We start from the raw sequence: 142,967 nt of genomic DNA on the forward strand, positions 1-142,967 counted from the left end.
CGGTAGACGGTCATTGAATTTGTTCTTAACTGACTTGCCTAGTTAAATAAATAAAAACCTGGCATGACCTGTTGGATAGTTATGAGGTTCTCTCTTCTACAGCCTTTGACAAAATGTGTATATTGGACTTATTTTTTTTTTGCTTCCAAGTAAATACACTCATACTTCGGTGCTGGTTATGGCTGAAATAACAGGCCAAAGCACATTCCTGTAAATTAATAACAAATGTAACCTTGTTGTATACTTGTTTTCTGTTATAAAGGTGTCAGATCAAGTCACTTTTGACATTTGCTATGATTGATTAGTTTTGTTATGTCTATAGTTTTGTGTAGTATGTTGTCCTACTAATCATATAGCATACGTATTGAAACTCAAGGGGGGGATATTGTCCATTGATGATATTGAAGCACTACTTCCCTCTACTGGTGGTTGTGTGAACAGCATACTTGGATTAACTTGGAAGAAAATGGAAGTGAACAGGCTGAAAAGGGGAAGTACCATAAAGTCAGATAAAGGTCTTGATGAATAAAATCCGTTTGGCACGGACATTGCATTAAGGGCTTCACCATTTTAAAGTAGTCAACTGGGTGGGATTTCCCAGAGATGAAGATGTGAAGCGAGAGGATTTACTCAAAATCTGGTTGTGTGAGATATGTACTTTTTTGTATAGAGGTACAGTATATTACTTTTTAATAAACATTTTTTATACACAAAACACACACATTCGATGTTAAAGGTCCCTTTGTAGTTTAAAATGTGCAATTCAACCTTAGAGTTTGCTGACAATTCTTAAAAATGTCCCCACAATATTTTCCTTTAAAAAAGTTAAGAATTCATACAAGGTGATATCTACATCAGCCCCAATTTTAGAACACAGGTGGATATTATAAAAGTGAAAAATCTCTTTGATCATGATTTAGTAAGCAAAAACAGGTATCCAGAGTATAGCTAGTTTGTTTAAACGGCCGATGTGTACAAACTATTAAGAACAACCATTAGACCTAAATAGTCCACACAAAATAGTCCACACAAAGAATTAGCAATATAGATATTCCAATAATAGCAAAATAGATATTCCAATATAGATATTCAATTAAAGTGATATAAAAGAAGTGAGATCGGCAAAAGCAGTAGAATATAATACAGTGCATTTACAAATCATTTCACATTTCCTTGTGAAAAATAAACACAAAAAAAATGGTTTGAAATATGTGGAGTTGGAAAAGCAATTAAAAGCAAGACAAGTTGTGGCACTGATGTGAGACAAAGTGGACATTGCAGGTCGCACCGGGCATTTCTGAAGTTTGCTAAATCATATACAGAGCCTTCAGAAAGTATTCACACCCCTTGACTTTTTCCACATTTTGTTGTGTTACAGCCTGAATTGAAAATGGATTACATTTCGATTTTGTGTCCCTGGCCTACACACACATACAACGCCTCAATGTCAAAGTGGACTGATATTTCTAGACATCACAAATAATTCAAGCTGAAATGTGAAGCTGAAATGTGTTGAGTCAATAAGTATTCAACCCCTTTGTTATGGAAAGCCTGAATAAGTTCAGGAATAAAAATGTGCTTAACAAGTCACATAAGTTGTATGGACTCACTCTGTGTGCAATAAGGGTTAAACATGATTTTTGAATGACAACCTCATCTCTGCACCCCACGCATACATTTATCCGTAAGGTCCCTCAGTGGAGCAGTGAATTTCGAACTCAGATTGAACAACAAAGACCAGGGAGGTTTTTCCAACGCAACGAATGGAACCTATTGGTAGATGGTTAGAAATGTAAATAAATGTAGGCATTGAACATCCCTTTGAGCAAGTTATTGAAGACAATTTGGATGTTGTACACCCAGTCACTACAAAGACACAGGCGTCCTTCCTAATTCAGTTGTCGGAGAGGAAGGAAACTGATCAGGGATTTCACCATGAGGCCAATGGTGACTTTAAAACCGTTACAGAGTTGAATGGCTGTAATAGGAGAAAACTGAGGATGGATCAACAACATTATAGTAACTCCACAATACTAACCTAAATGACAGAGTGAAAATAAGAAAGCCTGTACAGAATACAAATATTCCACAAACACACATCCTGTTTGCAATGAGGCACTAAAGTAAAACTGCAAGAAATGTGGCAAAGAAATTAACTTTGTACTGAATACAAAGCGTTGTTTGGGGCAAATCCAACAAAACATCACTAAGTACCACTTCATATTTTCAAGCATGGTGGTGGCTGCATCATGTTATGGATAAACTTGTCACTAGGGAGTTGATTTTTTATTTTTAGGATTACAAGAAACAGAATAGAGCTGAGCGCAGGCAACATCCTAGAGAGAGAGAGGCTGGACAATAACCTGTTGCTGACCAAGACGACATTGAATGTTCCTGAGTGGCCTAGTTACTGTTTTGACTTAAAAATCGGCTTGAAAATCTATGGCAAGACCTGAAAATGGCTGTCTAGTAAATGAGCAACAACCAACTTGACAGAGCTTGAAGAATTTTTAAAAGAATGTGCAAATATTGTACAATCCAGGTGTGTAAAGGCTCTAAGAGATCTACCCAGAAAGACTCGGCTGTAATCACTGCCAAAGGTAATTTTAACTTGTATTGACTCAGAACTGAAAATACTTATGTAAGTGAGATATTTCTGTATTTCATTTTCAACACATTTGAAAACATGTTTTCACTTAGTTATTATGGGGTATTGTGTGTAGACGGGTGAGAAAAATAAATGTAATCCATTTTGAATTCAGGTTGTAACATAACAAAATATGGAATAAGTCAAGGGGTATGAATACTTTCTGAAGGCTCTGTAAATGTGGTTCTTTAGACTCAACACCTCCCTGGGTGTTGTAAGATCTGATCGTCTGTGCAGCACATCTGTAATGATGACCTGGAACACCTCCATCCTCAATCTCATTGTTTCAGGTACAAAGATTATTTGTACTCATTTGTTTTTCCGGGAGTGGGATATGTCTTTCATTCCCTCTCAAGCCCCCCCTCCCTCCTCCCCTCTCTCACTGCCAGTCCTCGTCCTTTTCATCTTCTGTCTCTGAAGGCACATCCTCATCACTGACCTCATCCTGTTCTCCTGCTCCATTCCCACCCCCGTTCCCATTCTGCATAACCTCTGCTGCCTCCCTGGCCCGTGCCTCCGCCTCAACCGCCCGCTGCTGCTCCTCCTCCTCGAGTTTGAGTTTGAGTGCGGCTTCCTTCTTCTCCCGCTCAGCGTGGCTCTTCATGTGGGCGCTGCGGCTTTTCACCTTGTAGAACACCCTGGAGGTCAAAGGTCAGATAGATACATGGACAATTGAACCCAGAGAGCTATATAGAGAGAGACCTATGGCTCTGATTGAACCTACAGCCACACAGGTGACGTTCCAGGTCACCTATTTTTGCAGTTGTTCATCTCAGAAGATTGCTAAAGTATATCAATGTGGTTACTGAGACGTAAACTCTTCTCCAGGTGTTGTAAGATCTAATTACCTGTGCAGCAAGACTGCAACTAAGACAACCTGAAACGCTACCAATGGCTATTGTCTCCATTGTTGCCACACTGGTCTGAGATATGTCCAGCGAACACTGGTCTCTAAGAGAGATGCCTGGTTTATAACTCTTGGTCAATCCCCGTCTTTCACCATTTTCTTTCACTCAATAAAAAATTGGCGGGGAAAAGTATTAATGGTGCAAAATGTGTATCTTTTCGCAGATCATGTAAACATAATCTTAAAGGGACACACACACACACTGACCTGCTACACTTCTTGCAGGGGAACACGCCCTCTGGGTCGCCGGGGGGCTTTGGGGGCGCTCGGCTCTTCTTCCCCGCCTCGGGACGAGGTTTTCTGGCTGCAGAGGGAGGGGTTGGATGGGGAGGACCAACCTTGTGTACAGCATCCTGGTCCCTGCGCCCTAGCACTGCTCCTGTCTGGTGGACCCAACATTAAATCATTGTGTTTGTCTAGTATACCAAATCAAATCAAATTTTATTGGTCATATACGCGTGTTAAGCAGATGTTATTGTGGGTTTAGCGAAATACTTGTAATAAAAAATAAAAAAAGACATTAAAAAAGAGAGCTAGAAGCACGGCAGCCCTCTGTTGGCGCCATTTTTTCCAGAAAGTACCAATGTTGTACTGTCCTGTTGGTGAATCAGTCTGTTAAACCAGTGTTGTACTGTCCTGTTGGTGAATCAGTCTGTTAAACCAGTGTTGTACTGTCCTGTTGGTGAATCAGTCTGTTAAACCAGTGTTGTACTGTTCTGTTGGTGAATCAGTCTGTTAAACCAGTATTGTACTGTCCTGTTGGTGAATCAGTCTGTTAAACCAGTGTTGTACTGTCCTGTTGGTGAATCAGTCTGTTAATCCAGTATTGTACTGTCCTGTTGGTGAATCAGTCTGTTAAACCAGTGTTGTACTGTCCTGTTGGTGAATCAGTCTGTTAATCCAGTATTGTACTGTCCTGTTGGTGAATCAGTCTGTTAAACCAGTGTTGTACTGTCCTGTTGGTGAATCAGTCTGTTAAACCAGTGTTGTACTGTCCTTTTTCAAGACCCTGTCTTTCAAAGATAATTCTTAAAAATCCAAATAACTTTACAGATCTACATTGTAAAGGGTTTAAACACAGTTTCCCATGCTTGTTCAATAAACCATAAACATTAATGAACATCGGTCAAAGGACATATGATAGCAAGTACAAATAGATAAGGGATAGATTTAAACATGGTACAATGAGGTTTAAAAATCATTTAAAAAAATATAACTTCAAGTTAAAATGAGCACTTACATTGTCATGAGCCTGTAGTGTCTGAGTAACCCTGGACTGGTTGCAATCTTGACCCCTGTCACATGACACTTCCCACTTCCTGTCAACTTCTTCCTGTCTTGGTTTTGATCCCTGAGAGCTCTGTGAAAAAGAGACAAATAACACAATAAATGGTCATCTTAATAAAATGTTATTTTGTAATGTAAATATAGTTTTTTACGAACTCATGAACGACTTGTTTTATAATAAACTCAGCAAAAAAATAAACATCCTTTTTCAAGACCCTGTCTTTCAAAGATCATTCGTAAAAATCCAATTAACTTCACAGATCTTCATTGTAAAGGGTTTAAACACAGTTTCCCATGCTTGTTCAATGAACCATAAACAATTAATGAACATGCACCTGTGGAACGTTCGATAAGACACTAACAGCTTACAGACGGTAGGCAATTAAGGTCACAGTTATGAAAAATTAGCACACTAAAGAGGCCTTTCTACTGACTCTGAAGAACACTAAAAGAAAGATGCCCAGGGTCCCTGCTCATCTGTGTGAACGTGCCTTAGGCATGCTGCAAGGAGGCATGAGGACTACAGATGTGACCAGGGCAATACATGGCAATGTTCATACTGTGAGACGACTAAGACAGCGCTACAGGGAGACAGGACGGACAGCTGATCGTCCTCGCAGTGACAGACCACGTGTAACAACACCTGCACAGGATCGGTACATCGGACCATCACACCTGCAGGACAGGTACAGGATGGCAACAACAACTATCTGAGTTACAACAGGAATGCACAATCCCTCTATCAGTGCTCAGACTGTCCGCAATAGGCTGAGAGAGGCTGGACTGAGGGCTTGTAGGTCTGTTGTAAGGCAGGTCCTCACCAGACATCAACCGCAACAACGTCATCTAAGGGGACAACACACCGCTGCTGGACCAGACAGGACTGGCAAAAAGTGCTCTTCACTGACGACTCATGGTTTTGTCTCACCAGGGGTGATGGTCGGATTCAGGTTTATCGTCGAAGGAATGAGTTACACCGAGGCCTGTATTCTGTAGCGGGATCAATTTGGAGGTGGAGGGTCCGTCATGATCTGGGGCGGTGTGTCACAGCATCATCGGACTGAGCTTGTTGCCATTGCAGGGAATCTCAAAGCTGTGCGTTACAGGGAAGACATCCTCCTCCCTCCTCCTTCCTGCAGGCTCATCCTGACATGACCCTCCAGCATGACAATGCCGCCAGCCATACTGCTCATTCTGTTATTGATTTCCTGCAAGACAGGAATGTCAGTGTTCTGCCATGGCCAGCAAAGAGCCCAGATCTCAATCCCATTGAGCACATCTTGGACCGGAGGGTGAGAGCTAGGGCCATTCCCCCCAGAAATGTCTGGAAACTTGCAGGTGCCTTGGTGAAAGAGTGGGGTAACATGTTACAGCAAGAACTGGCAAATCTGGAGCAGTCCATTAGGAGGAGATGCACTGCAGTACTTAATGCAGCTGGTGGCCACACCAGATACTGTCTGTTGATTTTGATTGACCCCCCCTTTGTTCAGGGATATTATTCCATTTGTTAGTCACAGGTCTGTGGAACTTGTTCAGTTTGTCTCAGTTGTTGAATCTTGTTATGTTCATACAAATATTTACACATGTTAAGTTTGCTGAAAATAAACACAGTTGACAGTGAGAGGACGTTTCTTTTTTGGCTGAGTTTATTTGTTTTCATTAACTAAAGCCTTACCTTAACATCCACTACTGCCTCGGTGTGTCTATCTGCTGGGGACTCTGCAGGTCCGTAGGTAACGCTTCCACTGTGACTGATCTGCACCTGTTTCTTATGCATGTAGTAAAACTCCACACATTGGGCCACTGTCTTTGTCTGCACCTGTATACGGATAGACAAAACACACAGACACAAATAGACAGTTATTAAAAGGTTATTCATTTCTTATAGTATTCCCACTGTTTGCCCAGGTGGTACTGATTCATGCCATGTGGTGAAAACGTCATGGCTGACATGGCCTGGATAGAAGTGAGCGTACCAGTTTTTGCACCATGAAGAAGTCCTTCCTGTAGGTAGAGATGCCTTTATTGAAGAAGCGCTTCTCTGAGGGAGTCCAACTGTCTGATCCTGGGGGGGGGGGGGGGGGGGGGGGGGGGGGGGAATTATTCACCATTCTGTCAATAAGGCCTCACAGTGTGTGTGTGTGTGGTGTGTGTGTGAGAAATTTGGAAGTGAATGAATGGCACCCCCCTCCATTTCCCCTTTAACAAGCACACTTTTGAGAAAGAAGCAATTGAGGAAACAAAATGTCTTCCCACCTGAGTAGTGATAGTCTGCCAGGTGGTGGCCATCAGAGAAAACGGGCTCCTTGAGCAGCAGGAACGCCAGGGTCTCCTGGGGAGAGCAACACAATTCATCACCGGTACTATCTAGTGCACTATTTTGACCAGGGGCCATAAAGGCTCTAGTAAAAAAATAAAAAAATAAATAAAAAACACACTATAAAAAGTTAATAGGGAGCTATTTATGAAACCTGGGAGAAACTAATTTGCCACAGAGGGGATTATCGTGGAATCACTGGGTTAAATCACTGTGTGAGTCACTCTACTCACAAGGACATTGCCCCCGCACTCATGCAGACAGTGGAGGGCCAGCTCCTGATTGGTGCCACCGCCGTACAGAGCGCTGGAGCAGGCCAAGCTCATCAGGTCGTCCACTAGGGGGAAAGAGTGAGGCAATTTTGAGGTAGGAAGACAGGGAGTGAGAGGAGGTGCAGGGAGAGAAAGAGAGGGCGGGGGAGAGAAAGAGGGGGCGGGGGAGAGAAAGAGAGGGCGGGGGAGAGAAAAGAGAGGGCGGGGGAGAGAAAGAGAGAGAGCGGGGGAGAGAAAGAGAGGAGAGCGGGGGAGAGAAAGAGGGGGCGAGAAAGAGAGGGCGGGGGAGAGAAAGAGAGAGAGAGAGCGGGGGGAGAGAAAGAGAGAGAGAGAGCGGGGGGGAGAGAGAGAGAGAGCGGGGGGAGAGAGAGAGAGAGCGGGGAGAGAGAGAGAGAGCGGGGGAGAGAGAGAGAGAGCGGGGGAGAGAGAGAGAGAGAGCGGGGGAGAGAGAGAGAGAGAGCGGGGGGGAGAGAGAGAGAGGGGAGGGAAGAGAGAGAGAGAGCGGGGGACGAAAGGAGAGAAGGAGCGGGGGAGAGAGGAGGAGAGAGACGCGGGGAGAGCTCGAGAGCGGGGAGACGAGAAGCGGGGGAGAGAGAGAGCGAGAGCGGGGGAGAGAGAGAGCGAGGAGCGGGGAGAGAGAGAGCGAGAGCGGATGAGGAGATCGAGAGCGGCGGGAGAGAAGAGCGAGAGCGGGGGAGAGGAGAGAGAGGAGCGGGGGCGAGAGATGAGAGGAGAGCGGGGAGAGAGAGACTGAGAGCGGGGGAGAGAGAGGAGGAGAGCGGGGGGAGAGAGGAGAAGAGAGCGGCGGAGAGGAGAGAGAGAGCGGGGGGAGAGAGAGAGAGCGTGGCGGAGGAGAGAGAAGAGAGCGGGGGAGAGATGAGAGAGAGCGGGGGAGAGAGAGATGACGAGCGGAGGGAGAGAGGAGAGAGCTGGGGAGAGAGATCGAGCGAGCCAGGGGAGAGAGAAGGAGCGGGAGAGAGAAGAGAGCGGGAGAGAGAGAGAGAGAGAGACGGGGGAGGAGAGGAGAATGCCGGGGGAGAGAGAGAGAGAGAGAGAGGAGAGCGAGAGAGCGGGGGAGAGCAGAAGAGAGCGGGGGAGGGAAAGAGAGAGCACGGGGCGAGAGGAGAGAGAGAGACGGGGAGGGAGAGAGAGAGAGAGCGGGGAGAGAGAGAGAGGCGGGGGGAGAGAGAGAGAGATAGAGAGCGGGGGAGAGAGGAGAGGAGAGAGCGGGGGAGAGAGAGACAGAAGCGTGGGAGAGAGAGAGAGCGGAGCGGGAGAGAAGAGAGGAGGAGCGGGGGAAGAAGAGAGCGGGGAGAGAGAGAGAGAGCGCAGGGAGGGGGAGAAGAGAGAGAGAGAGAGAGGGGTGAGAGAGAGAGGAGAGAGAGAGAGAGAGGAGACGGGGGAGAGAGAGAGAGAGAGCGGGGAGAGAGAGAGAGGAGAGCGGAGGGAGAGAAAAGAGAGAGAGCCGGGGGTAGAGCAAGAGAGAAGAGTGGGATGGGGAGAGAAAGAGAGAGAGCGGGGGGGAGAGAGAGAGAGAGCGGGGGGAGAGATGAGAGAGAGAGAGAGAGCGGGGGAGAGAAAGAGAGAGAGCAAGTAGAGAAAGACAAAAAAAGACACCGAAAGCAAAACGGTCAACATTTTGCACTACTTCAGGACGTTACAGCCCAAGTTGTTCAAATGTGCGTACTTCGACTTCCATACAAAACCTTTTTAAAGTCAGCTCTGTATGCCTCACACCACAGAGCCATGCCGAGCTGAGCCGAGCCAAGATGTACTGAGCTGGCCTGACTATGCATTCAACAGAGTTTCTGGAACCACGCCAGAACAGTATGGTTCGGGTTGGCCCTATTCTGTGAAAACGGTATTAGATTACTATAGTTTTGAGTAAGAGGCAGTGTAGTTACCGGTCTCCTGCTCTGCGTGGCGTAGCAGGGACGCCTTCATGGGGAGCCAGACCAGGTCAGCCTTGTGCTGGTCCCACTGGGTCAGTGAGCGGTCACACTGCAGCTCTGGTACCTCCGCCTGGTACTGCAGGCCAATGTTAATACGCCTGGGGGTGCGGAGAGGGAGAGAGGGTCGGAGGGAGGTAGATGGTGGGGAGAACGAGGGAGACAGCGAGCGGGTGGAGCGAGAGAGATTGTGGGTTTGATTCCTGGGGCCACCCATATGTAAAATGTATGCATACATGACTGTAAATGGCATATACATTATAACTGCATCATAATGCATTATACCTGAGTTCAGTGTTACAGAGGTTTGTACTCACGGTTCAAAGCTGACAGGTGTGGCGTCGGTGATCAAAGGGAGGATTGGGGGCGTGATGTCTGTAGAGCTGGCTGGAGAACACAAATTAACACAGCACCTTTAGGACACTACCATCTGGACAGAGGTATATAGAACAGAGAGGACAGAGAAACCATCTGGACAGAGAGGACAGAGAAACCATCTGGACAGAGGTATATAGAACAGAGAGGGAAGAGAGACCATCTGGACAGAGGTATATAGAACAGAGAGGCCATCTGGACAGAGGTATATAGAACAGAGAGGACAGAGAAACCATCTGGACAGAGGTATATAGAACAGAGAGGACAGAGAGGACAGAGAGACCATCTGGACAGAGGTATATAGAACAGAGAGGACAGAGAGACCATCTGGACAGAGGTATATAGAACAGAGAGGACAGAGAGACCATCTGGACAGAGGTATATAGAACAGAGAGGACAGAGAAACCATCTACAGAGGTATATAGAACAGAGAGGACAGAGAAACCATCTGGACAGAGGTATATAGAACAGAGAGGACAGAGAGACCATCTGGACAGAGGTATATAGAACAGAGAGGACAGAGAAACCATCTGGACAGAGGTATATAGAACAGAGAGGACAGAGAAACCATCTGGACAGAGAGGACAGAGAAAAAATCTGGACAGAGGTATATAGAACAGAGAGGACAGAGAGACCATCTGGACAGAGGTATATAGAACAGAGAGGACAGAGAAACCATCTGGACAGAGGTATATAGAACAGAGAGGACAGAGAGACCATCTGGACAGAGGTATATAGAACAGAGAGGACAGAGAAACCATCTGGACAGAGGTATATAGAACAATAGAACAGAGAGGACAGAGTGACCATCTGGACAAAGGTATATAGAACATAGAGGACAGAGATACCATCTGGACAGAGAGACCATCTGGACAAAGGTATATAGAACAGAGAGAACAGAGAAATCATCTGGACAGAGAGGACAGAGAGACCATCTGGACAAAGGTATATAGAACATAGAGGACAGAGAAACCATCTGGACAGAGGTATATAGAACGGAGAGGACAGAGAAACCATCTGGACAGAGGTATATAGAAAAGAGAGGACAGAGAAACCATCTGGACAGAGAGGACAGAGAGGACAGAGAGGACAGAGAAACCATCTGGACAGAGGAATATAGAAAAGAGAGGACAGAGAAACCATCTGGACAGAGAGGACAGAGAGGACAGAGAGGACAGAGAAACCATCTGGACAGAGGAATATAGAAAAGAGAGGACAGAGAAACCATCTGGACAGAGAGGACAGAGAGGACAGAGAAACCATCTGGACAGAGGAATATAGAAAAGAGAGGACAGAGAAACCATCTGGACAGAGAGGACAGAGAAACCATCTGGACAGAGGTATATCGAACAGAGAGGACAGAGAGACCATCTGGACAGAGGTATATAGAACAGAGAGGACAGAGAAACCATCTGGACAGAGGTATATAGAACAGAGAGGACAGAGAAACCATCTGGACAGAGGTATATAGAACGGAGAGGACAGAGAAACCATCTGGACAGAGGTATATAGAAAAGAGAGGACAGAGAAACCATCTGGACAGAGAGGACAGAGAAACCATCTGGACAGAGGAATATAGAAAAGAGAGGACAGAGAAACCATCTGGACAGAGAGGACAGAGAAACCATCTGGACAGAGGTATATCGAACAGAGAGGACAGAGAGACCATCTGGACAGAGGTATATAGAACAGAGAGGACAGAGAAACCATCTGGACAGAGGTATATAGAACAGAGAGGACAGAGAAACCATCTGGACAGAGGTATATAGAACATAGAGGACAGAGAAACCATCTGGACAGAGGTATATAGAACAGAGAGGACAGAGAAACCATCTGGACAGAGAGGACAGAGAAACCATCTGGACAGAGGAATATAGAAAAGAGAGGACAGAGAAACCATCTGGACAGAGAGGACAGAGAAACCATCTGGACAGAGGTATATAGAACAGAGAGGACAGAGAGACCATCTGGACAGAGGTATATAGAACAGAGAGGACAGAGAGACCATCTGGACAGAGGTATATAGAACAGAGAGGACAGAGAAACCATCTGGACAGAGGTATATAGAACAGAGAGGACAGAGAGGACAGAGAAACCATCTGGACAGAGGTATATAGAACAGAGAGGACAGAGAGACCATCTGGACAGAGGTATATAGAACAGACAGGACAGAGAGGTCATCTGGACAGAGAGGACAGAGAAGCCATCTGGACAAAGGTATATAGAACATAGAGGACAGAGAGACCATCTGGACAGAGGTATATAGAACAGAGAGGACAGAGAGGCCATCTGGACAGAGGTATATAGAACAGAGAGGACAGAGAGGACAGAGAAACCATCTGGACAGAGGTATATAGAACAGAGAGGACAGAGAAACCATCTGGACAGAGGTATATAGAACAGAGAGGACAGAGAAACCATCTGGACAGAGGTATATAGAACAGAGAGGACAGAGAAACCATCTGGACAGAGGTATATAGAACAGAGAGGACAGAGAAACCATCTGGACAGAGGTATATAGAACAGAGAGGACAGAGAAACCATCTTGACAGAGGTATATAGAACAGAGAGGACAGAGAAACCATCTGGACAGAGGTATATAGAACAGAGAGGACAGAGAAACCATCTTGACAGAGGTATATAGAACAGAGAGGACAGAGAAACCATCTGGACAGAGGTATATAGAACAGAGAGGACAGAGAAACCATCTGGACAGAGGTATATAGAACAATAGAACAGAGAGGACAGAGAGATCATCTGGACAGAGAGGACAGAGAGACCATCTGGACAAAGGTATATAGAACAGAGAGGACAGAGAGACCATCTGGACAGAGAGGACAGAGAGACCATCTGGACAAAGGTATATAGAACATAGAGGACAGAGAAACCATCTGGACAGAGAGGACAGAGAGACCATCTGGACAAAGGTATATAGAACAGAGGACAGAGAGACCATCTGGACAGAGAGGACAGAGAGACCATATGGACAAAGGTATATAGAACATAGAGGACAGAGAGACCATCTGGACAGAGAGGACAGAGAGACCATATGGACAAAGGTATATAGAACATAGAGGACAGAGAAACCATCTGGACAGAGGTATATAGAACAGAGAGGACAGAGAAACCATCTGGACAGAGGTATATAGAAAAGAGAGGACAGATAAACCATCTGGACAGAGAGGACAGAGAAACCATCTGGGCAGAGGTATATAGAACAGAGAGGACAGAGAGACCATCTCGACAGAGGTATATAGAACAGAGAGGACAGAGAGACCATCTGGACAGAGGTATATAGAACAGAGAGGACAGAGAGACCATCTGGACAGAGAGGACAGAGAGACCATCTGGACAGAGAGACCATCTGGACAGAGGTATATAGAACAGAGAGGACAGAGAGACCATCTGGACAGAGAGGACAGAGAGACCATCTGGACAGAGAGACCATCTGGACAAAGGTATATAGAACACAGAGGACAGAGAAACCATCTGGACAGAGGTATATAGAACAGAGAGGACAGAGAGACCATCTGGACAGAGGTATATAGAACAGAGAGGACAGAGAGACCATCTGGACAGAGGTATATAGAACAGAGAGGACAGAGAAACCATCTACAGAGGTATATAGAACAGAGAGGACAGAGAAACCATCTGGACAGAGGTATATAGAACAGAGAGGACAGAGAGACCATCTGGACAGAGGTATATAGAACAGAGAGGACAGAGAAACCATCTGGACAGAGGTATATAGAACAGAGAGGACAGAGAAACCATCTGGACAGAGAGGACAGAGAAAAAATCTGGATAGAGGTATATAGAACAGAGAGGACAGAGAGACCATCTGGACAGAGGTATATAGAACAGAGAGGACAGAGAAACCATCTGGACAGAGGTATATAGAACAGAGAGGACAGAGAGACCATCTGGACAGAGGTATATAGAACAGAGAGGACAGAGAAACCATCTGGACAGAGGTATATAGAACAGAGAGGACAGAGAAACCATCTGGACAGAGGTATATAGAACAATAGAACAGAGAGGACAGAGTGACCATCTGGACAAAGGTATATAGAACATAGAGGACAGAGAAACCATCTGGACAGAGAGACCATCTGGACAAAGGTATATAGAACAGAGAGGACAGAGAAATCATCTGGACAGAGAGGACAGAGAGACCATCTGGACAAAGGTATATAGAACAGAGAGGACAGAGAAATCATCTGGACAGAGAGGACAGAGAGACCATCTGGACAAAGGTATATAGAACATAGAGGACAGAGAAACCATCTGGACAGAGAGACCATCTGGACAAAGGTATATAGAACATAGAGGACAGAGAAACCATCTGGACAGAGGTATATAGAACAGAGAGGACAGAGAAACCATCTGGACAGAGGTATATAGAAAAGAGAGGACAGAGAAACCATCTGGACAGAGGAATATAGAAAAGAGAGGACAGAGAAACCATCTGGACAGAGAGGACAGAGAAACCATCTGGACAGAGGTATATAGAACAGAGAGGACAGAGAAACCATCTGGACAGAGGTATATAGAACAGAGAGGACAGAGAGGACAGAGAAACCATCTGGACAGAGGTATATAGAACAGAGGACAGAGAGACCATCTGGACAGAGGTATATAGAACAGACAGGACAGAGAGGCCATCTGGACAGAGAGGACAGAGAAGCCATCTGGACAAAGGTATATAGAACATAGAGGACAGAGAGACCATCTGGACAGAGGTATATAGAACAGTGAGGACAGAGAGGCCATCTGGACAGAGGTATATAGAACAGAGAGGACAGAGAGACCATCTGGACAGAGGTATATAGAACAGAGAGGAAAAGAAACCATCTGGACAGAGGTATATAGAACAGAGAGGACAGAGAGACCATCTGGACAGAGGTATATAGAACAGAGAGGACAGAGAGACCATCTGGACAGAGGTATATAGAACAGAGAGGACAGAGAAACCATCTGGACAGAGGTATATAGAACAGAGAGGACAGAGAAACCATCTGGACAGAGGTATATAGAACAGAGAGGACAGAGAAACCATCTGGACAGAGGTATATAGAACAGAGAGGACAGAGCAACCATCTGGACAGAGGTATATAGAACAGAGAGGACAGAGCAACCATCTGGACAAAGGTATATAGAACAGAGAGGACAGAGAGACCATCTGGACAGAGGTATATAGAACAGAGAGGACAGAGAAACCATCTGGACAGAGGTATATAGAACAGAGAGGACAGAGAAACCATCTGGACAGAGAGGACAGAGAGACCATCTGGACAGAGGTATATAGAACAGAGAGGACAGAGAAACCATCTTGACAGAGGTATATAGAACAGAGAGGACAGAGAAACCATCTGGACAGAGGTATATAGAACAGAGAGGACAGAGAAACCATCTGGACAGAGGTATATAGAACAATAGAACAGAGAGGACAGAGAGATCATCTGGACAGAGAGGACAGAGAGACCATCTGGACAAAGGTATATAGAACAGCGAGGACAGAGAGACCATCTGGACAGAGAGGACAGAGAGACCATCTGGACAAAGGTATATAGAACATAGAGGACAGAGAAACCATCTGGACAGAGAGGACAGAGAGACCATCTGGACAAAGGTATATAGAACAGAGGACAGAGAGACCATCTGGACAGAGAGGACAGAGAGACCATCTGGACAAAGGTATATAGAACATAGAGGACAGAGAGACCATCTGGACAGAGAGGACAGAGAGAACATCTGGACAAAGGTATATAGAACATAGAGGACAGAGAAACCATCTGGACAGAGGTATATAGAACAGAGAGGACAGAGAGACCATCTGGACAGAGGTATATAGAACAGAGAGGACAGAGAAACCATCTGGACAGAGGTATATAGAACAGAGAGGACAGAGAAACCATCTGGACAGAGGTATATAGAAAATAGAGGACAGAGAAACCATCTGGACAGAGAGGACAGAGAAACCATCTGGGCAGAGGTATATAGAACAGAGAGGACAGAGAGACCATCTGGACAGAGGTATATAGAACAGAGAGGACAGAGAAACCATCTGGACAGAGGCATATAGAACAGAGAGGACAGAGAGACCATCTGGACAGAGGTATATAGAACAGAGAGGACAGAGAGACCATCTGGACAGAGGTATATAGAACAGAGAGGACAGAGAAACCATCTGGACAGAGAGGACAGAGAGACCATCTGGACAGAGAGACCATCTGGACAAAGGTATATAGAACAGAGAGGACAGAGAAACCATCTGGACAGAGGTATATAGAACAGAGAGGACAGAGAAACCATCTGGACAGAGGTATATAGAACAATAGAACAGAGAGGACAGAGAGATCATCTGGACAGAGAGGACAGAGAGACCATCTGGACAAAGGTATATAGAACAGCGAGGACAGAGAGACCATCTGGACAGAGAGGACAGAGAGACCATCTGGACAAAGGTATATAGAACATAGAGGACAGAGAAACCATCTGGACAGAGAGGACAGAGAGACCATCTGGACAAAGGTATATAGAACAGAGGACAGAGAGACCATCTGGACAGAGAGGACAGAGAGACCATCTGGACAAAGGTATATAGAACATAGAGGACAGAGAGACCATCTGGACAGAGAGGACAGAGAGAACATCTGGACAAAGGTATATAGAACATAGAGGACAGAGAAACCATCTGGACAGAGGTATATAGAACAGAGAGGACAGAGAGACCATCTGGACAGAGGTATATAGAACAGAGAGGACAGAGAAACCATCTGGACAGAGGTATATAGAACAGAGAGGACAGAGAAACCATCTGGACAGAGGTATATAGAAAAGAGAGGACAGAGAAACCATCTGGACAGAGAGGACAGAGAAACCATCTGGGCAGAGGTATATAGAACAGAGAGGACAGAGAGACCATCTGGACAGAGGTATATAGAACAGAGAGGACAGAGAAACCATCTGGACAGAGGCATATAGAACAGAGAGGACAGAGAGACCATCTGGACAGAGGTATATAGAACAGAGAGGACAGAGAGACCATCTGGACAGAGGTATATAGAACAGAGAGGACAGAGAAACCATCTGGACAGAGAGGACAGAGAGACCATCTGGACAGAGAGACCATCTGGACAAAGGTATATAGAACATAGAGGACAGAGAAACCATCTGGACAGAGAGGACAGAGAAACCATCTGGACAAAGGTATATAGAACAGAGAGGACAGAGAAACCATCTGGACAGAGAGGATAGAGAAACCATCTGGACAGAGGTATATAGAACATAGAGGACAGAGAGACCGTCTGGACAGAGAGGACAGAGAAACCATCTGGACAGAGGTATATAGAACATAGAGACCATCTGGACAGAGAGGACAGAGAGACCATCTGGACAGAGGTATATAGAACATAGAGGACAGAGAAACCATCTGGACAGAGAGGACAGAGAGACCATCTGGACAGAGGTATATAGAACAGAGGACAGAGAAACCATCTGGACAGAGGGGACAGAGAAACCATCTGGACAGAGAGGACAGAGAGACCATCTGGACAAAGGTATATAGAACAGAGGACAGAGAGACCATCTGGACAGAGAGGACAGAGAGACCATCTGGACAAAGGTATATAGAACATAGAGGACAGAGAGACCATCTGGACAGAGAGGACAGAGAGAACATCTGGACAGAGGTATATAGAACAGAGAGGACAGAGAGACCATCTGGACAGAGGTATATAGAACAGAGAGGACAGAGAAACCATCTGGACAGAGGTATATAGAACAGAGAGGACAGAGAAACCATCTGGACAGAGGTATATAGAAAAGAGAGGACAGAGAAACCATCTGGACAGAGAGGACAGAGAAACCATCTGGGCAGAGGTATATAGAACAGAGAGGACAGAGAGACCATCTGGACAGAGGTATATAGAACAGAGAGGACAGAGAAACCATCTGGACAGAGGCATATAGAACAGAGAGGACAGAGAGACCATCTGGACAGAGGTATATAGAACAGAGAGGACAGAGAGACCATCTAGACAGAGGTATATAGAACAGAGAGGACAGAGAAACCATCTGGACAGAGAGGACAGAGAGACCATCTGGACAGAGAGACCATCTGGACAAAGGTATATAGAACATAGAGGACAGAGAAACCATCTGGACAGAGAGGACAGAGAAACCATCTGGACAAAGGTATATAGAACAGAGAGGACAGAGAAACCATCTGGACAGAGAGGATAGAGAAACCATCTGGACAGAGGTATATAGAACATAGAGGACAGAGAGACCGTCTGGACAGAGAGGACAGAGAAACCATCTGGACAGAGGTATATAGAACATAGAGACCATCTGGACAGAGAGGACAGAGAGACCATCTGGACAGAGGTATATAGAACATAGAGGACAGAGAAACCATCTGGACAGAGAGGACAGAGAGACCATCTGGACAGAGGTATATAGAACAGAGGACAGAGAGACCATCTGGACAGAGAGGACAGAGAGACCATCTGGACAAAGGTATATAGAACATAGAGGACAGAGAGACCATCTGGACAGAGAGGACAGAGAGAACATCTGGACAAAGGTATATAGAACATAGAGGACAGAGAAACCATCTGGACAGAGGTATATAGAACAGAGAGGACAGAGAGACCATCTGGACAGAGGTATATAGAACAGAGAGGACAGAGAAACCATCTGGACAGAGGTATATAGAACAGAGAGGACAGAGAAACCATCTGGACAGAGAGGACAGAGAAACCATCTGGGCAGAGGTATATAGAACAGAGAGGACAGAGAGACCATCTGGACAGAGGTATATAGAACAGAGAGGACAGAGAAACCATCTGGACAGAGGCATATAGAACAGAGAGGACAGAGAGACCATCTGGACAGAGGTATATAGAACAGAGAGGACAGAGAGACCATCTGGACAGAGGTATATAGAACAGAGAGGACAGAGAAACCATCTGGACAGAGAGGACAGAGAGACCATCTGGACAGAGAGACCATCTGGACAAAGGTATATAGAACATAGAGGACAGAGAAACCATCTGGACAGAGAGGACAGAGAAACCATCTGGACAAAGGTATATAGAACAGAGAGGACAGAGAAACAATCTGGACAGAGAGGATAGAGAAACCATCTGGACAGAGGTATATAGAACATAGAGGACAGAGAGACCGTCTGGACAGAGAGGACAGAGAAACCATCTGGACAGAGGTATATAGAACATAGAGACCATCTGGACAGAGAGGACAGAGAGACCATCTGGACAGAGGTATATAGAACATAGAGGACAGAGAAACCATCTGGACAGAGAGGACAGAGAGACCATCTGGACAGAGGTATATAGAACAGAGGACAGAGAAACCATCTGGACAGAGGGGACAGAGAAACCATCTGGACAGAGGTAGAGAGACTATAGAACTTGATCTGATCTCAGAACACAGGAAGTCATGGGGCCATTTAACTCTGGAGGACTGTGGGCAAGTGTTCCTAATGGCACCCTATTCCCTACGTAGTGCACCGCTTTTGGCCAGGGTCCATAGGACTGGTCAAAATTTGTGCACTACATAGGGAATAGGGTGCCATTTGTGAAGCATCCTACACTTTAAGCACTGGTTTCAATGTTCAATAGCGATTTCTCCATTGAAAATGTTTTTTTAGTCCAGGACTAGACTTAACTAGTGTCTGGGAAACCAGCCCTAACCAGCCCTGGACTACTGACAGGAGAAATACATTGTGACAAGGATGCATTCAGTGCATAGGAAAAGAAAGGAACAGATTTGTATTTTACGTTATAACAATAGAGGGACAACTAGGACACAGAGAAGAGAGAGACGGAGGGAAAGAGAGAGAACGATACAGCGAGACTCCTCGAGCTTCCGTGACAAGACTTACTGGATCGCAGAAGGCTGCGCGAGGCCGACTTGGGCGTGTTGGGTGGCGGCTGCAGGGTCTGGTTGCTGGCGGCGATGGAAGACAGGAAGGTGGAGAAGTAGAGACCAGAGCCCTCGCGCACCGGAGACAGGATGGGCGGTGGGGTGTAGGGCGGCAGAGTGAAGTGGTGGTCGGGCAGGCGGATGGGCGACCGCAGGTGGCTCTGGTAGGGAGTGATGGCGGAGTAGACTGAGGGGGCGATGAACGTAGCCGGTTTGGGTGGTGGGATGAAGAGGGGCTCGGGACGAGGCCGCCATTTGTGCTTGGCCAATTTCCCATCGTCGTCCTGACCAGCATCGCCCTCCCCGTCCTGGTTGGGTGAGATGATTGTGAGGAGTTCAGTGATATTTCAGAGAATGACAAGGACAAATAGACAAACAACCAACTGCATTGGTTCAGTGGAAGGTGGGAGGGAGATTATGACTTGTGTGGGGAAGTCACCGGCGGGATTAATGAAGTCGCTAAATAATAACGTTGAATGTTTTGGGCCTCTACATCAAAGTGGCTCCATCGAGTCCTATTTTTTATTTGATTTATTTCACCTTTATTTAACAAGGTAGGCCAGTTGAGAACACCTTTATTTAACCAGGTAGGCCAGTTGAGAACACCTTTATTTAACCAGGTAGGCCAGTTGAGAACACCTTTATTTAACCAGGTAGGCCAGTTGAGAACACCTTTATTTAACCAGGTAGGCCAGTTGAGAACACCTTTATTTAACAAGGTAGGCCAGTTGAGAACACCTTTATTTAACCAGGTAGGCCAGTTGAGAACACCTTTATTTAACCAGGTAGGCCAGGTGAGAACACCTTTATTTAACCAGGTAGGCCAGGTGTGAACAAGTTCTCATTTACAACTGAGACTTGGCCAAGATAAAGCAAAGCAGTACGACAAAAATAACAACACAGAGTTACACATGAGATAAACAAACAGTCAATAGCACTATTGAACGATAGCACATGACAACCCAACCCATTGTGGAGTTAAGGCCTAATTTCTACATACTAAAACATGTCCCCCCAGCAGGTCATCATATCTGGGTTCAAATAGTTTTTTTTTTTGTTCATATACTTTAACTGTGCTTGATCGAGCTTGCCTGGCTGGCACAACAGAACAAACAGAAAAGTGCAAACCGCACCCACCTGGAACTCCAGGCAGGCTGAAACAAACACTCAAAGTATGTGAAAGAAAGCAAATACTATTTGAACCCTAGATTGTGTTCATTAGGCACCAAAACAGAAGAAAACAGTGAGGAACTATGTGGACTTGTCCAACAAAGAACACTAAAATGCTGCAAAACATTTTTACTACGCCTAGCCTAATGAATACAACCAAGGTCTGCATGCCACAGGACCTACCTGGCTGAAGCTCTCCGAGAGGGACTTCCTCAGTGAGCGGCGGCTCGCTACAATGACCGAGGGCTTGTGTTGGGGCTGGGGTGGGAGCAGGGCGTGCTGGCCCGGAGGGCCTGTCTGACCCTGGCGCACTGGCACAGACACGGGGATAACCAGGGGCACCATACCAGCTTGTCTGCCCATAAGACCCTCCCCCTGCTGCTGGGGGGGGGGGGCAGAAGAGGGGAATAACAGAGATAGAAATAAGTAGAGAAAGGAGATAATATAGATAATATATATAATATAGACAATATGTAAGGGAGTAGAATAGAAAGTGGAAGTAAATATGGCAAATAGTGAACTTTCCATTCTACATGCTTGACAAATTAAATGAATCCCCTGCAGCAATTGTTAATCTCAGACTGTAGGTATGCATGTCACAGACAATTTATGGACATTGCTTAAAGGCAGTCTTCAGTGTTGCAAGATCCCGTTTCACAAATAGAATCAGGAAAGCACTGCACACGTTGTATGAACAACCAGTTACTTATAAGCAGCAAATGGTTACTGTCAGCTTACAAAACGTATTGAAAATCCGGTACTAGTGAAAATACACAACATTAGCAACTACATTCAAGCCAAGCCAGAGAAATACATTTGAAATCTAATTCATTTGACTACAGTAAATGTCTCAAATCTGCACCATTGAACTCCACCCCACACAGCCAACTCAACAAAAAATACAAAATAATAGAAGCTGAACCTTGGGTTTGTGAATAACAGAGGTATGACTGTTTTATTAAGGCACCTGGTTGGGGAGAGAATGTGGAGGAGTGGGAGTCTGCAGGCCACAGCCCCTCCCTGGCTCAGCTGAATGGCTGGGGAGGGAGAGTCCTGAGCGGCTCCAGGCCACAGCCCCTCCCTGGCTCAGCTGAATGGCTGGGGAGGGAGAGTCCTGAGCGGCTCCAGGCCACAGCCCCTCCCTGGCTCAGCTGAATGGCTGGGGAGGGAGAGTCCTGAGCGGCTCCAGGCCACAGCCCCTCCCTGGCTCAGCTGAATGGCTGGGGAGGGAGAGTCCTGAGCGGCTCCAGGCCACAGCCCCTCCCTGGCTCAGCTGAATGACTGGGGAGGGAGAGTCCGGAGCGGCTCCAGGCCACAGACCCTCCCTGGCTCAGCTGAATGACTGGGGAGGGAGAGTCCGGAGCGGCTCCAGGCCACAGCCCCTCCCTGGCTCAGCTGAATGGCTGGGGAGGGAGAGTCCTGAGCGGCTCCAGGCCACAGCCCCTCCCTGGCTCAGCTGAATGGCTGGGGAGGAAGAGCCCTGAGGAATGTAGAGGTGTGCAGACATGTAGCTGCTTCAACAGTCTGCACCCAGCACACACTTCCTCTCTCTGCAGTCTGCACCCAGTCTCTCTCTGCAGTCTACACCCAGCACACCCAGTCTCTCTCTGCAGTCTGCACCCAGTCTCTCTCTGCAGTCTGCACCCAGTCTCTCTCTGCAGTCTACACCCAGCACACCCAGTCTCTCTCTCTGCAGTCTGCACCCAGTCTCTCTCTGCAGTCTGCATCCAGTCTCTCTCTGCAGTCAGCACCCAGCACAGTCTCTCTCTCTCTGCAGTCTGCACCCAGCGGTCTCTCTCTCTCTGCAGTCTGCACCCAGCACAGTCTCTCTCTCTCTGCAGTCTGCACCCAGCATAGTCTCTCTCTCTCTGCAGTCTGCACCCAGCACAGTCTCTCTGTCTCTCTCTGCAGTCTGCACCCAGCACAGTCTCTCTGTCTCTCTCTGCAGTCTGCACCCAGCACACACTTTCCCTCTCTGCAGTCTGCACCCAGTCTCCCCCTCTCTGCCGATTTATTCAATAACCAACATGTTTTGCCTTTGAAAAACAAGTCCTGAAAAAAATGCAGCTGCTTTAGTGGGTGTGCCTAAAGGGAAACGTCAACATCATAAATTCCTGACAGCAAGGCTAGGAATCACTATTTTCTCACAGAAGTACAGCATAAGGGGAAGTCCTGCACAGAAACCATGATCTTCCTCTTGGAAGAGGAACAGAGTGTTGCAGTGGTCACAGTGGCAGCAAAGTAGGGGAAAGACAATCAGTTTTCCTGTCATCCGAGGAACTCATCTAAATTCAATAGTCAGGCCGCTGTGTGTGAAAATTCAGCACTTGCAGAAAGATGAAATTAGGAATATATGTATAATTATTTAACTGCATGTACTGTACAAGTGTGCGAAAAAAGCAGTAGAAGTATTGTTGTCTGTTAATTTACTCCAATCAGGGGAGGGTTGATAGGATTCAGGAGTCACATTATTACTACCTTCAGGAAATACATGAGGTATTTAATCAACATCCTTGTTTCCCTGGCCCATTGTGTCGGCCTTCGCGTACAGCGACAATTTTGAACACTTGCTGTTCAGAGGTCTATGTGAATGATTGTTTTGTGTGTGTTTCTTTAAAGGAGTCTGGCAGAGCCACACCTTTTGTATTTTGTGTTTATTGGACCGATGATAGAGAGAAAAGTTGATAGGAGGACAATGCTAGAGCAGTGGGTCAGATTCAAACCAATGCTTGCAGCGATACACAGTACATGTGATCCAGACGCAGGGGCTTAGACCGCTGGACTACCCTAGGCCACAATGTGAGATGAACTTGGAACAGGTTGTAGGCCTGGTTGAACTAAACAAAAGAGTGCAAACAAACCTTGGCCATCTTGGAGGAGGGCAGTGATTCCCTCTCGGAAGCCTTCTGGGCCAGAGTCTCCAAGTTGATCTCTTTCGACGCCCTCCTCCTCCGGCGCGTACTCTGGATAACCCCCCCAGTCGGCCCCTGTCTCTCCCCCCCTTCTCGTCTGGCTACCACACCGTTCTGGGGTACCTCTCTGAAGGTCTGGTTCCAGGGGGATAGTGAGGGAGGGTCCACGAGTGGTGATAGCCCGTCTCTGGAGAGGCGGCGGGAGCGACGGGGGGCAGCCGGAGATGCGTCTGAGGGTGACATGGGGTCTGATGTGAGTTTTGGGGGGCAGGGGTCGGAGGATGTGCTTGATGGGTCAGCGGACGGGGTCTCTACATCCGGTGTATGTCCCTGCCCCTGAGTCTCCACAGACAGAGGCATGTCCTTCTGAGGGGTTGAGGGGCTAGCTCTAGACGGACAGTTGTCAGAGGGCTGGTTATAACTCAGGAAGTGTTGGTTTGGCTGCTGCTTTTGCTGAGACTGCGGCTGCAGTATTTCCTGCGGTGGTAAACTGTGTGGCGGTTGAAGCTGCTGCTGGTGCATTTGTTGCCGTTGCTCCTGTTGTATTTGCTGCTTGTGATACTGCTGATTCAGCTGCAGTTGGATCTGATGCTGTTGCATTTGGTGCTGGAGCTGTTGCTGCAACTGGTGCTGCTGTTGTTGTTGTTGATGATGCTGCTGATGTAACTGTTGTTGCTGCTTCTGCTGTTGTTGTTGCTGCTGTTGCATCTGAAGCTGCATCAGTTGGTGTTGTTGTTGGGTTTTTGGCTGCTCGTTGTAGCTCAGGTTGGGCATGGCCTTGGTGCCCCCCTGGAACACTGGGTAGTACCCAGATGGAAGGTGCTGTTTGGTGGGTCCGAACGCCAGCTGGATGGGCTGCATCAAGGACCCTGGTTGCATGATGGGGTGAGAGGAGGGGGCATGGGGGGGCTGAGCCTGGAGATCTACACCCTTATGGCCCTGCTGGAAGGCCTGGAGCTGGGCTTGACGCATGGCGGCTGCCGCAGCTTGCTGCCCCCACTCTAAGCCCCTAGCCTGGGCTTGAGCTTGGGTTGCCTCCCTGTAAACCTCCATGGAACCTGGAGCCTGTTTCTCTGCTGGCCCCATCTGCAGAGCAGCTCCTTCATCGTGGCTCCCTTTGGGGAAGGCCATCTGGACCCTAACGTTGTTCAAGCCGTCCATATACGGGCTAAAGTTCTGCCCCCATGAATTGGTTGGCAGGGGCCCGGAAGCATCCTGAGACCAGCCAGCAGCTTGGATGTGGTCCTGGTGCATCCATTTGACAGAGGCAGTCTGCTGATAGTGTGCACGACTTTGGGGCCCCTTCTCTGGGTTGAAGACCCCAGAGCCGTGGCCTCCAGGCTCCCCTACCCTGTGAGCAGACTCCAGAGCCGGGGGGCCCATACCGCCATAGAAGACATCCCCCGCGTGCTGCACTGTGGGCTCCTTCATGGCAGCTGCAGCCCGATGTTTGCCCCCACTCTTATCAGGGATCACTTTCTGCTGGGGAGGATGACTCATACTATAATCATCAAGCTAAAACAATAAGTAAAACAGCGGGTAAAAAAGTCGAGGTCCTTTATATATATATCCTTTATATATATCCCCAGTCACTTGAGTAAAAAACAAGGACAAGGCCAAGTGTTTCTGCCTACACTGCCTCGGTCTGGGACCGTTGTGTCCTGCTTTGTTTAACGGCGAGAACAGAGGGACTCGGGAGGAAACATAAGTCCTACAGGAAAGAGTAGAGGGCGGAGAACACACACCTCCTCCCTCAAGTCAGATCTGAAGAAGTTTGCTGCTGTTAAGGGTCACGGCGGCCCTGGATCCCCAGATGTCCCTCATTCATGTGTGGGGCCCTGAAAGATAGAGGGTGAGGGAAATGACTGGTAAAATATGTGTGAAGTAAGTTTTCAACGAGCATGTGTGCAGGACAGGCCTGTTTGCTTGGCTCAGAGGAAAGAACTAGGCTAATTATATTTAAAGTCAAATACGTTCAGAGAGCATGCACTGTACAAGTATTGTAGAAGCAAAGTATTAATAATGCTGAAATACTTCCAAATCCAATTAATATAGTGACATCACAGACACAAAAGTAGTCGTGTCGGCCCATTATTTACACACTGTAGATGTTGGTTTCGACTGTGATAATAGCAGGCAGAGACAGTTTGAGGCGTGGACTGTACAGAACTGCCATTTGACAACGAGAAATACAGGAAGCGAGAGAAAACAAGTAGAGTCGCTTTCCACCCCCACCCCCCTCGGAGCCCCCAGTCCCAGCCAATTGGATGCAAATTTCAGGCAACCTTTTGTGTTGTAGTAAAGTATTGTTGCCACACTGTTGCCTTCGAAAATTACATACAGTAACAATCTGCGCACGAGTTTATGTGCAATTAATATGGCCAGGCCACTAAAATCACATCGTGGCTTCATTAAAGTCAAACTAAACCTACAAAACACGAAGTGCATACTCCCATGGGATTCTGTTTACAATTGCAACTCCATATTTTGCGATCATGTTGATCGACAACACACGTGATATACCATTAATGAAATTAATTGACACTTACTGTTTCAATATCATTTTATGTATATGACAGCGAGTTCTACGGAGCCAATTTCCTTTGGGCCAAAGTCGAATGCATGCAGCTCCACTACGGGATCGTGCGCAACAGATAACATATACTTCGAGTTCGACAACTTTTCTTCAGGCCATAGAGTAAACAACTTGCATCGAAACCATTCAAACACGGGATTTGGGATATTTGTTGTTCAACCACAAATCCATGTAAGCACAGTGGCTACAATGTTGCACACGGTGAAATAATAACACACTTTCAGGAAAACATGTCCAGCAACTTTCTCCCCGCATCGAGTGTGTACGTACATAAACCACTGATTCCGTTGGGTATGATCAAAATGTCAAGTACATTTGGTTATTTGCGTATTTTTCATAGATCTGTCTGTCAAATGCATTGGCTCTATTGCATTCACTGATACATCAGACTACACATAGCATTTATAAATCTGTGAAGCTGCGCCAACGCGTTAAAGTTCTGAGCTCGTGAATGCTCCGCCTCACCCTTCAACCGCTCAACTGACGTCTGCTGTCCAATCCGATTGTCTGACCACGCCTATATCCATGTCCTTATAAGGTTGTCCCACTGCTTGTGGCATCATCCAGTAAATTGCAGCACACACTGGCAATGAGGGGATTCGATTAATCTGACCTGGGCGCCATGGTAGGCGTGTTTTGCACAGGTCGAAAGTTGATTTTGCATTCGTTATGAAACCGTCTGACTCCCGGGCGTGAGCCAGGTGCCCCGTTCAAAGCCGGCTCCAAACAAAAGTTACGTAACTAAGCATTAAGTAATAAGTAGGATTCTGTATTTTCACATGTAAAAGTGATTGAGTTTGATATATGCCATTCCAATGAAAACTAGTTCAACAATTCTAACATATATTTTATGGAAAATAGATGTATGTTTCTGGAAGATGCTGCCTTGTTTCTGGAAGATGCTGGAAGACGCTGCCTTGTTGACAACATGACCGAGCGGCGCAGAATATTTGAGATCCTCCCTCACCGCGTTTGCCGATCCCGTCATGGGCCATGGACCGGTACCCCGCAGTTCAGCATAATCGAGTCTACCCAGTGCTTCTGAGGGGGATTTCCTTCAGGGGGGCTCCCAAAGGGGTCACATGTTGAAGTGTGCATGCACGGCCAAATACATGTGTCTCATTTGGGTAGTACACTAGGTCATATTTATTTAACTAGGCAAGTCAAACACATAAGCCCCCGGAGTGCATTTAACTTCTCTCTTTTTGAAAGCGTCACTGCTCAGTCAAGAACATATTCTTATTTACAATGACAGGAACAGTGGGCTAACTGGCATGTTCAGGAGCAGAACGACAGATTTGTACCTTGTCAGCTCGGGGATTCGATATAGCAACCTTTCTGTTACTGACCCAACTCTCTGACCACTAGGCTACCTGCCGCGCCGTCATACTTTGGATATGTGGATATATCATAAAGCATAATTTGAATTTCCAAAGATATCTATTGTAGAATTTTATAGCACAACTAGCATTGATTTAATTAGCTGTCTGAACTGCAATTTGTTCAATGCCAGTACCCTGTCATTGTCAATAATATTCAGGTGTCAATGCAGTACTGCACCGACTCTGCATTGACTCTGCGTTGCTGTCCTGAGGGTGCCACTTTTTTTTGCGCATAATACTGTACTCTCACAATCTCATCACATTCTCCGCATGTGCCAGGAAACACTGTTGGTTCTGATAATGCTGTGACAGTGACATCTATATTCCGTCTTCCTAGCCCGGCAGCGGAGATAAACAGAGAGAACTCTGCAAAGATGCAGAGGGATGATCAATGTAAGGGGGAGCGCTTGCCCGTGACGTAACCGATGCTGTTGTGTGAATGAGCGGAGGAGAAACCTTCTAGCCATTCCGTTATGTGCACAATTACATGTTTTAAGAGTTGAAAGCAGGACTCACAGCAATGGATATGTGGATATGTCAGTTATCTGCCTGCATTTTAAATAGTAGCTACATGTTTGGAAATGGTGCAATCAAACAAGGTAGGTTTGGATGTAATAAGTTAGGATGAAACTGCCGCATGTGCATCTGCCTTGCTAGCTAGGCTAGCTAACGTTAAATAGCATGCTAGCTATTTTGCTAGGTAGCTAAATGACTTATTCCAGAGATAAGAAAAAAACATTTGCTTGTACCAACTAACTAGCTGGTACATGTCGGATAGTTCGGTAGGTACTGTAACTAGCTAACGTTAGTTATCTAGAAAGATAGCTTCGCTAGCATTGGTTTGTTGATAACTAGCTAACGCTGCCAGGCAGTGGATGCCGAGCCAGAGGGTGGCGCTTTATTGTTAAGCGAAGCAAGGTAAGGTCGTCCTGGTGCAGGCTAGCAAATTGTATCAATGCCAGTTAACTGTACAATTTCTCCCTCTACTGCAAGACATTAGACCTAACGTTAGCTAGCGAGCCAACCAGCTTGGCCGATAATATCAAATCAAATTCTTATTGACAGAGTTTGTCTAAATGTGCTGAGTATGCTGGAATAGGATTGATATGTTGGTTTGGTAAATTGCTAGCTAGCTATGTCTGTTGGCGTACTGAAGCATCAAAGAGGGTTAAGGGAAGTTGTGAACAAGCAGCTCTAATGTCATTCTGTCAGTGTGGTAATGCATGAGTATTACATTCTTAAAACCACCTAGTGCAGTAAAGGACTTGGCAAAAAAAAAGTAGCTAGCGTGCAATAGAGGTTGTAGATTCTGCGGATTGGGCTATTAATATTTTCAGTGATTATCCAGTTTGATATAAACAATAGTTGTTATAGCTGTGGGTATAAACAAATAGATTAAAATGTTTGAATACATCCTTTACATTAGTTTATTGGTAAATGACAGTGACAGCACGCAAATTAAGACATCTCACTGAGGACACATGTAGATGGAGGTAGCCAAGGTCTCCAATACTTTTGCATGATTTGTCAGATTAAACATCTTAATTGTCTCTGTCCTTTCTCCCTTTACTGCAGTAAGAAGCCAGTGACACTAATGCCAGGTTCAGACCTTCATTGGGAGCACTCGAGATGAGTTGCGTTGTAGAGCAGGCAGCAGACATCCTGTCAGTGACAGACCTGGTCCGGGAGAGATGGAGAGTGGTGAGTGACTATAAATACTTCCGGCTGCAGAAAGGGCACAGCTAGCTTGCGTCAAATCTGTTTTGTTGCTGCGCCCTTTCTCATAGCTAGACTGCAGCAGAGATATTGTCAAGGTGGCTTTCTATAATGTGTTACGTAAGTGTTCATTAATTCAACATTTCTTCAGAATATCATGTTCAACGTAGGATATGGACTGCTGGTGTGTGTACCGTTTTTTCCCCCCTAGGTACAGTACGTAACTTTTCACACAGGACACTTAGATTTTCATTGTCGCTTTCTCCTCTCCCACCACCTCTCTTCTTTCTTTACTACCTGAATTCTACCTTCTCCTCAATTCCATTTGCAGGTGAAGAAGATTGGCGGAGGAGGCTTTGGGGAGATCTACGAGGTACTGGATCAACTGAGCCAGGTCAACGTGGCCCTGAAGGTGGAGTCTGCACAGCAGCCCAAACAGGTGCTGAAGATGGAAGTGGCTGTGCTAAAGAAGCTCCAGGGTGAGAGAGAGGAATACATCTAAAATGGACATCTTTAGTAAAACACTGAAATGTCCATAACTAGGAAATTCAAACATTTAAAAACCTGCATCAAACCTTTATGGAAAATATTGATTGCATATTTACATGAATCATTTAGCCAGATACGGTACATACCTGCTGTGCCTTAGGACATCTAAGCTACATTTATGTTTCTCTGTTTCAGGGAAAGATCACGTGTGTCGCTTTGTGGGCTGTGGTCGTAATGACCGCTTCAACTATGTGGTGATGGAGCTTCAGGTAGGCTGTGCAGCGTGTCCGCTCATTGGAATATTTGAAACCTTTTGATTGTAATGTGATTTGTGGATTCAAATAACGTATTTAAAAATGTGTGTAATGTGTGTAAATGCATGATTGAGTAGCTCAGCCTTGGGTGACCATGACAATGTCCCATACTCCATCCCACAAACATTGCTTTTCTGTGTCCTATAGGGGAGGAATCTGGCAGACCTGCGCAGAACTATGTCTCGTGGAACCTTCACCATCTCCACCACTCTGAGGCTGGGCAGGCAGATGCTGGAGGCCATCGAGAGCATCCACTCTGTGGGCTTCCTGCACCGGGACATCAAACCGGTAAGAGGTCATGGGGTCACAACGAAGGAACAATGGGGGGTGATGCATCAGGAGTGAGGGAACCAAATGAGAGCATAAAGGATTTCCTATTAACACCTTAACTTAAATCATTAATGCAGGTATATCGCATTATTATGCAGTAATAATGTATTGCACAACTTGTCATAAGCATGTATGACCCCCTTATAATGTCTCCTGATCATCTCGTAATGATCCTGACTAAATCCCAGACATTTTGATTAAGAAGGAACATTCAATAAGGCAATAATAGTACATGGTGTTACCGGGTTTACCTTGAGATAATTGCCTGTTCAATCAGATTAATGTTAAGGACGAGACTGAGTAGCACTGACTGATGTTACCTGTGTGTTTTACCGCTCCAGTCAAACTTTGCCATGGGGCGCCTGGCCAGCACGTGCCGATGCTGCTACATGCTTGACTTTGGTCTGGCCCGGCAATTCACCAACTCTTGTCAGGAAGTGCGCCCTGTAAGTATTCCTCCCTGTGTGTGTGCGTGCCTGCCTGCTGCGTGCGTGCGTGTGTGTTTATGTATTAGGTCCCAGTTTCATTTGTGCAATTCTCTGGCTACAGTCCAATGTCCACTTATAATGAAGCAATGTATTGGGCATGCATTCTAAGTAGTATGCTAGTGTAAATACTCCAGCTTGAATCTAATTTCTTATCTCTCTCTCTCTCTTTCTCTCTCGCTCTTCTCTTTCTCTCAGCCCCGTCCCGTGGCAGGGTTCAGAGGAACTGTGCGCTATGCCTCAGTCAATGCACACAAGAATAAGGTGAGTCTCTCCCCCTCTCCTTTACTTGGGGTCAACCATATATAATATTATTTATATATATATACACACACACACACACACAGTACCAGTAAAAAGTTTGGACACACCTACTCATTCCAGGTGTTTCTTCATTTTTACTATTTTCTACATTGTAGAATAATAGTGAAGACATCACAACTATTAAATAACACATATGGAATCATGTAGTAACCAAGAAAGTGTTAAACAATCAAAATATATTTTATATTTGAGATTCTTCAAAGTAGCCACCCTTTGCCTTGATGACAGCTTTTCACACTCTTAGCATTCTCTCATTCTCCAGGTAGTCACCTGGAATGCATTTCAATTAACAGGTGTGCCTTGTTAAAAGTTAATTTGGGGAATTTCTTTCCTTAATGTGTTTGAGCCAATCAGTTGTGTTGTGACAACGTAGGGGTGGTATACAGAAGATAACCCTATTTGGTAAAAGACCAAGTCCATATTATGGCAGGAACAGCTTAAATAAGTAAAGAGAAATGACAGTCCATCATTACTTTAAGACATGAACATTTCAAAAAGTTTCTTCAAGTGCAGTTGCAAAAACCATCAAGCGCTATGATGAAACTGGCTCTCGTGAGGACAGCCAGAGTTACCTCTGCTGCAGAGGATAAGTTCATTAGAGTTACCAGCCCCGGAAATTGCAGCCCAAATAAGTGCTTCACAGAGTTCAAGAAACAGACACATCAACTGTTCAGAGGAGATTGCGTGAATCAGGCCTTCATGGTCGAATTTCTGCAAAGAAACAACTACTAAAGGACAACAATAAGAAGAAGAGACTTGCTTGGGCCAAGAAACACGAGCAATGAACATTAGACCAGTGGAAATCTGTCCTTTAATCTGATGAGTCCACATTTGAGATTTTTGGTTCCAACTGGTGTGTCTTTGTGAGACGCAGAGTAGGTGAACAGATGATCTCTGCATGTGTAGTTCCCACCTTGAAGCTTGGAGGAGGTGGTGTGGGGGTGCTTTGCTGGTGACACTGTCAGTGATTTATTTAGAATTCAAGGCACACTTAACCAGCATGGCTACCACAACATTCTGCAGCGATGCGCCATCCCATCCGGTTTGCGCTTAGTGGGACTATAATTTGTATTTCAACAGGACAATGACCCAAAACCCACCTCCAGGCTGTGTAAGGGCTATTTGACCAAGAAGGAGAGTGATGGAATGCTGCATCAGATGACCTGGCCTTCACAATCTCTTAACCTCAACCCAATTGAGATGGTTTGGGATGAGTTGGACCGCAGAGTGAACGAAAAGCAGCCAACAAGTGCTCAGCATACGTGGGAACTCCTTCAAGACTGTTGGAAAAACATTCCTCATGAAGTTGGTTGAGAGAATGCTACAAGTGTGCAAAGCTGTCATCAAGGCAACTTTGAAGAATCTGAAATATAAAATATATTTAGATTTGTTTAACACATTTTTGGTTACCACATGACTCCATATGTGTAATTTCATAGTTTTGATGTCTTCACTATTATTCTACAATGTAGAAAATAGTAAAAAATAAAGAAAAACCCAGGATTTTTAATTATTATTCTTTAATTAACCAGGTAGGAATCAGTAGGTGTGTCCTAACTTTTGACTGGTACTGTGTGTATATATATACAGCTGTATGACTGTTCTCACCTTGCTCACACATGATGTGTGTGTCTGGGGTCTGCAGGAGATGGGTCGCCATGACGACCTCTGGTCTCTCTTCTACATGCTGGTGGAGTTCATGGTGGGCCAGCTACCATGGAGGAAGGTCAAAGACAAAGTAAGCGTGTGTGTGTGCATGTGTATGTGTACGTGCATGTGTGTTCATGTTCTTTTCTCTCTACTCACAGGAACAGGTGGGGAACCTGAAGGAGGCCTATGACCATCACCTAATGCTCAAACATCTCCCTTCAGAGTTCAGCGTCTTCCTGGATCATATCCTGACCTTGGACTACTACACTAAGCCTGACTATCAGGTCTATAGCTTTCCATACATGCTCGTTACCTCATAAATATCCAGTAAATAAACTGAAATTCCAATCTTCACTTCCTAATTTGACTGAATTTGGATGGAAATGAACCCAACCCCTGTGCCTCTGTCTGCCGACAATAGATAATCTTCCTGTTGTCTCGTAATGCTAAATATCAATGGTTTGGGTTGTTCTGTTCCAGCTACTAATATCAGTGTTTGAGAATGCCATGAAGAGTCAAAGTGTGTTGGAGAACGACCCGTATGACTGGGAGAGGTGCGACTCGGAGGATATGCTAACCATCACCGCTTCGGCCACCACCGCTCAGCAATTCACCCGCCTCACACCAGCGTACATGGGGTAAGAACTGAAATAATGTTGGACTAATTGTTTAAAAAAGTAAGGGAAAGGTAGAACTGTGTGGTATCAGAAGTAGGGTTGCAAAAGTTGGGTAACTTAACCAAAAATCCTGCTTTTTCCATCCCCATTCCAGGAATCTTTCAACCTGGATTTCTGGAAAACCTGGTCATTTTGGGAAAGTTCCCGAAATTTTGCAACTCAGATCCAAAGTAGTAACTGTTCTATTCTAAGATTCAGAAATGTACTTTGTCTGGCTTCTTGTTGATTGGTGGGATCCAACTTCTGTCCGACTCATGCCAGTCAACCCATAGGTTGTTTTTACACTCCAAGCTTTTCAGGGGGAAGGGGAAACCTTCATAGTCGGTCAGAGATCCCCATGGAAACCACAGTCCTAATTTGTGCTCTGAGAAGTAGCAGCTGAATGACCTTCCACCTCTTTTTCCTCTATCTCATCTCTCTCCTTTTCTCATTCCCTCCCCCCTGCCTCTCTCTCTCTGCTGTCTCTTACTGTCTCTTATCTTTCTCGTTCTCCCTTTGTCCTTCTCTCTCTCTTCCCCCAGCATGGCCAACGCCTCGGTGCTCCCCGGCGAGCTGCAGAGGGAGAACACTGAGGACGTACTGCAGGGCGAGCGCCTCAGCGACGCCGACAACTGTCCCCCCATCCCGGTCCAGCACCAACGTGCTGCCCAGGGTGCCGACGTGTGGGAGGAGATGGACCGCAATCGCAACCGAAAACACACCGCAGCCCAGAAACAACAAAAAGCACTCATCAGGAAGGTCCGGATTGGAACACACACACTTTTTACATTTATTGACCATAAAAATAAATACTGGGTTTGAGACAGAGGAACACATGCTATGAAATAAACACCCCTGTTAGTTTCCTTTAACTGTTGCAGTTCAGCTAACCTTGTCTACTTCACCAGCAGCATTTTTCAAGCTACTCTACTGTTCTTAGTCCAGCTACATTAACAATGTGCAGAACACCACTGAGACGCAATTATGTGACGATATGACCTGAACATAGACAGCAACAGCAATCAAATATATTACTACGGGAGAAGCAAGGGGCTGAATGAGATTAGCCTCTTACCTCATCCCCTCTTTGTGTGTGTGTAGGAAGTCAACTGTTAACTTCATATCGTGGAATCTACCTTTAAAATAGTATTTCCTACTCCCAACACCTTTTTTGTGACACATTCCTACCCCTTCTCCAGGTGGTGAGTGAGGACGAGCACAGCCAGAACCAGGGGGGTAACCAGAGCCCCAACACAGGTTCCGTCCAGAGCTCTCCCAGACGGGTGCGCTCAGAGACCATGTTCCTAGACCGGGCAGCCCCCCTGCTCCGGAGAATGAGACACAGCCAGAGCCTGGCCTTTGAGAAGAGACTGGCCCCCGAACCCAAGCCCACCATTGAACGCTTCCTCGAGGCCTAGTCAGTTCCTTTTACCATTGTGCTACAGTAGTTGAATCGTTTATATTGTGCTACAGTAGTTGAATTGTTTATATTGTGCTACAGTAGTTGAATTGTTTATATTGTGCTACAGTAGTTGAATCGTTTATATTGTGCTACAGTAGTTGGATCATTTATATTGTGCTACAGTAGTTGAATCGTTTATATTGTGCTACAGTAGTTGAATCGTTTATATTGTGCTACAGTAGTCGAATCGTTTATATTGTGCTACAGTAGTCGAATCGTTTATATTGTGCTACAGTAGTCGAATCGTTTATATTGTGCTACAGTAGTTGGATCATTTATATTGTGCTACAGTAGTTGAATCGTTTATATTGTGCTACAGTAGTTGAATCGTTTATATTGTGCTACAATATGCACTAGGACAGTGCTTCTCAAACCACCTCTTGGGGACCGCTAGACATTTCACAGTATGGTTTTAACCCTGAACTACCACACCTGATTCACCAGTCAAGGGCTTGATGATTAGTTGAAAAGTAAAATCAGTGTTCTAGCTCTGGAAGAGATCAAATACATGGAGCTGTTGAGGGTCCCCGACGACCGGTTTGAGAACCCCGACGACCGGTTTGAGAACCCCGACGACCAGGTTTGAGAACCCCGACGACCGGTTTGAGAACCCCGACGACCAGGTTTGAGAACCCCGACGACCAGGTTTGAGAACCCCGACGACCGGTTTGAGAACCCCGACGACCGGTTTGAGAACCCCGACGACCGGTTTGAGAACCACTGCACTAGGACGAGGCAGGCACAAGGCAGAGGGATTTGTTTTAACAAATGAACAGTCCTTAAGACTCCCTTCTGTATTCAGGTTTTTGTTTCAGCCAAGCTCTATTTTGTTGGACTGTTCATTGTCAAGTTAGGCAGATCTCATTTCCATTAGTCAACTTTAAAGATGAATTGAACGATTACGCAAATGTCAATTCCCAAATGTTTTCTATATTTCCAGTCTGGGGAAGCAGCGTCCTCAGGAGCGAGAGAAGACCATCCCAGAGAATGGCGGTGGGCAAGGGGAGCAGGTTGGCACCCCCTGTGATGATGACCAGGCGACAGGGAACCCCGACCAGGAGGAGGGGGCTGGGGCCAGCAGTGGAGGGTTTGTGGCCCTCAACCTTAGCACTGTACCCCAGGAGGGAGACTCCCAGGAGTGGGTGATGCTGGAGCTGGAACAGGGGGGAGGCAGCGGGGCCTCGGGGGCAGCCAAGCCTCCAGGAGACGACGCTCTGGATGGGGATAAACCAGGGACCCAAGCAGAGGCCCAGGACCAACAGCCTCCCTCAGGCCCAATCAGTCCCGTCCAGTCCCACATGGCCCTGCCCTGTACCTGGTTACTGGGCGGCAAGAGGCTGCCTGGGATGCTAGGCCACTTGGGCCGAGCTCAGATGGAGCAGGTGAGTGAAGGTTTGGCAGAAGAAATGCTCACACAGATACTCCATGCATACGTACAGATCTATTCTGGGAATTCAAATGATACTTTTTCTAAATGTTTTGGTGCAGCATTTCTTAGAAATGGCCCTGATGGTGCATTTACATCCACTTTGAAGGAAATGTTTTTTACTTTACTGCAGGTTATTTTTTGAATTCTAAGAACTGTACACACACACCAGATACACAGAGAAATCTGTACTTCGCTCTACTTGTGCCTCCTCACACCGTCTCCCAATCATCTCTGCCTTCTGTCTCTATTTACAGTCTCCCAACCCCGTACCGCAGTCCCCCGTGACAGAGAAGAGTGAAGCCATACCGCTAGAGGCCCCGTTCACCAGACCCACCGACCCCCAAGAGGGCAAGGTTGGTGAGACGGTCCAGTCAGCCCCCAGCCCTGTGCCAAGCCTCATCCCAGCCCACCTCGCCAACGATAAAGACCCAGAGAGCGACTCTGGCCTCCCCGACCGTTCCTCTGAACCCAACCAGCGCCCCCAGGTTGAGAAAGCTAGAGGCACCGCAGAGAATGCCGTCACTGTCTCCTCCTCACCCCCTCCGGTCCTCCTGCAAAGGGACTCCCCCTCCTTGTCCAGACTGAGCCGCATCCCTGTACGAGACCCAACTACTGCCCCGGATTCCCCCACCCCCCTCACCACGGATCGCCGTCACCGCTGGAGCAGCCCTGTGCCCGGCTCGCCCTCCCACTCGCCCTCGCCATCCCTCTCCTGCGACAACCTGCTACCCTGTGGTGTCCGAGAGCGTCTCCTGTCCTGCTCGGACCGCGGCTCACGCTCCGACTGGCTTGGGGAGGACCGTGACCCCCTCTCCCTCTCGCTCTCCTCCTCAGGCAGCAGGAGTAAGATCCCGCGTCCCGTTAACTCCCCTCTTCTGGGGCCCGAGCAGCATCAGCAGCTCTCTTCCTCTGGCAGGTTCCTGCCTCGCCCGCCTCCCGGGAAACCGCCCACCCGCCCGGCTGTAGACAACAGGTATGAAAAACATGGCATGATGTCACAGTACTGGGCAACATTCAGTAGGGCAAGCGTTATGACACGTTGCATATAGAAATGTGATGAATTCCGCTGGCATAATTTCTCATTGGACAGCCTCATATTTTTCAGTCTGTCTGCTCTACATTACATAGCCGTGTCTGAAAGTTCCACAACATTGTGCCCTGCCGAACGCAACCTTGGTAGGCTGTAATAGTAAGGGTTGCAGTTTTTATTTTTTTATTCTGTTCTCTGCTCCAGTAGGCACCGGCGGTTCCGGGTGCGCGCCAGCAGCACCAGCGATGCTGACTTCCTGGCCAGCCTGACCCAGCTGATGAAGGACCGCAGCGGTGCACTCTTCAGTCCACCGCCGCGCCCCCGTAGCTCCTCCTCCTTGCTGCAGCGCTCACTCAGCTCCTCCCCCTCCCGTCACGAGCTCCGCGAGGGGGGTGGGGTCTTCGTGGAGCGCAGCTGCTCTCCGTCCAGCTTCTCGGGGTCCCCTCCCCCTCCACGGTACCCCCAGGACAGGCTCAGCGGGCAGCAGGGAATACCGTGGGGTGCAGGGCCCGGTGCCCGAGGAAGGGTCTCCAGCCACGAGGGCAAAGGCAGTGGCAAAGTGAGCCGATAAGTGGACAGAATTGGCAACAAGTTGTTGTGCAGAAGGAGGATGAATGTTGTCCTGGAGGCAGAGCTCAGCGATTTCCACTAGATAGGCCGGCTGCAAAGTCAAAATTTACTATATATCGTAACAATTAGGTCTTCATGGGGTTAGGTTTAAAATTATATTTTTGTACTTTGTGGCTGTGTCAGCTAGTGACCAACCTGCAGAGCTGCCTCCAGTACATGAGTAATCCCAATAAATGCCAACCTGCTGTTCAGAAGGGCACACTGTAGTAAAACGTTTTGCTCCGGTTAACAGACGCGTTCAGGATGTACCTCTCCGTTTCACTGAGATTTAAAACGTTTCCTCCCCACTGCACGCGACCCAGGCGGCAATGGTGACTAAGACTTTAATAATGTATGTACAGAGAATATACTGTATCTGGTCTTTGATAGCATGTGTAAATATCTATTATCTACTACTGTACTCCAGGGAATGTACTGTATGTAATGTAAAATGTATGATAGAATGTGTCTATTTATTTGTTGGATGCGTCTCGAACTGAAAGTACTTGACAAATGTAGCTGGGTTCTGCAGTCGAAACGAAGAAAAGGTTTCCTAAAAAACCTTGAATGCCAACTATTCTCTCCCCGACCCTAGTCCTGTGCTCTTAACACTATGTATGTGTGTATGCAATGAGACCAAAAAGATCTGTATTGTATCATATTTGAGGAATGGAAAGGAGGTCTCCTAGTGTGTATATATGGACCATTTTACCCTAGTATAGAGAGCACTTTAATGCTGTTCAATCAAACTATGTTTTCCTCTTATTGCACCAACACATCAGCCTTCATTTGTGAGGACCAGGGTATGTAAACTTCATTCCTCCTTCCCTTTAGAAACCACTACAGTAGATGAAACAAATTGTAATTCAAGCTATTTAAAGTGTCACTCACTCTGGCATATTTACAATGTATTTGTATGCTTTTGTTGTGAGAAAATCTCTTCGGTCATGCAGAGGTGTCACAATGTTGGAATGTAACGAAAAATTACAACTCATACTGAATTAATGTAAAAAGTGCATGGATATCATTGCAAATATATTATTTTTTTTAATCATTTGTACAGTGTCCGCTTAAAAAAAAATCTGTATTTTTTAATAAACTGGTCCCGATCAAATATATTTATGATGCAGACCAGCAAAATAAGAGTATTTTTATTTCCCCATTGCAGAATAATTTATAATAATTTCAGGATTGCAGAAAATCAAATCGGGTGTACATATGGCATTTAGTGAAACAAAAATATAAAGGTAACATGCCACAATTTCAAAGCTTTTACTGAGTTACAGTTCATATAAGGAAATCAGTCAATTGAAATAAATCCGTTAGGCCCTAATCTATGGATTTCACATGATTGGGAATACAGATATATATTGGTTGGTCACAGACAGGAGCGTGGATCAGAAAATCATAGTATCTGGTGTGAGCACCATTTGTCTCATGCCGTGTGACATCTCATTCTCACAGAGTTGATCAGGTGTTGATTGTGGCCTGTGGAATGTTGTCTCACTCTTCAGTGGCTGTGCGAAGTTGATGGATATTGGTGGGAAATGGAACACGCTCAATGTGTGACTTGTCTGGTGAGTATGTAGGCCATTGGAAGAACTGTGACATTTTCAGCTTCCAGGAATTGTGTGCAGCACCTTGAGACATTGAGCCGTGCATTATAATGCCAAAACATGAGGTGATGGTGGTGGATGAATGGCACGACAATGGGCCTCATGACCTCATCAAAGTTTCTCTGCATTCAAACTGCTATCAATAAAATGCAATTGTGTTCAATTTCCGTAGCTTATGCCTGCCCATACCTTAACCCCACTGCTACCATGGGGAACTCTGTTCACAACGTTGACATCAGCAAACCGCTCGCCCACACGACGCTATACGTGGTCTGCGGTTGTGAGGCTGTTTGGACATACTGGCAAATTCTCTAAAATGACATTGGAGGCAGCTTATGGTAGAGAAATTAACATTAAATTATCTGGCAACAGCTCTGGTGGACATTCATGCAGTCAGAATGCCAATTGCACGCTCCCTCAGCTTGAGACATCTGTGGTATTGTGTTGTGTGACAAAACTGAACATTTTAGAGTGGCCTTTAATTGTCACCAGCACAAGGTGCACCTATGTAATGGTCATGCTGTTTAATCAACTTCTTGATATGCCACAACTGTCAGGTGGATGGATTATTTTGGCAAATGAGAAATGCTCACTAATAGGGATGTAAACAAATGTGCAATAAAATTTGAGAGAATAGCTTTTTGTGCATATGGAAAATTTCTGGTATCTTTTATTTCATCCCATGAAATATGTGACTAACACTTTACATGTTGTGTTTATATTTCTGTAAAGTATATATGAAATAATAGATTTTCAAAGTAGTAGACTACCTACACGTTGTCTTTATTACGCTACGATGCAACCAACAAATGCGTACAGTGTCAAGTTCCATTGCCCCCCCCAACATACAAACATTTGTTTTACTTAATATTTATATTTAAAAAACAACTGTCAAATCTATTTAAATAGACATGTGATCTGTAACAGTTATTTATCCTTAACAGCAGTCTAACTAGGGTTCCAAGCCCTAAAAATGAACCCTAACCTAAGCCCTGTCAAGAAACAACCCTTAGCCCCAACCTAGACCCTATCAAGAAACAACCCTTAGCCCCAACCTAGGCCCTGTCCAGAAACAACCCTTAGCCCCAACCTAGACCCTATCCAGAAACAACCCGTAGCCCCAACCTAGACCCTATCCAGAAACAACCCGTAGCCCCAACCTAGACCCTATCCAGAAACAACCCGTAGCCCCAACCTAGACCCTATCCGGAAACAACCCGTAGCCCCAACCTAGACCCTATCCAGAAACAACCCGTAGCCCCAACCTAGACCCTATCCAGAAACAACCCGTAGCCCCAACCTAGACCCTATCCAGAAACAACCCTTAGCCCCAACCTAGACCCTATCCAGAAACAACCCTTAGCCCCAACCTAGACCCTATCCAGAAACAACCCATAGCCCCAACCTAGGCCCTGTCCAGAAACAACCCCTAGCCCCCAACATAGGCTCTATACAGAAACAACCCTTAGCCCCCAACCTAGACCCTATACAGAAACAACCCGTAGCCCCCAAACCTTCAACAAACTTAATGTAGATCCTTAGGTAAATGTGATATGGTAGTAGCTTCTTCTTGCGCTCTGATAAGCCAAGATGAATCTCTAATAGTGCTTATGGGGTGGGGGTTGGGGTTGTTACTGAGTGAACTAGGCCCTAAATCTAATTCTAGCAAAATTGGACAGTATATACATCTGTGGTCACTGAAGAGTAGCATGTACTATACTATATAGTCTTTGCTTACCCTTAATGCTGATGAAAAGTCTATGTTAAAGAAGACTATTAGAAGAAGAAGAAGACTTAAGGTATTATTCCTTCAATTTGATGAATATAGGACTTGCCATCTTAGACAAGCTCTGTGTTCCATAAGTGAAATGTTATGTCTGGGCAGAGCCATATAGAGATGCATGGCTATATGGCTTTGGGTTTGAGAAGTGATATGTGTTCTAGAATACCTGGTCTATTTTCTAGAATGCTAATAGTCCATCTCTTTCATGGGACTTCTGGTCCATGTTGAGCTTGCAGTTCTTGATTGTTTACATCTGGTCATCTCAGTCTGTCATTGTACTCTTCTAGAAGAGAGGGGCGGTTTGCCTGGGATCATCTGGCAGCACACTGATGGAGTCCTCCGCCTTCCCACACAGCATGCACAACATTGTGTACTCCTGGGGTGGATAGAGGCCCATGACGTTACCATCAGGAGAGAAATCACAGAGAATAGTCAATGCAGTTATGAGGTATTTACCATTGTGACACCCACCTTGGACCAACATCATTTTTTAAATAGTTTCTTTCACATAATGGTATGGAAGTCTTCAACCCTTTTCACACCATTGTGCCGACCTGAACCTTACTGTGCTAGCTCGGATATATTCTCTATTATTACTCTGGTGGATGTGTAACCAGGCCAGCACAGTACAACTTGCCTTGGTTCGGCTTGGCTCAGTAGCGTGAACAGGGTACTATTGCACTGTTATTCAGTGAGTATTTAACCTTCAAAGGAGAAGTCTTTACCTGATAATCGTCCACCACAGAGAAGGTATACTCATGCCTGGCTACGACGTGGTCACAGTTTTTACACACATCTGCCAGGTAGTAAAGAAAGGCCACTCGTAAGATGAAAATCATCTCCAGCACAGCCATACACACACACACACACCTTTCTCAGGACCATGTTCATTAGACACAAAACAGAAGAAACTGGGAGATACTATCCGAAATTGTCCAATTAGAAATGCTTGTTTTTGTTTGCTGTTGCAAAAACTTTTGACCCGAAACATCACTGGAACAACATTGACTCACGATCATAGGTGACTATCTCCTCTCCATCCTCATCCTCTGTGGCCTTGTTGCTGATCAACACAAAGTCCCTCTGGTGACAGTTGGCACAGCCCAGGTAGTTCATCAGGTAGGAGCCATTCTCCAAACATGTGTTCCCCTGACAACCAGAGATGAAGGTATTTTACAGTTGACAAACAATTATCTAAGCTAGATTCCATATTCAGTTTGACAGAAAGATCCTCTTCAACGTAAAATTGATACAAGCAGTCATCATAAAATACAGAGTTATATACGGTTACTAGGTGACTACTACTGCAAATATGTTTACACTAGATTATCAGTTTTGGTCCGATTTTTTAACCAGACTCACCCTGTCGGGGTACTCTTTCTGCACACAACCATTACACATTTTACTCCTTTTCAAAAAGCCAGCAATAGACACAGTAAAACGGGTAGTAATCTCTAACTATATGACGTGACTCGTTTTCTCACGACAGTAAATTATTATCCTTCAATTCTCAATAAAAAAGGTTTTCTTCACTGAAGCTACTTCCGCAATGACAGGCTATTCTTAACTTCCGGGAATATAACTAGAGGATGCATCTGATTGGCTCTTGGTCCAACTATGACGAGGTGGATCAGCAGCGGTCGGGTGTTCTGTGGACCACAAGCATGGCGATCAAATTGGCCATGTGAGATTTGCCGAGTACAATAATATACCAAAAAACTCTAGGAGGTAAGTATGGTTTGTACACTGCAATGTATGTTTCTACACAATTCATAAACTAACATGTCTGTGGTCCTGGTATCTTGAGAATGTTTTGAAAACGTGTTTGTCATATTTTGCAAACGAAGCTAGCTAGCTAGCCAACCAACCTCTAACGTTTGCTATCTAAACCTTGACAAACGGACAGTAGTAATACAATGCTAAAAAGAGCTAGCTAGCTAACAATATAATGCATTGTTTGCATCTACCTGTTTGTAAATTAAATTGTAAGTGAGTGTGTATTGGATAGGTTGATTGTCATGACACACCATCTCACAGACACTAAAATATTATATTGTTGGCTCCAGGTGGTAAGTAATTGCACGGTAGGCAGTGATTCATAACTCCAAAGACGAGGACATCTTTACGTTGTAAAAAACATGTCTATGGAGTTGTAAATGAGGTAGTTAGGTTTGAAACTATCATTAGCTCCTTAGCTGTATTCAAAATGTGCTGCATATCATTTTCCCTTTCCAGAGATGACACCGACTAAGAAGACCCCAAGCGTGAAGGTGGAGGTGTCTTGCTATTGTATATTATGTCGCAAGGTCTACCTGAAAAATGTAAGATATATCTTATTATTGGTATAACCATATTTCCCAGAACAGAGCACATTTCAACTGGATTACTTGTACAGTGTTGGACAGTATTTTATAGGCGATAACAAATTGTAATTGTCCATACAATATTGGCTACTGTGTCATAGATACTGTGATTTGGTTTAGCGATTCCAGGCTGAAGCCAATTGCATGCTGTTTGGCATTTTTCACTATTGCCATGACTTGAGAGATGTTATTCAAGTTCAGATTTTAAAAACAAATATTCTCCTAACTATCCTACAGGACGCGCACAAGCACATGCAGAGCATGCTACACCACCGAGAGCTTGAGAATGTGAAGGGCAGGTGAGATTCAATTCCCAACCATACAGGTCTTTTGTGAACTGAATAACCTAAATTAATGCAGACATGTCCGTAATAATTAGTACCACGTCCCTACAAAAAATGATGCTTTCAAGTGTAAAGACTGACTCTATTACTTGGTAGTGGTTAGTTCCACACACCGTCTAATTCCATTTCTAGACCTGATATTACGTTGATATGCATTATGTTTTAATTGTAATATCAATTGTTCTTCCTGTTGTGAGAACATTTTTCCACTCAGGGCACCATTGGGAATGAAACCCTGGTCTCAATTGGGCTGCCCCGAGTAACTAAAAGTTCATAAATAAATAATCACTATTAGAGAAATAAATATGACCAGGACTAGAGAAATAAATATGACCAGGACTAGAGAAATAAATATGACCAGGACTAGAGAAATAAATATGACCAGGACTAGAGAAATAAATATGACCAGGACTAGAGAAATAAATATGACCAGGACTAGAGAAATAAATATGACCAGGACTAGAGAAATAAATATGGCCATTTAACAAACATTTGAAAGCATTGGCAGGACTAGAGAAATAAGCATGGCCAGGACTAGAGAAATATGCCACCCCTCCTCTTCCCCAGAGATTGTAGGCACTGGTGCAAAGTGTGCAAAGTGTCCTCTCAGGGTTTAACTGAGTACGCCGAGCACATCTCCACCCAGTCGCACGGAGACAAGATCAAGAACCCGACACGGAAGACTAAGCCTATGTATGTGGAACAAGACCTCGACGCAGAGCTGCTCTCCAAAGTCAGGGAAAGGAACAAAGAACTGCATAAGACGGAGTGAGTTCAATGTTTATTACATTGTCTCTAAATTTTAAACAACAGGAGACCTGAGAGTACTTGGTAAAATGTAAATTGTTGTGCCAGTTGAACAAATTATTACAGATTCCTTGACATAAAGCAGCTACATACACTACATTGTCTTTGTCGTACAAGACATGAGCTACTAGAGTTTGCTTGGCGAAGAAGCCATTCTTTTAGGGATGTGCATCTTTCCTTTCAAGACAATTCCAAAATTATCTTGATACATGGGATATGATACATTTAAGTTTTAAAGGATTCTGTGCGATTCATTTGATTAAAGGAATGAATCGATGCCATTCGATAGGATTACGATTCGATGAACTAACATTTGTTGCACTAACACAAATTCGTAATGTTTGAATCGATGTTCTGACCGATGCATGCTACATTTGGATCGCCTTGGGTCCATGCTACATTTGGATCGGTTTGGGCCCTGCGGGCCAACGCACTAATTTCTTAAAAATTTGAACCAGGAACCGATGTCTTTTATTAAATCCCTACTGGCTTCATTTTGAACGTCATTCCGTTTGTCTTCCAACATAGGAAAAAGAGGAAGAGGAAGAAAAAGAAACTAAATCTAAAAATGGAAGCGCAGCAAGACCCGGAAAAGCAGAAAGCTCCCGTGCGAAAATGTCCCAAGCAGCCAAAGGGAAAAGCACTGAAATGGATACCGCAAGTAGCTAAACTAAAAGTAGCTAAATTGAAAACACCCCAAAAACTTTCCAAAGAGAAGAAACCCCAGCAGAAGACATCACAGCCACTCAGTGGTAAGATGGTACAAAACAAGGAGAACCGGCTTGCCTGTAAACTCAAGTCTCTGCCCCCCAGTCAGCCAGCCACGCCGCAGGGGCAGAGTGGAGCTCAGCCTCCCTGGCCAGAGTTTAGGGGACCCCCAGGTGGAACATGCCACCCCTATAGTGAACAACACACCCAGTCCACATTGTCCCAGCCCCATCAAGTTGGCAGTGATGACAATCCTCCAATTTCTGGCAGTCCTGACATCCAGAGCCTGGGCACTAGTGTCAGAGGAAGGGGCTTCAAAGCTAGCAGGTCCAACACATTTCATAAGAACCTTAGAGGAGCCGGAGTAAATCCTGTGACGCTACCACCAGGCCAGCTGAGGTGGCCTAAAACCAGCCAGTTGGGTTACGAATTCTATGGGCAGGCATCCAGAAAGACCCAGGATATGGACTTCACTAGTGATCACTTACCTCCAAAAGGAGCAATCATCTTCAGCCCAGGGGAGATAGACTCTGGTAGTACCACTGCCCCCGTCTCTACCTCCAGCTCAGGTCCCTCTGATCAGGGTGACGGCGACAAGGGCCGGATACGGAGCGTGGCCGTCACTGTGATGCTACGTCAGGTCCGGAGAGCCCTGGGGGTGAGGGAGCCCCCAAGAGCCTCTCCCGTCACCCCGACTCTCACCACAACTCGAGGCCATTGCAGGGGGGCAGAGGCCGAGGAGGGCCTACCCAGAAGGACACAGAGGACCAAGCGCGGAGAGGCAGCCACACTTCCCAGCTCCAGCTCCCCAGTCAGCCAGTTCAAAAGCCTCCCCTCCACCACCACCTCCCTGCAGTCCTCACAGGTTAGCACTACCAGATCTGTGGCTTCAAGTGAAACTCGGCCTCTCCCTGGCAACCAAACTAAACGAAGATCAACCAGATACCCCAAGGTAGAGGAAACCAGTAACTCACAACCGACCAAGGAAGGTGAGGGATTGGCTTCAGACACATACGGTCCGGTTAGCAGCCAAACCAATCCTCAGGAAGGTTCAACTGTGCCCCGATTGCGCAACCTTCCACGACCTACGTCTCTGAAGAGGAACTTGACCCAACATATCAGCAAACGCGGAGCCCACGAGCCTAACCTGAATGCAGCTCGCCGGATACGGAAGGGCGAGGGAGAGAAGGAGACGGGGACAGGGGCAGGGCTCAAACCCACACTGAAGAAGCTGCTCAGTTCCGCGGGGTCACAGAGGAAGGTCAACTGGAGGAAGATGTACCAGGAGGCCAACTGGAAGAAGCAGGAGAAAGTCAAAGGCATGCCCAGGTGAGGGAGGGCAGCACTTAACCTGGGTTTAGTAAACCAATCCTATGTCTTGTCTTGGACAAAAACATACTTTCAATGGATATTCTTCATTTAGAATGGATGGTTTTTAGTCCATGACCAGGAAAGCAATTAGATTATTCTGGACAACTGTGTATATTTTTTTTAACAATGCCGTTTAAGACCAAGATAAGATCAAACTGTCTCTTTTGACTGTTGCTCTGGGAGCATGCATCTGTGTTACTCACTACAATATTATCTGTAATTGGAAGGTAATGGTTTCATGTTGCAGGTTTGGCATTGAACTGGTGAACCCCCTCTCTGACCCAGAGGGCCTGGCCCTGGACGAAGACGAGGACCTCCCCCTAACAGAGGGCTTCCAATGGGAGTCTGGTTACCCTGATGGAGCCCCGCCCCCTGCAGCCCTACCCACTCCCCCTCTCCCACAGGCAATGCCTGCTAGTGATGTCATCAGAGAACAACCGTCAGAGGCTTGGACGCTGGGATCGGAGCAGCCTAGCACTGTGCTGCGGGATAGCAGGTCATCCCGAGCCCCTCAGTCTTTATGTGTGAAGACTGAACCAGAGCAGTACAGGGAGGCAGGAGTGGACAGTGAGCAGAGACAGTTGAATACAAGGAGGAAAAAGAAGCGGAAAGTGGTAAGGGGAGGAGTTATTAGACATTCAGGCTGCTACTTTTCCTGCTTCTTTCAAGTCTATTGATGTTAACAAATGTGCCAGCTAGTGTTCACCCTTCTCTTTTCCTCGGTCTTTGTCTCAGGATAGTGACTTGTTAGACACCTCTGGTGTGGATCGGAGTGGGAAAAAGCAAAAGATTAAGTCAAACAGCGGTAAGTTGTCACTTAAAATTTGTGGTACCCTCCTTCCTGAAATATGCACATATTGTTACTTCTGTGTCTACATTATAATCGGTTCTACCCCGGGTTACCATAAAGAATGAGCCCGGTATTGTCACTGGACCTATTGTAAAGAGCATGGGTAGTAATTGCATAGCTTTAGATTCTATCCCTGTAACCCCACTGAAATTAATGATTTTTCGTCATAAATTCAGCCAATTTGATGACCGCACATAATGCAAATGGGTATTTGGTCTATCTCCAACTCCGGCTGCTTTCAGGAGTGCTTGCTGTTGCTCACTAGTCAGTGAAAAAAAAAATCTGAACAGCTGCACTTACCCCGGAATGAGGGTGCAGAGGGCTCAGGCACCACCCATGGCCAAATGAGCCACATTGGGAACAAGGTTCGGGGGTTTTCACCGCCAAATTCATTTGTCAGGTTTACCTCTCGGCTTGCTTGTATTGTTGTTACTCGGGTCCATTACCGGTGCCTGGGGTATGGGTAGCCATGACTACAAGCACTGCAAAGTGAGCGGAATTAGATTAATTGAACTATCTCCGCCCATGTGGAGGGTTGGTCCACCGTCCCTGCAATAGCAGTTTTGGCTCAGCTCAAACCAAGTTTATTCAATCCACTGAGTGCTTCGGCTGCAAACACAACATACAAGTCACACAAGCACACATTTATACCTTTAGAGTAGGCGGAGTCATCTCCTTGCATGTCTAAGACTGTCCTTCTCTGTTGTTAGTCAGAAACACAGTAGGCTCCTCTTACTGGTATTGTCAGGACCCTCATGGAAGTGTGTGAGAGAGAGGACTGTAGTCAGATTGTCTTTAGGCTGGTTCTGCAGCAACTGGCCTGCCTTATTAAGAACCGAAACTAGACTGTTGCCCTTTGCCTCCCTCCTTAGAAACATTTATATTCAATAATAGCATGTTTGAGCAGAATATTAACTTTCTGCTCTTCCCCTTTTTCTCACTAACTTTCCTTACACAAAGTTCCTCTTTGCCCTTCCTTGACCCCCAACATATACGTTTCTTATCTAAAGTAATCGCCAAGTTCTGGTATGTTTAACATGACTAAGTATATTTCAAGCTAGAATCCAACGGTTTATAACTTTGCAATAGAGATATGTCAATGTCTGCTATTTTTTTCTTTGCTCCATGTTCCATATCACTGTAACTCATTTCCATAGTCAGTCGGTGTGATCACAATTCTGTGTGAGTGCATTTCAATAGTCCGAAGTGTCTTTCTTTCCTTGTCTCCCCTCCTTTACCTGCACTGTGAAAAGAACCGGGAAGGGGAAAGACACTCCCCAGTATATTGCTTTGACATGTCCTGTGTTTTCCAGTCTTTGCTGATGAAGGAGATGAGACTGGTAAAGACCCCCACATTAGACTATTGAGGTTCACACTTTGTCTGTGTGGTCGTTACATCCAGACCTACTCTATTCCCTGTTCTGTAGAGAATGTCCAGGTGGACCAGCTGCTAGCTGTGTCTCTGATGGAGGAGGAGCTGAGCGGTTCCCTACAGAGCCTAGACACCTCCCTGATCCAGGCCCGCAACACCCTGCAGGTCGCCTACACAGAGGTGCAGCGCCTCCTACTGGTCAAACAGCAGGTACTACGCCCAGGATGCTCACAACATCTACCTGGGTTGTGATCGGTAGGGATGAAAGGGAAGGAAACGGAGGTTGTACCTGGATTTTTATTAAGATACACATAGGAACGACCCTGAACCCGACCCTGGTATAGAGGATGAATAGATGAAGTGTGGCATCGGTTTCACTTTTGTTGTCTGTGTTGCAGGTTACCACAGAGATTAACGGTCTCCGAGCCAAGCGTATTGAGATCCTGCAGGTGATGCAAGGGGCAGTGGCAGCAGCTACGGTGCCTACCCAACACCCCTCACTCCTTCCTCTGGCTTACCACTCCACCCCCTCTGCCATACCCATCCTAAACCCCACCCCCTCCACCTCAGTGAGCCTGCCTGTCAAAAAAGAGCCTGCCTCTCTCAACAGCCTGTCTCGCGCCACCCCCTCGCGCAGTCCTGTCATTTCCTATCCCCTCGTGAACCCTCGCTCCACCACCCCTGTCCTCGTTCCCTCACCTCTGCCCATCCCCATACCTGCCAAACCCCCTTCCACCACAGTGACCCTTCCTGCAACTACACCACCTGCTGTTGCGACACTCGGCCAGCAGAGGGTGGTGGGTAGCTCCACCTCACTGTCTACCAGCACCAAGCAGCTGATTGGAAGGCAAAAGAAGCAGAGCAAGGAGAAGGCCACCAGGAGGACCAAGTCAAAGCAGGAAGACGTTCAAGACCAGAGTTCAACGGCCAGTTCCACCACCAGTGACTCGGAGGACTGGGAGGACCAAGAGGGGCTCACCCTCACCTCTGTCCACCTCGCACAGGGGGGGAAAGACCCTCTATTGGGGCAGGAGAAGGACGGGGGTAAAGGGGGTGACGAAGGAGACAGCGACTGCTACGTCGAGACAGTCACTGTAGAGCACCAGCCGAGATCCAACATGGACATCGTCGCCATCGATGACTCGGACGTCGAGGAGGAGCCGGAGGCCATTGTTCCACACACCCCTGCTCCCGCACAGCTCCCCTCCACCTCTCCTGCCCCACCTAGGTCTGTGTGTGTGGAGGTGAACTCTAGCGGTACCCAGACAGTCAGGGTTAAGGAGGACCATAAGGACATCAAACTAAAGGACACCAGCTACGGGTTAGTCTCTTTACTGTACATTTACCATAAAGGAATAAACAATAATAAACAAGGACCTAGGTATCAATAACAGTAATGGAAGCTAAATTGTTTGGTAATTATGTTATCAGAGTATCAACCCACATTGTTGCATTAGAATCCTCTTTTGAATGCAATTCCCCCCCTAATGTGAAATACCTGTGGTTTCTGTTTCCCCAGCAAAATTAAGTTACCCCCTGTAACTGTGAAAGAGAAACATAGTCTCCCAAGTGAGTTACCTGCTTCATATGTCCACTTCCACCATTTTTTGGGGCTGAAATGAAAATTTGTCAATTAGTCATAAACGTTGAATGTTAATGCCGCGCAGCGTGAGTGTATTGTATGTCTGTCTGTTTGTAGGCCAGTCTACACGGTGTACGAGTTTCTGTCTGTTCCATAACTAGTGTTTATGATATGGCTCCGTTTCCTGGTTTTGACCCTCTCTCTCCCCCCTCAGAGTGTGCCGACGTGGCTGAGGAGCAGGAGCCGTCTCTGGGGAGCTTCGAGGGCCACACTGGCACCGTCCATGACCTCCAGATCCATGGGGGCTTCCTGTATACATGTTCAGGGGATAACACAGCACGAGCATATTGCCTAGTGGTGCGTATATAACAGGTGTATAGGACAGGGGTCTTACACATTTTCTTGCCCAGGGACCCCCTTGCAGGCAATTAAGACCCCCCCCCCCCCCTGACAACCGGTGACCCAGAGACCCCCGTTATACGTTAGCAAAATTTCACATCTTGTCTTATTATCTCAGGTGATTGATCATGGCAAGGTGAAGTAATCAACATTTTAAAATGAATAGATTTGGTAGATTGTTTTTCAATGTTTTGACCTACCCACATTGTAATTGCAGGAAGTCTGAACTCTAACATGGCTTATTAGCTAGAAAGTTAACTCAAAACACATGTTTGCTAAAAACAAAGGTTTGCCATATGTTGGTACAAAGTTTGGACACCTAACTCAAGGGTTTTTCTTCATTTGTACTGTTTTCTACGTTGTAGAATAATGGTGCGACTTCAACTATGAAATAACATGGAATCATGCAGTAACCAAAAAAGTGTTAAACAAATAAAAAATAAAAAAAATGTATTTGAGATTCTTCAAAGTAGCCACCCTTTGCCTTGATGACAGCTTTGAACACTCTTGGCATTCTCTCAACCAGCTTCACCTGGAATGCTTTTCTAACAGTCTTGAAGGAGTTCCCACACATGCTGGCTGCTTTTCCTTCACTCTGCGGTCCCAAACCAACTCAATTGGGATGAGGTCGGGTGATTGGGGAGGCTAGGTCATCTGATGCAGCATTCCATCATTCTCCTTCTTGATCAAATAGACCTTACACATCCTGGAGTTGTGTTGGGTCATGTCCTGTTGAAAAACAAATGATAGACCAACTAAGCGCAAACCAGATGGGATGGCGTATCACTACAGACTGCTGTGGTAGCCATGCTGGTAAAGTGTGCCTTAAATTCTAAATAAATCACTGACAGCGTCACCAGCAAAGCATCCTCACACCACCTCATCCATGCTTTACGGTGAGAACCACACATATGCTGAGATTATCCGTTCACCTACTCTGAGTCTCAAAGTAATGGCAGTTGGAAACAAAAATCTCAAATTTGGACTCATCAGACTTAAGGACAGATTTCCAATGGACATTCCATTGTTCGTGTTTCTTGGCCCAAGCAGGTCTCTTCTTATTGATGTCCTTTAGTGGTGGTTACTTTCCTGCAATTTGACCATGAAGGCCTGATTCCCACAGTCTCCTCTGAACAGTTGATGTTGAGATGTCTGTTACTTGAACTCTGTGAAACATTTATTTGGGCTGCAATTTCTGAGGCTGGTAACTCTAATGAACGTATCCTCTGCAGCAGAGGTAACTCTGGGTCTTCTTTTCCTGTGGCGGTCCTCATGAGAGCCAGTTTCATCATAGCGCTTGATGGTTTTTGCGACTGCACTTGAAGAAACTTTAAAAGTTCTTGAAATGTTCTGGATTGATTGACCATGTCTTAACCACTCTGGGGTAGGGGGCAGTATTTTGACATCCGGATGAAAAGCGTGCCCAAAGTAAACTGCCTGTTACTCAGGCCCAGAAGCTAGGATATGCATATAATGGGTAGATTTGGATATAAAACACTCCTCAGATAATCGCATGGTGTGCTTTCGCCATAAAGCCTTTTTGATATCTCACACTGCAGCTGGATTAGTTAAGCTTTATTTTGATCTATTACACTTGGGATTTTATGAAGGTTAAATAGTTATAATTCTGTAGTTTGAATTTCGCGCTCTGCAATTTCAACAGATGTTGGCCAGGTGGGACGCTACCGTCCCACCTGCCCATAAGAAGTTAAAGTAATGATGGGGCGACAGCGTAGCCTAGTGGTTAGAGTGTTGGACTAGTAACCGGAAGGTTGCGAGTTCAAACCCCCGAGCTGACAAGGTACAAATCTGTCGTTCTGCCCCTGAACAGGCAGTTAACCCACTGTTCCTAGGCCGTCATTGAAAATAAGAATGTGTTCTTAACTGACTTGTCTGGTTAAATAAAGGTTTAAAAAAATGGACTGTCATTTCTCTTTGCTTATTTGAGCTATTCTTGCCATAATATGGACTTGGTCTTTTACCAAATAGGGCTATCTTCTGTATACCACCCTTACCTTGTCACAGCACAACTGATTGGCTCAAACTCATTAAGATGGAAAGAAATTCCACAAATGAACTTTTAACAAGGCACACCTTTTAATTGAAATGCATTCCAGGTGACTTCCTCATGAAACTGGTTGAGAGAATGCTAAGAGTGTAAAAAGCTGTCATCAAGGCAAAGGGTGGCTACTTTGAAGAATCTCAAATATAAAATATATTTTGATTTAACACTTTTTGTTTACTACATGATTCCATATGTGTTATTTCATAGTTTTGATGTATTCTATTATTCTACAATATAAATTTGATTTGACTAACAGGCAGGCTTACAATGCTGAGATACTGTATTTTTGTCCCTGGGGTGTTCAGAGCAAAGCGTGCCAAGCTGTCTTTGAGGGCCACACCAACAAGATCAACTGCCTGCTGGTGTCATCTCTGCCCGGCCTGCCAGCACGTCTCTACACCGGCTCCAGTGACCTCACCATCCGCTGCTTCAGCATCAAGGTACCAAATCAAAGTTTTATTTGTCACATACACATGGTTAGCAGATGTTAATGCGAGTGTAGCGAAATGCTTGTGCACCAAACCCCTTTCATCACACAGTGCCTTCAGAAAGTATTCACACCCCTTGACCTTTTCCACATTTTGTTGTGTTACAGCCTGAATTTGAAATTGATTAGGTTTAGATATTTTCGGTCGCTGGTCTATCCACAATACCCCATAATGACATCACAATACCCCATATTGTCAAAGTGGAATAATATTTGTAGTTTTTTTTAACCATTTAATAAAAAATGAAAGCTGAAATGTACTGTGTGCAATAATAGTGTTTTAACATGTTTTTTTTTTTATGACAACCTCATCTCTGCACCCACACGCATACAATTATCAGTCGAACAGTGAATTTCAAACAAAGATTCAACCACAAAGACTAGGGAGGTATTCCAATGACTCGCAAAGAAGGGCACCTATTGGTAGATGGGTAGAACATTTTAAAAGCAGACATTGAATATCCCTTTGAGCATGGGGAAGTTTTTAATTACACTTTGGATGGTGTATCAATAAACATACAGTCATCCTTCCTAACTCAGTTGCCGGAGAGGAAGGAAACTGCTCATGATTTCACCAAGAGGCCAATGGTGACTTTAAAACTTTTAGAGCGTTTAATGGCTGCAATAGGTAGACTGGTCGATTGTTTGTTCGATAGGCTGTTGGTTGACCGAGATTTCTTTAGTCGAGCAGTCGCAATGTTTATTTTTTATGTTGTATAAGACACCTGTCTGATTCGCGCCTGTCTCAGTGGACTAGTCCATTGTGGAGGCCACGGGGATGGCATAGTCCATCACTAAGACATGTTGTACTGAAATTGTATGCGAGTTATATTATGTAAAAAATAATGGTGCCAACAAATAAATCAAATGTGCTTTCTCCCGTGTTGGATATGTTCGCTGTCCGCGGTTCTGAAACATGATCTTCAGTGCCCTGTAGAATTGGCACCTTTCCCTATGTTGCTATGTGCATAATAGCAAATGGTTTATTTTACATGTATTTAACTAGGCAAGTCAGTTAACCCCTCTGGGATATGTGGAACGCTAGCGTATCCAAAAAAGGCTTTTTAAAAATTGTTACGGCAGACTGATATTACTTATTTATTGAGTGTTTACTCTTTTCCAAACAGACAGAAAAGGTATATGGTAATTTAACAGCACCAGTTTGTCACACTTAATATGCACACAACTCTTATAGCCTTTTTCTTGTTACTATTATTATTATGATGATGATGATGATGATGATGATGATCTTTGTAATAAGTAATGCCGTTATCGTTAGTAGGCTTAGTATAGCAGCCTTGTATAACCACCATCGAGCTGTAGGCCTCAGAGAGCATCCTGTTTAGTCTTTAATACCGTAACTTACTTAGGCCTATATTTCAAATCAAATCAAATTTTATTTGTCACATACACATGGTTAGCAGATGTTAATGCGAGTGTAGCGAAATGCTTGTGCTTCTAGTTCCGACAATGCAGTAATAACCAACAAGTAATCTAACTAACAATTCCAAAACTACTGTCTTATACACAGTGTAAGGGGATAAAGAATATGTACATAAGGATATATGAATGAGTGATGGTACAGAGCAGCATAGGCAAGATACAGTAGATGATATCGAGTACAGTATATACATATGAGATGAGTATGTAAACAAAGTGGCATAGTTAGTGGCTAGTGATACATGTATTACATAAGGATGCAGTCGATGATATAGAGTACAGTATATACGTATGCATATGAGATGAATAATGTAGGGTAAGTAACATTATATAAGGTAGCATTGTTTAAAGTGGCTAGTGATATATTTACATCATTTCCTATCAATTCCCATTATTAAAGTGGCTGGAGTTGAGTCAGTGTGTTGGCAGCAGCCACTCAATGTTAGTGGTGGCTGTTTAACAGTCTGATGGCCTTGAGATAGAAGCTGTTTTTCAGTCTCTCGGTCCCAGCTTTGATGCACCTGTACTGACCTCGCCTTCTGGATGATAGCGGGGTGAACAGGCAGTGGCTCGGGTGGTTGATGTCCTTGATGATCTTTATGGCCTTCCTGTAACATCGGGTGGTGTAGGTGTCCTGGAGGGCAGGTAGTTTGCCCCCGGTGATGAGTTGTGCAGACCTCACTACCCTCTGGAGAGCCTTACGGTTGAGGGCGGAGCAGTTGCCGTACCAGGCGGTGATACAGCCCGCCAGGATGCTTTCGATTGTGCATCTGTAGAACTTTGAGTGCTTTTGGTGACAAGCCAAATTTCTTCAGCCTCCTGAGGTTGAAGAGGCGCTGCTGCGCCTTCTTCACGATGCTGTCTGTGTGAGTGGACCAATTCAGTTTGTCTGTGATGTGTATGCCGAGGAACTTAACTTGCTACCCTCTCCACTACTGTTCCATCGATGTGGATAGGGGGGTGTTCCCTCTGCTGTTTTGTTGACGTTGAGTGTGAGGTTATTTTCCTGACACCACACTCCGAGGGCTCTCACCTCCTCCCTGTAGGCCGTCTCGTCGTTGTTGGTAATCAAGCCTACCACTGTTGTGTCGTCTGCAAACTTGATGATTGAGTTGGAGGCGTGCGTGGCCACGCAGTCGTGGGTGAACAGGGAGTACAGGAGAGGGCTCAGAACGCACCCTTGTGGGGCCCCAGTGTTGAGGATCAGCGGGGAGGAGATGTTGTTGCCTACCCTCACCACCTGGGGGCGGCCCGTCAGGAAGTCCAGTACCCAGTTGCACAGGGCGGGGTCGAGACCCAGGGTCTCGAGCTTGATGACGAGCTTGGAGGGTACTATGGTGTTGAATGCCGAGCTGTAGTCGATGAGCATCATTCTCACATAGTTATTCCTCTTGTCCAGATGGGTTAGGGCAGTGTGCAGTGTGGTTGAGATTGCATCGTCTGTGGACCTATTTGGGCGGTAAGCAAATTGGAGTGGGTCTAGGGTGTCAGGTAGGGTGGAGGTGATATGGTCCTTGACTAGTCTCTCAAAGCACTTCATGATGACGGATGTGAGTGCTACGGGGCGGTAGTCGTTTAGCTCAGTTACCTTAGCTTTCTTGGGAACAGGAACAATGGTGGCCCTCTTGAAGCATGTGGGAACAGCAGACTGGTATAGGGATTGATTGAATATGTCCGTAAACACACCGGCCAGCTGGTCTGCGCATGCTCTGAGGGCGCGGCTGGGGATGCCGTATGGGCCTGCAGCCTTGCGAGGGTTAACACGTTTAAATGTCTTACTCACCTCGGCTGCAGTGAAGGAGAGACCGCATGTTTTCGTTGCAGGCTGTGTCAGTGGCACTGTATTGTCCTCAAAGCGGGCAAAAAAGTTATTTAGTCTGCCTGGGAGCAAGAAATCCTCGTCCGTGACTGGGCTGGATTTCTTCCTGTAGTCAGTGATTGACTGTAGACCCTGCCACATGCCTCTTGTGTCTGAGCCGTTGAATTGAGATTCTACTTTGTCTCTGTACTGATGCTTAGCTTGTTTGATAGCCTTGCGGAGGGAATAGCTGCACTGTTTGTATTCGGTCATGTTACCAGACACCTTGCCCTGATTAAAAGCAGTGGTTCGCGCTTTCAGTTTCACACGAATGCTGCCATCAATCCACGGTTTCTGGTTAGGGAATGTTTTAATCGTTGCTATGGGAACGACATCTTCAACGCACGTTCTAATGAACTCGCACACCGAATCAGCGTATTCGTCAATATTGTTATCTGACGCAATACGAAACATGTCCCAGTCCACGTGATGGAAGCAGTCTTGGGAGTGTGGAGTCAGCTTGGTCGGACCAGCGTTGGACAGACCTCAGCGTGGGAGCCTCTTGTTTTAGTTTCTGTCTGTAGGCAGGGATCAACAAAATGGAGTCGTGGTCAGCTTTTCCGAAAGGGGGGCGGGGCAGGGCCTTATATGCGTCGCGGAAGTTAGAGTAACAATGATCCAAGGTCTTTCCACCCCTGGTTGCGCAATCGATATGCTGATAAAATTTAGGGAGTCTTGTTTTCAGATTAGCCTTGTTAAAATCCCCAGCTACAATGAATGCAGCCTCCGGATAAATCGTTTCCAGTTTGCAGAGAGTTAAATAAAGTTTGTTCAGAGCCATCGATGCGTCTCCTTGGGGGGGGGGGGATATATACGGCTGTGATTATAATCGAAGAGAATTCTCTTGGTAGATAATGCGGTCTACATTTGATTGTGAGGAATTCTAAATCTGGTGAACAGAAGGATTTGAGTTCCTGTATGTTTCTTTCATCACACCATGTCACGTTAGCCATAAGGCATACGCCCCCGCCCCTCTTCTTACCAGAAAGATGTTTGTTTCTGTCGGCGCGATGCGTGGAGAAACCCGTTGGCTGCACCGCCTCGGATAGCGTCTCTCCAGTGAGCCATGTTTCCGTGAAGCAAAGAACGTTAGTCTCTGATGTCCCTCTGGAATGCTACCCTTGCTCGGATTTCATCAACCTTGTTGTCAAGAGACTGGACATTGGCAAGAAGAATGCTAGGGAGTGGTGCACGATGTGCCCGTCTCCGGAGTCTGACCAGAAGACCGCCTCGTTTCCCTCTTTTTCGGAGTCGTTTTTTTGGGTCGCTGCATGGGATCCACTCCGTTGTCCTGTTTGTAAGGCAGAACACAGGATCCGCGTCGCGAAAAACATATTCTTGGTCGTACTGATGGTGAGTTGACGCTGATCTTATATTCAGTAGTTCTTCTCGACTGTATGTAATGAAACCTAAGATGACCTGGGGTACTAATGTAAGAAATAACACGTAAAAAAAAAAAAAAACTGCATAGTTTCCTAGGAACGCGAAGCGAGGCGGCCATCTCTGTCGGCGCCGGAACTATAGGCTACTGGATCATTTGTTAATTCCATCACACAGCATACGAGACATTCACGTTGTGAAATACAGTCAAGCATTTTTAGTTAAAAAATTAAATAACCAAAGGGAGCGTTGAATAATTAGCCTAAACAAAAGTAAAACGCAATTCACAAATCCATGCAGCTGTTTTTAGTCTGCTGTAATAAAGGCTTTATATATTATAAACATGTTTTTATGACTCTTGTACACTTAGTGTTTACACTGTTCAAAATTGTCAGAAGAAATAATATTGTAATCTAACAGCAACAGCTTGGGGCACTACTCACAACGCCTGTTTCCTATTCCCTCCTTATTCTTCATCTCCAGTCATTTCCACAACCAAGTCAAATATCTCCCACAGATCTGACTTCCCTTTTTTTTCCTGAGCAACCAGTAAACATTCTCCCGTTCAAGTGTTTTTTTCACGTCCTCCGCATCCATTTTGCTGTCACACGTGTTTGTTTTTTGGTGTTTGTTTATCGATGTGATAATGATATGCTATAGGTCAGGCCCTATTGGTCACATGCATGCCATGCGTATTTGTTTCACGTAAAGAGAGCAAGGTTTGAGGGAATAGGGATTGTTTTTCCTGAACAAATGAGGGATTATGGTAACAACTTTTCATTCAAAAACAAGTAAGAAACTAAATGGCTGAAATTGTTGCAGCTTCAGCACAGAGAGAGCAATTAACACTTGCTGTGGTGCCTTCACTGCAGTAGGGAGGAGAGCGAGACAACGTGTGCCAATCACACAGGCACTCGCTATAAAAAATGTTTGTGTGACCATCTGGCTCTTTCTTTAGTCATTTGTGTCTTCATTATTTAATCAAACAATGTGCTTAAAGCATCAGACAAGCTCAGTGCATATGTAGTTGGTTTTATTCAAACACATAAGGTGTCTGTCTATACGCCTGAAGGTACCACGTTCATCTGTACAAAAAAATATATTACGCAGAATAAAAACATACCCAGAAAGACGGACGGGGGTGCTTCTTCGAAGTTTTGACTCAGGGGGAAGGGGGGCGTTATTTAAATTTGATATTTCTGGTCACTTTGTAATTATGATGTATTGTGTGTAGATGGGTCATCTTTTGATTTGAGAATTATCTTCCTATACATCTACCCTCTCCCTACTGTATATCTCTGGTCCTCATCTTCCTATACATCACCTCCCCTCTCCCTACTGTATATCTCTGGTCCTCATCTTCCTATACATCACCTCCCCTCTCCCTACTGTATATCTCTGGTCCTCATCTTCCTATACATCACCTCCCCTCTCCCTACTGTATATCTCTGGTCCTCATCTTCCTACACATTACCTACCCTCTCCCTACTGTATATCAGTGGTCCTCATCTTCCTACACATCACCTACCCTCTCCTTACTGTATATATTGTCCTCATCTTCCTATACATCACCTACCCTCTCCTTACTGTATATATATATATATATTGTCCTCATCTTCCTATACATCACCTACTCTCTCCCTACTGTATATCAGTGGTCCTCATCTTCCTATACATCACCTGCCCTCTCCCTACTGTATATCTCTGGTCCTCATCTTCCTACACTCTCCTTACTGTATATATATTGTCCTCATCTTCCTCCTTTCCCTCTTCAGTCAAAGAAGTGCCTTGAGCAGATCTCTCTGTCCGACCGGGTGCTGTGTCTGCACATTCACTGGAACATCCTGTACGTAGGCCTAGCAAATGGATCTGTGGTCAGCTTTGAAGTCAAGGTGAGTGCGTCTAAGCCTGGAGTCCAGGTCCTGAAATCATAAAGCATCTCAGAGTAGGTGTGCTGATCTGGGATCAGGTCCCCCTTATCCATATGATTTTATTCTCTCTCCATTACGATCAAAAAGGCACAACCGATCCTAGATTGGCACTCCTTCTCTGAGACGCTTTGATTGGTCCTCTATTCAACATGGTGTAGTTCCTAGTTATAGCTTGGATCAGAATATGATACAAACAGTTGTTCTCTTCCTCTTCTCCTTCCTCTCCCCTGCAGACCCAGAGGCAGCTGGATGTGTTTGAGTGCCACGGCCCACGGGGGGTGAGCTGCCTGGGCACGTCCCAGGAGGGAGCTCGGCGGGTGCTGCTAGTGGGCTCTTATGACAGCACCATCAGCGTACGTGACGCCAAGAGCGGTCTGCTGCTGCGCTCACTGCAGGGCCACACTAAGACCGTCCTCTGTATGAAGGTGAGGAGTCGGGTAGTTGATATGATCTAAAATAGAAATCTTATCGTGTGTCCTTGGGTCCAGGGTCAGGGGTCAATTCCATTTGAATTCAGTCAATTGGGGAGTCAACCCCGACCTTTTACCGAGAACACATTTCCCTCTTAGACCCTATGGACAGGCAGGACCTGATCCCGGGTCAGCATTCCTACCCTGATCCCGGGTCAGCATTCCTACACTGACACAGCATATTTCAGGGTTTGTTCTCCTGTAGTGGTCTGAATGTGATGCAATCAGTGTTTTATTCTCATTTTGGACACGAGTTAACACTTGGCATGTTAATATAACGTTAATTTGTTGGTGGTCTTGAACGGAGAACTCTGACTCTGCCTGTCAGGTATGATCATTCTTTCCCCATTTGTCTGATGTCAGGTGGTGAATGACCTGGTCTTCAGCGGCTCCAGTGATACGTCTGTCCACGCCCACAACATCCACGTGAGTGTCTAACCCCTCCCATCACTTTCCTTGTTCACATAATCATCGTAACACATTCATTCCCGTATGACGGAACAGTCACATAATCTGTGGATTTAGTAGATTTTTTTGATGTCAGTCTTTTTGGTTGACATCTTCCTCGCTCCCTCTGTGTCTGTCCATGCGTAGACGGGTGAGCTGGTCCGTATCTATAAGGGTCACAGCCACGCAGTCACAGCGTTAGCCATCTTGGGGAAGGTCATGGTGACAGCCTGCCTGGACAAGTTGGTGCGTGTCTACGAGTTACAGGTGGGTCTGCCTCATCCTACTCCTTCAATGGCTTTATCCACTCACTCAGATTACTAGCTTATCTGTCGCTCTCTCTGTCTCGCTCTCTTTCTCAATTCCATTCAATTTGCTTTATTGGTATACCGTAACAATGTACATATTGCCAAAGCTTACTTTGGATATTTACAATATGAAAATAATAAGAATCAAAATTGTCAACGGGACAACAGTAACCAAGGGTCAAAATAACCATACATTGAACAATAACAATAAGCATACAGTAGAGGACATGTGCAGGTTGATTGGTCTGTCAGACACTGTCCCTCATCTTATGGCAGGTAGCAATGTAGTGCGCTGCCAACCCACAGCTCTCTGCGTCCTCCCCCAACAGGACAGGTTGCCTACTCTCATCAGAGAGGTCTTTGAAACCTTGAATAAGGGTTTCAAATTTGGGGAAATGACACTATCTAATTGTTTTATATTTTTGATGTTTTGTCAGGAAATGCAGCTCTGTTCTGCTGTGATGCGGTGGTTGCAAAGCCTTTCCTTTACAGGGAGCTAAGTATTCCTGTGTCTACCCTTCTCAATGGCAAGGCTGTGCTCCCTGAGCCTGTATTTTGTCAAGGTTTTTCTAAGGTTTTGTTCAGTAACCAAGGTCAAATAGTTAGCAACGGTGTACTGTCAATTTAGGGCCAGATAGGACTGCATTTTGCTTTGTGCTTGTGTTTCCCAATAAGCAATGTAGTTTTGATTGTGTTGTAATTTGTTTTATTAGAACAGGTTTGTGAACACAACCCCAGGACCAGCTGGATTTTTTAATAAAAATAAAAAATGTTTTTAACCTTTTATTTAACAAGGTAGGCTAGTTGAGAACAAGTTCTCATTTAAAACTGCGACCTGGCCAAGATAAAGGAAAGCAATGCAACACAAACAACAGAGTTACACATGGAATCAACAAACATACAGTCAATAATACAATACGAAGTCTATATACAGTGTGTGTAAATGAGGTAGAATAACGGAGGTAAGGCAATAGGCCATAGTGGTGAAATAATTGCATTATAGCAATTAAACACTGGAGTGATAGATGTGCACAAGATGAGTGTGCAAGTAGAGATACTGGGGTGCAAAGGAGCAAAATAACAGTATGGGGATGAGGTAGTTGGATGGGCTAATTACAGGTGGGCTATGTACAGGTGCAGTGACTTATGAGCTGCTCTGACAGCTGGTGCTTAAAGCTAGTGAGGGAGATGTGATTTTTGCAGTTCGTTCCAGTCATTGGCAACATAGAACTGGAAGGAAATGCGGCCAAAGGAGGAATTGGCTTTGGGGGTGAACAGTGAAATATACCTGCTGGAGTGCGTGCTATGGATGGGTGCTGCTATGGTGACCAGTGAGCTGAGATAAGGCGGGACTTTACCTAGCAAAGACTTATAGATGACCTGGAGCCAGTGGGTTTGGCGACGAATATGAAAAAAGGGCCAGCCAACAAGAGCATACAGGTCGCAGTGGTGGGTAGTACATGGGGCTTTGGTGACAAAACGGATGGCACTGATAGACTGCATCCAATTTGCTAAGTAGAGTGTTGGGGGCTATTTTGTAAATGACATTGCCGAAGACAAGGGTCATAGGATAGTCCGTTTTACGAGGGTTTGTTTGGCAGCATGAGTGAAGGATGCTTTGTTGCGAAATAGGGAGCTGATTCTAGATTTAATTTTAGATTGGAGATGCTTAATGTGAGTCTGGAAGGAGAGTTTACAGTCTAACCAGACACCTAGGTATTTATAGTTGTCCACATATTCAGTCAGAACTGTCCAGAGTAGTGATGCTAGGCGGGCGGGAAGTTGTGGGCAGCGATCGGTTGAAGACCATGCATTTAGTTTTTCTTGCATTTAAGAGCAATTGGAGGCCACGGAAGGAGAGTTGTAATGGCATTGAAGTTCGTCTGGAGGTTAGTTAACAGTGTCCAAAGCAGGGCCAGAAGTATACAGAATGGTGTCGTCTGCATAGAGGTGGATCAAAGAGTCACCAGCAGCAAGAGTGACATCATTGATGTATACAGAGAAAAGAGTCGGCCCTAGAATTGAACCCTGTGGCACCCCCATAGACTTCCAGAGGTCCGGACAACAGGCCCTCCGATTTGACACACTGAACTCTATCTGAGAAGTAGTTGGTGAACCAGGCGAGGCAGTCATTTGAGAGTCAAGCCTTGGCCAGGTCGATGAATACCATTGCACAGTATTGTCTCTTATCGATGGTGGTTATGATATCGTTTAGGACCTTGAGCGTGGCTGAGGTGCACCCATGACCAGCTCTGAAGCCAGATTGCATAACGGAGAAGGTACGGTGGGATTCGAAATGGTCTGTGATCTGTTTGTTAACTTGGCATTCAAAGACCTTAGAAAGGCAGGGTAGGATAGATATGTCTGTAGCAGTTAGGGTCTAGAGTGTCTCCCCATTTGAAGAGGGGGATGACCGCGGCAGCTTTCCAATCTTACAAATGAGGTTGAACAGGTTAGTAATAGGGGTTGCAACCATTTTGGCAGATCATTTTAGAAAGAGAAGGTAAAGATTGTCTAACCCGGCTGATTTGTAGGGGTCCAGATTTTGCAGCTCTTTCAGAACATCAGTTATCTGAATTTGGGTGAAGGAGAAATGGGGTAGGCATGAGCAAGTTGCTGTGGGGGGTGCAGGGCTGTTGACCGGGGTAGGGGTAGCCAGGTGGAAAGCTTGGCCAGCTGTAGAAAAATGCTTATTGAAATTCTCTATTGCGTATTTATCGGTGGTGACACTGTTTCCTAGCCTCAGTGCAGTGGGCAGCTGGGAGGAGGTGCTCTTATTCTCCATGGACTTTAGTGTCCCAGAACCTTTTGGAGTTTGTGCTACAGGATGCAAATTTCTGTTTGAAAAAGCTAGCCTTTCCTAACTGCCTGTGTATATTGGTTCCTAACTTCCCTGAAAAGTTGCATATCTCAGGGGCTATTCGATACTAATGCAGAACGCCACAGGATGTTTTTTGTGCTGGTCAAGGGCAGACAGGTCTGGAGTGAACCAAGGGCTATATCTGTTCCTGGTTCTACATTTTTTGCATGCTTATTTAAGATGGTGAGGAAAGCACTTTTAAAGACTAACCAGTCATCTTCTACTGACGGAATGAGGTATATGTCTATGCCAGGTCAATTAGAAAGGCCTGCTCGCAGAAGTGTTTTAGGGAGTGTTTGACAGTAATGAGGGGTGGTCGTTTGACCGCAGACCCATTACGGACGCAGGCAGTGATTGCTGAGATCCAGGTTGAAGACTGCAGAGGTGTATTTGAGGGCAGGTTGGTTAGGATGATATCTATGAGGGTGCCTGTGTTTACAGATTTGGGGTTGTACCTGGTAGGTTCATTGATAATGTGTGAGATTGATTGCTTCAAGTTTAGATTGTAGGATGGCCGGGGTGTTAAGCATGTCCCAGTTTAGGTCACCTAACAGCACGAGCTCTGAAGAAAGATGGGGGGGGGAAATCAATTCACATACGGTGTCCAGGGCACAGCTGGGGCAGAAGGTTTTGGATGAGGGGACTCTTTTCTATGCTCAACTCTTGACATTGCAGGGCTTGGTAATGATATGAGAGGCGGTCACTGTATTTTAGATGTTTATAAAACTTAATTGCTTTTTTTTTAGTTATTATTATTATTATTAGTGGATTTTGGCCTAATTCTGCCCTGCATGCATTGATTGTCGGACATGTAGGAAAATCGTACAGAACTCTGCATACAGGGTTTCAATTGGGTGTTGGTCCATTTGGTGAAATCTTGTTTTGCAAGAGTACCCCGCACCTCACTGCCATAAAGTGCAATTGGTTCAATGACACATTTGATTAGTTTTAGCCAAATTGTAATAGGTGTTTTCAATTTGAATTTGTTTTTTAATAGCGTAGAATGTCCTGTGTACTTTCTCTTAGTTCATTCACTGCCTCATTAAGGTGCCCAGTTGAGCTTATTTTTAAACCTATGTAATTGTAGTGTGTGCAGTACTCTATATATTTTGTACCAATTGAGAACTTTGGTCTAGTTCCCTGAGATCTGGATCTTCTCTGGAAAATCATATTTTGAGTCTTTTTGACGTTTACTGCCAGGGCCCAGGTCTGGCAGTACTGCTCTAGCAGGTCCAGGCTCTGCTGTAGGCCATGTGCTGTAGGGGACAGCAGGCACGGGTCATCTGCGAAGAGTAGGCATTTAACCTCTGAATTGTGGAGACTAACACCAGGGGCTGAGGATTTTTCTAGAATAGTGGCCAATTCTCTCCGTCTGTCTCTCTCGGCTCTGTCTCTCGGCCTCCGTCTGTCTCTCTCGGCCTCCGTCCGCCTCGCTTTCGCTCTCTCGGCCTCCGTCTGTCTCTCTGAAACAAATCATGCTTGATTTTAAAGTGCAACACACTTAATAAAAGAACACACACAATATAAGATGGTGAACCATCTCTGTCCTGCGATCCTCTCTTTCTGTCTCTCTCTCCTCCCTCACTCAACCCCTCTCTCCGTCTCTCTCTCCTCCCTCAACCCTTCTTTCTCTCCACAGTCCCACGACCGGCTGCAGGTGTACGGTGGCCACCATGACATGGTGATGTGTATGGCCATCCATAAGAGTGTGGTAAGTGAGCTTGTTTCGTCAGCCCAGAAGCCAACCCTCCTGCCTGTGGGCCTAGAGGCAATATGAACATCTACATTCAGTACATTGGAAAGGGGACTACTGTGAATGCATTGTACAGTTGATAGAATTTACAAAATTGAAAAGAGCAGTTGTGGACAATAAACTACTCTTCTCTCCTGATGCAATGTAGATCTACACAGGCTGCTACGACGGCACTGTCCAGGCCGTGAAACTCAACTTGATGCAAAACTACCGCTGCTGGGTAAGAGAAACAAGCTGGGGTTTACCTTCAGAATATTTCCTATCGTTTTGTCTGACGGGTCATTTTCTGACCTGACCTTTGTGTGCAGTGGCACGGTTGCTCGCTGATCTTTGGCATGGGGGAGCACCTCCTGCAGCACCTGCTCACCGACCACAGCAACCGGCACCTGCAGACCTTCAGGTGTCGCTGGAGGAATTGCGACGCCGCCTTCGCCACGCAAGACTCCTCCCACCTGGTAAGAGATAGACAGACAGGTTTGTAGACAGACAGGTTGACTAATGGACAAACACCAACAGTCAACCTGTCTGTCTACAAGACTGTCTGCCTGAATTGCAGATCTTGTTATTACAGATGATTATTCTGTCAGAAATGCAGAATTTGAGAGCTCTTTGTATATAAGGAACAGAGGGGGGGTTATTGTCAATGTTTGAGTACCTTGTCTCCCCCTTGTCTCTACAGGACCTGCCTAGCCACATGCAGACACACGTAGAGATGGACAGCAAGCTGAAAACATGACAGTAGAGAAGACATGCTGTTTCCCCAGTTCTTCCTTCTGCAGATGTGTGGTGCTGAGTTGACACGGATCTCTCGCCATTAGAATCAATGGCTCCATACATGGAGCTAGGCTGGAATTCTGGCATTCATTCTTCTTGGATAGTAGGAGTTGGGACCCCATTCAGTAGGCAAATGTTGAGGAGGGAAGGAGATCGAACTGAACTGTTTTCTTGTTCAGAGTAATTTCTCACTTTGTTCATCCTTTAACCCCCTGCTCTTCCCTGGTAAGAGGACACCAGTACGAAGGTTGTGACATGTTTTTAATGGACCTTGGTTTACAACAGGGATCATCAACTAGATTAAGCCATGGCATGATTTTTCATGAGCGGATTAACATAATTACAAATAATTTGTTGACTTCAAATTGACCGCAAGAAGCCCAAACAAATATATTTGACTTAAACATAATCATTTCAAACCTGGCATATGTTTGTATATGATCACATATATCTCTGTATTATGCCTGGGAATATTGTGGGACAGATTTCCAAAATTAAAACTTGGAGCTCATTGGCTGGTGTTTTAACAGTCTTATGGTCAACAGTCTTATGGTCAACAATCTTATGGTCAACAATTTAAAATAGTAATTTTCAGAACTTGGGGGGGCTAAATAAAATCACAGTGGGCTGCTAGTTGGGGAACCCTGGATTATACCGTTCTACAAGGCTGTGGCTCAACGTCAGCAATTGTATTGGAACACTTGCTAAATAGCCCATACTGGACACACACACACTAACACACAGCGTATAGATTATCACTGCATAACCACACTGTAACTGATCTGTTGACATGGGCTGGTCATACATAACTACTATACACAGTCTTGTGTGGGGACTTCTATTTCATACACACATTCACACATCTATGGCGCATGTACAGGTTACTGCCAAAGTAAAGGAAACACTTGAGTCAATGAGGGATTCAAAGTAGAGTTAAAGCAGGTGCTTCCACACAGGTGTAGTTCCTGAGTCAATTAAGCAATTAACATCCCATGGTGGTTATTTGGGCTGCCTAGGCTAGAAGAGTTCTGGGACTGAAATAGACGTCTCAAAAGACCATAGGGGGTTTGAAGTGTCTCAGTCACCAGATCTCAGTGCAATTGAACACTTATGGGAGATTCTGGAGTGGCGAGTGAGACAGCGTTTTCCACCACCAACAGCAAAACACCAAATGGTGGAATTTCTTGTGGAAGAATGGAGCATTCCTCCAATTGAGTTCCAGACACTTATAGAATCTATGCATTGAAGATGTTCTGGCTCATAGTGGCCCAACACCCTATTAAGATCATTTATGTTGGTGTTTCCTTTATGTTGGTAGTTGCCTGTATGTATTGATATGCTGAGCGTGCACACATGTACAGCAACAATAGGAACATGTTTTATTAATTCAGAAAAATGTATAGGATTTTATTCTGTTACGAAGGATCATTTTTCCCATTTCAGTGGTGTAAGACCGAGACCAATGCTTACTGTAAAAGCACGGACATAAGGATTATTGACAGTTTTTTTTTTTATGGTTTTGGATTTGCTGTGATGTGAGAGACCAACTCCTAACACACACACACACACACACACGTCTGTTTAGACATGATTTGTCATGTTATTTTCCAGTCTGTATGGAAGGGGCTCACTGTTAAAGCTGCAGTATGTCACTTTTTAGGTCACCTGACCAAATTCACATAGAAATGTGAGCTAGATCTGTCATTCTCATTGAAAGCAAGTTTTTAGAAGCAGATCTGTTCTATGTGCGTAATTTCTTTGATTCCGATTAAATTCAGTTTTTGCGTCTTTTATTTTAGGTTTTGTACACGAGCTTCAAACATCTGAATGTACAATATTTTTGTTTATTGAAAAGATATTTCACTGTTTTAAATCGTGCAATGATTCTCTACACCATACATGGCTTGTTTTGTCATACTTTAATTAGGCCAACTATTAAAACATTTTACAACCAGGAAATGGCGGTGCGATTTCTGCATTACTTTTTAAATGTCTAAAAAGGACCACCCGTTTCTCAGGCTTGTGAAATAAATACTATATATATATATATATACACACACACCGTATGGCGGCTTTAAATGCCTGCAGTGGAGTTCTGAATATTTGATGGAAACACTATACTATGTATTGAACTCTTACCCTATGAGGTCCAGAGCTGGTTTTCTGTTCTACCTGAGTTAACTGCATCCACCAGGTCTAAATCGGTCCCTGATTCGAGGGGAACACAGTGGAACTGGCTTTGAAGTCCAGAGCTTGAGGGCTATATGAGCTTACTTAGGACCAACTAGACTGATATGGAGTTTTGGTCATCCACAACTGTGATACACAGTGGGGAAATGGACACTAATGTGACGTAGGATGGCTTTTTCACTAGTTTAATGTATAATTTTAAGAGGTGGCCGTAAGAGATGGGCATTGTGAATAGTCCATAACTGTTCAAACCCATGTAGGCTCACCATATTTCAGCAATAAGGCCCGAGGAGGTGTGGTATATGGCCAATATACCACGTCTAAGGGCCGTTATTATGCACAGCGCAACACAGGTGTGGTATATAGCTGTGGTATATTGGCCATATATCACAAACCCCAGAAGTGCCTTATTGCGATTATAAACTGGTTACTAATGTAATTATAGCAGTAAAAATAAATGTTTTGTCACCCGTGATATACGGTCTGATATACCACGGCTATCAGCATTCAGGGCTCGAACCATCCAGTTTATGATTAGAGTTGGCGATCTAGCTAATGTGTTTTGCGTTTCCACTTCCTCATGTGGTGAATTAGCACTAATTAACTTTAGGCCTATATATAATATTAGCGCACATAAAGATTAAGGCAAATTCATCTCTCTTGAACAAAAACATCTGAAAATTCAGGAGCCCTATTTTGACCATAAAATATAAAAACATCCTAATTGTCAACCCAACAACTCATTTTTCTAATAACATCCTTAATAAAGCATTGTGAATGACTTTATAATGACTTTAAAAGATTACTCAAATGTATTCTATTGTGTGACACTGCACGAAAAATAGTTTTTGGTACCACCAACTAAAAAAAGTGTGAGAACAATGTTAGACTAGAGCCCTGTTCATTGTAGACCATCTAACCGTTGTTCACATCAATGTTCAGTTCTGTTGGAGAAAACCAATCCGCCTTATTGGGTAGATGAGTTATCGGGTAATTGTGGCAATGCTTAATTTACATCGTATTTATTTGAAATCCTAAACATTCATTATACAATTCAACCTGGGATCAACATTAAGAGATTTGGTTTAGCGTTCAAGACTCGATAACTCTCATCCCATACTGTACATACTGGGACACATTCGTAAAGTTTGAATTTAATGGAAGAAGAAAAAAAATGCTTCTGAAACAATCCAGTCCAACAACGTCATCACTGTCTCTCGAGATCTGAGTATCCACATGATATTATCACAGAGACTTACAGGAACACAACATTGACCTTGTAATGTAGTTACCACCAATGACTTAAAGGGGAATGGGAACACTTCAGGAAGTAAAGCTAAGCAATGATATGTATTCAATCCACTAATGCTAAACATGTTATTTACAGTGAGCTGGTGTTCTAAAACCTTCCCCTTTAAGGACAGGCAATAACACTTGAATGTACTGGAGCAAGGGTTCCCCATTCAAGTCCCTCGGTGCTGCCAGGGTGATACCTCTCACCAGTCAAAGTTGACATTCCAGGTGGTCTTTCTCTCCAGCCAACCTGTGTGTCTTAGAAGATCGCTACATCGTGTTAATGTACTTTCTTGAGACATTACACACTTCTCTCGGCGTCGTGAGATATATCATTTGTGCAGCGTGACTGCAGAACATATCACCATTGCATTTAATTTGTTTTCTATGCTAGAATGAGAGTAATGGCAATGTCTTGTCAGAGTGAGAACATGGGGAATTGGCTGAGGTAGAGGAAGGCGATGTTGGTAGAAGCATGGCTGAGGGTAGACCAGAGAGCAGGACTCCTCTGATGGCTGGGTGATCTAAGCGATGTTGGTAGAAGCATAGCTGAGGTTAGACCAGAGAGCATGGCTGGGTGATCTAAGCATACATGGTCAACTGGAGCCACTGTAACAAGAGGAGATGAAAAACAAAAACAGGTTAAGACTGGAGATGAAAGAAAGCAGAAGAGGACAGGAGTTAATGGACTGAATTCCTCTTTGTATGGACGTGACGTGACCTTTTTACCTCGAGGACGTTGAGCTTGATTGTGCCGTCTCCGTTTTTGTCAAAGGCATGGAACGTCCCTGCAAAGAGACCTCGTACAGATCAAACAGTAGCTCTATCAGTGGAGGCTACTGAGGGGAGGACGGCTCACAATAATGGCCGGAATGGAGCAAATGGAAACCATGTATTTGATACCGTTCCACCAATAGCTCTCTGGTCAATACCACAAGTCCTTCCTCTGCAATTAAGTTGCCACCAACCTCCTGTGACCACCACCTATCTTTCTCTGTTATCTCTGACTCTTATTCAATGAGATGAATGCCTGTTGATGTTTCTGGTGGAATTTACATTTATCAAACCAGTGTGTACTTACTGAACATGCCTTCTAGCCTGACGAAGCAGCAGATGAAGCTGTCAAAGTCGATGTTGAGGTGCTCGTCAGCGTAGCGCATCGTGATGATGTCATACAGCTGGTTGTTTAAGCGGAACCCTAAATGGAATGGGGGGGGGGGGGCAGTGGAACGGATACAAGATGAAGGATTTGCTGTAACCACAGTGGAAGATATTTTGTCATGTGCTCTTTCCGAACAATACAATAAATCAATATACTGTATGTAGTACTCAAAAAAATACAAAAGTCAAGAAGAACTGTGATGGAAAATTGTGTGAAGAGACAGCCTTAAATGTTAATTTTGTCTTCCGTGTCATAATTAATCTTTGGTCCTGCCTGTGCTTAGTAAAGATATGTGGCAGAATGCCCTGAATATGTTCTATAAGTTAAAATAGGAGACGGTCCCAAACACATGCAGGAACCAACCGTATGAACCATGCACATATAACTTGTCTGTGTAAGCAGTATATAAGACAACTAACGGGACTGCCCCAGCAGAGCTCCTGACAGACGTGTACTGTGGTGCATCAAGTTTGCTGGAACCTCTCCAGTTAAATCAATCATCCTTTATTGTCAGTTAAGTTTGACTTTGAATGTCCCTGTGTAGAAGTTCCATGACAGAACAAAAATTCACAAGAATAGAAAGATCAAGAGAAAGTAAGCTATATACAGGGTCAAAGTTCCTAGGGTCAGTGCCAGTACCATATTTACAATGCAGGGATACTTTTGGTCATGTAGTGTATGGGCATAAAAATGTAAAAAATCATGGACAGACAATTTCTACGCGCCAGGCTCCGTTCTGTGAGCTTGTGTGGCCTACCATGTTGCGGCATTGTTGCTCCTAGATGTTTCCGCTTCACAATAACAGCACTTACAGTTGACCGGGGCAGCTTTAGCAGGGCAGAAATTTCACAAACGGACTTGTTGGAAAGAGATCTTCAGTAAGGTTTGAATGTAAATAAGAGCCCTTACAGTTTGCATTTAGTGGGGGTTGAGATTCTACTACCAACGTTTGTCTATGAAGATTGCATGGTTGTGTGCTCAATTTTATGAACCTGTCAGCAATGAGTGTGGCTAAAAAGCAGAATCCACTAACTTGAAGGGGTGTCCACATACTGCTATATATATATATATATATATATATATATATATATAGTGTATGTATACGGGTAAGGTGACATCAGGATATCAACTTAGCAAAAAAAGAAACGTCCTCTCACCGTCAACTGCTTTTATTTCAGCAAACTTAACATGTGTAAATATGTCTATGAGCATAACAAGATTCAACAACTGAGACATAAACTGAACAAGTTCCACAGACATGTGACTAACTGGTGAGGACCTGTCTTACAACAGGCCTACAAGCCCTCAGTCCAGCCTCTCTCAGCCTATTGCGGACAGTCTGAGCACTGATGGAGGGACAGTGCGTTCCTGGTGTAACTCGGGCAGTTGTTGTTACCATCCTGTACCTGTCCCGCAGGTGTGATGTTCGGATGTACCGATCCTGTGCAGGTGTTGTTACACGTGGTCTGCCACTGTGAGGACGATCAGCTGTCCGTCCTGTCTCCCTGTAGCGCTGTCTTAGGCGTCTCACAGTACGGCCATTGCAATTTATTGCCCTGGTCACATCTGCAGTCCTCATGCCTCCTTGCAGCATGCCTAAGTCATGTTCACGCAGATGAGCAGGGACCCTGGGCAACTTTATTTTGGTGTTTTTCAGAGTCAGTAGAAAGGCCTCTTTAGTGTCCTAATTTTTCATAACTGTGACCTTAATTGCCTACCGTCTGTAAGCTGTTAGTGCCTTAACGACCGTTCCACAGGTGCATGTTCATTAATTGTTCATTGACCAAGCATAGGAAACAGTGTTTAAACCCTTGACAATGAAGATCTGTGAAGTTATTTGGATTTTTACGAATTATCTTTGAAAGATAGGGTCCTGAAAAAGGGACGTTTCTTTTTTTGCTGAGTTTATGATCCACAGAGTAGCAGCAGCGTATATGAAGATTGTGTGTGTGTGTACGTGTAGCGTCTGTATGAATGTGTGTGTGCTGGAGTGCCCGTGTGAGTGAGTGTGTAGCGTGTGCATAGAGACAGTGCAAACGTAAATAGAAGGGTCATTGCAGATAGTCCATGTAGGCATTTTATTAGCTATTTAGCAGTCTTATTGCTTGGGGATAGAAGCTGTTCAGGAGCCTGTTGGTGTCAGACTTGAATCACCAGTAGCGCTTGCTGTTCTGAAGCAGAGAGAACAGTCTATGGTTTGGGTGGCTGGAGTCCGAGCCTTCCTTTTACACCGGCTGATATAGAGGTCCTGGATGGCAGAGAGCTCGGCCCCAATGATGTACTGGGCTGTCTGCACAAGCCTCTGTAGCACCATGTAATCGAGGGCGGTACAGTTTCCGTACTAAGCCGTGATGCAGCCAGTCAAGATGCTTTCAATGGTGCAGCTGTAGAACTTTTAGAGGATTTGAGGGCCCATGCCCATGTCCTTTCAACCTGACTGTGGTTTGTGTGTGTGGTTCATAATACCCTTTTTACACTAGTACTGAGCCAAGCCGAGCTTCACTGGCCTGGTTAAACATCCACTATAGCTGTTGGATTGGAACCATGCTGGAAAGGAAAATGTGAAAAGAAAATATCTAAGCCAACACTGTGTGCCATGGTTCGGGTCAGCACTCTAAAGGAGTAATCAACTCATGGCTCTCTGGGAAGACTTCTAAGTCCATTCACCTGGAGGCACATTCAGCAAGACGAAACATTTTGGAACGTTCAGATACAAATTTGTAGAACAAACATGCGTCTGACATGTAGAATAATAAGTCGGCTCGGTTCATGGTATTGCTATCTGTAACATTAGAAAACGTTTGGCAACTGAACGTGGCCCTGCTGGAACTAAACGGCTGAATAAGTTTGTCCATGGAACTCACCTGCGTCATTGACTGCGTTCCTCATCTCAAAGCTGCTGATGGTGCTGGATTTGTCCTTGTCATACTTCTTGAAGATCAGCTGCACACAGTGAACACATAACAGTCAATCTCAATGAATTTCAATATTGGGCCGAAAATTATCTGTTGATGATCGCTGTGAATCCATCTCTCTCAAACTCTAGGTGGCATTCTGCCTTCTCCCTACAGCTATTACCTTCGCCCACAACATGTGAACTACAATCCCCACGCTGTGTTTTAATGTTTAATAATCATTGCTTACGATATGGTTTTCAAAACATATGGTCCTTATCTTTCATCAGCAAGAAAGAATCCTTCAAATAAAAAAGATGCAATTCCCGTAGCAGTTAAAGATCCATACAAATAAATTCATTAAAAATCCTACAATGTGATTTTCTGGATTTTTTTTCCTAATTTTGTCTGTCATAGTTGAAGTGTACCTATGATGAAAATTTCAGGCCTCTCTCATCTTTTTAAGTGGGAGAACTTGCACAATTGGTGGCTGACTAAATACTTTTTTGCCCCACTGTATAGAGCCTCCATCCTACTAAACTACACTGTAGCAGTTACAGATCCATACAGCTATAGAGCCTTCATCATACTAAACTGCACTGTAGCAGTGACAGATAGGTTAAGATAAGGTAGTTAAGCAAAGATCCATACAGTTACACAGTAGGCGCCTCTATCTGACGAAATTACACTTCCGCTACTCTTCCTGAGTTACACTTACGCACAGGTGTTCGGAGCATGCTAGATAGCTAATTCGCACAGGTGTTCGGAGCATGCTAGATAGCTAATTCGCACAGGTGTTCGGAGTATGCTAGATAGCTAATTCGCACAGGTGTTCGGAGCATGCTAGATAGCTAATTCGCACAGGTGTTCGGAGCATGCTAGATAGCTAATTCGCACAGGTGTTCGGAGCATGCTAGATAGCTAATTCGCACAGGTGTTCGGAGCATGCTAGATAGCTAATTCGCACAGGTGTTCGGAGCATGCTAGATAGCTAATTTGCACAGGTGTTCGGAGCATGCTAGATAGCTAATTCGCACAGGTGTTCGGAGCATGCTAGATAGCTAATTCGCACAGGTGTTCGGAGCATGCTAGATAGCTAATTCGCACAGGTGTTCGGAGCATGCTAGAATAGCTCATTCGCACAGGTGTTCGGAGCATGCTAGAATAGCTAATTCGCACAGGTGTTCGGAATATGCTAGATAGCTAATTCGCACAGGTGTTCGGAGCATGCTAGATAGCTAATTCGCACAGGTGTTCGGAGCATGCTAGATAGCTCATTCGCACAGGTGTCCGGAGCATGCTAGATAGCTAATTCGCACAGGTGTTCGGAGCATGCTAGATAGCTCATTCGCACAGGTGGTCACCTCTTGTCTTCCGTCTGTTTTCTGTAAACAAGCGCTGTAACATGGAGATATGGCCATGTGGGAACACTAATCCTATCAAGGTGGGTTTCAATTTAACATTTTTTACAATTTTTTATATTTTTTATCGCTGATATGAAAGATAAGGTCCTTATGCTTCCAAAACCGTACTGCATGTTAATGTTCCGTTTGAGCGTCGGGGGCTCTTAACAAAAAAAATGCAGAAGACTCCTCCTTCATCCTAACATTTCACTTAGTAGTGATGGCAACGGGAGACTAAGGGTAAATTAGATTTAAGGGGAAGTTTTCCCCTCAACCATCAGGCTCTGGAGAGTTATGGACAGGAGGATCCTACCTGCCAGGCTTTGATCTTACTCCACAGGTGTTTGAACTCCTGCAGGTTCAGTTTTCCTGTGCCGTCCGTCTGAGAAGTAGTTAAGGAAGAAACACCAGGCAATATTTTACCGTGTGAAGTAGTGGAGGCTGGTGGGAGGAGCTATAGGAAGATGGGCTCATTGTATTGACGGGAATGGAATTAATGGAGCAGAGTCCATTTATGTAGTTTCCATGTTTGATGTGTATGATACCTTCCATTAATTCCATTCCAGCTTTTACAATGAGCCTGTCCTCCTATAGCTCCTCCCACCAGCCTCCTCTGGTGTGAAGAACTGCATTTCATAGAATTATGTATGTTTTTTGAAGTACTGCTTTTACTACTGTATCCGTCCGTACCTTTTTAATATTGTTGTTTGCTCTGTGTTTACATAGACAGGCAACCAGAGTCGTAGACCCGAGATGGTATTAGAAACATTCAAATAGAGTTCCAGTATTAATCATATGGGAGGATACATCCATCAAAGCGATCATGCTCCGGCAACTCTCTAAGCTGAAGCCGTCCGTCTTCATGTCATTATCTGTGGAGAAAAATATCATTTGGAAGACAAGTGCATACTACAGAGTGGACACTACGTAACAAGTGTACAAAAAGGACATGACAGGTGGACATCACAGGAGGTTGGTGGCACCTTAATTGAGGGAGGACAGACTCGTGGTAATGGCTGGAGCGGAATAGGTGGAATCGTATCAAATATGTCAAACACATGGTTTCCATGGTTTCCATTCGCTCCATTCCAGCCATTATTATGAGCCGTCCTCCTCTCAGCAGCCTCCACTGACGGACATAGTGGGCACAAGGGAAGAGGAAGGTTCTGGCATTAAAAATGAGGGATCATGACAGCACTCACGTTTTTCCAGTACCCTTTTCATGACCACCTTGAGCTCGTTGGCACAGATCTGCATGTCCTATAGAGGGGACATATCTCCTTTGAGCTGTGTGCATGTAGACCCCCTCAGTATAACCTATCCTTATCGCCCCCTCGGGTGTCACACCATCACTCACCTCCCCAGCAATCTGCTGGTAAATGGCCCTAAACATTTTGTGTTCTCCGCTCTCCTCATCCGGTTGCTGTGGTTTTGGCTGATTGGGAAAGTGAGAGAAAGAAACGTTTAGAGAAGATCGATGGAAGTGAAGGCATGATGTTATCAGGTTTCAGGCTGGTTTAAAAAGTGGTATATCCCAACATGCACTACACAAAGCCATGCTAATTTTGATTGCATTGTGGACATCCATAGACAAATGGCGAAAGTAAAATCTGCCCTAAATGTCTATCATTTGTTTATTCATTACCCCTTTCCACCAGAGGAGGAACCATGGTAACCAATCAATGGCAGATATGAGTATGTAAATACACAGTTCCTCAGAACAGGTGCATTGTTACTGGAGATAGGTTGACCTTTTAAATCTGATTGTGGATCAGTGGGGGTGTCCGGAAGTCTCCCCCTGGTCAGGACAGGAGATGCTATGTGGCCTGGGGTAGATTTGGTTTCAGCCCTGTCACTGACCCCGTAATTTAGTAGGTCAGAGGTTACACTGTGCTAATGGCTACATTGGAGAATGCAAAATGGTGTAAAATACCTACAGGTAGAATTGTGTCAAGTGCAACTTCACTGGCATGGTTTGGGTGCGTGCACACGCATAAACACACACCTAAACACATATACATTCATGCTACACACACATCACAACTGATGCTACTAGACTCTTATTTTTATGCAAATTCCCGCCCAATTTAAACACTTGCCCCCCAATCCCCTCCCTGTCTTGGCCACCTTGACAAACACATGCCTTCACAATAGGTTTCACCACAAACAACCCTCCCCTCTGCCCCCCTCCTCTCTCAAAGGAGAACAACCCTCCTCTCTGCCCCCCTCCTCTCTCAAAGGAGAACAACCCTCCCCTCTGCCCCTCTCCTCTCTCAAAGGAGAACAACCCTCCCTTCTGCCCCTCTCCTCTCTCAAAGGAGAACAACCCTCCCCTCTGCCCCCCTCCTCTCTCAAAGGAGAACAACCCTCCCCTCTGCCCCCCTCCTCTCTCAAAGGAGAACAACCCTCCCCTCTGCCCCCCTCCTCTCTCAAAGGAGAACAACCTTTACTTTCTCTTTCTTCTCCTTCTGAACCTCGATGTCATCTTGCTCAATCTCCTTGTTGGCCTTCGCTCTGTCTGATACAAACACGATGGGCTGGGGGTGGGCGTTGGGTGGATGGTGGGGGTGGGGGTGGGGTGGATGGTGGCGGGATGGTAGTGGTGGGGTGGGGGTGGTAATGGTGGGGTGGATGGTGGCGGGATGGTAGTGGTGGGGTGGGGGTGGTAGTGGTAGTGGTGGGGTGGGGGTGGTAGTTGTGGGGTGGACGGTGGTGGTTTGGGGGGTGGTAATGGGGGGGAAGTGGTAGACGGTCGTGGGGTGGATGGTGGGAGGGGGTAGTTGAAGTGACACAGGGGTTAGAGATGATTGGTGGTATAGGTGGACATGTGACACAGGGGTTAGAGATGATTGGTGGTATAGGTGGACATGTGACACAGGGGTTAGAGATGATTGGTGGTATAGGTGGACATGTTATACAAGGGTTAGAGATGATTGGTGGTATAGGTGGACATGTGACACAGGGGTTAGAGATGATTGGTGGTAGAGGTGGACATGTGACACAGGGGTTAGAGATGATTGGTGGTAGAGGTGAAAGACACAGAATAGAAGAAGAAAATGACAGTAAACTCACTGGACGTAGAACAACATTTCCATTAGCCTGGATCCCTTTCTGTTTGTGCTGTATAGCCAACTCCTGTGTTTGGTATAGTAATGGCCGTAGGAGTTGGGCTTCACAGCTCGAAGAGATCAGGGGCCCCCGGGCTAATGTTCAATTGGCTTTAAGTCTACATGTGAAATGACACTGGTCGCAATGGTAATTTATTTAATCTTGCGAGAAATGAAAGAGGATGTCATGAAAAACATCCAATATTCAATGTCTCGTCATAATTTGGGTAAATCAAAAGAAACTATGATGATGCACACACTGTACCTTTCCTTTCTTTGTCCTGTTTTTGCCTTGCTGTCGGCGTGAGGAAGAAATGGACAATAAACATAAAAATGAAATGGAGAAGTTAACATTGAAATGAACAATGAACCATCAAACCCTGGTCAGTAATAGTAATGAGAGAGAGAGAGAGATAGAGAGAAGGGGAGAGAGAGAGAGAGAAGGGGAGAGAGAGAGAGAGAGAGAAGGGGAGAGAGAGAGAGAGAAGGGGAGAGAGAGAGAGAGAGAGAGAGAGAAGGGGAGAGAGGGAGAGAGAGAGAAAGAGAGAAGGGAAGATGGAGAGAGAGAGATTGTCAGTGGTGGGACTATATTTTTCATTCAAGTTTGAGTGATGTATTAATTGTAGGCGGAGGACAAAGACGCAGACATACAGACATGAACAGGTGCATATGGACAACAGGTTGATTTGATTCGATTTATTAGGATCCCCATCAGCCGACGCCAATGGCAACAGCTAGTCTTACTGGGGTCCGACACACGAAAAAGACAAAACAGACAAAACACTTTACAATTTAAAAACATGAACATGTAGTGTGTGTGTGCATCTATCAGTTCCACATACATGTCAGTACATACACACAACTAGTAGGTCACATGAGAAAGAGGCGTTGTGCCGTGAAGTGTTGCTTTATTTGTTTTTTGAAACCAGGGTTGCTGTTCACTTGCTCTATATAAGATGGAAAGGAGTTCCATGCACTCATGGCACTGTATAATACTGAACGTTTCCTTGAATTTGTTCTGGACCTGGACACTGTGAAAAGACCCCTGGTGGCAGGTCTGGTAGGGTAAGTGTGTGTATCAGTGCTGTGTGTAAGTTGACTATGCAAACAATTTGGAATTTCCAACTCATTAATGTTTCTTATAAAAACAAGAAGTGACACAGTCATTCTCTCCTCATCTCTTAGCGAAGATAGACTGGCATGCTTAGTATTTATATTAGCCCTCTGATTACAATGAAGAGCAGGACGTGTCGCTCTGTTCTGGGCCAGCTGCAGCTTAACTAGGTCTTTCTTTGCAGCACTGGACCATATGACTGGACAATAATCAAGATTAGACTAAACTAGAGCCTGCAGGACTTGCTTTGTGGTGTCAAAGCAGAGCATCTCTTTATTACGGACAGACCTCTCCCCTTCTTTACAACCATTGAATCTATATGTTTTGACCAAGACAGTTTACAATCTATGGTAACACCAAGTAATTTAGTCTCCTTAACTTGATCAACAGCCACACCATTCATTGCCAGATTCAGCTCAGGTCTAGAACTTAGGGAATGATTTGTACCAAATACAATACTATTACTTTTATAGATGTTCAGGACCAATTAATTACTGGCCACCCATTCCAAAACAGACTGCAACTCTTTAAGGGTTTCAGTGACTTCATTAGCTGTGGTTGCTGACGCGTACATGGTTGAATCATCAGCATACATGGACACACATGCTTTGTTTAATGCCTGTGGCAAGTCAGAGAGAGAGGAGAGAGAGACGCAAGTCCATTTACTAACCTCTATATGGTCTGACCTAATTGTATTTTCGGTTTCCCTGAAAGAGAACAGAGAGACATTACTCATCACCATCGAAGGCGCAAGATCAAAGGCATGGAAGCTTCATTTTTTCTGTCACCCTTGACTGGCATGCCACCCACACATGCACCCACACATGCACCCACACATGCACCCACATGCACCCACATGCACCCACATGCAGACACACACACACACACACAAATGGCCATCCACAGAAACAAATGAATCCACACACTCATTCATAGAAACACCAACACACTGAAATACCCCGCCACCATAGCAGCCCCTCTCTCTCTTTCTCTCTCCCCTAACCCCTCTACCATAGCAACCCCTCTCTCTCTCTCCCCTAACCCCTCTATCATAGCAACCCCTCTCTCTCCCCTAACCCCTCTACCATAGCAGCCGCTCTCTCTCTCCCCTAACCCCTCTACCATAGCAACCCCTCTCTCTCCCCTAACCCCTCTACCATAGCAGCCGCTCTCTCTCATCCCTAACCCCTCTACCATAGCAACCCCTCTCTCTCTCCCCTAACCCCTCTACCATAGCAACCCAGCCCCCTTTTCTCTCCCTCCCCTAACCCCTCTACCATAGCAGCCCCTCTCTCTCCCCTAACCCCTCTACCATAGCAGCCGCTCTCTCTCTCCCCTAACCCCTCTACCATAGCAGCCGCTCTCTCTCTCCCCTAACCCCTCTACCATAGCAACCCCTCTCTCTCTCCCCTAACCCCTCTACCATAGCAACCCCTCTCTCTCTCCCCTAACCCCTCTACCATAGCAACCCAGCCCCCTTTTCTCTCCCTCCCCTAACCCCTCTACCATAGCAGCCCCTCTCTCTCTCCCCTAACCCCTCTACCATAGCAGCCCCTCTCTCTCTCCCCTAACCCCTCTACCATAGCAGAACCTCTCTCTCTTTCCCCTAACCCCTCTACCATAGCAACCCAGCCCCCTTTTCTCTCCCTCCCCTAACCCCTCTACCATAGCAGCCCCTCTCTCTCTCCCCTAACCCCTCTACCATAGCAGCCCCTCTCTCTCTCCCCTAACCCCTCTACCATAGCAGAACCTCTCTCTCTCCCCTAACCCCTCTACCATAGCAGTCCCTCTCTCTCTCCCCTAACCCCTCTACCATAGCAACCCTCTCTCTCTCCCCTAACCCTTCTACCATAGCTGCCGATCTCGCTCTCTTTCTCCCCTAACCCCTCTACCATAGCTGCCCCTCTCTCTCTCCCCTAACCCTTCTACCATAGCAGCCCCTCTCTCCCTCCACTCCCAGTCACTCACTCTGAGGTGCTGTTCTTCTCGGAGAAGACTCTGAGGATAAACTCTCCCTCCTCGTGGGGGTCAAAGGTCGAAGGGATGATCACGTACTCCCCGGGGGGCAGGCAGAATCGCTCGCTCACCTCACGCAGGTTGATGTAGGACTTGCATTTGGCCTTGGAGGCATTGTAAAGGAAGAAGTCTTTCTGCAGGTGCTGCTGGCTCCCAATCATCTGTAGAGAGAGAGGGGGATAGAGGATGGAGGGATAGAGAGAGAGGAGGGATAGAGGATGGAGGGATAGAAAGAGAGGAGGGATAGAGGATGGAGGGATATAGAGAGAGGAGGGATAGAGGATGGAGGGATAGAAAGAGAGGAGGGATAGAGGGAGAGAGGGGGATAGAGGATGGAGGGATAAAGAGAGAGGAGGGATAGAGGATGGAGGGATAGAAAGAGAGGGGGGGATAGAGGATGGAGGGATATAGAGAGAGGAGGGATAGAGGATGGAGGGATAGAAAGAGAGGAGGGATAGAGGATGGAGGGATAGAGAGAGAGGAGGGACAGAGGATAGAGGGATATAGAGAGAGGAGGGACAGAGGATGGAGGGATAGAAAGAGAGAGGGGGATAGAGGATGGAGGGATAGAGAGAGAGGAGGGACAGAGGATGGAGGGATAGAAAGAGAGGAGGGACAGAGGATGGAGGAACAGAGGATGGAGGGACAGAGGATGGAGGGATAGAGAGAGAGGAGGGACAGAGGATGGAGGGATAGAGAGAGAGGAGGGACAGAGGAGGGAGGGATAGAGAGAGAGGAGGGACAGAGGAGGGAGGGATATAGAGAGAGGGGGATAGGGGATGGAGGGATAGAGAGAGAGGAGTGATAGAGGATGGAGGGATAGAGAGAGAGGAGGGATAGAGGATGGAGGGATAGAGTGAGAGAGGGGGATAGAGGATGGAGGGATAGAGAGAGAGGAGGGATAGAAAGAGAGGAGGGATAGAGGATGGAGGGATAGACAGAGAGAGGAGGATAGAGGATGGAGGGATAGAGGGAGAGAGGGGGATAGAGGATGGAGGGATAGAGAGAGAGGAGGGTTAGAGGGAGAGAGGGGGATAGAGGATGGAGGGATAGAGAGAGAGGAGGGATAGAAAGAGAGGAGGGATAGAGGATGGAGGGATAGACAGAGAGAGGAGGATAGAGGATGGAGGTATAGACAGAGAGAGGGGGATAGAGGATGGAGGGATAGAGAGAGAGGAGGGATAGAGGGAGAGAGGGGGATAGAGGATGGAGGGACAGAGAGAGAGGAGGGTTAGAGGATGGAGGGATAGAGAGAGAGGAGGGATAGAAAGAGAGGAGGGATAGACAGAGAGAGGAGGGATAGAGGATGGAGGGATAGAGAGAGGGGAGGGATAGAGGATGGAGGGATAGAGAGAGAGGAGGGACAGAGGATGGAGGGACAGAGAGAGAGGAGGGATAGAGGATGGAGGGATAGAGAGAGGGGAGGGACAGAGGATGGAGGGACAGAGAGAGAGGAGGGACAGAGGATGGAGGGATAGAGGATGGAGGGATAGAGAGAGAGGAGGGACAGAGGATGGAGGGACAGAGAGAGAGGAGGGACAGAGGATGGAGGGATAGAGGATGGAGGGATAGAGGATGGAGGGATAGAGAGAGAGGAGGGACAGAGGATGGAGGGATAGAAAGAGAGGGGGATAGAGGATTGAGGGATAGAGAGAGAGGAGGGACAGAGGATGGAGGGATAGAGAGAGAGGAGGGACAGAGGATGGAGGGATAGAGAGAGAGGAGGGACAGAAGATGGAGGGATAGAGAGAGAGGAGGGACAGAGGAGGGAGGGATAGAGAGAGAGGGGGATAGAGGATGGAGGGATATAGAGAGACGGGGATAGGGGATGGAGGGATAGAGAGAGAGGAGGGACAGAGGATGGAGGGATAGAAAGAGAGAGGGGGATAGAGGATGGAGGGACAGAGAACGGAGGGATAGAGAGAGAGGAGGGACAGAGGAGGGATGCACAGGCAATGACTTATCATACTAGATAAAGGAATTTTTAAAATGACTGAATCAGTATAATAGAATAAAACAAATGTCTAAGGTAGACCTGGGTAGATTATTTTCAAATATTTCACATATGTATTTGATGCAGTTCTGATAAAATAATATGTGTTTTTATCTGAAAGTCTCTTGTGTGTTTTTGGTGTGTTGTGTCGGCAATTTTATAACTAAGGTTTCATGTTGAACACACCAAGACAGAGCTACAAGTTAAGACAGAGGTACACCAAGTTTTACGTTCTGAAGCGGAGGTAGACTGACACACATAAGTAGCACTTTGACCACAGTCAGGTGACTACTGGGATAGCTCTGACATCAGCTCTGACATCATCACAACAAGGTCCTCCATTCCCTGGCCATCATACCTCTTTGGGCACCTGAGGACAAGAACATAAGTCACTATCACCATGACTACATTGCCAATATGGTAAACAAACACACTCCAGACCAGCTTGAACAAAACGGGAATTAGGTGCTCGACTGAGGGACTTGAAAATCCCCAAAACATTCCTTGCCCCAGGACACGCCAATGGGTGACTATCCAGGAAAATAAAGAAAAGGGAGCACTCAGTTTATGTATAGATCTGATCATTTATTGAACAAACATACAAACAGGCTTACGTTTTGAGCGATTAGCTCTTTGGCTTAGGGTTTCCTTTCACGAGGAAGGAGACTTCGCAAACCAGAAATCTCCATTTCTAACACTCTTCCCTCCAGAACCGAATTGAGCATCTGACCAAATTACGCACTATTTTAATTCTGGGTTAACCAAGATTAATATATGACTGATTTGATTTGAAATGCTAGAGCTAGGAGTTTTCCTAACCATACCACCTGACCTGGGCCATGTTCAGTAGGGCGCACCGTAGCAACATGTTTTGAAATGGTAAATAAATGTGAATATTTCTTCAGTAGTTTCGCCCCCTTCCACTCAATTTCGAAAATATGTAACTTGTTTTGTACCAACTGGTCACAACCCAGAAGAATGTCCCAGCATTTATCCTGGTTAGGTGATCAAGAATACCTCCAGTTGTGTCCTGTGGTTTATCAGGAGGTATAACCTACCTCGTAGATGGAGAATCCGATGGTGTAAAGCTTGGCACCCTTGCTGCGGTCTTTCCTCCGGCCCTTCTGCATCAGGGCCACCATGACGGTGCACGCCACATGCTCGGGGTCGTCGGGGTCATCGTCCTCCTCATACAGACGCATGCGGTACTGCGGGTTGGTCCAGAACGTGTCTGTGGGACATCAGAGACGTGGTCAGTGGGGGTCAATGTCTTCATTCTTACTAGGTACTAGTTTTGGCTAACAAGCAGCTGAGAAAGTGTGTAGTTGAAGCAGAATGAAGAGGGCATTATAACCATGATGTGCACCATTACAAATCAGCATAGTTCAAACACTATTTTTTCCAGCCCAAAGTCAACCTGGTACCTGGGAAGTTCCTGCAGCCTCCGGCGGAGCTGCCTCGTACCCAGCGGCCCTCGTTGACCGCCACCGTCCAGCTATGGGACCTGTCGTCCAGAAGTGTGTCAGGGGTCAGGTTACAGATCTCCAGCTTGGTGAAGTTCTTTTTGAAGTCCTCAAAGGATATCCTATATGGAGAATAAAGTAGAATAGATTGTAGTTTATCCATTTGCACAGGAATCCTTTGTTACAGTGCCCAGCCCTGATGTCTGAAACATTGACAATTATCAGAGGGCTTCGTTCAGCTCACCAAGTCTCGCTCGTCTCAACCGTCTTCTTCTTCAGCCTGGCCTTGTCTGAGCTGGAGATGGTGGACCATTCTTTGGACCTGCGGAGAGAAAATAAAAGTCGCCATGTTACATGTAGGCCACGTTGTTATGTTATGACTATGTTATGTATTTTATGTTTCTCTTGCTGCACAGCCAGTTTCTGGAAGAATAAAAATGATGGATTGTTTATTGATTTGAAGGGTTGATTGGTTGGCTGATTGATTCTGCACTCACTTGGCATTCCACGGCCCTTTCCATAGCACCATTCCCCAGGGGTTCCGCATTTGAACTAGGCGAATCTTGGTATCCTTGGTAACCTTAAGCTTGTCACACTAAGAAAGACACCCTTGGTCAGCAGTGAAAGACAGTTTGGCCCGCACCTCATATTAGTAGATACTGTGTTGTAACATATTCATAGAGTTGTTGTTCTTTATTTATTTCTTTGTTTTATGCCAGGTCTTATTTTATGCTATTTTTGAGAGTGCAATGTCCAGATTCAATCAACAACAATACAATAACATTAATTCAGGTTGTTCATCTGTCTAATAATGTTAAGTGCTACGTTACAGTTTGGTAGAGGTTTGACCAGAGGCTTTGGCTTTGACCGTGGCTCCATGACCATAACCGTACCTCCTCTAGTGTCTCCATGACCATAACCGTACCTCCTCTAGTGTCTCCATGACCATAACCGTACCTCCTCTAGTGTCTCCATGACCATAACCGTACCTCCTCTAGTGTCTCCATGACCATAACCGTACCTCCTCTAGTGTCTCCATGACCATAACCGTACCTCCTCTAGTGACTCCATGACCATAACCGTACCTCCTCTAGTGTCTCCATGACCATAACCGTACCTCCTCTAGTGACTCCATGACCATAACCGTACCTCCTCTAGTGGCTCCATGACCATTACCGTACCTCCTCTAGTGTCTCCATGACCATAACCATACCTCCTCTAGTGACTCCATGACCATAACCGTACCTCCTCTAGTGTCTCCATGACCATAACCGTACCTCCTCTAGTGTCTCCATGACCATAACCATACCTCCTCTAGTGACTCCATGACCATAACCGTACCTCCTCTAGTGGCTCCATGACCATTACCGTACCTCCTCTAGTGTCTCCATGACCATTACCGTACCTCCTCTAGTGTCTCCATGACCATAACCGTACCTCCTCTAGTGACTCCATGACCATAACCGTACCTCCTCTAGTGGCTCCATGACCATAACCGTACCTCCTCTAGTGGCTCCATGACCATTACCGTACCTCCTCTAGTGCAGTGATAGAGTAGGCGTGGCCTCTGACCAGTCCATTCGCAGTTTCAGTCTCACAGTGACTCGGCAGCAAGGCCTGCGAGAGTGATAGAATGGACAGACCATCAGAACAGAGATACAGGGTCGTGGGGTGCCTGGGTTCAGTCACAGTAGAAAGCACAGAGCAGACTGACTCACGTCTATGGAACAGCCCATCAGAGAGCCTCTCTCCAGGGCTTTCTTCATGATCTTGTAGAGTTCTTTTGGAGCCTCGGACATCTCAAAGAACTCTGTCACACCCCCAGTGAAGTCCTCCATGGCCTCCAGGGTGTTGCCACCTTTCAGGGCCTCGTAGGAACCGTGCAACCTGACCAGGAGACATCCATACAGTTTATGATTTTGTAGTAAACTTTACAAATTGTACATCATCTTGTATGATTTAAGTGGAGAATACAAAGGTGTGAATTCACTTTGGTCAATCTGAACCAGGTTATGCAAGTCGACAGTGACGCAGAGGCTGGGTTGTCGTTGCTGCTGTTGTTGTTGTTGAGCACCCTTATTTTCCCCAAGGTGTATTATTAATAGACTTGTGTTGTGGCATCATCATTCACACTTACTTGGCGTAAGCCTTCTCCAGCAGAGCGCTCCAGAACTCGTTCTTCCTGAAGGACTTGGTGAACACCAGCTGGTTATTGGAGGTGGGGATACGGTCGTCCACCACGACGTCCACCCATTCGCCATAACGCCAGAACTGCGGGATAATGGAAGCAAGGGAGGTGATGAGAGGTAGTGAGAGCTGGGTTGTGTTCAGTAGGGAGAAAATTATAAGAAAATATTGACACAGGGAGGTTCTATTTGTACTTTTCCTATTAGATCACAGAGTTTCATATTCCCATTGCAACATTTTTTTAAAGTGTGCCCTACTGAAGGTTCAGTGATTTATATTCAGTACAGGGAATATTTTTTGGCAAACATGAATAAGATATAAACTCAGCAAAAAAATAAATGTCCCTTTTTCAGGACCCTGTCTTTCAAAGATCATTCGTAAAAATCCAAATAACTTCACGGATCTTCATTGTAAAGGGTTCAAACACTGTTTCCCATGCTTGGTCAATTAAGTTAAGACATTTCAAACAGCTTACAGACAGTAGACAATTAAGGTCACAGTTATGAAAACTTAACACACTAAAGAGGCATTTCTACTGACTCTGAAAAACAAAACAAAAATGATGCCCAGGGTCCCTGCTCATCTGCGTGAAGGTGCCATAGGCATGCTGCAAGGAGGCATGAGGACTGCAGATGTGGCCAGGGCAATAACTTGCCATCTCCGTACTGTGAGACGCTTAAGACAGCGCTACAGGGAGACAGGACGGACAGCTGATCATCCTCGCAGTGGCAGACCACGTGTAACAACACCTGCACAGGATCGGTACATCCGAACATCACACCTGCGGGACAGGTACAGGATGGCAACAACAGCTGCCCGAGTTACGCCAGGAATGCACAATCCCGCCATCAGTGATCAGACTGTCCGCAATAGGCTGAGAGAGGCTGGACTGAGGGCTTGTAAGCCTGTTGTAAGGCAGGTCCTCACCAGACATCACCGGCAACAACATCGCCTATGGGCACAAACTCACCTTTGCTGGACCAGACAGGACTGGCAAAAGTGCTCTTTACTGACGAGTTTTGTCTCACCAGGGGTGATGGTCAGATTTGCATTTATCGTCAAAGGAATGAGCATTACACCGTTACACCATTACACCATTACGCCTGTACTCTGGAGCGGGATCGATTTGGAGGTGGAGGGTCCGTCATGGTCTGAGGCGGTGTGTCACAGCATCATCGGACTGAGCTTGTTGTCAATGCAGGGAATCTCAACGCTGTGCGTTACATGTGGTACCCTTCCTGCAGGCTCATCCTGACATGACCCTCCAGCATGATAACGCTACCAGCCATACTGCTTGTTCTGTGCGTGATTTCCTGCAAGGCAGGAATGTCAGTGTTCTGCCATGGCCAGCGAAGAGCCCGGATCTCAATCCCATTGAGCACGTCTGGGCCCTGTTGGATCGGAGGGTGAGGGCTAGGGCCATTCCCCCCAGAAATGTCCGGGAACTTGCAGGTGCCTTGGTGGAAGAGTGGGGTAACATCTCACAGCAAGAACTGGCAAATCTGGTGCAGTCCATGAGGAGGAGATCCAATCCAGTACTTAATGCAGCTGGTGGCCACACCAGATACTGACTGTTACTTTTGATTTTGACCCCCCCCCCCCCTTTGTTCAGGGACACATTATTACATTTCTGTTAGTCACATGTCTGTGGAACTTGTTCAGTTTATGTCTCAGTTGTTGAATCTTGTTATGTTCATACAAATATTTACACATGTTAAGTTTGCTGAAAATAAACACAGTTGACAGTGAGAGGACATTTATTTTTAGTAGGTTTTAGTAGAGTTTAGTAGGTCCTGAGTCTACATATATCGATTGAATAGTTCCCAGGTGATTTTGACTATGACCATACAGTACCTGGAAATGGAAGATACCAGCGTAGTTCTCTGTGAAACTCTGGTCTGATGGGATAACTCTGTACAGCAGCTTGTCATTCAGTGTCAGACAGGCAATAGCAGCAAGCAGCCAGCAGTCACCTGCAGGGAACAACAAAACGTTTTGCCTCGAAAAAGAAAAAATGAGCGTTTTATTATTGTACAAGTTCAGATACACCCAGCCCATTTCAGTCAGCTTTCTTCCCTTTGGTGCCGAATGAATATGACCCTGATCATAGCACTGAATTCAACTGTAAGTGGATATAGGACTATGTAGCGCTATGGAATGTGTATGTTCATTCTTTATTGACACTGCTCCTTGAGGTGTGATCTAGAGGGAATGAACCCCCAGACAGAAACAGTAGCCTACACTGCTACATCTACCTACAGCAAAGAGGCTGAGACCATATGGTAAGTACATAGTACCATGGCTGAGTCAGGATCCCTATATACTACTGACTCCTTACGCCCAGCTTAAGGGTATCTACTTGCATGGCTATTTTCTGAACTATGTCATAAACATGGTCTGGTGTAGTTTGACTGCGGCAGCCCCAGTGCGTTCTCAAGCAGGCATTTAGCAGATGCTATGGGAGAGGGGTTTCTGTTACACAGCACTCAAACACAAGTGCATGCCACGCGTGCAACACACACCCCACGCACGCTGTGCACACACACACACCCTGCTGCAGGTGTCAGTCTTTTACAGTGAACCGTGTGGTTACTAGGGGGGTAACTTTTTGTCTCTCGTGCCTTAATTTCTCACACCATCTTTCCATCCTCACTCTCAACACGAGAGCTCCTTAATTGCATCCCCAGCTGTCTGTGCGTCGCAAACTTTGTCTGCCCTCTCCTTTTTCACTGTGCTGAGACACTATGGCTTCAGTTTGAACAGGGGCCGCTAATTAGTGAATGCTATTTGTGCTGTTAGATAACACCTGTCTAACTTTTGATTTTCTCACATCCAAGTCTGGCATGACTCAATGCTGAATCCTCACTGTCTACTTGTACTTGTCTACAGTACTCTGCAGATGTTATTAGTCAGATGTTGCTGCTTCATACCATCGACCATGAGCATACTTTTAGCAACAAGAGTCTTACCCAGTGATGTCATACCGTGCATGATTTCTGTGGTCTTTCCCAGTGATGTCATACAGTGCATGATTTTTGTGGTCTTACCCAATGATGTCATACAGTGCATTATTTCTGTGGTCTTACCCAGTGATATCATACAGTGCATGATTTCTGTGGTCTTACCCAGTGATGTCATACAGTGCATGATTTCTGTGGTCTTACCCAGTGATGTCATACAGTGCATGATTTCTGTGGTCTTACCCAGTGATGTCACACAGTGCATGATTTCTGTGGTCTTACCCAGTGATGTCATACAGTGCATGATTTCTGTGGTCTTACCCAGTGATGTCATACAGTGCATGATTTCTGTGGTCTTACCCAGTGATGTCATACAGTGCATGATTTCTGTGGTCTTACCCAGCTCTCCTTGACAGATGTCTGTCCTACTAGCTCCGTCTATGATGAACTGGGGGTTGTCACAGATTTCCTGCCAAACAAAGAAACAGAAGAACAGCTGTAGCCATGGTAATGTTGTTGGGATGTGCTACGGGGTGTGGAACGTCTTGTGAGAGGGTCAGTCTATAATCAGATAGTACTATGTCTTCTGGGGAATATCTTGACTGTACCATGATAATAACATGACTTACAAAGATATCACGCTACATTACTAGATGGATAAATTATTGTCTTATGCACAGATTGAAGGCCTAAAATAGTCCGGTGTACTTTGGCAGAAACTAGGGTTGCACATTTTGGGGAATATTCAGAGGTGGAAACTTTCCGTGGGAATTAATTGAAATATATGCAAATTAATATTAATCCCATTTAAATGTAGATGTTTTTTGCATTGGAAATATGTACCATATATGGAGACAGAAACATAAACCTTTTACCTTATCATAAGTATACATAATTGCAAAAGATTAAATCCTTCCAATATATATATTTTTTTGTTTTTGTTACGAATTGAACTTTCATTAAATGAGTTGACTCTTCCCATGGGATGATTTCACTGAAAAACAAAAGAAGGGGAATATTGAATGATTCCCAATGATCTCCCAAAAACGTTTTCAACATACATCTGTAAAATTATAGTCTAGAAACTAAAGCTGTGGTTGTCTTCCTGTCAGATTTCCATGTCTTCTCCCTGGACCTCCTCAATGTCCACTTCTTGAACATCAGACTCTGAGGCCTCATCTTCACTGTCACTTTCCAACCTTGTTGAGGATGGCTTGTTGTCAGGCTCAAAAAGCCTCAAATTTGCCCAGATGGCCACCAGTTTTAAAATCCTTGTATTGGTCAGCCTGTTCCGTGCTTTGGTGCGTGTTTTCCCGAACAAGAACCAGTTGCCCTCTGAGGCGGCAGATGTTGGTGGGATTTGAAGGATGATGGAGGCAACAGGGGAAAGAGCCTCACACCCACAAAGTCCCTTCCACCAGGTGGCTGATGAGATACGTTGGCACGACTGCCATATTGGATCTGCATCCCAAAGCCCTTGCTTGGAAGTGTACTTCGCCAGACTGCCAAGAACCTTGCCCTCATCCAGGCCAAGGTGGCGAGACACGGTAGTGATGACACCATAGGCCTTGTTGATCTCTGCACCAGACAGGATGCTCTTGCCAGCATACTTGGGGTCCAACATGTACGCTGCGGCGTGTTTGGGCTTCAGGCAGAAGTCTTCACGCTTTTTGATGTATTTCAGAACGGCAGTTTCCTCTGCTTGGAGCAACAGTGAAGTGGGCAGGGCAGTACAGATTTCTTCTCTTACATCTGCAAGCAGTTTGAACATCAGACAGGATGGCATCGTCTACCTAAATCCGTGCAATGGCTACTGCTATAGGTTTCAGGAGTTTCAGGCTGCTTACCACTCTCTCCCAAAATACATCATCCAGGAGGATCCTCTTGATGGGGCTGTCCATATTGGCAGACTGGGATATGGCCATTCCTTGGAGAGACTCCTTCCCCTCCAGGAGACTGTCAAACATGATGACAACACCACCCCAACGGGTGTTGCTGGGCAACTTCAATGTGGTGCTCTTATTCTTCTCACTTTGCTTGGTGAGATAGATTGTTGCTATAACTTGATGAACCTTCACATACATAATGATTTTCTTGGCTCTCTTGTAGAGTGTATCCATTGTTTACAGTGCCATGTTGTCCTTCAGGAGCAGTTTCAACGCATGAGCAGCACAGCCAATGGGTGTGATGTGAGGGTAGGACTCCTCCACTTTAGACCAAGCAGCCTTCATGTTCGCAGCATTGTCTGTCACCAGTGCAAATACCTTTTGTGGTCCAAGGTCATTGATAACTGCCTTCAGCTCATCTGCAATGTAGAGACCAGTGTGTCTGTTGTCCCTTGTGTCTGTGCCCTTGTAGAATACTGGTTGACGAGTGGAGATTATGTAGTTAATTATTCCTTGCCCACGAACAGTCGACCACCCATCAGAGATGATTCCAATACAGTCTGCTTTCTCTATGATTTGTTTGACCTTCACTTGAACTCTGTTGAACTCTGAATCCAGCAAATGAGTATATAAATGAGTATATAAAGCATGTCTGGTTGTCTCTTCCAATACACATTGCCTGTGAGCATCAGAAGTGAACCAGTTGCATTCCTGCGTTCCTCCATTGAGTCAAAAAAACGTAGGATTTGAGGAGGACCATGAGCTGTTTCTATTGATAAGGTGTCTGATCTTGAGAATCAGCTGTACATGTGATGGAAGAATGCACTGTGCGTGCAGAGGGTTGCAATTCCATTGAATTGGGGACTGTTTAACCAAAATATGCCACAACACCTAGAATTGCCTTATATGTATCCCACAATAAAAGTTCACTGTTATGAGCAATCTTTTTTGATGAATTTAAGCTTAATTTACCATGAAAAATTTCAGAAAAATTACGGAAATTTCTGGGAAAGTTTCCGATCCTTTGCAACCCTAGCAGCAACTAAGAGACGTTTATTTTATACAATCTCCTATAGTGATTAACAGGTGTTGCCCAGGCATAAAACATTGGTCAAAACACATGCATTCAAAACTGGAGTCAACCTCACTTTACAATCATGTCTTCATGAGTGGAATATGAAGGAGGGATGCAAGGCCCAGCCAAAAAACTCTTTGCACAACGTGATAAGTGATAGATCCATAGGGAAAACATAGTAACAGTAGACCAAGTCATCTGCTCACAGCTATTTTAAGTGGTACAGCAAAATGCAGTAGCGGCCTTAAAGTGGGGTCCTCATACCAAACATAGAAATAGTTATTCTACTGTATTTCTAGGATGCCAACAGAGCTGGGAAGGGCTGGCACAAAGAGGTATTGTGTTAAACTTTACATCCAGTTTTACAGTACAACGTAGCTGGTGACCGGATGTAAACTCTGTCATGTAAAGGCCTAACAGTATAAACATACTGTAGGTTTGCTTGCACAGTCATTTCAGGCAGGACAGGATTAAAAGTAGGAAGATCATGCACATAAACAAATGATACCACCTGGCAAACGCAGTGTGCAGGTTTTTCTTCAAAACGAAATGACAAAATAGGAAGAATTTGCACCGAAGCAGTCTGGCGACAGGAAATTATATAGAAGAGAAAAGGACTTGACCCCTGGGGAGAGGACTTGACCTCTGGGGAGAGGACTGGACCCCTGGGGTTGTTTCAGAGTCTGGTTGGTTGCTCTTATTCTTTGGTTGGGTTGAAGAATACTAGTTACAACCATGAATGAGACAACTTAGTGAATTATGACCTCTTCCATTAAAAGCAGCTGTCACAGGTCACAACCTCTAGAGTTTTCCTACCAAGGGTTAATGTATTTGGTAATACCTCTGGACTTCTCACTTAACCTGGACAAAGATTGAATGCCAAAGGATCTACGTTGAGGGGAATGAGTTGAACTACAACCATGTTCAAATAGTTTGGCCTGCCTGTAGTGCAAGAAGGGTGGGCTTTGTGCTTTAGGGACTATTCCATTGGCTCCATTACACAAGAAAAGCTCAATCAAGCACAGCTGAAATATTGTTCTAATATTATTTGAACCCAGGTCTTGATCTCATTATTGACGATAGAGAAAGTGAAAGTCCATTTGCAGTCCATAATAATGCCTGAATGAAATGTAAGGTTCTGTCATTGGTGTGGATATATTTCGGTGTTTGTAGGAGTGTGTAGTGGTCACATCTTGTTTTATGGAAGCATATGTTAAAGCAGTATTGGAGGAGGTCATTATTAAAAGGGCTTGAGTTTCACGACTCAGTCACGACTCAGTCACGACTCAGTCACGACTCAGTCACGACTCAGTCACGACTCAAGGGGACGAGTCAGCAAATGGACAAATACTTGGATCGGATCCATATGCACCAACATGATTTCTCCACACCTTTAAGTCTGCGAAGAACGATTGCTTCACCACCAACTTAGACCAGTCTTACTGCTGACCTTGTGAGAGAGTTGAACTCACATGGGCTTAAAATGGTTCAACTTCATCAGTGCTGGTGGATTTATAAATGTACAATTTTGACCCAATGGCAAATTTATCACATTTTTTCTGCAACCTGATCAGGGCCAAATTCCGGAGCTCCCTGGGGTGGTTATATATAACATACAGTAACAGTAGTTCTAATTATATCCACCATCTGGAAAAATAGGTTGGATATACTGTTGGTACATACCAAGCCATCATCTTTGTCTTAAGATGTCTCGAGACATCTTGAGACATAAAATTAAGATGTATTGAGACAGTTTGAGACATTGCAAATTTTCAAGACATCTAAATACATTTAAAGGTGCAATCCATATTAGAAAACAATACAAAAGTGGGCCACCCTGCCTCTGTTTTGGTAAAAAGCTGAGGGATGGGCCTGGAGAAATGTAACCAATCAACATAGACAGAGCTAAGACTGACCAGCCAAGAGATCAAAATGATAGCTTTAACCGTATTCTGAGGTTATACATTGTTTACACAAGCTTATATTTTAGGTTCTTATGGGGTACGAACGTTTAACTAAGCTCTTGAGGCATTAATAGTTATATTCTTCAATAATCAGTGGGTACATATCATTAATTTATAAGTTTAAAAAATGGATGTAGCAACTGCAGATTGCCCCTTTTTAAGAAACATTTTGAAGGCATGTCTTTTAACTTCTCAAGGCATGGTAATGGATGGGTATGTATGGTTGACGAAAGCGTAACACAATTCAAACCAGCTTGAACAACAAAGGGAATCAAGTGTTCAAATGACGACCTTGATAATCCAAAAAAAGCATTTCTTACCTCAGGACACTTCCTGAGGTGACTATCCCAGAATGAGTTTTAGCATTGTTTTAGGTGTTAAATCCCTGAATGAGGCAGGTGCAACGTTTGCATCTGATGCAAAGGCTTAGTAAATCTGGGCCTTCAACCAAGTTTTCAATATCAAGTTAGTAAAGATCTGAGTTATGGTGGATAGAATGTCAGGTCAGCCTGTCCACTCCAGCAGTAAACCCCTCTTTGGCACCTACCTCATCACATGAGGTGCCCCATGGGTTCACAGGAAGGCTAACCTCATACCCCTGATTTAGACCTTGGATAATGTTGACCCTTTGGCTTTAAGTTAAACTTGGTCACATCGAGGTCAAGCTATCATGACTGCAAGTCAGTAAGACACCATTAGTCCTGTGACATTCCATGACTGGAAAACATCTGAGTAACACCAACTGTGGGCTTAAGCAATTTTATGCACTAACATGAGTCACTCCAGATTAGAGCTTTTGCTAAATGACTAAAATGTTCCATAGAAATGCAAACACACCCATGTATGAGCCTTCACAATGTCTTATTACAAGGATTCTTGTGAGGTTTATAATATGTTATCTCTCTTTGAAGTAAAATGTTCAACTGACTCAAAATGGCTGTTATTGTATTAAGTCAGGATCATCAAGAGATGATAATAATACATTGTAAGGGATCATGCATGCTTACGACAAGTGTTACGCAATATAACAGCGTTATGATGCATTGTAACTGCATTACACTTGCAGGCTTTGAGGTAACGTTACCCTATCATTATTTTCATCTTGGAATGAGAATCCACCAACAACTACAACATAAGATTCACATACTGTTGACTTACATGAATACCAAGACTGCAAAGTCAAAAATACACTGGTTTTGCCACTCAGAGAGTCTTGTAACAGCACACTGCCTAACAAGACTGATTATTGGTTGACTATAATATCCCAAATCTCCCTCTGCTCTCTCGCTGTAAGCCTCGTGGCGTGACTGGCGGTACTGTAGTGAGGCCTGCCTGTTGCAGAGTCTCAGCTGTCTGTGATTCTAGAACCTGATGATCCGCAGCTATGAGCCTACAAATATTCAGCAGAATTGCTCTCGCTTTCCCCCAGGTTATTTACCAGAAGTGATGTCATAACAATGTTTTTGCAGCGAATGAAGAGAGATTTGATCTTAGGCTGAGTGATAATACCTTACCACAAGTGGGTTGCTGTTTTTGTTAATCTACTTGTCTGCAGCCTTCAGCCCTAATATGTTTTAAAAAACTTTGACACACTTCATCAAGAGCTGGGGTGGTAGGTGTAACAGAGTAGGTCCCATCCCTCGCCAGACTTGGGCTCAAACCAGGGACACATTGACCAAAAGCATTTCTTACTCAAAAAGGACAGAGATGTTCTCTAGTAGAACCTAACTATCTATTTATTTTCCTTTTGTGATACAGTGGTGCAGTCTTTATTGCAATATAAGTTCCATCTTAACAGCTTTACAATTTGTATATGTTTATCTAGCCCTGATAGATATGTTCTGATAGCACCTTCAATTGATTATGTAAATTTAAACATATCCTACCCCAACATACAGGTACAGTTCCAACCTTGAGGCAAGGTGTACTTCACCCCTGCTAGTGGGAAAACAGATGGCACTCACCGTTGGGCGCTTCCACTCAAATTCAATGGGAAATTTGCTGCTGTACCAAAGAGAGGAATCATTGGGTGGGAACAGAGGGTCTTCAAACAGGACTTTCTTGTGTACGTATTTGTCTCGCAACTCCAAGAAGTTCTTCAGGCGCTTGGCATCTTTGACGGCCTCGTTTCTGCTCAAAATGGCAGTGTAGATACTGTTGCTGGCCGTGAAGGGGTAGTCAGTCTTACCCTCAGGTACATCAGGTGATGCCTCAGTTTCCAACGCCACCTTCACTGAAGTTTCCTCAACAAGGGCCATCTTGGCTTTGTTTTTCCCCTAATGTGTGTCCTTGTTCCCCCTATCAGTGTGAGCTGCCCCCTTTAGTATGTATGTTAGTCAGTCCAAATGAATGAAAGTGAGGATTCTTTTCAGAGTTCAATGCAAGAGCATGAACTTTCAAAACATCCCTGATAAACTTCCCTTCGTCCTTCCTCGTGCTTTCCTCTCACTCTCGGTTCCTTTATATGCTGGGGGCACTCACAATACCAAACACACCCTCCAACCCACACTCATAAACACACACTGACACTTTTGCCTTTGCAGGTCTATAAATAGGCCCCTTGAAAAGTGGGGAGGAGGCCGCTCTGAAAAGGACTACCGCTCCGAACATTTCTAAGTCTACAGTGTAGGTCTACAATTCACTAGGTTGGAGATGGCAGATTGGGAAAGCAGGCTTGGGCATGGGCAAGCAGGCCCCACATACCAATATTATACATACCATGTAATGATACCTACACTAACTTTACCATGTCTCTCCCTGATATCAGCTACAGTCAAGAACAATTTTGCTGATTGAACTTGAGTTGTTGGGTTGTGAAATGGATGTGTGGTGGGCCTGTAGTGTAGCTGATGAGGATGATGAATTGAACCTGTGGATTGCAAAAGCATTTTACATGACTCTCTGTCGTTCTCTGTGTCCAATGTTTAGTCTGTCCATCTGGGTGGTGTACACTGTAGCCTTCACCAGTATGCACCAGGCAGAGCATTGATAAACATGAACCATATTGATCTGAGGGAAACAATAGCCATAGGATAATGCAGTGCATTCAGAAAGTATTCAGACCCCTTCCCTTTTTCCACATTGTTACATTACAGCCTTATTCTAAAATGGATTAAATAAAACATTTTCCTCATCATTTGGAAAGGCACCCACCTGTCTATATAAGGTCCATCAGTTGACAGAGCATGTCAAAGCAAAAACCAAGCCATGAGGTTGAGGGAATTGTCCTTAGAGCTCCAAGACAGGATTGCGTCGAGGCACAGCTCTGGGGAAGGGTACCAAAAAAATGTCTGCAGCATTGAAGGTCCCCAAGAACACAGTGGCCTCCATCATTCTTAAATGGAAGAAGTTTGGAACCGGGCAGCCAGACTCTTCCTAGAGCTGGCTGCCTGGGCCAAACTGAGCAATCGGGGGAGAAGGGCCTCGATCAGGGAGGTGACCAAGAACCTGATGGTCTCTCTGACAGCGTTCCAGAGTTCCTCTGTGGAGATGGGAGAACCTTCCAGAAGGACAACCATCTCTGCAGCACTTCATCAATAAGGCCTTTATGGTAGTGGCTAGACGGAAGACACTCCTCAGTACAAGGCACATGACAGCCCGCTTAGAGTTTGCCATAAGTCACCTAAAGGACTCTCAGACCATGAGAACAAGATTCTCTGGTCTGATGAAACCAATATTGAACTATTTTGCCTGAATGCCAAGCGTCACATCTGGAGGAAACCTGGCACCATCCCTGTGGTGACGCATGGTGGTGGCAGCATCATGCTGTGGGGATGTTTTTCAGCAGCAGGGACTGGGAGACGAGTCAGAATCGAGGGAAAAATGAACGGAGCAAAGTACAGAGAGATCCTTGATGAAAACCTGCTCCAGAGACTGGGGTGAAGGTTCACCTTCCAACAGGACAACGACCCTAAGCACACAGCCAAGACAACACGAGAGTGGCTTCGGGACAAGTCTCTGAGTGGCCTGGCCAAAGCCCAGACTTGAACCTGACCGAACATCACTGGAGACACCTGACAATTGCTGTGCAGTGATGCTCCCCATCCAACCTGACAGATCTTGAGAGGATCTGCAGAGGGAATGAGAGAAACTCCCCAAATACAGCTGTGCCAAGCTTGTAGCGTCATACCCAGGAAGACTGTAAAGGCTGTAATCACTGCCAAAGGTGCTTCAACAAAGTATTGAGTATGAATACTTATGTAAATGTTATATTTCCAGGGTTTTTTATTTCAAAAATTGGCAAACGTATAAAAACGTGTTTTTGCTTTGTCATTATGGGGTATTGTGTGTAGATTGATGAGGGGGGAAACTAAACAATGTAATCAATTTTAGAATAAGGCTGTAACATAACAAAATGTGGAAAAAGTCAAGGGGTCTGAATACTTTTAGAATACACACTATGATAGGGCCAATGTCATATGGCAACTCCTGCTCTCTCTCTCTCTCTCTCTCTTCAGGCTCCCAGAATGACTTATTTGAAGGTTTAATTGCTAGAATCTTAATTTGATTCTGTGGAATAAGAATGTTTCTGAGTGGGGCATGCTAAAGGGCATGAGTGTCCCCTACTGGTTTACTAATTCCACTTCAAGCAGCTGATCTTTATGTTTTCAGAAGTCCTGACTCATCTACCCTGGTTGCAACCTGTCAGTTCATAGCAGAGAGTTGCAGGACAGTGTGTTGTATATCGCAATCACGGTTTGAGATGCACTTGATTGCTGATATCTTGTTGTGTAACGAAGTAGTTACACTGCGTGTTTTCCCTTTGGGACCTACAAAAAACGTAATACCTCTGTGAAAAGGTAGCTTGGCCTCACCATAGATGTATCTTGGGCCCTATGGGCCTAACCCACAGTGAGCGCTATACTGACCTCTAGTGGCGATGACAACAGAATGCATGTCTGGCCCAATAATTGGTTTTCTCCCCTACTGTGGGAGTGGCCTATAAGAACGACAACAGTAACTCTGACCAATCAAAAAGCATATTTTACTTATTGGTACTATGATTCGGCCTATGAAATGTCAATCTAGACTATCATCGAGTAATAAACCAACGTGGAAGGAAAATCCACGCCCACTGCCGTCTCCGTTTTGATTACTTTTGTAGTGATTTGAGCCGGTGTGTGTATGTCGCCATTATTTGATCAACCCTGTAGATCTCGGTTCATAGTAACCTATTGCTTTATAATTGTGATATTAAAAAAAGTATTTAATTTCGATTGTTTTTTTTTCACTCCAACATAGGACTTTGATATTTTTGCAACAACCGCAGTACTATAGTATCTAGCTAGCTAACTGTTTTTCGCTAGTTTGGCTGACTGACTGACTGGCCATCCAGCTAGGGACAAGGTTAGCAAAAATCTAGCATAATCTGTCATTTTTGTTTTAACAGCAATTCGGCGTGTTAAGTAGTTGGTGAGATTAGTTAACTAACTGTCATCTTGCCTTTTGGTTAGCTAATATCCTCAAGGCGGCAAATCACGACATTTATAGTTACGGTAACCGGTGGTGGCTACATAGCTAGCTGACTAGCGGATATAACTAGCTACAGTAGCTTGTTAGCTAATCGTATTTCCACAAGAATTTGAAATAAGTTTGTAGTTGGAGTCTACTGATACGGAGCTGACAACATAATTCAAGTTTACAAGGTAGGTAACTATGCTAACTTCATGTTAGCCATTTTTAGAGGGGCCCTTTTTCATGTTACGCTGGAGAGGAGAACTAACGTTACCTAACTAGTTTATTCTGACTGAATCAGTGTCTGAAATAAGCTGTCAGATAGTCAAGCACGTCGTATCAGGTTCGTGGACAATATCAGGTTCAGCCCTGTTGAAGCAACGGAGCTAAATTCAACTGAATTTAAGAGTGCCTCAGCCTTTGACATAAATGTAATATCCGGGGTGGCAATACAGTGTGTGTGTGTGTACACAATACATTTACTCTTCTGGCAATGATGCATGAAGCCTTTGAGTCTACAATTTTGTCGGGTTTTGCAGTAGGTGTCCAAGCTTGACAAGATGTCAGAGGGAGAAGGGAAGCAGGTGTTGGACTCTGTCCAGGAGGGGAAACCAGAGTCTATGGTTGCTTCCCCCACCGGTCAGAGTGTGTCATCCGTGTCCCCCCCAGTGTCCACTGTGACACAGCCCCCTGCAACAGCGGCGACAGAGGACGAGGAAGAGGAGAGCGAGGACGAGTCAGAGATTCTGGAGGAGAGCCCGTGTGGACGCTGGCAGAAACGCAGAGAGGAGGTATTCAATGAGCATGTACTGGAGAAAGGAAAAGGGTTACTCTTTGTGTAGTTAGACTTTTGGCCCCACAAATTTTGAACTTGTTTTTTTTACACAACTACTTTGAATCCGATGGAGAATTATTAGTGTAATCCAACACTGTGCTTCATTTTAGGTGAACCAGCGCAATGTCCCTGGGATTGACAATGCCTACCTGGCCATGGACACAGAGGAGGGTGTGGAGGTGGTGTGGAATGAGGTCATGTTCTCAGAGCGGAAGAACTTCAAACTGCAGGAGGTGGGTTGGGTTCTCAACCAGGGCTCAGCTGCAACAGAACCATGCTCTATGATCAGTTATCACCCATTCATCACCACCTCCTCTGACCATCTAGCTATGAGCTTCCAGATCTTCTCATGACTGCGGCTGCCCATCTGCTTCAAAAAGCACTCAAACAGACTTTGTCAAGCTACTGTTGTAGCATTTATTTATTTTTAAATTACCTGATGTTTATTTGGTTAACATACACTTTGAGATTGCATTGTTCATTACAGACAGAGTTAAAAAGTAAGAACAATTTGTAAAAAACAAAATTTAAAAAAAAGAATAGTAACACAAAATAACGATGTTATATACAAGGAGTACCAGTACCGAAATGTGCAGGGGTAAGAGATAATTGAGGTAATATGTTCATGCAGGTAGGGGTAAAAGTGGCAAGGCAATCAGGATAGATGATAAAACAGCAGCAGCTGGTGTGTGTGTTGTGAGCGTATGTGTAGAGTCAGTGCCCCCCTTCAGATTTATGATGAACTGTTCTGCATTCTTATGGCTTAGGGGTTGAAGCTGTTCAGGAGCCTTTTGGACCCAGACTTGGCGCTCTGGTACCGCTTGTTGTGCAGTAGCAGAAAGAACAGGCTTTTACTTGGGTGGCTGGAGTCTTAGACTATTTTTAGGGCCTTCCTCTGACACTGCCTGGTAAAGGTCCTGGATGGCAGAGAGCTCAGCCCCAGTGATGCACTGGACAGTTGGCACTACCCTCTCTAGTGCCTTATGGTTGGATGCCAAGCAGTTGCCATACCAAGCGGAGATGCAGCCAGTCAAGATGCTCTCAATGGTGCAACTGTAGAACTTTGAGGATTTGAGGACCCATGCCAAATCTTGTCAGCCTCCTGAGGGGGGGATGAGGCATTGTCATGCCCTCTTCACGACTGTGTTGGTGTGTTTGGACCATAATAGGTCCTAAATGAAGTTGACACAGAGGAACTTGAAGCTCTCGACCCGCTCCATTACAGCCCTGTCGATGTGAAAGGGGGTGTGCTCGGCCCTCCATTTCCCGTAATTTACGATCAGCTCCTTTGTCTTGCTGGCGTTGAGGGAGAGCTTGTTGTCCTGGTACTGTTGTGACCATTGTGTCGTTGGCAAACTTAATGTTGGAGTCGTGAGCAGGGAGTACAGGAGGGGACTAAGCATGCACCCATGCGGGTACCTGTATTGATGCTTTGCCTTTTTGATGGTTTGTCAGAGTGTAGCGGGATTTCTTCTAAGCGTCTGGATTAGTGTCCCGCTCCTTGAAAGTGGCAGCTCTAGCCTTTAGCGCAGTGTGGATGTTGCCTGTAATCATTGGTGTTGAGCGTGTCACTGCTTTTCCTGCTTGAGTTTTTGCTTGTAAGCCGGAATCAGGAGGATAGAGTTATGGTAAGATTTGCCTAAGCTCCTTAGTGCTCAGACACACCAATGGTGTTTGCTGGCCCAGAGTACTTAGCACCTTCTGAACAGAGTGCGGGCTGTAATTTGTGAACCGACGGAGCACCTATTTTTGCATGTAGATTCACGTGAAAATGTCTGCAGTCAGATGTCAACAGCATATGGTCGCTAAAGATCCACATTTGGTGCGACATGAGCGAGCCTTAGGCAAAGTGTTCCAACCTGTTGCTGCCAAACATATAGCAAAGTACTCTTTACAAAGTGTTATGAGAACCGTTCAGAGGTTGTTGCATAATCCTCAGGCACAATCCTCTCGCACATTGTTTTTAAACCTTTGTCTGTGGGCTGGGTCATGTTCATAAGGGCGCATAAACGTTTAAAAATGTTTTGAAAGCAAAATTAAAATGAGCATTTCTTATTAGACAAGTCCAGATGGTGGTCCGTCTTCTGTTTGGTGCTGAATAAACAAGACCCTGTCCTTGGCTGTGTTCCTCTCTGACTGTCTAGGCACTGAGCAGTCTGGAGCTTGTCAGTGTGCTCTCAGGCAGTGTAGTCTGCCTTCTGTTCTGCATGTCAACATGCTGTGTTGGTGTGTGTTGAATACAGGCTGAGCATTGAGTAGAATGAGCTCCCTTTAGTTTGATTAGTTTTTGTTGATCATTTTTAATAGTTCCCAGAATTCTCCCGATATTGCGTTTCTGAGTTTAGGTTGCAGGTAGCCTAGTGGTTAGCGCAGTGGTCGAATACCCGAGGCGACAAGCTAAATCTGTCGATGTGCCCTTGAGCAAGGCACTTATCCCTAATTTGCTCCAGTATGTACTACGACACCTATTCGGTGTATGTGACAACTTAAAAAATATAAATATGTTTGTTTGACTCTGTGGGGAAAGTATGACTTGCAGAGATCCTGAACTAACCTTTGCTTTACCTCTTGCTTGGCAAGGGCAAGACCAGATCATATTCTGAGTTGCAATACCCTCCAATGTAATATGTGCAAGAACATTCTTGGCATTTCTTACAAGTCAGGATTGTTATCAGACATATAAGCCCTAGTTATAAAAAATATCCTGTGGCCACATCAACCACAATCAAACAAATGTAGACCGGGTTAGACTTTTTAAAAATAAAAATGACATCCCCATGGAGAAAAAAAGCAGGAACAGACATTAACCCAGGTTAAGGGGTTTTGTTTTTGTTATATTGACTTTGTCTTAATTGGCCTTAACTTAGTGGATGATGAGAAAATGTAAATTTGGACTGAACGGTTGAGCTCATTGACATCAATCATGTTTATTAGTTGAAGATTGAAGTATGTTTGATTGCAAATATGTTTATTTTCCCTTCTCCTTTTTATCACTGTCCAGGAGAAAGTCAAAGCGGTGTTTGACAACTTGATCCAGTTGGAGCATCTGAACATTGTCAAGTTTCACAAATACTGGGCTGATGTGAAGGAAAATAGGGCCAGGGTAAGAGATTTCAAATGCAGTAAAATAACAACCTTTTTTAATAGTAAGAAATATAAATGGAATGTATTACACAGGAAATGAACAACTTTTTTCCACTTGCAGGTCATTTTCATCACAGAATACATGTCTTCAGGAAGCCTGAAGCAGTTTCTGAAAAAGACCAAGAAAAACCACAAGACAATGAATGAGAAGGTACGGGGTAGATTAGTCTGTTTGGATCTTAAAAGGGATGTTATTGCTACATCATTAAAAAAACTTCAATGAATGATACAGTGCATTCGGGAAGTATTCAGACCCTTTCACTCTTTCCACATTTCATCCCGTTACAGCCTTATTCTAAAATTGATTAATGTTTTTATCCCTCATCTACACACACATAATGACAAAGTCAAAACAGGTTTAGAAATTTCTGCTAATATTTATTTGAAAAAAATCTAAAACATTTACATACAGTAAAAGTCAAAAGTTTGGACACATTCCAGGGTTTCTCTTTATTTTTACTATTTTCTACATTGTAGAATAATAGTGAAGACAAACTATGTACACATATGGAATCATGTAGTAACCAAAAGTGTTAAACAAATCAATATTTTTGATTCTTCAAAGTAGCCAGCTTTGCACACCCTTGGAATTCTCTCAACCAGCTACATGAGGTAGTCACCTGGAATGCATTTCAATTAGCAGGTGTGGCTTGTTAAAAGTGAATTTGTGGAATGTCTTTCCTTAATGCGTTTGAGCCAATCAGTTGTGTTGTGACAAGGTAGAGGTGGTATACAGAAGCTAGCCCTATTTGGTAAAATACCAAGTCCATATTATGGCAAGAACAGCTCAAACAAGTGAAGACAAATGACAGTCCGTTACTTTAAGACATGAAGGTCAGTCCAGAACGTTTTAAGAACTTTGAAAGCATCTTTAAGTGTAGTCTCAAAAAACATCTAGCTCTATGATTAAATTGGCTGCTACTCAGACCCTTTACTCAGTACATTGTTGAAGCACCTTTGCCAGCGATTAGCCTCAAGTCTTCTTGGGTATAAAGCTACAAGCTTGGCACACCTGTATTTGGGGAGTTTATTCCATTCTTCTCCCCCGATTGTTAGTTTGGCCAGGTGGCCAGCTCTAAGAAGAGTCTTTGTGGTTCCAAACTTTTTCCATTTAACACTGATGGAGGCCACTGTGTTCTTGGACCTTCAATGCTGCAGAACTGTTTTGGTACCTTTCCCCAGATCTGTGCCTCGACACAATCCTGTCTCAGAGCTCTTACGGGCAATTCCTTCGACCTCATGGCTTGGTTTTTGCTGACTTTTCATACAATATTTCTAAAAACCTGTTTTTCCTTTTTCATTATGGGGTATTGTGTGTAGATTGAGGCTTTTTTATTTAATACATTTTTAGAACAAGGCTATAACATAACAAAATGTGGAAAAAGTCAAGTGGTGTGAATATTTTCAGAATGCACAGTATATTACTCATTTGATTCTTTAAGAATATAACTTATTTCAATAATATAATATAAATTCCTCATAGGCTTAGTATAACTGTCGTACCCCATCAGAACCCAAAATATATAAGGTAACATTAAGTGGCTGCTGCCAACATACGGACTCAAATCTAGGCACTTTAATAATAATAAAATGTGGGTATAATAAATGTATCACTAGTCACTTTAAACAATGCCACTTTAGATACTATTTACATACCCTACATTACTCATCTCATATGTATATACTGTACTCTATACCATCTACTGCATCTTGCCTATGCCGTTCGGCCATCACTCATCCATATATTTTTATGTGCATATTCTTATTCATTCCTTTACACTTGTGTGTGTATAAGGTAGTTGTTGTGAAATTGTTAGATTACTTGTTAGATATTACTGCATGGTCGGAACTAGAAGCACAAGCATTTCACTACACTCGCATTAACAACTCCTAACCATGTGTATGTGACATAACATTTTATTTGTTTTTACAATTTTGTTTGTAAGAAATGTAATTGTAAACACTGTATAGCCTCTAGACATGGTGTAAAATGTTGATATCATGGATGGGCAGTCCTTGCATCCATAGCTTTGTATATGACTGAGTGGTTCCATTTCTCCAGCTCCACCCAAATCAAAGTTTATTGGTCGCGTACACAGATTTTTCTCTCAGCTGTTTACCGAAAAAGTGGCTGGGTGACCGCTTTGCTATTGTTTGAGCCGTGCCCTTTTAAAGAACTGGTTTTAAATTGAAATTAACAAACAAAAAGGAAACCAGGAAACAAGACTGACACAGAAAAAGCTGTATGCAGAATTTATGTCACCTGTATGCTCTTCCTGGTTTCCCAGTAGCTCAGTAAAAATCCCCCTCTTGGCTGCAGGCGGGGCAGTGTCCCATTTTATTTCATCTTCTGACAGCCCTATTTTTAACCGAACCTACAAAGCCCACTGTTAATGCAGAACTTTCCCGCTGTTGCAATTTATAAATTTTTTGCAATTAATTGCAGCCTATTCTGGTCATTTGACAGAAGTAACACTTCAAGAACCACATGGTAATCACATTTCAATTAGGTTTGAATGTCATCTCTGTGCTGTCTGTTTGTTGTCTATCAGGCCTGGAAGCGCTGGTGTACACAGATACTGTCTGCTCTCAGGTCAGTCTCTCTCTCACACACAGCATTACATATATTCATATTGGACAGAGACAGTTCTGTTTTTTTTCAAAACTCTAAATTCTACACATTTTACACTTCTCTTGAAGCTTCCTGTAACCTTTCTCTCCTCTCCCCAGCTACCTGCATTCCTGTGACCCTCCCATCATCCACGGCAACCTGACCTGTGACACCATCTTCATCCAGCATAATGGCCTCATTAAGATTGGCTCAGGTGGGTCTCAGATCTGTCAATCACGCTAAATGTCAACCTTTTCAGAGGTGTTGGTCTGAAGAGTATTTTTAGTCTCTTTAAAACCGGGGCCTTGTTCAGTAGGGAGGAAACATTTTTAAATGGAGTAGCTGAACACCGATTTCATTATCCATTGCAGAAATGTTTTGCTACGGTGCACCCTACTTAACATACCCCAGGTGGCCCTTGCAACCTAACGTTCCCCATTCTCTTCGGACTAATTTGTGACTCGTCTGTTAGTGGCCCCAGACACCATCAACAACCACGTCAAGACCTGTCGGGAGGAGCAGAAGAGCCTGCATTTCTTTGCTCCTGAGTATGGAGGTAGATAACCTTTAACCTTAGACAAATGGTCCCTTTTGAGAAACCATGTAGTGGAGCTGTTTTTCTACTGACATTGATTGACGTCTTTTTCTAGCTGTTGCAGACGTCACCACTGCAGTGGACATTTATTCCTTTGGAATGTGTGCCTTAGAGGTGAGTGAAGAGTGGTTTTGTTATTCTCACACTCGTATGACGGACAACTGAAAGAGATTAAATGCAAATCAACTTAATCATGAAGTCGATGACTAGCCTTGCTCCATGGAAACTGGAAGTTTTGTAGTCCAACAGTTTTGTCGTGTACTTCTTGTCCTGTTTCAAATCTTCTATTCCCCACACCTCCTCGTCTCTTCAGATGGCTGTACTGGAGATCCAGAGCAACGGCGAGTCGTCGTATGTGTCCCAAGAAGCCATCAACAGTGCCATTCAGTTCCTGGAGGATCCACTGCAGAGGGTGAGTCGGGGACCCTGGCCTAGCAGCTAACACCCGCTGCTTGTTGCTGATTCCTTAAGAGACACTACATTATATATACTGCAACCAATGGATGTGTTGCATTGAAATACAGAATGGGTTTGTCCTGAAGGGTATTACCCAGTCCAGCCATAACATAACTATAGTCTGCATAGACAGGTTGCCTGACAACGTCACGAAAATGATGCGCTCGCATCGCAGGGGTAAAAGGCTGTGTTATGATTCTGAACGGACAGATGGCTAGCAACAATGACAAGTAGCAGCCATGTAGGGAATCGTAGGTTGCTCATTCCAGCTCGTATCTTGTTCTTTATACCATGTCTTGCTTTTGAAGTGTTTTGACTGTCTGCTTATATGGCAAACATTCACTAGCTACCTAACCAACAAGGTATTTGAGAGACAAGTGCTTATTGTGCGACTGTATTTTTTCAATAAACATTTGGAGACTAAATAGAGTTGACTTGTTGTCCGTAATCCTTCAAATTTAAGCCATCCCGTCTGTTTTTCCCCAAAGTTGCGCATGCATTGGTTTTGTTGCTAAACAACCCACTATGGCCCATAGTGTTCTTAAAGGGATAGTTTACTCCAAAATCAACATGTCACCAGACCATTTTTGAGCTCTGAAAACATTTGAGAAACTTTGATTTTATTATTTACATTTCTCTTTATTGCCTGTATGTGTGTGTTTACCTGTGGCAGGAGTTCATCCAGACATGTCATTTCTCTTTAATACCGGTGTTGTCCAGGACTGAACCTTGTCTTGTTAGTACCGGTGTTGTCCAGGACTGAACCTTGTCTTGTTAGTGCCAGTGTTGTCCAGGACTGAACCTCGTCTTAGTACCGGTGTTGTCCAGGACTGAACCTTGTCTTGTTAGTGCCGGTGTTGTCCAGGACTGAACCTTGTCTTGTTAGTGCCGGTGTTGTCTAGGACTGAACCTTGTCTTGTTAGTGCCGGTGTTGTCCAGGACTGAACCTTGTCTTGTTAGTGCCGGTGTTGTCCAGGACTGAACCTCGTCTTAGTACCGGTGTTGTCCAGGACTGAACCTTGTCTTGTTAGTGCCGGTGTTGTCTAGGACTGAACCTTGTCTTGTTAGTGCCGGTGTTGTCCAGGACTGAACCTCGTCTAGTTAGTGCCGGTGTTGTCCAGGACTGAACCATGTCTTGTTAGTGCCGGTGTTGTCCAGGACTGAACCTCGTCTTGTTAGTGCCGGTGTTGTCCAGGACTGAACCTTGTCTTGTTAGTGCCGGTGTTGTCCAGGACTGAACCTTGTCTTGTTAGTACCAGTGTTTTCTTGTGGTAGGAGTTCATCCAGAAGTGTCTGGAACAGGACCCCAGCAAGCGGCCCACGGCCAAAGAGCTGCTGTTCCACCAGGCCCTGTTCGAGGTGCCCTTACTGAAGCTGCTGGCAGCGCACTGCATCGTCAGCCACCAGCGTGAGTAACAAGACACACAGACACTGAAACACACTGCGACACAGACAAATTGACACTGACACATACAAACTGTCATTGGACTATCACTATCTTGTCATGTAGACATGATTCCAGAAAATGCTCTTGAGGACATGACGAAGAACATGGACCTCAACCTGGTGATCGTGGAGGTCAAGGACGGAGTTCAGATGAAGTGAGTCTTAGATCCAACTATCTCTTGGAATCCCAAAAAGATTGAAATGACTCTGTTAAAATCTTAAATTAATTTCAGATTTTTAGCCATCTCCACTAGCACATAACTGAGAAGGGAAGGAACTTATGGTCCCCAACTGCTGTTTAGTCTCCTATTGAGACACGCTTGATGTTGTTGTGCCTTGGACAGTGTGTTCCTGGTTAGTCCGCTGTTCACAATCTGTTGATGTCCACAGGCTTTCCCAGTTCCCTGCTCTTGAGCTGGACAAGTTCCTGGAAGATGTGAGGTAGGGGAATGTGCTTTTTTGTAGAGGGGTGTGTGTTTTTGTAGAGGTGTGTGTGTGTGAGGCGTCTAACTCACGCCCCCCCCCCCCCCCTCTCTGGTGTATCAGGAATGGGATCTACCCGCTGACAGCTTTTGGGGTACCCGGCCCCAAGCAGCCTGAGCAGGAAGCAGTGAAGTCCCCCATCGTGCCCCCATCAGTCAAAAGCCCCACTCCTGAGCCTGCAGAGATGGAGACCAGGAAGGTAAGTCCTAAAGGAGGAGGGGGAAGTACAGAGATGGAGACCAGGAAGGTAAGTCCTAAAGGAGGAGGGGGAAGTACAGAGATGGAGACCAGGAAGGTAATCCCTAAAGGAGGAGGGGGAAGTACAGAGATGGAGACCAGGAAGGTAAGTCCTAAAGGAGGAGGGGGAAGTACAGAGATGGAGACCAGGAAGGTAAGTCCTAAAGGAGGAGGGGGAAGTACAGAGATGGAGACCAGGAAGGTAAGTCCTAAAGGAGGAGGGGGAAGTACAGAGCTGGATTGAAAGGCACACTGGACAAGGAAAAGGGGATTGATTAGGGAATTGAGTAGTTCATGTATTGTTGAGACCAACATTGCAGTCAATACAGGCTGAACTCCATAGGCATAATAAAGTGTAGGTAGTAGATACAAGAGACTAAATGTAGTACATATAAATGAAATAGATCAGTGTGTGTTTCTTAAAAGGTAGAGATATATTTTTGTCCAAATATGTGTTATCTACTGGTTTGAATTGGCTTTGGACTACAAAAATCTTTCTGCCCAGGTCCTACAAATGCAGTGCAACATCGAGCCTGTTGATGAGGGTGCCAAACATCACGTAAGTTTCTCATGACTATTCATCAATGCTGATCTAGGATCAGGTCCCATCCGTCCATGTAATCTTATTCATTATGATTTAAAAGCCCTCCAACTCTGGACCGCTTTGTGAATACAGCCCGGGGTAAAGCCTGTCCTGTTCAGATTTCAAACCTTAAAAAAAAATAGATAATCTATATACACACACACACATCTCTATTTTACATCTTTTTCCAGCTTACGCTGTTGCTGAAACTTGAGGACAAGTTGAACAGGCACTTAAGTTGTGATTTGTTACCAAGTAAGTATCCACACGTCTTTAGGGTTGATTTGGGGGTGTACAGAGCATGCTGTATTTATAAATACTTAGGCATTTGGATTGACATGGATTTAAAAAACAAACCTATACATGAGCTGCTTAAGAAGCTGAGATTTAAAGTTGCCTTTTCCAACACAAATTGTGTATTTCTCTAAGCAGTAGGAAGCAGATTATTCAATCAACCTTTTTGTCTGTTGTTGATTATGGTGATATTATTTATCAAAGTGCAGCTGCTACTACTCTTAAACCTTTGGATGCCATCTATCATAGTGCCCTTCGTTTTGTTAGACGACAGTTTTGATACCCATCACTGTATCCTGTATCAAAAGGTTGGCTGGACTTCGCTAAAGATATGTAGATCTCATGTAGATCTCCTTTTTGTTTACAAGGCCGTACTTCAGAAACTTCTGTCTTATCTAACTTTGCTGCTAAAGTATAGACATCTGAGTTGCCTAACACGTTCACAGGGTTGGTAAACTCTTGAGGTTCCTAGGGTCTCCACCGAACTAGGTACAATGGGGAGAACAAGTATTTGATACACTGCCGATTTTGCAGGTTTTCCCTACTTACAAAGCATGTAGAGGTCTGTAATTTTTATCATAGGTACACTTCAACTGTGAGAGACGCAATCTAAAACAAAAATCCAGAAAAGCACATTGTATGACTTTTAAGTAATTAATTTGCATTTTATTGCATGACATAAGTATTTGATCACCTACCAACTAGTAAGAATTCCGGCTCTCACATACCTGTTCGTTTTTCTTTAAGAAACCCTCCTGTTCTCCATTCATTACCTGTATTAACTGCACCTGTTTGAACTCGTTACCTGTATAAAAGACACCTGTCCACACACTCAATCAAACAGACTCCAACCTCTCCACAATGGCCAAGACCAGAGAGCTGTGTAAGGACATCAGGGATAAAATTGTAGACCTGCACAAGGCTGGGATGGGCTACAGGACAATAGGCAAGCAGCTTGGTGAGAAGGCAACAATTGTTGGTGCAATTATTCGAAAATGGAAGAAGTTCAAGATGACAGTCAATCACCCTCGGTCTGGGGCTCCATGCAAGATCTCACCTTGTGGGGCATCAATGATCATGAGGAAGGTGAAGGATCAGCCCAGAACTACACGGCAGGACCTGGTCAATGTCCTGAAGAGAGCTGGGACCACAGTCTCAAAGAAAACCATTAGTAACACACTACGCCGTCATGGATTAATATCCTGCAGTGCACGCAAGGTCCCCCTGCTCAAGCCAGCGCATGTCCAGGCCCGTCTGAAGTTTGCCAATGACCATCTGGATGATCCAGAGGAGGAATGGGAGAAGGTCATGTGGTCTGATGAGACAAAAATATAGCTTTTTGGTCTAAACTCCACTTGCTGTGTTTGGAGGAAGAAGAAGGATGAGTACAACCCCAAGAACACCACCCCAACCGTGAAGCATGGAGGTGGAAACATCATTCTTTGGGGATGCTTTTCTGCAACGGGGACAGGACGACTGCACCGTATTGAGGGGAGGATAGATGGGGCCCTGTATCGTGAGATCTTGGCCAACAACCTCCTTCCCTCAGTAAGAGCATTGAAGATGGGTCGTGGCTGGGTCTTCCAACATGACAACGACCTGAAACACACAGCCAGGGCAACTAAGGAGTGGCTCCGTAAGAAGCATCTAAAGGTCCTGGAGTGGCCTAGCCAGTCTCCAGACCTGAACCCAATAGAAAATCTTTGGAGCGAGCTGAAAGTCCCGAAACCTGAAGGATCTTGAGAAGGTCTGTTTGAAGGAGTGGGCCAAAATCCCTGCTGCAGGGTGTGCAAACCTGGTCAAGAACTACAGGAAACATATGATCTCTGTAATTGCAAACAAAGGTTTCTGTACCAAATATTAAGTTCTGCTTTTCTGATGTATCGAATACTTATGTTATGCAATAAAATGCTAATTCATTATTTAAAAATCATACAATGTGATTTTCTGGATTTTTGTTTTAGATTCCGTCTCTCACAGTTGAAGTGTACCTATGATAAAAATGAGGGTTTGTAAGTAGGAAAACCTGCAAAATCGTCAGTGTATCAAATACTTGTTCTCCCCACTCTATATCTGCTTTTAGTTTTAATGCACCTTATTGCTGGAACAAAGTTTGAAATAGAGTTCATCTTGATGTTCTGGGGCCGTCTGGGCAATTTAAAGTATTGATTGGGGATTTATTTGTGGATAAATATAGCTGTTTTTTCAGGGTGATTTGTGATGTTATATTTGTGCATACCATGATTGTGTGTGTTTTATTATACAGGGTGCATTTTGAAAAGAGACCTAGGTCTCTGTCTTCCCTGTCAAAATAAAGGCTAAATACAAAAGAAATGGACACATCAAGAGTGTTGTACTTTACCTTTTAAATGTTTTTTCAGATTTTTATTGAACAGGTAGAAAGAGTGACTGTGGTGAGAGATGGATTTTGTTTGAGGGCAGAAGGCCAGATTCAAACCTTTACCGACACTGTAGATATGTGTGCCGGAGGGTGTAACATTATCACTAGACCAGCCAGGTCACAGGGTTTTTGACCTGTGTGTTTTGTGTACAGATGAGAATGTGCAGGAGCTGGCTGTGGAGCTCGTTCAGCTGGGATTCATCAGCGAGGTAAGACAAGGGGTCACAATCCCTGTGACCCCACAGCATGCCTGCAGCCCCAGGCTCAAAACACTCCAGCAGGATACAGAGGGCTGAGGATGAGGCATTCTGACACTTTGCCTTTCAAATGGGGTCCTGAATTCTCTTTTCTCGTCTCCAGGGCGACCAGCCACGACTCGCTTCGGTTCTGGAAGAGGCCTTCTCTAAGTTCTACAGCCGGAACGGATTCTTGAATCCGGTCACCGTATCCTCATAGCAGAGGAGCCTCAACCCCCCCTCCCCCTGTCCTCATCCTCTCCTCATCCTCTCACACAGGACTTTGTTGTCGCTCACAAAAAAATGTGGGAAAGCTTTGCAGGGACACAGGGGAAAGCCTTGGCCTGTCCCTGTCCCACCCCTCACTAGGTGTTTTAGTATTTTTTTGTACTTATGCTTCTAGTATATTTTGTGTAGCCATTTGCTTCTGTTTTAAAAGAAAAAACGACTCGTTGTCACTTTAGTCAGTATTATGAGCTATATTTTGAACATTTTTAAGGAATTTTTACACACAACTATCAGAATTTTCGGTCTGTGAGCGGAAATATCTTCGGTCTCGCATTCCGATGTACTTATGCATGGTGCTGTGTGTGGGCGGAGTCTGGTTGTGATTGGTCCTCTTCTCTACTTTCTCCCAGCAAACGAGGCATCTTCCTTTGATGTGATGCGCCCCCCCCCACCCCCCAACTTCCTTTTGTATTATCAGAATGAGATGTAGCTGTAGTTATGACGACACCTTTACCTGAGCTCAGGTGGGGAGTGGGAGAGCTGATTGCAGTCCAAATGTTGGGATTATTAATAAGTTATTTATCAATATGGTCTATCATGAACTTTCAGCACGGAGCCGGTTGGTTCTTTTCGTGAATGTTTAGTTCATTAGGATCCCCAGTAGTTGTTGCCCATGCAGCAGGGGTCCACATACAAACGTTTCAATTTGAATTATTCTATGAGAAGGAACTTTGTCACTCGACTGGTTCTTATTCTTTACAGTTTTATTTAGCAAATGGTAAAGTGGTCATGTGTTTTTTCCAATGTATGTTTTGGTGCCATTTCTCAGACACAGTGAAACAGTATTTACGTAAGGACCTCTGGTTTACACTTTAAGACTATTGGTTTACCTCAATAGTCACATTCCTTAACAAATAAATTGACTCATAACGTGTAGTGAATACATGCATGTACTCTTTATACCTTAAACTAAACTGGCTGCATGTTAACAATTATCACTCCCTAATTAACACTACATTCCTATTCAATCAACCATTGTGAAGGGAAGATCGTTTTTCTTTACAGAAACTAAAGTGAGGAATGTGGTGTGGGCGAAGGCCTGTATGTTAAACTGAGAATAACGTATTGTCATAACAGACATACAGTATCAGTGTGGGAGTTACAGGACTGTATCACTGATCCTCTGAAAGCACACGTTCTGCTTGAAATCAGATGCAGCACAGAATATACTAAGAAGTCACAAACACCCACTTTCCTAGTATCTGTCGAGTCCACTTGCTGCTAGTTTGCACTAATGTACTGTTTTGGTTGTTTTAACTCGTCTTTTCAAATACAATAACTACCACTGCTTAGGTATGGTTTTAACCAGCAACGTAACGATTTGGATGTGTTAGGGGAGGGAGGGGTGTGGGTTTGGTAAGTGGGATACATGGGTAGGTATTTTTCTTCTATAGTGTATGTCATGCTGGACATAATGCTCTGTCTCGGGTAGGCAACCCTGGTCCTGGAGGTCCAGGTGTGTTGAATATTTGCAATCACTGAACTGATCAATTAGCTCTGTTGGTCAGGTGTGGTGCCAAGTTGGAACAAAATGTCAATGCACTCCAGGAACAGGGATGCCTCTGCTGTATCTGGCTCTGTAACACCTTTCTCCTTTTTTAAATTTCACTTCCTGAAATAAACACGACACCTAAGCACTTCAATGACTTGTTTGACTCCCTTCTGGTTTCTGTTGATTGTCTGTTTTTGTATTTTATGTAATAGTGTTTTCCTTTTAAATGTTTGTCTGCTGAAGAATAGATAAACTGATGTCTTGCACAGGGTTCGGGACAGTTCAGTCAGTAAACTGAAATTCAAATTTCACATTTTTTTCATAGAATTTGGTATTGGAATTTCAGTTTACTTCGGGAATGTAATTGACCCCAGCCCTGCTTGCATACCTATCATATTACCAGGTGCATGCAGAAAAACGGTATGCTCAAATTAGATAACTCCAGGTAACTGGTGATGTGCCAGAATTGATCTTATAACCAACATTTTGTCTCAATAACCTGAATGAAGGTTTTTTTCTGCAAAGCTCATTTCAAACTGAAGAAAAATCAGGTTCTGTGGTAACTGGTTAATGTGTACATTTTTATTATCAACTGTTTCATCAGAATAGTAAGAATAGCTGGAGCCCTTGAACTATAATATGTATGTACTGCACAATCTTTAGTCACCAATGACATTGTGCCCAAACAACTAGTACTGTATTACACACACCAGTGTCATGCTGACAGAAACATTGATTTACTAAATTAAAGCAGCAAACTTCCATGTGAAAAGTACATCAAGCCTAAAAAGTATTGTTTCGATAAACTGGAAACATGAATTCTAACAAAAAGAGACAAAAAAATTGTAAGATCAATTTCATTAGTATTTATCAATTTGAAAAACAATTCGGGGTGTGTTTTCAAATTCTTTACATTTTGTGTGTGTGTGTGTGTGTGTGTGCGTGTGTGTGTGTAAAAAAGACTACAAAAACATTACATATCACTTCAATTCAAACACATTACTGTCTCACATTAAATAGTGTTTTACCTCATATTTAGAAAGTAATGTGTATAGGCACATTCAATTTACGGGTAATTTTGCACATCGCTACACAATTTTTGGTCCACAAAATTCCATGTTATATCCATGTTATTCACAACGCTGCCCAACTTTTATAGACAATATCAATTTTCAGATTACTTAACATGACTGGTAGATGGTACAGTGGTGTCAACCACATCTGGGTTCAAATACTATTTGAAATCTTTGAAATACTGTAGTGTTTGCTTTAGTCTGTCTCGAAGAGTTCAAACCCATATGGTCTGGGTTTGAACTCTTGCAACTAAGCTATTGGTTCCATTGTTCCAGACAAGCTCAAGGAAGTATTGATTTCAAATAGTATTTGAACCCAGGTCTGGTACGACCTGATCATCCTTTAACTTGAAGTGACACTGTCCAAAGGACCCAAAAGGTTGATAATCAAGGCCAGGGGTTTGTCCACTGACAATACATGCATTGAATAAACGTTGCCCATCAATATAAGGCAAATGAATAAGAGAGAAACCGAAAACGACATAAGGACAGAGTTGCTAAGAGTGAGCTCAGACAGCCCAATTCTCTTCCAACCTAATCTTGCTCAACCCAAATCACATTACACGGTACATGGTGTCAGGATTCTGAATTGAAAAGCCAACAGTGTCCTAACGGACGAGCATCTATAAAATATCATATTTACTGTAGCCAAGGGAGCTCAATGTTACATTAGCACATCGCCGTAGGCGTCAGAAATCTCACAAATCCTCTGAACTCAAATACTTCTTCAGAGGAAAGACTGAGGAATATTTGCTTTGTGAATTAAGCACCTGTGAAGCATCCAAAGGCTTTTTTGTTTCCCACCTCGCCAATTATTTATGGAGGGTTACTGAGAAGGTAATCATCTCAGACAGTTTATGTTTTGTGAGAACTACCGTATACAAATCCTTGAGACTGACAATGTTGTTGAGCACTGTGACATCATCGCCACAACCAGGAAGTCTCTTGGGTGCTCTCCCGTTTCTAGGAGATAGACGTGTTACAAGTGACTGCACAGGCGGAGCCCTGCTCAAGAGAAGGCTTAAGATGGTCTACCGCATGTTTTCAACAGGTCGTGGTGGATTCTCATTTCTTAAGACACTGGTACATCAGCGCCCGTGGGTTGAGCACATAGCGCTCTGAGTTGAGGAACTTGGTGAGGTACGGCGGACATGCCAGGACTGACAGCCATGACCTCGGCGATCTTGCGTTTCATCTCGCCAATCTCCTTATCCTGCTTGAGTACTTTTCCTGTACTGTAGAGCCGATGGAGTTATAGATTAAAAATATAATTTTCACTGAATTACTGTAGCTGAACTCTCTTTACAGTGTCAAATCCTCACATAATAATCGGGCATACAGTATAACTGAAATATTCAAGCAAATATTTTTAAGTGAAAGTTCAAGCTACACGTGCATATCTCAAATTGGCAATCGGCTAAATCAATGCTATATAGAACTATAACATAATTCTACAGAGCTATAACACAATTTAATGAAGCTATAACATAATTCTATAAATCTTTAACAATTCTATAGACCTACAACACAATTCTATGAAGCTATGACATAATTCTATAGACCTATAACATAATTCTACAAAGCTATAACATAATTCTATGAAGCTATAACATAATTCTATGAAGCTATAACATAATTCTACAAAGCTATAACATAATTCTATGAAGCTATAACATAATTCTATAAAGCTATAACATAATTATATAAAGCTATAACATAATTCTATAGACCTATAACATAATTCTACAAAGCTATGACATCATTCTATGAAGCTATAACAATGCTAACGAAACAAAACGTCAGAAAACACCGAAAATGTTACTTTTTTCAATGTGTCAATCACTCTCGAGTCATCTGGGACCCACGAGCTAAACCCAAGGGACTACTAGGGGGGCACTTGAACATTCGTAGTGTCATTCCAAAAAGTGAAAAAGTACTCACGGACTCCAACCTTGACTTCCTCTGCCTCTCAGAGACATGGCTCCATAAAACCTCTCCATCTGCTGCTTTGATTGTGATTGGCTACAATGTCTTCAGGAGAGACGGGATTGAAGGAAGAGGATGGGGTCTGATGATTTACATTAAAGAACATATCCGATGTAAACAAATTGAGTGGTCATGTGATAATGAACTAGAATGTATTGGCCTGAACGTTACACTGTCTCCCCAAATGTCTTTTACCCTTATTGGAATGTATAGGCCACCTTCCACCAAAAGGGTGTTTTTTGATCGGTTTAATAACATGCTTGGGGAATGTGACTTTGGGAAAGAGGTCAACTTAATGGGAGATTTTAACATTAATTATGAAGACAAGTCTTGTAGGAAAACCCTCAAACGGATCACTAATATCTTTGACCTTACACAGCTAGTTAAAGTCCCAGCCAGGGTGACTTGTTGCTCTAAAACACAGATTGATTTAGTGTTCAGTAATAAACAAGAGAGAGTGATTAAATCATTCAATATGGTTACTGGGCTATCTGGTCATAATCTGACACTTATAGCCAGAAAGCTGTCTAAGAGGTTTAACCTCTATACTGTTAGAAAGCCGGATCAACTAAGAATACCTAAGAGTGAATTAAGCTATTTTGAAAACGCAATTAAGGGAATTAACTGGAATGATCTCTATACAGACGTGGAAGCCGATAGTCAAGTTTTCTATCCACAATCCAGACTACAATAAATGGTTTCCTAAAGAAAATCAAATCCAAACCTGGCCAAGAGAGCACTCTTCCTTGGCTAAATGGAGAAATCTGGAAATTGATGAAAGAACGAGATTATGCTCTAAAAATAGCCCTAAAATCCAAATCAGAGCATGACAGACGTAGGTTTACCATGTTGAGAAATAAGGTGATGAAAGAAATCAGACAGGCCAAGGCAAACTTTTTTATTAACATAATTGGTGAAGCAAAGGGAAATTCTAAACTGATCTGGGATAATCTAAAAAAGTTAACAGGGAAAGACTATAGTAACACTGCAAAAAGACTAGAAATCATGGTGAATAACAATCTAACACAGGATGCAGTTGAAATAGCAATCGCCTTCAATTCCTGCTTTATTGACTCTGTCAGGGTACTGACACAGAACCCCTCCACTGGTTTCTTGGGCTCAGTGCTAGTAAATGACGCTCAACCTGTCTTCATCATAAGGGAGGTTTCTGAGTCAAAGGTGAACAAGGTGATTAGCTCACTAAAGAACTCTAAAGCCAAAGATGTGTTTGGGCTGGACTCTACCTTTCTTAAAAACTACAAAGAGTCACTCATTGGCCCCATTACTAAGGTCACCAACACATCTATTGGTCTCGGTGTGTTTCCAAGGGTATGGAAGTCGGTCATAATAACGGCCATCTTTAAATCAGGCGACCCTGCCGACGTGAGTAACTACAGGCCCATTAGTATACTACCTGTGGTGTCAAAGGTTGTTGAAAAGTGTGTAGCAGAACAACTGATTGCCCACCTCAACAACAGCCCCTTCACATTACACTCCATGCAGTTTGGCTTCAGAGCGAAACACTCCACAGAAATGGCCAACTGCTTTCTTCTGGAAAATGTGAAGTCCAAGATGGGCAAAGGGGGCGTTGTTGGGGCTGTGTTTCTGGAACCTAAGGAAGGCTTTTGATACTGTTAACCATGAGATTCTCATCACAAAATTGTCCAAGTTCAACTTTTCCCCTGATGCCTTGAGATGGATGAAATCATACCTTGAAGGCAGAACTCAGTGTGTCAGAGTGAGCAATGAGCTGTCGCCCACTCTTAGCTATGATGTGGGCGTGCCCCAAGGGTCAATACTGGGGCCCCTCCTGTTCAGCCTGTACATTAATGATCTGCCTTCTGTCTGTACTGGGTCTGAAGTTCAAATGTATGCAGATGATACAGTGATATGTATATGTGCATGCAAAGAGCAAACAACAAGCTGCACAAGAATTCACTACTGTAATGGTCCAGGTTACAAAGTGGCTCAGTGACTCGTGTTTGCATCTCAATGTGAAAAAAACAGTTTGCATGTTCTTCACAAAGAGGGCAACAGATGCTACTGAGCCAGATGTCTATGTGTCAGGGGAGAAGCTCCAGGTGGTATCTGATTTTAAGTACCTTGGCATCATACTTGATTCCAACTTCTCTACAGAGCTATAACATAATTTTATAGACTTATAACATCATTCTAGAAAGCTATGACATAACTCTATAGACCTATAACATAATTCTATGAAGCTATGACAATTCTACAAAGCTATAACATCATTCTATGAAGCTATGACAATTCTACAAAGCTATAACATAATTATATAAAGCTATAACATAATTCTATAGACCTATAACATAATTCTATAAAGCTATGACATAATTCTACAAAGCTATGACATAATTCTATAGACCTATAACATAATTCTATAAAGCTATGACATAATTATATAGACCTATAACATAATTCTATAAAGCTATGACAAAATTCTACAAAGCTATGACATAATTCTATAGACCTATAACATAATTCTAAAAAGCTATGACATAACTCTATAAAGCTATGACATAATTCTATAGACCTATAACATAATTCTGTAAAGCTATGACATAACTCTATAAAGCTATGACATAATTATATAGAGCTATAACATAATTCCATAGACCTATAACATAATTCTGTAAAGCTATGACATAACTCTATAAAGCTATGACACAGTGCCAGTCAAAAGTTTGGACCCACCAACTCATTCAAGGGTTTCTCTTTATTTCTCCTATTGTCTACATTGTAGTATAATAGTGAAGACATCAAAACTATGAAATAACACATATGGAATCATGTAGTAACCAAAAGTGTTGAACAAATCAATGTATATTTAATATTTGAGATTCTTCAAAGTAGCCATCCTTTGCCTTGATGACAGCTTTGCACACTCTTGGAATTCTCTCTACCAGCTTCACCTGGAATTATTTTCCAACAGTCTTGAAGGAGTTCCCACATATGCTGAGCACTTGTTGGCTGCTTTTCCTTCACTCTGCGGTCCAACATATCCCAAACCATCTCAATTGGGTTGAGGTCGTGTGATTGTGGAGGCCAGGTCATCTGATGCAGCACTCCATCACTCTCCTTCTTGGTCAAATAGCCCTTACACAGCCTGGAGGTGTGTTGGGTCATTGTCCTGTTGAAAAACAAATTATAGTCCCACTCAGTGCAAACCAGATGTGATGGTGTATTGCTGCAGAATGCTGTGGTAGCCATGCTGATTAAGTGTGCCTTGAATTATAAATAAATCACTTACAGTGTCACCAGCAAAACACCATCACATCTCCTCCTCCATGCTTCACGGTGAGAACCACACATGCGGAGATCATCCGTTCACCTACTCTGTGTCACACAAAGACACAGAGGTTGGAACCAGAAATCTCAAATTTGGACTCATCAGATCAAAGGACAGATTTCCACTGGTCTAACGTCCATTGCTCCTGTTTCTTGGCCCAAGCAAATCTCTTCTTATTATTGGTGTGCTTCAGTAGTGTTTTTTTTGCAGCAATTCGACCATGAAGGCCTGATTCACGCAGTCTACTCTGAACAGTTGATGTTGAGATGTGTCTGTTACTTGAATATACTGCATTTATTTGGGCTGCAATTTCCAAGGCTGGTAATTCTAATGAACTTATCCTCTGCAGCAGAGGTAACTCTGGGTATTTCTTTCCTGTGGCTGTCCACATGAGAGCCTGTTTCATCACAAAACTTGATGGTTTTTGCCGACAACACTTGAAGAAACTTTTAAAGTTCTTGAAATTTTGCCTATTGACTAACCTTCATGTCTTAAAGTAATGATGGACTGTCGTTTCTCTATTTTTCTTTGAGCTGTTCTTGCCATAATATGGACTTGGTCTGTTACCAAATAGGTCTATCTTCTGTATACCACCCCTAACTCTTCACAACACAACTGATTGTCTCAAACGCGGTCCACAAATTCCACAAATACATTTTTAACAAGGCACACCTGTTAATTTAAACGCATTCATGAAGCTGGTTGAGAGGATGCCAAGAGTGTGAAAAGCTGTCATCAAGGCAAAGGGTGGCTACTTTGAAGAATCGCAAACATAAAATATATTTAGATTTGTTTAACACTTTTTTGGTTACTACATGATTCCATATGTGTTATTTCATCGTTTTGATGTCTTCACTATTATTCCACAATGTAGAAAATAGTAAAAATAAAGAACTTGGAAAGAGTAGGTATATCCAAACTTTTGACTGGTACTGTAATTCTATAGAGCTATAAAATAATGATATAAAGCTATGACATAATTCTATAAAGCTATGACATAATTCTATAGAGCTATAACATAATTCTAGAGCTATAACATAATTCTATAACGCTATAAAATGATTATATAGCGATTTAACATAAATGGGGAGGGGGACCTTGTGTTATCTCCAGCTGCCTGCGGGTGTCTCCCAGGGCTGAGAACAGGTCCAGTTTGATACGCGTCTCTGCGCTCAGGTTGTACTCCAGGTGCTGAGCCTTGTCCTGCAGGGCTGACAGGGCAGAGAGCAGCACATCCTGCTCCTCCTGTTCCACATAACGATACTTCCCCAGGGCCTGGGATGGGATCAGGGAGAGAGACACTCGCAATAGCCCCAGGGCTACATAGAAGCAGACTGGTTGGCACCCAAATGAATTAAGCTACATTTCACTGTTGTTGTAAAGCGAATTGATGGTGAAACGTAGCGAATTCAGTTTGGATGCCAGGCTAACAAAGGAGCGTGGACTAACAGGGCCGTGTTCAGTAGGTACGATACAGGAGAACAAGGTTTGGAATTGAGTGTAAGGTGGTGGTTGTGCCTGGCGTTGTCCAAAAAGAAACGATTGGTTTCGTTTTCCGTTTTAAACCGTGTGTCCTACTGAACATGACCCTGGTGGTTTAGCAGTCATTCTGAGGTGCTTTTAACAGGATGTGTTTTGGTTCCCCAAACTTGTAGAATGCATTTTTTTTAATACTCGTTTTTGTGTGCTGAAGAATTGCAACGCCCTCATTAGAAAGCCAATTTCCATAGTTCGGGAACCAATGCACCACATGACCACAATATCTATTTCCAACCGTGATGGTGGATTGGTGGATGGCCAGCCATTCAAAAACAATGTGAGCTGAATATTTTTTTAAAACGCTCTAAGGACAGGGGTTCTCAGGGATCCCCGGAGGTACTGCAGGGGGTCCGCTGTCAGATCTCATTAAAAAAATATGAATATGAACAACAACAGATGAAATTAATTTTGGCCAAGCGATCCAAATAACTTTAGAGGGTGCTATACAATACAATGCAATATTATTAATCTACAATGTATGTTCTTAACCCTGGGCAACATGGGCCTGGGAGGGTCACAGGGTTATTGGTATCCACAGTAGTCCACCAATTATATTTTTTCAACTCAATAGGTCTTGTATTGAATACTTCTCAATACATAAATGCACTGTAATTTCAGCTTGAAAACTACAACATTTTCGCTCCGATGCCAAGAGGCAGGCCTTTAAAATGTTCCTTCCCAGGGCCTGAAACTTGGTTAGTCCGGCCATGCACTACCGAAGTCATAGTAAAACTCTTTGTATGCTATTTTTTGTGTTTTGATTATGAGGGTCCCTGATGAATTTTCTCCGACCCCAAAAAGTTTGAGAAGTTTGAGAACCCCTGATCTGGAACATTGACTGCCTTCAGATTATTCACACTTTTTCCAAAATGTGTTGTGTTACAGCCTGAATTTAAAATGTATTAAGTTGAGATAAAAGTTTGACAAATTAATACAAAATGAAAAGCTGAAATGTCTTGGCTCAATAAGTATTCAACCCCTTTGTTATGTCAAGTCTAAATAATTTCCGGAGTAAAAATGGGCTTAACAAGTCACATAATAAGTTGCATGGACTCACTCTGTGTACAATAATAGTGTTGAACATGATTTTTGAATGACTACCTCATCTCTGTACACCACACATACAATTATCTGTAAGGTCCATCAGTCAAGCAGTGAATTTCAAACTGAAGAAAAATCAGGTTCTGTGGTAACTGGTTAATGTGTACATTTTTATTATCAACTGTTTCATCAGAATAGTAAGAATAGCTGGAGCCCTTGAACTATAATATGTATGTACTGCACAATCTTTAGTCACCAATGACATTGTGCCCAAACAACTAGTACTGTATTACACACACCAGTGTCATGCTGACAGAAACATTGATTTACTAAATTAAAGCAGCAAACTTCCATGTGAAAAGTACATCAAGCCTAAAAAGTATTGTTTCGATAGAAAACTGGAAACATGAATTCTAACAAAAAGAGACCAAAAAATGGTAAGATCAATTTCATTAGTATTTATCAATTTGAAAAACAATTCGGGGTGTGTTTTCAAATTCTTTACATTTTGTGTGTGTGTGTGTGTGTGTGTGCGTGCGTGTGTGTGTGTAAAAAAGACTACAAAAACATTACATATCACTTCAATTCAAACACATTACTGTCTCACATTAAATAGTGTTTTACCTCATATTTAGAAAGTAATGTGTATAGGCACATTCAATTTACGGGTAATTTTGCACATCGCTACACAATTTTTGGTCCACAAAATTCCATGTTATATCCATGTTATTCACAACGCTGCCCAACTTTTATAGACAATATCAATTTTCAGATTACTTAACATGACTGGTAAATGGTACAGTGGTGTCAACCACATCTGGGTTCAAATACTATTTGAAATCTTTGAAATACTGTAGTGTTTGCTTTAGTCTGTCTCGAAGAGTTCAAACCCATATGGTCTGGGTTTGAACTCTTGCAACTAAGCTATTGGTTCCATTGTTCCAGACAAGCTCAAGGAAGTATTGATTTCAAATAGTATTTGAACCCAGGTCTGGTACGACCTGATCATCCTTTAACTTGAAGTGACACTGTCTAAAGGACCCAAAAGGTTGATAATCAAGGCCAGGGGTTTGTCCACTGACAATACATGCATTGAATAAACGTTGCCCATCAATATAAGGCAAATGAATAAGAGAGAAACCGAAAACGACATAAGGACAGAGTTGCTAAGAGTGAGCTCAGACAGCCCAATTCTCTTCCAACCTAATCTTGCTCAACCCAAATCACATTACACGGTACATTGTGTCAGGATTCTGAATTGAAAAGCCAACAGTGTCCTAACGGACGAGCATCTATAAAATGTCATATTTACTGTAGCCAAGGGAGCTCAATGTTACATTAACACATCGCCGTAGGCGTCAGAAATCTCACAAATCCTCTGAACTCAAATACTTCTTCAGAGGAAAGACTGAGGAATATTTGCTTTGTGAATTAAGCACCTGTGAAGCATCCAAAGGCTTTTTTGTTTCCCACCTCGCCAATGATTTATGGAGGGTTACTGAGAAGGTAATCATCTCAGACAGTTTATGTTTTGTGAGAACTACCGTATACAAATCCTTGAGACTGATAATGTTGTTGAGCACTGTGACATCATCGCCACAACCAGGAAGTCTCTTGGGTGCTCTCCCGTTTCTAGGAGATAGACGTGTTACAAGTGACTGCACAGGCGGAGCCCTGCTCAAGAGAAGGCTTAAGATGGTCTACCGCATGTTTTCAACAGGTCGTGGTGGATTCTTATTTCTTAAGACACTGGTACATCAGCGCCCGTGGGTTGAGCACATAGCGCTCTGAGTTGAGGAACTTGGTGAGGTACTGCGGTACGGCGGGCCGCGGCGTCATGAAGGACATGCCAGGACTGACAGCCATGACCTCGGCGATCTTGCGTTTCATCTCGCCAATCTCCTTATCCTGCTTGAGTACTTTTCCTGTGGGACAGAGGAGTCACAGTAGAGTCACGATAAGCGATGGAGTTATAGATGAAAAATATAATTTATGAAGTCACTGAATTACTGTATCTGAACTCTCCTTACAGTGTCAAATCCTCACATAATAATCAGGCATACAGTATAACTGAAGTATTCAAGCAAATCTTCCATTGATATCAATGCAAGATTTAAGTTCAAGATCAAGCGACACGTGCATATCTCAAATTGGCAATCGGCTAAATCAATGCTATATAGAACTATGACATAATTCTACAGAGCTATAACACAATTCTATAAAGCTATAACATAATTCCACAAAGCTATAACATAATTCTATGAAGCTATAACAATTCTATAAAGCTATGACATAATTCTACAAAGCTATAACATAATTATATAAAGCTATAACATAATTATATAGAGCTATAACATAATTATATAAAGCTATACCATAATTCTATAGACCTATAACATAATTCTACAAAGCTATAACATAATTCTATAGACCTATGACATAATTCTATGAAGCTATGACAATTCTTCAAAGCTATAACATAAATCTATAAAGCTATGACATAATTCTACAAAGCTATGACATAATTCTATGTAGCTATGACAATTCTACCAAGCTATAACATAATTCTACAAAACTATGACATAATTCTATAAAGCTATGACATAATTCTATAAAGCTATAACATAATTCTATAAAGCTATGACATAATTCTATAAAGCTATGACATAATTCTATAAAGCTATAACATAATTCTATGGAGCTATAACATAATTCTATAAGGCTATAACATAATTCTATGGAGCTATAACATAATTCTATAAGGCTATAACATAATTTTATGAAGCTATGACAATTCTACAAACCTATAAAATAATTCTATAAAGCTATGACATAATTCTATTGACCAATAACATTATTATATAGAACTATAACATAATTCTACAGAGCAATAACATAATTCTATAAAGCTATAACATAATTGTGTAGACCAATAACATAATTCTATAAAGCTATGACATAATTCTACAAAGCTATAACATAATTCTATGGAGCTATAACATAATTCTATAAAGCTATAACATAATTCTACAGAGCAATAACATAATTCTATAAAGCTATGACATAATTCTACAAAGCTATGACATAATTCTATGGAGCTACAACATAATTCTATAGAGCTATAACATAATTCTATAAAGCTATAACATAATTCTACAGAGCTATAACATAATTCTATAAAGCTATAACATAATTCTACAGAGCAATAACATAATTCTATAAAGCTATAACATAATTCTATGGAGCTATAACATAATTCTACAAAGCTATGACATAATTCTATAAAGCTATAACATAATTCTAAAAAGCTATAACATAATTCTATAGACCTATAACATAATTCTACAGAGCAATAACATAATTCTATAAAGCTATAACATAATTCTATGGAGCTATAACATAATTCTACAAAGCTATGACATAATTCTATAAAGCTATAACATAATTCTACAAAGCTATAACATAATTCTATAGACCTATAACATAATTCTACAGAGCAATAACATAATTCTATAAAGCTATAACATAATTCTACAAAGCTATGACATAATTCTATGGAGCTATAACATAATTCTATAAAGCTATAACATAATTCTACAGAGCAATAACATAATTCTATAAAGCTATAACATAATTCTATAGAGCTATAACATAATTATATGAAGCTATAACATAATTCTACAAAACTATGACATAATTCTATAAAGCTATGACATAATTCTATAAAGCTATAACATAATTCTATAGACCTATAACATAATTCTATGAAGCTATAACATAATTATATGAAGCTATAACATAATTCTACAAAACTATGACATAATTCTATAAAGCTATGACATAATTCTATAAAGCTATGACCGAATTATATAAAGCTATGACATAATTCTATAAAGCTATGACCGAATTCTATAAAGCTATGACATAATTCTATAGACCTATAACCGAATTATATAAAGCTATGACATAATTCTATGTAGCTATGACAATTCTACCAAGCTATAACATAATTCTACAAAACTATGACATAATTCTATAAAGCTATGACATAATTCTATAAAGCTATAACATAATTCTATAGACCTTTAACATAATTCTATAAAGCTATGACATAATTCTACAAAGCTATAACATAATTATATGAAGCTATAACATAATTCTATAAAGCTATAACATAATTATATAAAGCAATCACATAATTCTATAAGGCTATAACATAATTTTATGAAGCTATGACATAATTCTATAAAGCTATGACATAATTCTATAGACCTATAACATAATTCTATAGACCTATAACATAATTATATAGAACTATAACATAATTCTACAGAGCTATAACATAATTCTATAAAGCTATAACATAATTCTATAAAGCTATAACATAATTCTATAGACCTATAACATAATTCTATGAAGCTATAACATAATTATATGAAGCTATAACATAATTCTACAAAACTATGACATAATTCTATAAAGCTATGACATAATTCTATAAAGCTATAACATAATTCTATAGACCTATAACCGAATTATATAAAGCTATGACATAATTCTATGTAGCTATGACAATTCTACCAAGCTATAACATAATTCTACAAAACTATGACATAATTCTATAAAGCTATGACATAATTCTATAAAGCTATAACATAATTCTATAGACCTATAACATAATTCTATAAAGTTATGACATAATTCTACAAAGCTATAACATAATTATATGAAGCTATAACATAATTCTATAAAGCTATAACATAATTATATAAAGCTATCACATAATTCTATAAGGCTATAACATAATTTTATGAAGCTATGACATAATTCTATAAAGCTATGACATAATTCTATAGACCTATAACATAATTCTATAGACCTATAACATAATTATATAGAACTATAACATAATTCTACAGAGCTATAACATAATTCTATAAAGCTATAACATCATTCTATAAAGCTATAACATAATTGTATAGACCTATAACATAATTCTACAGAGCTATAACATAATTCTATAGAGCTATAACATAATTCTACAAAGCTATAACATAATTCTATAAAGCTATAACATCATTCTATAAAGCTATAACATCATTCTATAAAGCTATAACATCATTCTATAAAGCTATAACATAATTCTATAGACCTATAACATAATTCTACAGAGCTATAACATAATTCTACAAAGCTATAACATAATTCTATAATTCTATAAAGCTATGACATAATTCTACAAAGCTATAACATAATTCTATAATTCTATAAAGCTATGACATAATTCTATGAAGCTAAAACATTATTCTATAAAGCTATAACATTATTCTATAGACCTATAACATAATTCTATAAAGCTATAACATAATTTTACAAAGCTATAACATAATTCTATAAAGCTATAACATAATTGTATAGACCTATAACATAATTCTATAAAGCTATAACATAATTTTACAAAGCTATAACATAATTCTATAAAGCTATAACATAATTCTATAAAGCTATGACATAATTCTATAGAGCTACAACATAATTCTATAAAGCTATGACATAATTCTATAAAGCTATGACATAATTCTATAAAACTATGACATAATTCTACAAAGCTATAACATAATTCTATAAAGCTATAAAATTATTATATAGCGATTTAACATAAATGGGGAGGGGGACCTTGTGTTATCTCCAGCTGCCTGCGGGTGTCTCCCAGGGCTGAGAACAGGTCCAGTTTGATACGCGTCTCGGCGCTCAGGTTGTACTCCAGGTGCTGAGCCTTGTCCTGCAGGGCTGACAGGGCAGAGAGCAGCACATCCTGCTCCTCCTGTTCCACATAACGATACTTCCCCAGGGCCTGGGATGGGATCAGGGAGAGAGACACTCGCAATAGCCCCAGGGCTACATAGAAGCAGACTGGTTGGCACCCAAATGGATTAAGCTACATTTCACTGTTGTTGTAAAGCGAAGCGAATTCAGTTTGGATGCCAGGCTAACAAAGGAGCGTGGACTAACAGGGCCGTGTTCAGTAGGTACGATACAGGAGAACAAGGTTTGGAATTGAGTGTAAGGTGGTGGTTGTGCCTGGAGTTGTCCAAAAAGAAACGATTGGTTTCGTTTTCCGTTTTAAACCGTGTGTCCTACTGAACATGACCCTGGTGGTTTAGCAGTCATTCTGAGGTGCTTTTAACAGGATGTGCTTTGGTTCCCCAAACTTGTAGAATGCATTTTATTTGAGTGCTGAAGAATTGCAACGCCCTCATTAGAAAGCCAATTTCCCCAGTTCGGGAACCAATGCACCACATGACCACAATATCTATTTCCAACAGTGATGGTGGATTGGTGGATGGCCAGCCATTCAAAAAACAATGTGAGCTGAATATTTTTTTAAACGCTCTAAGGACATGATTCTTTCTTTGTTTTTTGTAAAAGAGGTTTTTAGATATTCACAAGTTAAGTGGAGGTAGTAACAGTTGTATTGGGTTGTATTACTAAATAACTAACTAGTAACCTATGATGAATTCACTTTAAGATGTACAATGTTTTATGAAAGACTTGGCTTCTGCCTCTGCAATGTCTGCATGCTTCATGATGTATATGTCACCACAAGAAAACAATAATCACAAACAACAAGATATTAAATATATGTGAAACGAATACAGTTAGCATACAGTATCGATGAATGCAAATACAAAGTGCCCACATTACAGTACGTTGAGTTCAGGCCAACACAAACAAAACTGAAGATCTGAAAGTCCTCAAAGCACTGGCCGAAACACCATTTCCTGCTACTCAAACCCACAAACACAAATAATGACACAGATAGTCACACGCAACAAGCCACAAGTCTACAAAACGGCATATCCAAAAACACAAGACAACGGAGTATCACTTCAACAACGAGCAAGACGTGAAAACTCACAAACTCCACACGTACATTCGTACGGAACCCACTCGTGTGAAAGAGTAGTACTTTTTTTGGTTTTTACCTCCACTTCATTCACTAGAGCTATTAGACGGCCCTCTTTCCCTTGACTCTCCAGCTGTAGTTGTTTGTACTCTGTCTCTAGATCTTTTTCTTTTTTCCTTAACATTAGGGTCACAGAGTGTTCCTGCCTAGTGTGGTGGAAGATAGAGAGAATAGTACATGCTTTGTTTCAGGTGGTCAGAGAGGTGCTGCTTATTTGTGGGATTTGGGAGGTGGTTGGGGAGGTGGTTGTGGAGGTGGTTGTGGAGGTGGTTGGGGAGGTGGTTGGGGAGGTGGTTGGGGAGGTGGTTGGGGAGGTGGGGTAGTCCAAAGACAAAGAAACATGACAACATCAACAGCAAGCGATCTTGGGATTTTGGGGGGGGGTACTTTGCTGTACTTTTGTTTGCGTAAAACAAATATTGTACTTCACTAATTATTATGCTTTTTTTACTATGATAGTTGTTACCGGCTGCAATGAAAAGAAAGTTAATAGTACAGCAAATAAAAGAAAGAAAAGCAAGTGTTGGTGAAATTAGGATCTGGAGCAGGACAGGGGTTCTCAGGGATCCCTGGAGGTACTGCAGGGGGTCCGCTGTCAGATCTCAATCGTTTTTTTTTTTCATGAATATTACTAACAACAACAGATGAAATTAATTTTGGCCAAGCGGTCCAAATAACTTTAGAGGGTGCTATACAATACAATGCAATATTATTAATCTACAATGTATGTTCTTAACCCTGGGCAACATGGGCCTGGGAGGGTCACAGGGTTATTGGTATCCAATTATATTCTTTCAAGATCTTGTATTGAATACTTCTCAATACATAAATGCACTGTAATTTCAACTTGAAAACTCCAACATTTTCTCTCCGATGCCAAGAGGCAGGCCTTTAAAATGTTCCTTCCTAGGGCCTGAAACTTGGTTAGTCCGGCCATGCACTACCGAAGTCATAGTAAAACTCTTTGTATGCTATTTTTTGTGTTTTGATTATGAGGGTCCCTGATTAATTTTCACCGACCCCAAAAAGTTTGAGAAGTTTGAGAACCCCTGATCTGGAACATTGACTGCCTTCAGATTATTCACGCTTTTTCCAAAATGTGTTGTGTTACAGCCTGAATTTAAAATGTATACAGTTGAGATAAAAGTTTTACAAATTAATACAAAATGAAAAGCTGAAATGTCTTGGCTCAATAAGTATTCAACCCCTTTGTTATGTCAAGTCTAAATCATTTCAGGAGTAAAAATGGGCTTAACAAGTCACATAATAAGTTGCATGGACTCACTCTTTGTACAATAATAGAGTTGAACATTATTTTTTAAATAACTACCTCATCTCTGTACCCCACACGTACAATTATCTGTAAGGTCCCTCAGTCGAGCAGTGAATTTCAAACACAGATTCAACCACAAAGACCAGGTAGGTTATCCAATGCTTGCAAAGAACGACGCCTATTGGTAGAGGGGTAAACATTTTAAAACAGACAATGAATATCCTTTTGAGCATGGTGAAGTGTGGATGGGGTATATACCCAGTCACTACAAAGATACAGGCGTCCTTCCTAACTCAGTTACCGGAGAGGAAGGAAACCGCTCAGGGATTTCACCATGAAACCAGTGGTGACTTTAAAATTGTTACAGAGTTTGGCTGTGATAGAAGAAAACTGAGGATGGATCAACAACATTGTAATTACTCCACAATACTAAGCTAAATGAGAGAGTGAAAAGAAGGAAGCCTGAACAGAATAAAAATATTCCAAAACATGCATCATGTTTGCAACAAGGCACTAAAGTAATACAGCAAAGAAATGTGGCAAAGCAATTAGCTTTTTATCCTGAATACAAAGTGTTATGTTCGGGAAAATCCAAAATAACACATTACTGAGTACCACTCTCCCTATTTTCAAGTATAGTGGTGGCTGCATCATGTTATGGGTGTGCTTGTAATTGTTAAGGGCTGGGGAGTTTTCAGGATAAAAAATAAATGGAATAGAGCAATGATCATGGCAAAATCCTAGAGGAAAACCTGTTTCAATCTGCTTTCCACCAGACACTGTGAGATGAATTCACCTTTCAGCAGGACAATAACCTAAAACACAAGGCCAAATCTACACTGGAGTTGCTTCCCAAGAGGACAGTGAATGTTCCTGAGTGGCCGAGTGACAGTTTTGACTTAAATCTACTTAAATATATGGCAAGACCTGAAAATGGTTCTCTAGCAATAATCAAAAAACAATTTGACAGAGCTTGAAGAATGTGTATAATAATAATGGGCAAATGTTGCACAATCCAGGTGTGGAAAGCTCTTACAGACTTACCCAGAAAGACTCACAGCTGTAATCGCTGTCAAAGGTGCTTCTACAAAGCATTGACTCAGGGGTGTGAATACAGTATGTAAATTAGATTTCTCTATTTCTCTTTCAATAAATTTGCAAAAATGTCAAAAAACATGTTTTCACTTTGTGATGAGAGAGAAAAAAATATTGAATCCATTTTGAATTCAGGTTGTAACACAACAAAATGTGGAATAAGTCAAGGGGTATAAATACTTTCTGAAGGCACTGTATATAGTGTGCACTACTTTTGACCATAGTACTATGGGCCCTGGTCAAAAATAGTGAACTACATAGGGAATAGGGTGCCATTTGGGACGCAGCCTCAATAGCATCTGAGGGTAAAGGTTGTTGTGTTACATGCAAGTCATACATTTATATGCATTTTAATACAAAATAATGGCGGAAGGTGAGAGAGTGAGTGCCATACCTGTTTGGTAGACTACTACGAGCTAAGATGGCCGCCTCCTCTAGTTTGTGAGCCTGGAGTTCGGCCAGCTGTTTCTCTATGGAGAGCCTGGCCTCTGTCTCTGCTCTGGTCTTCTTCTCTAGCACGGCGCTGATCTGCTTGTCTTTCTGCTTGGTCTTGGTCAGAGACAAGATCCTGAAACACAGAGTCAAACCACAATGTTCTAGACCAGGGATGGGCAACTGTCGCATTCCCCCTTTTGTAGGCCTGCGGCCTGTGGGTACCCAGACTCATGAGCCACTGCGGCCTAGTGGTGGCCCTCACCCCCATCAAAGTTGCCCATCCCTGTTCTAGACTATTTGGTCTGTATCCTACATGGTACCCTATTCCCTACATAGTGCACTACATTTGACCAGAGCCCTATGGGCCCAATAAGGTGCATTTTGCATGCAGCATTGGTGTATGTGAATCAATACATTCCATTCCCACTAAATTGGTTAGAAGGTTCAAAACGTGAAAAGGATTTCAGTAGCACTTCATGTGATTCTCCAAAGCTAAAGTATCATTTCAGCCAGTAGTTTGAAAGAAGTGCTCACGAGCCAAAACGGGTCCCTGAAAATGTTGCACAATTGGGTACTACGTAATTCATTTCATGTTCCGTCCTGTTTTTTTGGGCAATTTGTATGAAATGTTTTGAATTCCAATGTGTAAAATATGTTATGAATTTGTAAGTGCTTAAGATCCCGGACTGCATCTTTAACATAGTTATTTCATTTTAGTATAATCACATTATTGCATCAAGGTACTTTATTTTATTTTTATTTCACCTTTATTTAACCAGGTAGGCTAGTTGAGAACAAGTTCTCATTTGCAACTGCGACCTGGCCAAGATAAAGCATAGTAGTGTGAGCAGACAACAAAGAGTTACACATGGAGTAAACAATTAACAAGTCAATAACACAGTAGAAAACAAAGGGGGAGTCTATATACAATGTGTGCAAAAGGCATGAGGTAGGCAAATAATTACAATTTTGCAGATTAACACTGGAGTGATGAATGATCAGATGGTCATGTACAGGTAGAGATATTGGTGTGCAAAAGAGCAGAAAAGTAAATAAATAAAAACAGTATGGGGATGAGGTAGGTGAAAAAGGGTGGGCTATTTACCAATAGACTATGTACAGCTGCAGCGATCGGTTAGCTGCTCAGATAGCTGATGTTTGAAGTTGGTGAGGGAGATAAAAGTCTCCAACTTCAGCGATTTTTGCAATTCGTTCCAGTCACAGGCAGCAGAGTACTGGAACGAAAGGCGGCCAAATGAGGTGTTGGCTTTAGGGATGATCAGTGAGATACACCTGCTGGAGCGCGTGCTACGGATGGGTGTTGCCATCGTGACCAGTGAGCTGAGATAAGGCGGAGCTTTACCTAGCATGGACTTGTAGATGACCTGGAGCCAGTGGGTCTGGCGACGAATATGTAGCGAGGGCCAGCCGACTAGAGCATACAAGTCGCAGTGGTGGGTGGTATAAGGTGCTTTAGTGACAAAACGGATGGCACTGTGATAGACTGCATCCAGTTTGCTGAGTAGAGTGTTGGAAGCCATTTTGTAGATGACATCGCCGAAGTCGAGGATCGGTAGGATAGTCAGTTTTACTAGGGTAAGCTTGGCGGCGTGAGTGAAGGAGGCTTTGTTGCGGAATAGAAAGCAGACTCTTGATTTGATTTTCGATTGGAGATGTTTGATATGAGTCTGGAAGGAGAGTTTGCAGTCTAGCCAGACACCTAGGTACTTATAGACGTCCACATATTCTAGGTCGGAACCATCCAGGGTGGTGATGCTAGTCGGGCATGCGGGTGCAGGCAGCGACCGGTTGAAAAGCATGCATTTGGTTTTACTAGCGTTTAAGAGCAGTTGGAGGCCACGGAAGGAGTGTTGTATGGCATTGAAGCTTGTTTGGAGGTTAGATAGCACAGTGTACTACACCACATAGCTTACTGGTGCTAACCTGGCTTGAGTACAATACTCAATAGTGCCATATGTGGAGGGTGGTGGGGTACAGGGGGGACATGACATAACATTTTAAACAGAGCGTCAGTGCATATGATAATTATAAACAGTAAATGTTTTATTGTCACATCCACTAGAGAGGTGCATGGAATGTGTTGTTTTACAGGGTCAGCCATAGCAAGTGCCTTGCTCAAGGGCACATCTACAGATCTTTCACCTTGTCGGCTCGGGTATTCAAACCAGCGACCTTTCGTTTACTGGCCCAATGCTCTACCCACTAGGCCACCTGCCTAGTAACCAGCAGGGGGAGCCAAAAACAGAGTATGGCAGACAGACAGGGCACTTGGGTCACTATGTGAGGCAAAACAAAATAGACCATAAAATGCAATGTTATCACTCACTTGCTCTGGAGCAGATCGTTGTTCTGCCTGAGCAAAGACACCTCGGGCCTCAGGCTGTGCTCGCTGTTGGTCAGGTTGCAGACGTGGCTGCGCAGCTCCTGCTCACCTTGTCTGCTGGCCTGCAGCTCGCCCTTCAGCCTCCTCATCTCCTGCTCCAGCCTGGAAAATGGGGGAGAGGGGGAGGGAGAAGGGGTAGGGGAGAGAAGGAGGTAGAGAGAGAGGGGGAAATAGATAGAGGGAGGTGGAGAGAGAGGGAGGTGGAGAGAGAGGGAGGTGGAGAGAGAGGGAGGTGTAGAGAGAGGGAGGTAGAGAGAGAGGGAGGTGGAGAGATAGGGAGGTGGAGAGATAGGGAGGTGGAGAGATAGGGAGGTAGAGAGATAGTGAGGTCGAGAGATAGGGAGGTGGAGAGATAGGGAGGTGGAGAGATAGGGAGGTGGAGAGATAGGGAGGTGGAGAGAGAGGGAGGTGGAGAGATAGGGAGGTGGAGAGATAGGGAGGTGGAGAGAGAGGGAGGTGGAGAGAGGGAGGTTGAGGGGGAAAGATATATAGGGGGGAGAGAGAGATAGAGGGGAGAGAGAGAGGGAGGTAGAGAGAGAGAGAGGTAAAGAATAAGAAGCGACATCTCTCTGTGTGTCTCCAAAGCCAATGAAATGAAAGTGAATGGCGGCGGAGTATCCCTACTTAGTGATTTGGTCAGCGTGAGGATTTGGCGCGACGGGGCCCTTGTCTGTGGCGTGCCGATTGGGGCTGACCGTTTTGGACCCGTTCTTCTGCTTCCTTTCAGACCTGCCAGTGGGAGGAGGCGAAGGGATGTTAGCGGCGCCAGGGGACATCCTGCGTGCTTTGGGGGAGGAGGATGAGCTTTTGGGGGCACGGGGGACTTTGCCGCCTTGCTCCTCCTGAGGTAGATTTTCGCTGGTGGCCGAAGACTCAGTCGACCCTCCTCCTGTCGACCTTCCTCCTGTTCCACCGTCGGTGGGGGGGTACCTAGGTTTGGAGGACGGGGGTGGCTGGGGATTTGAGTCTCCCAGCGTTGTTGCCTCCACACCCCTCTCGGTCCCTCCCTGCTCCACTCCACTGTGGATCTGGAGGCAGTCCATGGTGAGTCTCTCGTCAGACGCCACAGCACCGTTCTGACACTGGTACTGACTGGACTCAGGTTTAGGCCTCCACTTTGAGTCTGCAGGGGGGAAAGAGCTATATTTCAAAGAAAATATCTAGCGAAAGAGTATTGGACTCACAGTGAGATGTAACATTTATCTTCCTACATGCATAGAGATATTAAAGTGGAGCATTAACTAAAAATGTCCTCCTTTGGCATTATATGAGTTCCAAATGGCTCCACTTTCTCTATGTACTGAACTACTTTGACCAGGGCCCATCTAAAGGGTTTAACCTGAAAACAACTGCCTTACCAGGGCCCATCTAAAGGGATTAACCTGAAAACAACTGCCTTACCAGGGCCCATCTAAAGGGATTAACCTGAAAACAACTGCCTTACCAGGGCCCATCTAAAGGGTTCAACCTGAAAACAACTGCCTTACCAGGGCTCATCTAAACGGTTTAACCTGAAAACAACTGCCTTACCAGGGCCCATCTAAAGGGTTTAACCTGAAAACAACTGCCTTACCAGGGCCCATCTAAAGGGTTTAACCTGAAAACAACTGCCTTACCAGGGCCCATCTAAAGGGCTTAACCTGAAAACAACTGCCTTACCAGGGCCCATCTAAAGGGTTCAACCTGAAAACAACTGCCTTACCAGGGCCCATCTAAAGGGTTTAACCTGGAAACAACTGCCTTACCAGGGCCCATCTAAAGGGTTCAACCTGAAAACAACTGCCTTACCAGGGCCCATCTAAAGGGTTTAACCTGAAAACAACTGCATTACCAAACAAAGCAGTACTACCATTGGGTGAGCAGTAGGCACAATCTCCGCTGTACTTACTGCCTTTGCAGCTGTACTTACTGCCGTTGATGTCTGTGATGCTCTTGGGGTAAAGCTGTACTTACTGCCATTGTCGTCTGTGATGCTCTTGGGGTAAAGCTGCAGGCCCAGAGGTAGGGACTGTTCCAGGAGGTGCATATGGAAGTTGTTTTCGCTCTGCACAGCTTTCTGCGTCCGCAGTTTGAAGATGCTGGTGAAGTAACATGTGGCGTCGAACCCCAGATAGACAACAGGGTAGCCAATGCTGGGGGGAAGGGGGGGGGGGGGGGGAGCAGGAGAGAGAAAATAAATATTAAATAATGGCCTACATTATTGTGTGTCATGATGACAAACACGTGCATGAGCAGAGTTCGCCACTTGTGATTCATTGCGATTTTAAGACGTTAGCTTAAACCCACTCAATTCAAGCGGTTGTGAAAATCCTTGGCATTTAGAAAGTATCTACAGCGTATAAACTGGGTTTGTTTGGAAGATTCTGCTCGAGGGTAAATATTTGGTGAGAAGTGCTTTGTGTTTCAATCGACCTACCAGTGCGCGGCGAAGAGATGAGACAGGTTGGCGTGGGAGTTGTTCAGATCTTTGAGCCTCAACGAAGCATCCGTGTACACCAGCATCACCCACAGGGACACCCACAGGGACACCGTTGACATACAGATGCCTTTCTCTGAGAAGAATAAATCAATTATTATAAAAAACATCACAACTTACCAAGAGAAAATACTAAGCTTATGTTCATAGCTAGTGTAGCTACCACCAGAACTGTGCTTTTACAAACAAAACAGCATAATGTGATTCCATTTCTATGTAACGGGTTGAAACATTCAATTACGTCAAATTTCATCATTTATATTATGTCAGATTTCATAATTGTAAAAGTTTACATAATGGAAGGTTTCATCTGTTACCAGAATGGTTTGTTTCAACTCTTTACAGAAACATGTGACTTGTTAGACATCAATTAAATAACATTCCACATTATCCTTATCTAAGGCATTCCACAGCTAGGCAATACAATACATATTGTTGAGCTGTAAAACAGGCTTGATATACTTACCTGTGTGCCAAATGTAATTGAATAAGACATAGGTGCTGGCTGCGAAGAACAACCAGTGGAGGGGAACAAAAATGAAACAAAAGATGTCCAGGGTGAACGCCGCACACACAAACACCACACAAATCACCTGCAACAGAGAGACATTATGTTGGTGCTGTGTTGGACAGCTACATTTAATTCTGTCTTGCTTGAGTTTCGTACAAGATGACAATGGCTGTGGTATATAACAGGTTTATAACATTTATATAACAGGTTGCAAGGCCTAAAACTATTTTCAACAATATTTTGATCTCAATACTTTACTGTTATTGACTTCCATCTAGTAGACCATTAAGGTAGGGCAGCATCCCAAATGGAACCCTATTTCCTGTGATATAGTGCACTACTTTCAAAAGTAGGGTTCTGGTCCAAAGTAGTGCACTATATTATAGGGAATAGGGTGCCATTTGGGACACAAGATAACTGATAAAGTCCTCACCAGCCCATGGCAGTGGAAAGTGGTGTAGACGCTCCTGAAGAATAGCCAACAGGGCCACAGGTATTCCAATCGAAACTCCAGTATAAAATCTGCCAGGAGCACCAGAGTCCACACGATCATAAACTTCAGAAAGGTGTAAGCGCTGCAAAACAGGCATAAGAGGAGGATATGAAGAGTTTAATTCCAAAACGCTATATATCCATTTTCAGAAATGTTGGTAAATTTGTTTTTGTTTGTTTAAAGAACTATGTTGGAAAAAAGTCAAGATCATGTTATAATACTTTTATTGCATCAAATGGTTGTTTTATCCAACAGAATAGAGTATTTTGTTAACTATTGCATGTGTGTTCTACTGAGGATGGGCCTCTGGGAAATAACACTGACAGGAGATTTACGATGTCTTTTGGGTGATAGAACCTAAGAGCATTCCAGAGCATGAGTTCTATACGGGGCCAGACACTGGTCTCTACACAATGAAAACTGCTGACACAGCAGATGCTGTCTGCTATGTATTATAGGTATCTTTCATACAGATCTTAACCTTGTGACCAATTCTATATATCTGTTGTTCGTCATGTAGGTTGAAAGGGGTTTATCTTAGCTATAAAAGTCCTTTGTACTTTTGTCTCGGGGCTCTCAACGAATCATCTGAGCGTGAATCTTCGACCAGCCATGAGCAGCCATCATTATCGTAGAGCATTACATCTATTCACATTATATGTGTGTGTTGTATTGACCTGCTCCCTTATTAATAAGTGTTTAAAGATTTTTAAGTATAATTCTGACTTGTGTGATAAGTTTATCTCTTCTCATTTGATAGTAAAGAAATTAACCACCACAGAACATAGGAAAGAGACTGGTGTGTTTTTTCACTATTTAATCAAGGCATTGGGTTGTTCAATGACAGACATGTATTTGTTTGAAACATATCACTAGATAGTTTGTCTCTATGAAATGAAACAATCACATTTTGTTGAAAAACCCCCAGATATAAAAAGTTAGCATTGCAAGGTTTTACACCGTCTAATGATACAAATAATGCCATTTTTTTGTAACGAGCTGTACAAATGATACATTTGTGACATCATATTTTTTAAATATATATATTTTAAAATGAATCAGTAGAGTATTATGAGATATTGGGTGGTGGACTGTTCTTGATGTACACCGGAAACTGTTACAGTTCTTGACTCAAACCGGTGAGCTACCATACCCCATTCCAAGGCACTTAAATATTTTGTCTTGCCCAGTCATTCTCTGAATGGAACACATACACAATCCATGTCTCAATTTTCTCAAAGCTTGAAAATCAAATCATTTGTCTCCTACCCTTCATCTACACTGATGGAAGTGGATTTACCAAGTGACATCAATAAGGTATCATAGCTTTCACCTGGATTCACCTAGTTAGTCTATGTCATGGAAAGAGCAGTCTAGTGTTTTGCAACAAAACCAATTACAATATACATCTAAGAGGACTGTAATATTTTACATACTGGTACCCATAAGCATTCATTTCTGATGAAAAAACACAAGTGTGAAAATTGGTGGATATAGCTTTTTGTAAATAAACTCTTCTGATGTAAAATGTGTGTGTTATAATTTTATGGAATAATGGTAAAAATGTCATGCTGATGATCTGTGATTGAAGGTTAAAAAAACATCTAAATCTACTGGAAGAGCTAAATGTAGCTTATTTCTCACGATATAGGCCTAAGCCCGTTATTATCATGCATTTGGCAGGAATATTGGCAAACTGTGAAAGATACTGTTACTTTTATGTAAAAGGTGTGCAAAACATTTTGAAGTCTTGCTTCATTAAATATAATAAACGGACTTATGCATATAAAGCTTCATTCAATTAGGTGATCCATAGACTCACATAGGGATTCATCTCATTAGGCAAATAGTATAATCACTAAATCACGATTCATT

At 43.8% G+C, this 142,967-nt stretch overlaps 7 protein-coding genes across 14 annotated transcripts in view; 3 read left to right on the plus strand and 4 right to left on the minus strand.

Moving 5' to 3' along the window:
* Positions 1-673: 673 nt before the first annotated feature.
* mideasa (mitotic deacetylase associated SANT domain protein a) lies at positions 674-26,678 on the minus strand. 2 transcript variants are annotated; one of them, XM_020496229.2, is made up of 13 exons: positions 26,337-26,678; positions 23,737-25,625; positions 21,059-21,253; positions 19,665-20,013; positions 9,697-9,766; positions 9,335-9,480; positions 7,392-7,495; positions 7,098-7,173; positions 6,818-6,906; positions 6,517-6,660; positions 4,795-4,914; positions 3,762-3,937; positions 674-3,285 (listed from the first exon to the last, which is right to left on the minus strand). In XM_020496229.2, exons 2-13 carry the CDS (start codon positions 25,285-25,287, stop codon positions 3,027-3,029), a joined length of 3,279 nt encoding a protein of 1,092 aa, XP_020351818.1. In that variant the 5' UTR covers positions 25,288-25,625; positions 26,337-26,678; the 3' UTR covers positions 674-3,026. The 2 variants fall into 2 exon arrangements, with proteins under 2 accessions (XP_020351818.1, XP_020351817.1); XM_020496228.2 differs by having other exon boundaries at positions 21,059-21,256.
* Positions 26,679-27,952: 1,274 nt separating this feature from the next.
* On the plus strand, positions 27,953-40,040 carry ttbk2b (tau tubulin kinase 2b). Of its 3 annotated transcripts, none has more exons than XM_020496231.2 (15): positions 27,953-28,158; positions 29,341-29,466; positions 29,813-29,960; positions 30,166-30,239; positions 30,432-30,572; positions 30,956-31,060; positions 31,298-31,363; positions 33,069-33,161; positions 33,232-33,357; positions 33,554-33,711; positions 34,272-34,488; positions 34,929-35,146; positions 36,132-36,573; positions 36,875-37,593; positions 37,855-40,040. In XM_020496231.2, the coding sequence occupies exons 2-15, from the start codon at positions 29,395-29,397 to the stop codon at positions 38,219-38,221; spliced, it is 2,946 nt and encodes a 981-aa protein (XP_020351820.1). In that variant the 5' UTR covers positions 27,953-28,158; positions 29,341-29,394; the 3' UTR covers positions 38,222-40,040. The 3 variants fall into 3 exon arrangements, with proteins under 3 accessions (XP_020351820.1, XP_020351819.1, XP_020351821.1); XM_020496230.2 differs by having other exon boundaries at positions 28,156-28,364; XM_020496232.2 differs by having other exon boundaries at positions 28,156-28,364; positions 37,858-39,315.
* On the minus strand, positions 39,426-43,269 carry churc1 (churchill domain containing 1). The gene is made up of 4 exons (XM_020496234.2): positions 43,021-43,269; positions 42,672-42,807; positions 42,384-42,454; positions 39,426-42,034 (listed from the first exon to the last, which is right to left on the minus strand). Exons 1-4 carry the CDS (start codon positions 43,057-43,059, stop codon positions 41,942-41,944), a joined length of 339 nt encoding a protein of 112 aa, XP_020351823.1. The 5' UTR covers positions 43,060-43,269; the 3' UTR covers positions 39,426-41,941.
* Positions 43,266-69,186, plus strand: znf106b (zinc finger protein 106b). The gene is made up of 20 exons (XM_020496233.2): positions 43,266-43,386; positions 43,894-43,979; positions 44,259-44,320; positions 44,933-45,133; positions 45,701-47,209; positions 47,499-47,865; positions 47,987-48,056; positions 49,529-49,683; positions 49,872-50,794; positions 50,993-51,042; positions 51,270-51,412; positions 53,825-53,959; positions 60,460-60,576; positions 60,849-61,040; positions 61,449-61,511; positions 61,680-61,799; positions 66,340-66,411; positions 66,602-66,673; positions 66,762-66,908; positions 67,133-69,186. Exons 2-20 carry the CDS (start codon positions 43,896-43,898, stop codon positions 67,187-67,189), a joined length of 4,539 nt encoding a protein of 1,512 aa, XP_020351822.1. The 5' UTR covers positions 43,266-43,386; positions 43,894-43,895; the 3' UTR covers positions 67,190-69,186.
* A 1,237-nt stretch (positions 69,187-70,423) lies between these two features.
* Positions 70,424-98,440, minus strand: capn3b (calpain 3b). 4 transcript variants are annotated; one of them, XM_031836946.1, is made up of 23 exons: positions 97,899-98,440; positions 91,409-91,478; positions 89,904-90,022; positions 88,000-88,133; positions 87,581-87,749; positions 87,396-87,479; positions 86,360-86,457; positions 86,107-86,184; positions 85,824-85,984; positions 85,458-85,630; positions 84,758-84,769; positions 82,359-82,567; positions 81,061-81,097; positions 79,542-79,571; positions 78,620-78,706; positions 77,527-77,604; positions 77,372-77,429; positions 76,977-77,041; positions 76,483-76,551; positions 74,737-74,815; positions 71,792-71,908; positions 71,440-71,498; positions 70,424-71,319 (listed from the first exon to the last, which is right to left on the minus strand). In XM_031836946.1, the coding sequence occupies exons 1-23, from the start codon at positions 98,190-98,192 to the stop codon at positions 71,293-71,295; spliced, it is 2,307 nt and encodes a 768-aa protein (XP_031692806.1). In that variant the 5' UTR covers positions 98,193-98,440; the 3' UTR covers positions 70,424-71,292. The 4 variants fall into 4 exon arrangements, with proteins under 4 accessions (XP_031692806.1, XP_031692805.1, XP_031692807.1 ...); XM_031836945.1 differs by having other exon boundaries at positions 78,614-78,706; XM_031836947.1 differs by lacking the exons at positions 78,620-78,706; positions 79,542-79,571.
* A 2,546-nt stretch (positions 98,441-100,986) lies between these two features.
* Positions 100,987-116,643, plus strand: nrbp1 (nuclear receptor binding protein 1). Of its 2 annotated transcripts, none has more exons than XM_031836949.1 (18): positions 100,987-101,579; positions 101,928-102,179; positions 102,334-102,456; positions 105,225-105,326; positions 105,429-105,518; positions 107,920-107,960; positions 108,098-108,192; positions 108,451-108,534; positions 108,629-108,687; positions 108,887-108,985; positions 110,305-110,437; positions 110,540-110,630; positions 110,866-110,916; positions 111,022-111,157; positions 111,701-111,754; positions 111,970-112,033; positions 114,627-114,682; positions 114,834-116,643. In XM_031836949.1, the coding sequence occupies exons 2-18, from the start codon at positions 101,949-101,951 to the stop codon at positions 114,927-114,929; spliced, it is 1,605 nt and encodes a 534-aa protein (XP_031692809.1). In that variant the 5' UTR covers positions 100,987-101,579; positions 101,928-101,948; the 3' UTR covers positions 114,930-116,643. The 2 variants fall into 2 exon arrangements, with proteins under 2 accessions (XP_031692809.1, XP_031692810.1); XM_031836950.1 differs by having other exon boundaries at positions 101,004-101,579; positions 101,931-102,179.
* Positions 116,644-125,589: 8,946 nt separating this feature from the next.
* si:dkey-12h9.6 (macoilin) overlaps positions 125,590-142,967 on the minus strand; it is an 18,489-nt gene continuing 1,111 nt past the window's right edge. The window contains exons 2-11 of the mRNA XM_031836951.1: positions 141,033-141,174; positions 140,555-140,681; positions 140,029-140,164; positions 139,566-139,744; positions 138,237-138,735; positions 137,556-137,714; positions 135,168-135,341; positions 132,425-132,551; positions 131,115-131,292; positions 125,590-127,363 (exon numbers count right to left, since the gene is read on the minus strand). Coding sequence (XP_031692811.1) covers positions 127,173-127,363; positions 131,115-131,292; positions 132,425-132,551; positions 135,168-135,341; positions 137,556-137,714; positions 138,237-138,735; positions 139,566-139,744; positions 140,029-140,164; positions 140,555-140,681; positions 141,033-141,174 — 1,912 coding nt within the window. The 3' untranslated portion in view covers positions 125,590-127,172. The remainder of the gene's footprint in view (positions 127,364-131,114; positions 131,293-132,424; positions 132,552-135,167; positions 135,342-137,555; positions 137,715-138,236; positions 138,736-139,565; positions 139,745-140,028; positions 140,165-140,554; positions 140,682-141,032; positions 141,175-142,967) is intronic.

The sequence above is a fragment of the Oncorhynchus kisutch genome, linkage group LG12 (genome assembly GCF_002021735.2).
Source record: "Oncorhynchus kisutch isolate 150728-3 linkage group LG12, Okis_V2, whole genome shotgun sequence".
NCBI lineage: Eukaryota > Metazoa > Chordata > Actinopteri > Salmoniformes > Salmonidae > Oncorhynchus > Oncorhynchus kisutch.

What these genes read in the sequence shown, in the direction of transcription:
- mideasa (XM_020496228.2), bottom strand. Translation starts at nt 25,287, where the DNA reads ATGAGTCATCCTCCCCAGCAGAAAGTGATCCCTGATAAGAGTGGGGGC. An exon ending in CCACGCAGAGCAGGAGACCG is followed by an intron (nt 7,496 to 9,334) that starts GTAACTACACTG and finishes CTTTCCCCCTAG; the next exon opens with TGGACGACCTGATGAGCTTG. An exon ending in AGTGCGGGGGCAATGTCCTT is followed by an intron (nt 7,174 to 7,391) that starts GTGAGTAGAGTG and finishes TGCTCTCCCCAG; the next exon opens with GAGACCCTGGCGTTCCTGCT.
- ttbk2b (XM_020496231.2), top strand. Translation starts at nt 29,395, where the DNA reads ATGAGTTGCGTTGTAGAGCAGGCAGCAGACATCCTGTCAGTGACAGAC. An exon ending in TCCGGGAGAGATGGAGAGTG is followed by an intron (nt 29,467 to 29,812) that starts GTGAGTGACTAT and finishes TTCCATTTGCAG; the next exon opens with GTGAAGAAGATTGGCGGAGG. An exon ending in GGAGGAAGGTCAAAGACAAA is followed by an intron (nt 33,162 to 33,231) that starts GTAAGCGTGTGT and finishes CTCTACTCACAG; the next exon opens with GAACAGGTGGGGAACCTGAA.
- churc1 (XM_020496234.2), bottom strand. Translation starts at nt 43,059, where the DNA reads ATGTGTAATGGTTGTGTGCAGAAAGAGTACCCCGACAGG. An exon ending in AGAAAGAGTACCCCGACAGG is followed by an intron (nt 42,808 to 43,020) that starts GTGAGTCTGGTT and finishes TCTGGTTGTCAG; the next exon opens with GGGAACACATGTTTGGAGAA. An exon ending in CTGTGGTGGACGATTATCAG is followed by an intron (nt 42,035 to 42,383) that starts GTAAAGACTTCT and finishes TATCCACCCCAG; the next exon opens with GAGTACACAATGTTGTGCAT.
- znf106b (XM_020496233.2), top strand. Translation starts at nt 43,896, where the DNA reads ATGACACCGACTAAGAAGACCCCAAGCGTGAAGGTGGAGGTGTCTTGC. An exon ending in GGAAAAAGAAGCGGAAAGTG is followed by an intron (nt 47,866 to 47,986) that starts GTAAGGGGAGGA and finishes TCTTTGTCTCAG; the next exon opens with GATAGTGACTTGTTAGACAC. An exon ending in TGGCCATCCATAAGAGTGTG is followed by an intron (nt 66,412 to 66,601) that starts GTAAGTGAGCTT and finishes GATGCAATGTAG; the next exon opens with ATCTACACAGGCTGCTACGA.
- capn3b (XM_031836945.1), bottom strand. Translation starts at nt 98,192, where the DNA reads ATGGCCCTTGTTGAGGAAACTTCAGTGAAGGTGGCGTTGGAAACTGAG. An exon ending in TTAGGTCAGACCATATAGAG is followed by an intron (nt 79,572 to 81,060) that starts GTTAGTAAATGG and finishes TCACGCCGACAG; the next exon opens with CAAGGCAAAAACAGGACAAA. An exon ending in AGAAGAAAGAGAAAGTAAAG is followed by an intron (nt 77,605 to 78,613) that starts GTTGTTCTCCTT and finishes TTTCCCAATCAG; the next exon opens with CCAAAACCACAGCAACCGGA.
- nrbp1 (XM_031836949.1), top strand. Translation starts at nt 101,949, where the DNA reads ATGTCAGAGGGAGAAGGGAAGCAGGTGTTGGACTCTGTCCAGGAGGGG. An exon ending in AAGGACGGAGTTCAGATGAA is followed by an intron (nt 110,631 to 110,865) that starts GTGAGTCTTAGA and finishes TGATGTCCACAG; the next exon opens with GCTTTCCCAGTTCCCTGCTC. An exon ending in CAGAGATGGAGACCAGGAAG is followed by an intron (nt 111,158 to 111,700) that starts GTAAGTCCTAAA and finishes CTTTCTGCCCAG; the next exon opens with GTCCTACAAATGCAGTGCAA.